The following is a 144,179-nucleotide window of genomic DNA, read 5'->3' on the forward strand; positions in this document are numbered from 1 at the left end:
GACATGCTTCTCTTTCAAATCGTCCGGCTTCCCCGAGAAGCCTCGTAGGTGACGACCGGAATCTGAGGTCGCCGAGATCTGCCGAACAGAACTCTCGTCAGAATAATGGGCGATCTGCAGCTGCACTTCACATGCTAGCTCCTTTTCTACTGTGACGTCCAGCTGTATCATCATCATCATCCTCGTTGTCGTCGTCTTTTTTTATGGAAAAGCTTGATCTCACTCTATTTCATCTTCGTCAGATCTCTGACGTCTTTTTTATCAGAATGCAGCTTCACTTTTGAGTGATTTTTGATCGGGTAAGTTAAGCGGAGCTTGTGTTTCCTTGATTTTCTTTGCATATTTTTGTTGTGGATGAGATACAACTTTTGTTTTTCTTTGCAGTGGTAGGTCGGGCCGGACAAGCGGGGAACCAGGTCGAGAGGGCGCCGGAGAGCGCGCCGGTTCTGTGCAGAAGACCCCGCAGTGGCGGGCCGGGCCGCTCGGGTCTAAGACCCTGTGCAACGGTTGTGTGTTACGGTACAAGTCCGACCTATTGCTGCTGAAATACCGCTCGGCAGGGAGCAATTTTTTTTTTAAAATTTAGCGACGAATAATATCCGTCACAAAATCAAATCTATACTTATTTAGCAACAGACTTGCGATGGATCATGTTCGTCGCAAATTAGCTGCAAAAGTAGCGACCGATAAGTTCTGTCGCTAATTAGCGACCAAAATTTTGTGATGGACGCTATCCGTAGTCAATCCGTCGCTAAATAGTTTAGCGATGGATTAACGATGGATAACATTCGTCGCTAATCCACGGTTTTCTTGTAGTGGATGATGTTTTATGCAACTCATAAAGACATAAATGATTCATATATGATTTTATGGTTGTATTTTTTGCAATTCATCATTGTTTCATGTGTTGCAATTTTATATAATTTTTGCAAATATTTTTTAATTTTCTTGTCTTTTTAGATTTTTTTTAAAAAATATTATTAAAAATGATATTTTTTTATGATATGCTATAATACATGGGCCCAATTGATATGGGTAATGATACACTATTTACAACCTTGCTTAAAATAATTATAGACCAAGTACCTTGTATTTATGGTTAAAAATATAAAATATTCTTCATTGTACAAGCATGTGCGTGTATTTCTTCCATCTTAGCTTTGATTTTAAGTAGTTATATTACTAGATTCATATTTATGTTTATAATTAGACATACACATATGATATATATTGTTAGCATGTCTATTAGTAAAGATTTAAGCTGTCACTAATGCTCTTCATTTTTTTCTTAATGAAACACTTTTAGTGACAGTCTAAGCCATCCCTATTGAATAAAGGGATCTTGTAATAGCAACGGAAAGTACCGTTACTAAGGGCTCGTTTGCATCTCATGAAAGAGGAAGCCACGGCACCTCTTCCGTGATTTTCTCTTTCGCAGAAACGAAATCGGATGCCCCCCTGATGGGAATCCTTTTCATGGAAAAGGGGGGTTCTGTGTGTATTTTGGCATGCCTGTCAAGGCAAATCTGTGTTCTCGTGTTTGTTTTGTCATCTTGGGCCCTGCAAAACTGCACGCACGTCAATGCATTTCCGCAGAAAGCGCCCACTTTCCGTGACAAGCAAATGAGCCCTAAAGCTAAACAATAGTGATAGTCAGTTACTATCGCTAGATGTTTTAGTGATGAAAGCTATAACGATGGTCGTTATAGCTATAGTGATGGCTTTTGTGGGTTTTATTGACAGTTGTGATGGTCACTAAATATCAAGATTGTTGTAGTGGCTGTTGAGCCCCACAGTTGACAGGCTGTACCCAAAAGATGGTGGGTGATCAGGTCCAGCACACTGCACCTGCCCAGGATGTGGGGTATGTCAGATGGAGGTCTCATTTTAGCCCAAGAACCCAACCTCACTTGTAGGGCTAGAAAACTACCTGAATAAGCTGAACTTGAGGTCTTGTGGCAAGCCAAACCGAGCTCGGGCTCACGTCTGAGCTAAACAATCCGAGCTCGGTGACTCATTTATAAAAAGAATACATTGTTTCAAAGCTGAAAATAATAGGATTCGAACAATAGGCCTATTGATGGAGCTTGAGCTGGTTTGTTTACAAAAATTAAAATAGAATAAAATAAAAAATATGTTGCTTCAAAAATAAAAATAATAGAATTTGAACTCTAAATATATTGATTGCAAATCAAATATTCCAACCATTTGTTTTATAGTAACAGTGGTATAAAACGTAACTTATTAGTTAATGAACCTATGCGAGACACGCCAAGCCAATCACCTATATATTGTTTGTGTTTGGCTTGCTATAAGCCTATTTTATTAGCTATAAAAAGGGAAAGTTAAAAAAGTGATGTTCAATCATTTAAAGAAAAGGGAAGGTTGAAAGTTTCATTTTGAAGAGTTAATTAGTGTTAGTTGATACTAAAAATAACTCGGGCAGTCATCTAAGCAATTCCTCAAAAAGGGAAGCTTTCATATTTGAAAGCTGAAGCAGCTAAACATAAATTTGCCATACGTGATATATATATATATATATATATATATATATATATATATATATATATATATATATATATATATATATATATATATATATATATATATATATATATATATATGTTATTTATTTAACGTAGAAAACCACTACTATTATTTATTTGGGCATTCCATTATGAGCCGACAGGTGTCAAGTTGACTAGTGACCTAGTTGGTGTCTGCAGTATAAAACTCCATGAGTACTCCCCCCAACACGCCAGGGATGGTTTCTCATCGGCTTTGGCCTTGCCGTAAAGAGCATGACCCCTGAGTTTTGATCTATCGACCTGCTTCAACTCGAAAGCCTTAAGCCGACCCAACTAAACAGGTGTGGAGCTCTTATGGGCTCCTGTATGTAAATTACCAATGCTTTTCTATACAGGGGTTTCTAAAACACAACTGATTCCATTTGGACAATGGCAACTCATTGTTGACCGATTCCTTCATTTGTATGTATTCACCCAACTATGCTCAATCGATTCTCCAAATCTGCAGGGCACAATGTCTTATGGCATTAGTTCCTGTGAGCATGCACTAGGCTCATGTATGCCTCCCTCAAGAACTCAGTTCGCATGCACTAGGCTCATGGTTGGTCTTTGCAATAACCACACTAGGTGCGGCAGGATCAAGCTTCACCTATGTTACACTCGGCGCGAACCAGTTTGATAAACAAAAGGACCAGGAAGGTTTTGTCAGCTGGTTCTTTATTACTACACTTGCAAAGCTTATTGGTGGTTGTCTACATCCTAGACAATGCAGGCTCGGCCTGGGGCTATGGATGGTGTGCTGTGCTCATTGCCATTAGCTTGATCTTGTTCCTTCTAGGCAAATGGCACTACCGAAATGTAAGTTTATGCTTGGTTGCATTCAAATGTGATTTGGAATCTCATGCAAATGAGAATGAATCTCATTTGCACAGCCAACCAAACATGTGATTTGGAATCTCATGTAAATGAAAAACAGAATGTGATTTGAAATCACATCAAAGTGAATCTCGTGATTCCAAATCACATGGTGGAATATGTAATTTGAAATCATATGACTTCAAATCACATTTGATTCCCTAAAGGGGAGACCTTTTGTTAGCATGGCTCGCAAAGTGACCGTACTACTACTATGGGCTTCCTATGTTGTTAGCATAGCTCTTATGGGCTCGGACTACTACTATGGAGTTGGTCCGCAAGGCAAGCCTCCGGCATGAAATTCAAGTTTCAGGTATGGTCTACTTGGAGATTCACCCTCAGTCACTTGTCTTATGAAGAAACTTCTCCCAAATGAATTCTTAAAAGCATGCTTTTTTTTTAGAAAGAATTAGAAGGGTATTGGCTTATGGCCACTCTCCCAGAGTGGTGTTTCTTGAAATTTGGAACCATATCTGATCATTAGGATATAATGGTTTTATCCAAGGCATGGTCCTCTACTTTATTAGTTGTGAGAGTAGTCATTGAGTTTTATACTTAGGTCCATAGTTAAACGCGACACCTCTCGGCCTGTAAAGGGATGTCCAAACCATAGCAGTGGTTTCTGAATGACTAAAAAATAAAAACTGACGTTTGGCAGACCGCTACCAGAATACAAGCATCAACACTTTATAACATTACATCAAATTTGGGACCCTGTCTGTAGGTTTATCCTGCCAGATTCTATCTGATTCAAAGACCACCATAGACGCTAAAATGAAACTGATGCTGGACTAATGAGAAGTCTCGCTGCAAGGGATATTTTATGTTATGTAGTTTAGCTAAAACTTAGTACATGCAATAAGTAATCACATGAATATAGATGAAAGAAACTATGGAGTCCTGAAAAGTATTCCTCCACCCAAACAAGAGGAAAAAGAATGGAAAAGGGGAAAACAAAGGAAAATGGAACAAAATGAGATTCAACCAAGATTTAACATGGCGAAAAAAAAAGAAAACCAAGGATTGTATGAACACTTCAAACATTTGACATCTCCCAATCTTCATCAGCAAACCAGCATTTGCAGTTCCTCAAGACACTTTTTACATCTAACAGATACAAATGTTAATCTCAACCTCTAAAATATCATGACACAATCCGAGCTCAAAATTTTCTACAAAGCACTTGTGGGCAAGTCAACTATCTGGCACTCGGCAGGACGGCTGATTCATCAAATAGAACATATGGGTCAGACACTGCTACCTCAAGAGGATTCACATTGATGGAAGAATGCCTGGAATTTCTAGACAGCATATCAAAGTCATCCTCTCCCCCTGAACCTGATCCCCTCTCAATGGAAATTGCCTCTTGGATCTCCTTAAGTACTTCGGATATTGTTGGTCTGAGCCTCCCATGGGGCTGCACACACATCATTGCTTTTTCAGCAATCTTCCACACTGACTGTATATCGAATTCACCATGGAGTGACGGGTCAATTATTCGCTGTATGTCTCCACTTTCAATATGCAACTTTGCCTGTAGTAAATGCATATAATATACATAACTGCTTAGGCTACTATTCTAAGACTCACCCACTGAACAGAGTGTGTATCGTAAATGCATATAATATACATAGGCTACTATTCTAAGACTCACCAACTTTGCCTGAACAGAGAAGAATGTTACACACTTACCCACTGAACTATATTCCGACAGTTGACACCAAAGCTTTCATTAGATATAGCTTCTTGGCCTGAAATCAGCTCCAACAGAATGACACCAAAGCTATACACATCACTTTTCTCTGTCAACTGCTGAGAGATGTAATACCTGCCAGAAGTAGAAGCACACAGAAGAATAGAACAATTCAACGAGGCTTACCAAATCCGAAATGATCAACAGTTACACAGAAGCACATGCAAGAACAAGTACATGATTGGAACTTTTTTTTGAAAGGCAAGCTAGGGTTAGGCAGACCCCCACCAGTTATTCAATCATACCACTGGGGTTTTGAACCTGCAACGTTCCACCACAGGGAAACCTGCACTGACAGCTCCTACCAACCACGTGGAGCTCTTGTTGGTACATGATTGGAGTAGTATTCTTGCATAACTACAGGAACATTTACCTCCTTTGACCCACTCATAACAAAAAGCAAAAGCTCTTGGTAATACCTTCTATTGAAAGCTCCATTATGTTGTTACTTCCACCATAACAATAAAAACAAAGCTCTTTATGTTCTTAATGTACAAGTCACAGATTTACCATAACCAATTCTCTCTCATAGCAATGGGGTGTCCTACTTTTGCGGAGATTTATGAACTACTGCCCTGGGCAGTGGATCTCTATACCAATCTTTTCTTTTTATTTTTAGATATGCAAGCTGGGGTTAGGCAGACCCCCATCAGTTATACAACCATACCATGAACTACTGCCCTGGGTAGTGGATCTCTATACCAATATTTTCTTTTTATTTTTAGATATGCAAGCTGGGGTTAGGCAGACCCCCATCAATTATACAACCATACCATTGGGATTTGAACTTGCAATGTCCCAAGACAAGGTGACGTGCAGTAACTGCTTCTACCAGACATGAATGTTTTGTATGCTCTCATGAGATTGCTCTATCGGCATATCATCTTCATATTTATGTGTTGTGCATATATGTCTATGCATGTTTTATGTGCCATTTCAAAATTGTTTTTGGTATTTTGGGTTGAAAATTAGACATTTTGGGTATTGTTTTATGGTCTTAAATTAAATTGAAATTAGAGTTTTATCTTAAAAATCTTTTTTTTAAGTGAGTTATTGTTTAATTGGCTCTTGCGCAAGCATGATAAGTCAAAATATATTTTGGGTATGTTAGTATCTTATGTGAAATCATGGTGTTCATATGCATATCTTATGTGTTCCTTTATAATTGTGTGGCTTTAAAGTTATTAGATTATTGCATATACATGAATTTTGATCTCTTTGTTAATATCCATGATTAGTTGTACTTGTGTATACTCTTATTTTTCCATATGGTTCTTTAAAAATCTATATATATGTTTTTGGTCATCTTTAATGTTGTATATCATTGTTGTCTCATAGTATACTTGCTTATATTGACCATGCATATAATTTCATATGGTTGCATCATTTGATATATTGTTGTGCATATGAGTTCACTATACTCGTTTTAAAGTTTTCATCTACCTTTATTGGATTTTATTTGAAACTTTGTTTTTTCAAATTGGTTCTTATATATGAATTCACTTATTTGGAAACTGATTTCCGTGAGTATGTATTGCCTCCTTATGGCATTTGTTTTGTCCATCACAGATTTTTATATGATGCCTCATTTATTTTTGGCTTTGTTGTTGTTGAACAAGAGTTGTTTGTTGAGGTGAGTTGTATGCACCTTAATTTTTTGACAGTTTAGATTGTCGGTTTATAATTTGGCTCTAACCGACGATTGTTTGATCTCTAATTCTATGGGTATGTTGTATCACTCATTTGTTTATTTGGCCATTGTTATTATAGTTGCTTATAATTATGTTTATCTGTGTTGGCTATCTATTTTGAAACCATGGTATTTCAAAAGATTGTTAAAATTGATAATCTTATTCTTCTTGATGACATTAAATTGTTTTTATTACAAGCTCTCTTACCTTGTGTGTTGATCCTATTGTACCTCTCATCTAAGTGTCATTATATATAGACAAGAGATGTTTGTTCACACCTTCATGTGTGTTTTTAGCTCATTGTTGGCATTGTGATTATACTTTTGATCTAGTTACTAATACACTTGATTTTTTTAGTATCATTATATGTAAACAAGAAATATTTATTTACACCTTCGTGTATGATTTTAGCCCATCGTTAGCATTATGATTATGCTATTTTTTTAGTTGATGATACACTTGTTTGAGTGTTATTATATATAGACAAGAGATATTTATACACACATAAGTGTGTATCTTTGGCCCTTTGTTGTCATTATGTCTATGCTCTTTTTCTAGTCGCTGATACACTTTATTTTTAAGGTTTGAAAGTCTAGTGAGGTGATTGCTTGTGGTGGTCGAACTATTGTTGAAATTTGAAAAATATCATTTCTTGATATTTGTGAGATTTTTAAATCTCTCCATATCTTTAGCAAATTATTGTTGATTTGCATATATCATTCCCTTTGTTATGTGGGATTTTTTTAAATCTTTTTATGAAATTTTTAAACTTTTACTACTTGTTTTTTCTTGTATGAAAAAATGTTTATCGATAAAATTTCAAGGATTTCATTGATAATATATATATATATATATATATGTTTTAAAATTGTTATTTGGTCCTTTGTACTTAAACTCATTCTAAGATGTGTGAGTGAATTTTAATGGGTTGTGACTTATGGGATTGTTCTTATTCATTATTATGTGCATTAAATATATTGCACATATATATGTTTTTAATTGATTATCTTGTCCACATTGTTGTATGCATAAATTTAATTAACTCTTCTTTTCTTAAGGGTTCTTTTTTGAAGTGTTATACTTTATATGCATGTTTTTAGTATAAATTGATGATTTGTTTTATTTGAAGTGTTTTTCTAAAAATTTGGGATAATATTAATACATGATTGTTCATCTCTTCTTGATAACTTAAATGTTCTTTAAGTTATTAAATTCTCTTATGATCAATATTTATATTTTCTTGAAAAATATATTGATTATGGGATTATGCTTGTCTAAAATTGTTTTTATAAATTTATATCTGAGGTATGTTCCTCTTATCTTGCTTGAATTGTTAATAATGTTTCTAAAAATCTTAAAATTATTACTTTGTTCGACTTGAGCGTTATTTTTGTTCAAAATATGCATACTAGTTTTTTTTTTTTGAAATTATATAATTATTTGATTAAGATATTTTCTTTTTGTGTAATTAGAATATGTCTTTTGTTCTCTCTATAAGTTATTAAAGATGCGATGGATTAAGAAAGAAATATCTTTGATACATCATATCATGAAGATAATCGATGAAGGCGTTTGGAGATGATTACCAATGAAGACATTCAAAGACTTATATTTGCAAAATTCTCTGATGCATCATAAAGATGGAGACTCTCAATAAAGACACTTGACTTTGATCCTCCCCATTGATTTTTTTTTTGTTTTTCCACTTTTAGTATATCACACCGTAAGTTTGAGGGGGAGTGTTAAGTTTTATAAATATATATATATATATATATATATATATATATATATATATATATATATTTGTTTCATATTGTACATATATGCATATATATTCATATATATGTATATATATATTCTATTTATAATGATGTAATAGGTAATACCCTCTAGGGGTATTTTCATCATTTTACAACATTGTAATAGGTTGTGCACATTAGGGGTACTTTAGTTTTTTTTTACTTTATTTTATTTTTTTTTGTCCTTTTCTGATTTTATAGGGACTATTTGGTCAAAGACCAAATAGAACTTTTGGGTTCTTTTTGGACTAATCAACATACATAGAGTTGTTGGAACAATCCAACAACTCTATTTGAGACTACCTATTGTGTATAAATAGGGGTGAACCCCCCTCTTATTCTCCAATCCTCTTCTAAAGCATTCTAACTCACTTTGTGAGTATATTATGAATAAAATGTTATTTATTTTATTCTTGCTTTTGTGCTTTAATGCATGTGTTGGCACCTTGTGTTATCCCATGGTGGACTTGTGCATATGCACGTTGTGTTTGTGTTATCATAAGCCCTTTGTGGTTCTTGTTTTTGTTTTTTCGCATATTTCGTGACAGCCTCAACCCACACAACTACAACACCCCCCCCCCCCCCCCCCCGGGCTGTACATAGGGGTGTCAATGGGCCGGTTTGACAGAGACCCGAACCGCACCAAACCCTATAAGGTCAGAGTTTGGTGACAAAGAAGGAGATTCGATTAAAATTCAGGTCAGACCTAAAGGGCTTGATTAGTATATGGAGCCAGGTATGGTTTGTGAAATTTCATACCAAAGCTGGGTCCAACCTGAGTTTTGATTAAGATCCACAATTTTTCAATGTAAAAGAGATAAAAATTATTATTTTACCGGCTATGGTCTGGGTTTGGTTCATGTAATCCCTATATGACACGAGTATGGATTTTCTTATGTGGGACTTATCGGACCCTAGTCAGAATCCGGTACCAACACCTCAAAGTCAGATCTGGGTTCAGAGTCTTCAGACCCACCTGGGTCTGAACCAGATCTGACTCATTGATACCCCTAGTTGTACACGTATTTTGGCCGTTTTAGGGATCTTAGATCAGAGGATCTGTGATCCCTCATTTGCTTGTAGGTCAGATCTGGCATAGGGCCCACACCAGATCCCACCTCAGGAAGTGAGGCCCAGGGCATTTAAATACATCAGAAATATCAGTCTTGGGAATCTGGTGATCCGTGAGCCCTAATTTATGCACGTCACAAAAGGATGCTCTAGGATTCTGCACCACAAGAGGCAGTTTGTGATGTACACAACCCATATGCACTTACATTCTGATACCCTAAACTCCATATCAATACCACCATCCCCCAAGACACATGCACCACAAGCATGAGCAAACAGATGCACGCATGCGCACACACACACATATGCACATGCAAATTCTAAATATGGTGACATGAAATCAAATTTGCTAAAGCACCAAGTGAGATTTCAACATAATTACATGAAGGTTGGAAGCAGAAGTATAGTCATTCCCTTTCAAGTTACCTATGGCAACTGTCTCAATCCAAATACCAATAAGTGGTAGATACATGAGCATTTCCTAATGTTAAGTACGTCAATAATGGTGTATTTCAGGATAGCACTGCATTTGAGAGAGAAAATACTTACTCGGGGTCCAAGTAGCCAACAGTCCCTCGTACAATGCTTGAGACATGTGTAGATCCATCCACTGCAACTTTTGATAGCCCAAAATCTGAGACCTTAGCTCTCATGTGCTTGTCAAGAAGTATATTGCTGCTTTTCAAATCCCTATGAATTATGGTAGGGACACATCCTGTATGAAGGTATTCTGTGCCTGAAAACAGGTAGTCCTAAAGGTAATCAGGCCAAGCCCTTCTAAGTAATGGTGAAGGTTAAGTCCAACACATGGAAAAAGTAAAACAAGGAATAAAATATAAACCATTTTAACCTTTGGCAGCATCTTCAGCTATCTCAAGGCGCTTGATCCAACTAATAGTTTTCTCCCGAGTTAAGGGTCCTGTAAAACTGTAATAATCAACGCATTGAAGTTTCACAAAAAGCCTACAGTTCCAGGAACAGGGATCACTTACCATATAGATGCTCCTTTAAGGTTCCATTGTGCATATACTCATAAACAAGGACGCTCTTCCCTTCCTCCTGACAATATCCAAGAAATGCAACAAGATTTCTATGATGGATTCTTGAGAGCAGGGAGACCTGTATGAAAACAGAAAATATCATATTTGAATAACATTCTGAACCTAAGATAAGAAAGCTTACCAGTTCATGTTGATCACCAGTTTTTAGAAGAGGGTCCTGCTTAAATTTCTCGTAACTCTTTCACAGTAGAAATTTTTATTAGGATTTGAATTGCACAGTTTGAGTCAGGCATTGTAATTGAAAATATGCCGACACTTCTGTTGAAACCATGCAGTGTATTTTAAATCTTTTCAGAGTGAATTACATTTTCAGTAGCATCTAACCGAAGACAGATACATAAGAATATCACTTATGTATTGCTTTTACATCGGTGAACTTCCTAAAGATAAGGTGACAGCTTGTGGAGCATGCACAAGAAAGTGTGAAGGATAAAAAGAGAGGAAGAAGACATGATTGTGAACCCTAGTGATTCTCTACATGGGAGATAGCACATTGGATTCTTTCATTAATAATCTCAAACCCACCCCAAGGGATTTGGTGCAGTGGAAGGGGCCTTGGCCACTAGACTGGTGGTCAGGGTTCCATTCCCATGAGCATCAGCACCTTGCATTAATGAGGGAAAGGGATAAGCCCTTGCTCAGCCGAAGCTTGGCTACTCCTTGGGGGCGAGAGTAGGTGATTCTTAGCTTTTGCACTAAAGGAGCACGTCCATTTGGATTAGGAATTTTCTTGTAGATGTTTAAAGATAACATTTGATTGTTATTTCTTAGAAGATTTCTTTAACTACTCATTTTATGAAGTAAAGGTCATTTCTGTCTTTTTTGCAGCTGACCAGATTGACTATGTGCTGACCAGACTATTTCTCTGTCTGTCCATTGTATGTGCAGTAAGGGAAACTTTATCATATTCCTATGTAATTGAAACATGTAGTAGATAAAGTCTAAGGGGGTCAACATTTTTTGTAGAGCCCTATTCCCTCTAACTCTCCTCCGCTTCTCCTCCTCCTTCATACATCTTTTCATTTTTCATTTGACTTCTTGCAGGTACCTACCTAGACACCATAAGATGTAGACCAGTTGCCAGATCCATTTTCCATGAATGCAAATAGGAACTTCTTGTTAAATTGTAATTTATAAGACAATGTATTTTCTATATATATTTTATATATATAAAAGAAGATACATATACATATATATATTTCATATTCATCTACTTGTATATATAAAATATATATTTCTTTATTGTATTGGCTGTAGGGGTATTTTAGTCATTTCTATATTTTACGCATATTCATGTTTTTTAATATGATTGTAATTCCTCCTTTTTATTTTTTTGTTTTTGTAATTTTTTTTTATTTCTTATTTTTGTTTTTTTTATATAATGTTTTTGTACACAGTCAGTGGCTGACTGTGTACAGTGTACAACAGTGAGCCATTGACTGTGTACACAGTTTTAAAAATATAGACGTTGGGCTGATTCTCAACGTCTCTAATAAGAGCTGTTGGGAATAGCCCAACGTCTCTTAAGTTTGCTTATAAATAAGGGCTATGTGAGCCCATTGTATGCATGTATTAGAGAGTAAGGAGTTGTCTCCTTAAGCTTATAAATACTGTGCATTTATATTGCACTTTCTTTGGTGTAAAGCTTATAAACACTGTGCATTTATTGCACTTCTTTTGTGGTATAAAGCTTATAAACATTGTGCATTTATTTTGTGTATTGAGTATTTGAAGTATCAAGTTATTTGAAAACTTGATTTTTTGCAAGGATTCTTCACATGGTATCAGAGCAAAGTTGGAGAAAAAAAAAGGATCGTGTGGATTCTCACTTTTTTGGGTGCCTCGAAAAGCGTGCCCTCGATTTTTTTGGTGATTGAAGTGGATTCACTTGTTCATCCAATATTTTAGAAGACTCTTTTATCAAGAAAGGTCTAAAAATCCTTTGTGGTACGTATTCTTTTTCATCATCTCTCCTCTCTAATGGGTAAAAAAGACTCATTTTTCTTTCGGCTTCAAACTCAATGGGTCCAACTATCACGTCTGGGCCGGAAACATGGAGGCTCATATTAAAGGAAAAAGGCTTTGGGGTTATGTTCAAGGCTCGATTCCCGAACCGGAGCCAAAGATAACCTTAATGAAGAAAGGAGAAATAAAAATCCTTGAAGGCGAAGAAAGAGCCAAGGCTCTTGAAGACTACACCAAAAAGCATGAAAAATGGGAGATGAAGAATTTTAAAATCCTCTCATGGATTTTCTCATCCGTAGAAACAAGAATTGACGTCAATATTATCAAGTTTAAGAAGGCTTCTCAAGCGTGGGAGTACCTTGAGAAGATGTACACCTCTAGGGACCTGTCTCATAAATATTACCTCCAAAAGAGAGCTCTAACTTTTCGTCAAGGAGAGATGACTATAAGGGAGTATTTTGCCGAACTCTCTTCTATTTGGGATGAGCTTGCTATGCTCGAACCCAAGTGGAGTGGAGAAGCCATAGAGCTTCGTTATAAACAATTGGAAGAAGATAAATTTTTTAATTTTTTGAATGGGCTTAGGCCTGAATTCGAACAAATCCGATCTTCTCTTTTATCCGCCTTCACTTCCCCCTCTCTTGAAGATGTAATTACTAAACTAAGTGGGGAAGAGACTTGTATGGGTATAAGCAAGAACAACCCAAGTGTTTTAGCTACACCTTCCTATAATGAAGAAAATGAAGGAGTTAATGCTGTCTCAAGACCGGGGAGCAACTTAAGGACCTACAAGCCTCATCACTTCAAGAATCAAAACTCAAGTGGTCAAGGAGGGAAGAAGGATTATAACAAGCTTTTATGTCATTTTTGTAAGGAACCAGGGCATATCAAGCCTATTTGCCCAAAGTGGAAAATGTTATTTGCCATGGCTACTACATCTCAACCTCAAAAGGAAGAGTGTTCGTCATCTTCAAATGGAGCTCTTTCATTGCAACAAATTGTGGATGCACTTCAACCTCTTTTAAAAGGGGCTATTTCCGGAGCCGCCATGTCAACCTCTTCTCCTCCCGGTAAGACCTCTTGGCTTTTAGATTTGGGTGCTTCTTTTCACATGACCCCAAGTTTTAGTTCTTTTTCCGAATATTCAAAAAAGCCCTCTCCATCTTTTGTTTCAACTGCGGATGGAACATCTCTTGAAGTAAAAGGAATAAGAAATTTTGAAAAACAAAGGTTCTTTATTCCAAAAATTAGATTTATACCCAAATTAAACTTAAATTTGCTTTCTATTTCTCAACTCTCAGATCATGGGTGTGATATAAAGTTCTCATCTAACAAATGTTGGATACAGGATCGCCGGTCCGGGAGATTGATTGGGGAAGGCTCTAGGAAGGGCGATCTATATTATGTCGATTCCCTTCAAATTCCAAAGAACCCGTTTTGTAATGTTGTCCAACAAAAGGATATTAATGTGTGGCACAAGAGACTTGGACATCCAAATATTGCAAAAATTTCTCATTTACCTTTTGTTAAAAGTCTATGTAAAAGTGATTTAACTTGTAATGACTGTATTCTTGGGAAAATGAAAAAATTGCCTTTTTGTGAAAGATCTATGTTTACAACAAGACCTTTTGAAATTATCCATTCGGATGTATGGGGACCGACACTCGTCCTATCAAAAGGAGACTTTGCATATTATGTCATTTTTGTTGACGACTATACGAGATATTGTTGGATTTATTTTCTTAAACACAAATATGAAGTTTTCTCAATTTTTAAAACCTATCATATGATGATTAAAAATCAATTTAATGAGAATCTAAAAAATTTTAGAACTCTGGTGAAGAATATCTTTCAAGTGAATTCAAAAATTATCTTGAAAGTCATGGTATTCTTCACCAAAGATCTTGTCCCAAAACCCCTCAACAAAATGGATTAGCCGAAAGGAAGCATAGACATATAATAGAGACAACTCGAACATTACTTGTTTCTCAAAACATCCCAAAAGGTTTTTGGGCTGAAGCGGCTTTAGCATCTGTCTATCTGATAAATCGGCTACCTTCTAAAAACTTGAACAATATCTCGCCTTTGGAAAAATTGTATACCAAAGAATCCGACTATAGTCGGTTGAGAATTTTTGGTTGCAAATGTTTCGTTCTTACTGACAAAAATGACAAGCTTTCGCCAAAAGCCATTGTCTGTGCTTTTCTTGGATATTCTGAAACCCAAAAAGGGTTTCGTTGTTATGATATTGAGAATGACAAGCTATATGTTTCCAGAAATGTGAGTTTTCTGGAAAATGTTAATGGTTTTAAAAGGAGTAAACCCTTTGAAGAAAACATTGATTACTCCTTTTTATTTGAAATGTTAGCACATGATGATGATAGTGATGACGATTTCATTCATAATGACGTCAATGATAAAGAAGATGGCTCTTCCCATCCACCTGTGAGAAATCAGATGTGGGAGTCACCTTACTATCTTAGCAAGAGATAGAGAGAGAGGTAAGAGGGAAGAGAGAAAAAATGTTGGGCGGCAATGGGATCTTCTCCCCTTTCCATTGATATTTATATGCTGTACAAGTGGTACAATACAATACAGTGGTACAATACAGTACAGTATGATGTACAAGTGGTACAATACAGTACAGTGGTACAATACAGTACATGAAATATATCCATTTACATATACATATTTAACAGCCTCCCTCAAGTTGAGGATGATCTTCAATCATGCTCAACTTGCCCTTAAGTAACCAAAATTGATGACTAACCAATCCTTTGGTGAAGATGTCTGCCACTTGGTCTTCTGATCTGACATACGAAGCCTCAATTTCTTCTGTTTCAATCTTTTGTCTAACAAAATGTTGATCAATCTCAATGTGCTTCGTGCGACAATGATGAATAGGGTTAAAAGAAATATTAATGGCACTTTGATTATCACATAAAAGCAGAGAGGAAGAGATGGGTTCATTCAACTCTTGAAGAAGATGCCGTACCCAAGTGACATCAGCTGTCCCTGCTGCCATTGCCCTGTACTCTGCCTCAGTGCTGGATTTAGCAATGGCCTTTTGTTTCTTACTACTCCAAGTGACAATATTTGGGCCAATGAAAACACAATATCCTGAAACCGACCTACGCTCATCAGGGTCCCCACCCCAATCTGCATCACAATATGTAAGTAAACGGTGTCCTGTAGTGAAGCTTTCATCTTTGTGATAGAGCAATCCATCTCCAATAGTCCCTTTCAGATATCTGAGAATACGCTTAATACATTCCATATGACAATCAGTGGGAGCATGCATAAACTGAGATGCTTGATTTACAACATAAGCAATGTCAGGTCTTGTAAATGTAAGATATTGCAACATACCAACAATGCGGCGATATAAAGTGGAATCATGATATAATTGGCCTTCTTTTGCACTAAACTTATGATTTAAGACAGATGGGGTGCTGAGAGGTTTACAATTAATCATACCAGTGGTGTGAAGAATGTCAAGAGTATACTTGTGTTGACTTAGAGTGAGTCGATCATCTTGCCTATCGACTTCAACTCCCAAGAAGTATCGCAATGGGCCTAAGTCCTTCATCTTAAATTTGGCCATGAGTAAAGACTTGACCAAGGCAATATGTGCATCATCACTCCCAGTGATAATGATGTCATCAACATATATAAGAACCCAAGTAGTAACATGATCATTCTTATACATAAATAAAGAATGATCAAGTATACTCTTAGAAAAGTCATGCTGCTGAATTTCCATGGAGAAACTCTCAAACCAAGACCGAGATGCCTGTTTTAAACCATAAAGAGACCTTCTCAATTTACAAACCCATGTAGCCGCATCATGTTCACTATATCCAGGAGGTTGCTCCATATACACCTCTTCCTTCAAGTCCCCATGTAGGAACGCATTCTTGACATCCAACTGGCTAAGAGACCAACCATGCTGAAGTGCCAAAGTGAGGATCACACGAATGGTGCCAATTTTGACAACAGGGCTAAAAGTTTCCTCATAATCTTGCCCATATTGTTGTGTGAATCCGCGTGCAACAAGGAGAGCTTTATATCTTTCAATGCTACCATCTGGTTTACGCTTGATCTTGTAAACCCATTTGGAACCAACAACATTTCTATCAACAGGTCGAGGAACAATATCCCATGTATGACATTCATGAAGTGCTGCCATTTCTTCGTTCATAGCTTCAACCCAAGCTCGAGAATGGGCTGCCTGATGGAAAGTAGACGGCTCTTTCTCTTTGGCCACATTGGTTAGAAACAACTGAAAGTCAAGAGAAAAATCGTTGTAACTAACCCAACGATAGATAAGATGCCTTTCACGTGTGGATCGTCAAAGAGGGGGAGCCTCGTGAGATGGAGTTGGAGGGGCTCCTCGACGGGCATAAAACAAACCTGAAAACCGTGAAGGTGCATCCTGGATGATGTAGTTGTCTGCTTCAAACTGAATTGGTTCATCAACAACAGAATCTCTGATAGAGTCATATAGCAAAGTATCACAAAGCCATGGATCATAAGTAGTTTGCTCATATACCTGAGAAGTATCACAAGTGCTGAAATGGTCATCATCAAAAACAACATTTCTAGACACCTTAATCTTACCCAAAATAGGATCATAACATCTATATCCTTTATACCCATCGGCATATCCCAGAAATCTGCACTGAACTGCTCTGATACCATGTGAGAAATCAGATGTGGGAGTCACCTTACTATCGTAGCAAGAGATAGAGAGAGAGGTAAGAGGGAAGAGAGAAAAAATGTTGGGCGGCAATGGGATCTTCTCCCCTTTCCATTGATATTTATATGCTGTACAAGTGGTACAATACAGTACAGTGGTACAATACAGTACAATATGCTGTACAAGTGGTACTATACAGTACCACTTGTACAGCATACGAAAGCATGCAAATCATCATAAGAAGGGTGAGAACCGTGAAGCAAATAATAAGGAGACTGATCTCCTAATAATTCCATAGGCAACCTGTTAATGATATGCATTGCAGTGTGAAAGGCCTCAGTCCAAAGAGAGAAAGAAATATCAATATTGTGCATCATACTTAACGTGGTTTCAACAATATGCCGATGCTTACGTTCTGCTACTCCATTCTGTTGTGGAGTGTAAGGACAAGAGGAGTTACGTGTGATGCCATGGTCCTTTAAATATTCACTAAAATCATGAGATATGTATTCTCCACCACCATCACACTGGAAATAAGTGATATTTGAATTGAAAAGGTTCTGAACAAGAGCATGGAATTGTTTGAAAAGTTTGAACACTTCAGATTTAGATTTCATAAAGTAAATCTAAGTGTAACGAGTGAAAGAGTCAAGAAATAACACATAATAACGAGAGCCAGATAGAGATGAAACAGGAGCTGGGCCCCAAACATCAGAGTGAATAATTTCAAATGGCTTGGAAGCTCTTTTATTGATACTTTGAAAGGGAAGTACATGACTCTTGCAGACATTACAACTAGGACACTTATGATCTAATTTGACTTTGGGAATAAAACCCTGAGAAGACAATTTGTCAAGGAACCCTTGACTACAATGACCTAACCGACGATGCCAAGAAACTGGCTTATTACATTGCATAACAGAAGAAGACTGACTCAAATAAGCAGGAAAAGATGGAGTCACGGTAGATGACGTCTTCAAAGTCCCGGGGGCTGCTTCGAAGACGTACATGTTTCCGCGTCGTTCACCCTTAGCGAGCATCTTCTTGGTTCGAAGGTCCTTAAGACAAACAGAAGACGGAGTAAATTCCATGGATGAATTTGTTTCATCAACCAATTTAGAAACAGATAAAATGTTTTTCTCAATGGCAGGAGTGAGTAAGACATTTTTCAATGGTAGTGTAGATTGTGACAAAGAGAGAGATGCATTTCCAGTATGAGAAATAGGGTGGTGGGAACCATCTCCCGTGACAATAGTGCCAGTGCCAATATAAGGAACCATGTTGGAAAGTTTACCTGCATCAGAAGTAACATGTGCGGCTGCTCCAGAATCAATATACCAAACTCCATCATCATTCTGTCGCAAATTCATGTTGTTAAATGCAGTCATCAGAATTTGTTGCACATCATGTGGCAACCCTGCACTCTGTCCCTGATCAGTACCCTGATGTGCTCGAAAATTTCCCTGCGGCTGCCCCTGAAACTGTCTAACATTCATCTGTCCAGCTCTTGGTCCTGGCCTCCCTGCTTTGTTGCGATTCTGTGGGTTGTGCCAACAATCTGCTTTCACATGGCCACGCTTGTTGCAATGGAAGCAAGTAGGGACACGGGTACCTCTAGTGGCAGGTGGAGCAGTAGGAGTAGGAAGGAGTCCTCCACGGCCCATATGAGCAGCAGGTGGACGAAATGAGGTAGACCCAGATGTAAACATGACAGGGTGAGGATCATCAATAAGATGATCTTGAGTCAAACTAACTTCATACTGTAGGAGTTTGGCCTGTAAATCCTCAAAGCATGGAAGTGTAGAGGCAACCTGTAATGCAGTGCAAAACATACGATATTGGGGCCCAAGGCTTCCCAATACCTGCTGAACAACATCTCTGTCAGAAACAGGATATCCAATAGTGGCCAACTGATCAATGATAATTTTGATATCCCCTAGAAATTCAGTAATGGTCTTAGTTCCCTTTCGCATAGATTGGAACTGCCATTTCAGTTGAAGTGCACGTGATTCAGAAACCTGTGAATAAGAGTGAGCAAGATGTCTCCATAGTTCTGCAGCAGTAAAATGGTCAGAGATAGTTTGTAATATACGATCAGATAACGTGGCAGTCAAATAAGCAACCACAGATTGGTCCTTCTGAAACCAAACATCATACGCAGGATTTGGAATAGCAATGCAACTCACCTTCCCATCATTACCAGTTACCTCTTGCGTAATAGTCATAGGTGGGGCGGGTGATCCCCCATCCAGATGCCCGGAAAGACCATGACTTCGGATAAATGGCAGAATTTGGCGTTTCCAAAGTAAGTAGTTATCATGAGTTAATTTGTGAGAAACAAGTTGAGAAAGAAATCCGGGGCTGATTTTAGAATCCATAAGGAAGAAGATTAAGGATGAATCAAACAGCACGACAGAAATTCGTAGGTTGTACGGACAGAACCGTACGGTTGTACGGACAGAACCGTACGGACAGAAATTTTTGAGTTTTGGAAATCACGATTTTTCAGTTAATCGTGCAGAATGTACGATTTATCAACTATATTGCAAGAAATAGATAAGAAATCACAAGAAGTTTGAGAAAAGAGGCACTTTTGAGAAATGAGGGTTCCCAAATTTGGGGAAAACAGAAATTAGAGTTGATAAAATTGGGGATAACAGAATATGTAAGAAGGAAAAGATGCACGATATGAGGAAATGAAGAAACGACGTCGAAATATAGTGATTCAACGGAGAAACAACAGAGAAAAGATGAAAAAAAAACACTTTCCTTGAGAACGCCCAAAAACGCACGTCAAGGTCCTTAGGGGCCTTCCAGATGATCGTGATTACCACGCCCTTGGCTCTGATACCATGTGAGAAATCAGATGTGGGAGTCACCTTACTATCGTAGCAAGAGATAGAGAGAGAGGTAAGAGGGAAGAGAGAAAAAATGTTGGGCGGCAATGGGATCTTCTCCCCTTTCCATTGATATTTATATGCTGTACAAGTGGTACAATACAGTACAGTGGTACGATACAATACAGTATGCTGTACAAGTGGTACAATACAGTACATGAAATATATCCATTTACATATACATATTTAACACCACCTATCTCCCAACATAGAAGTGAAGGAGCATTGAGAGATCCTATAACATATACCCATAGAGATAAAAACAATTTTAGGAGTGCAATTGAAAAATTCAGTGAACCTAGTGGGTCCAATTCAACAAATGATGAAAACCTACGAAGAACTGAGAGAAGTAGAAAGATGCTTTCTAGGTTTATTTCATATGATTCATTTACTCCTAAACATAGAGCCTGCCTTAGCGTCATTCATTCCTATATAGAACCCAAAAACTTCGAAGAAGCCAAAAAGAATGATGAATGGCTGAAAGCAATGGAATGTGAGCTTTCAGCTCTCAACAGGGAAAAGACTTGGGAGTTCCAAGATCTTCCTAAGGGTAAGAAAGCAATAGGGTGTAGATGGGTATTTAAGGTAAAAACTAAGAGCGATGGATCTCTTGAGAGATATAAGGCTCGATTAGTTGCAAAGAGATATAGTCAAGAATACATGATTAACTATGAAGAAACTTTTGCCCCTGTGGCCCGAATGGTCACTGTCTGATGTCTCATTACCGTTGCATTAATCAACAAATGGAACATCTATCAAATGGATGTTAAAAACGCCTTCTTAAATGGTGATCTGAATGAAGAGGTATATATGGATGCTCCACCAGGAATGGAGACTCCCAAAAGGAAAGTGTTTCGTCTTCGAAAAGCACTTTATGGTTTAAAACAAGCCCCTAAGGCTTGGTATGATAGATTTAACTCCGTAATGTTAGAAAATGGGTTTTCTTCCTGTTTCACTGACACTGCCTTATTTGTTAGAAAAACCAATGCAGGGATTGTCATTCTGCTCTTATATGTGGATGATATGCTTATAACCGAAAGTGATTCTAAAGGGGTTAAAAGCATAAAAACAATTTTGAATGATAGGTTTGAAATGTCTGATTTTGGATTTCTAACTTATTTTTTGGATATTGAAGTAGCTTACTCTCATAGAGGGTATTTTTTATCTCAAACTAAGCTTGCCTCTGAGATTATTGACCGGTCAGGTATTACAGATGATAAGGTTTGTGAAACTCCTGCTATAGTAGGAGCCAAAATGAAGATTGATAATGGTATTCCTCTCTCCGATCCCACCCCCTACAGACAACTTGTGGGATCTTTGATGTATCTGAGTATTACTAGATCAGATATCTCTCATGCAGTTCATACTGCAAGTCAGTTCCAACATGCACCAACATCAGTTCACATGAGTGCCATCTTGCGGATTGTGAGATACATAAAAGGCACACTAAACAAGGGAGTATTCTTATCATCTTCTTCTGAATTAAAATTAATTGCTTATACTACTCTGACTGGGGAGGTGACCCAAATAACCGTCACTCCACCACTGGTTTTTGTGTGTTTTTAGGAGACTCGCTGATTTCATGGAGATGTAAGAAGAAGCAAAAAGTGTCTCTATCCTCAACAGAAGTTGAATATCGTGCCATGACGACTACTACCATGAAAATTTTATGGATTCATCAGCTATTAGAAGACATGAGGATCTCAATAGAAGGGCCCACCAAGCTATGTTGTGATAACAAGAGTACAATATACATTGCCAAAAATCATACTTTTCATGAGCGGACTAAACACATTGAGATGGACTGTCACTATGTTCGGGAAGCGTATCTGAAAGGAGTTACAGATCTTCCATATGTAACTTCAGAATATCAGTTGGCAGATTTCTTCACCAAAGCTTTGTGTGCTCCGCGGTTCAATTTTCTCCTTAGCAAACTTTCGGTCATCTTGCCCTAAGTTTGAGGGTGGGTGTTAAATTGTAATTTATAAGACAATGTATTTTCTATATATATTTTATATATATAAAAGAAGATACATATACATATATATATATTTCATATATGTATATGTATTCATCTACTTGTATATATAAAATATATATTTCTTTATTGTATTGGCTGTAGGGGTATTTTAGTCATTTCTACATTTTACGCATATTCATGTTTTTTAATATGATTGTAATTCCTCCTTTTTATTTTTTTATTTTTGTAATTTTTTTTATTTCTTATTTTTGTTTTTTTATATAATGTTTTTGTACACAGTCAGTGGGTGTACAGTGTACAACAGTGAGCCATTGACTGTGTACACAGTTTTAAAAATATAGACGTTGGGCTGATTCCCAACGTCTCTAATAAGAGCTGTTGGGAATAGCCCAACGTCTCTTAAGTTTGCTTATAAATAAGGGCTATGTGAGCCCATTGTATGCATGTATTAGAGAGTAAGGAGTTGTCTCCTTAAGCTTATAAATACTGTGCATTTATTGCACTTTCTTTGGTGTAAAGCTTATAAACACTGTGCATTTATTGCACTTCTTTTGTGGTATAAAGCTTATAAACACTGCATTTATTTTGTGTATTGAGTATTTGAAGTATCAAGTTATTTGAAAACTTTATTGTTTGCAAGGATTCTTCACACTTCTATGTGATTGTAGCTTTAAAAACAAGAAAATAATTAAAGCAATTACTTATGCAGTTTATATGACCATGTACCAGCATGCATATCCCTGCTGATAGCAGGCAATCAATGTAAGAAGTGCAATACTTCCAGGTGAATTTTCATCCAAGGATTATTGCAAAATTGGGACCCTAGAAATACAGAAAATAACATTAAGAATGAAAAAGTTCCCCTAAAAATAGTTACACATGACTAAAGAAAAATGAAGAAAAAAAAAAGATGAAAAATGCCCTTATACAAAAATAAAAAGATAAATATGTCCAACACATAATAGATAATATATATATGTATATATATATAGTTGTCCTTGACTATCGATCAGTTGGGTATCCAACTCATATTAATCTAACCACTTTGAGCCTTCAGTATAGAGTATAGATCATAGGAATCCAACCATTTGCATTTCATCAGTCAGTCGGATGTAACTGAAGGCGGAAAAAATTTAAAAAAAGAATAAAAAAGGCATTTATCCTCTCTATTAAAGCTTGATATACACTATGATGAAGATTGTTGCTGACAGTTTTTCATTCATTTTCAGTTAATAATTCATGAAGAACAGATTGTTACCTCATTTGAAAATTCTCGTTTCCCTTGATAGGAACTAGTTGACAACACTTTGACGGCTATTTCCTTTCCACCATTCAGCTTGCCATAATATACAGATCCAAAACCTCCAGAACCCACTTTCTTTTCAAATTTTCCAGTTGCAGTTTCAATTTCAACCAGTGCAAAGCAGTGTGATCCTTCTGTGGCACCATCATTAAACACAGAGACTGCCTTTTCTGAAGGTGGTGCGGGAAGAGATGGTACTACAGGAAGTGAAGGTGGTGTACTCATTCTGCCAATAAGGTCAGCTACAACAAAATGAAGGTATCGTAAGATAAAATAAAGCAAATGCTCACTTTCAAATGATAAGTAGTATCACCAGAACCAACCTTCCCCAGATTCTTTCTTGTGGGTATGTAGGCAGCAACACAAAAGCATGGCACATACAAGAAGAAAGAACAGCCCAGCTACAAGACCAACAATGAGTTTGACATAGCTTTTCCCATCTCCTTCAACGTGAAGATTTGGGTTTCCAGAAAAGCTACAGAAAAAGTTTATAATGAAAAGAAATATCATTATCACCCAACATATCTCAAAAGAAGAGTTTGCACTCTCTGTACAAAACATGGAATAGAAATTAAAAGCTTAGTAACCAACTAACCATAGATATCAGAATCTAATGATAATATGGAACTTGGTCAAAATGAGAGTGCAGCTATGGTACCCGGACACTCCATTTTGCCCTTCGTACCCATGTCGACACGCGTCGACACCCGGACATGCCATTTTACCTCCCGTATATACAAGTTTGTATTTAATTTATAATTTATAATTATATTTTCAGTATATAATATATATTTTAGATACAGCCTATGTCACATGGGTGCGGGTGCGGGGATGCGGCACTTCCAAAAAACCCGGGTGCGGGGGTGTGGCAAAAAAAAAAATATATATATATATATATATATATATATATATATATATATATATATATATATAAAGTCCAAAAGTTGGACATAAATGACCCTAGGTGCATTGACTGCACCCAGGGTCAGGTTGACCGCATCGGGTGCGGGTGCGGCACCTAGTTGGAAAATCCCTGTGACATATAGGGAAAAAAAATTCTTGGCAAATTTTTTTTTTAAGTCTGAAAAATTGGACCAAAATGACCCTGGGTGCGTTGACCGCACCCAAGGTCGGGTTGACAGCACCGGGTGCCGCACCAGCACCCGCGTCGAGTCGCATCGATGCGGGTGCGGCACCCTGCTAGCCGAATCCCTGTGACATAGGATATAGCATATATATTTATATTCTATTAAGTTTATTTTTTGAAATTTCTGTGTCATACCATCCGTACCCGCACCCGCACCCATAACCAGGTGACATAGGAGTGCAGATATTATTTTATTATATGGAACACCTAAGTCAAAGTACAAACAAACACATTAAGAACAGTTATTATACATATACAAGGATGAGAAATAGATAATATATAAAAATTAAAAAAGAAATTTTCAACAAGTCATACTGAAAAAACCCTTCCCATGTGCAAGATATGCATTCCTCATTCAATTCTTTCCTTGTAAACGATGCATTTGACATGATCTCAATTGAAGGTATCAATTCATATGCTATAAAAAACCATGGTTGTCAGTCGAGGAAGAGGGAGTGGAAAGCGATACGGGAAGCGGGAGCAGGAAGCGAGGCACTTTCAAAATTTTAGGAAGAGTAGGACGACTTAGAAGCGAATCACGAACCGAACCGAAAGCGACCTAGGAAGCAAGGAGAAGCGAAAAAAGAAGAAAAAAAGAAAAGAGGGAAGCGTGCTTCCCATTTATGGGAAGTGCACTTCCCAATAAAAGGGATGCTTCCCTGCACATTTCGGAAGCGCGATGTTTCGCGCTTTCGAAACGCGTATTGGGGAAGCGTGCTTCCCCTACTGTATAGGCACTTCCGGTAACTCTGATAAAAACCATAGTCACAAATATTGGCCTCAAGTTGAGGCCCTCAACTATATCTCTGCAAGGCAATTTCTAGCAATAATATAGGTTTACTTGATAAATCTTGGGAAAATCTTAGAAAATATTGGCAATTAAAAAAATTTAAAAATATATATAAAAATAGCAATAATAAGTAAGAAAATATTTAGATAAAAGTATACAAATATAATAAAAGAAACAAGTAAAAAATATAAAAGAAAGAAGAAGAAAATATTTAAGATATAAAAAAGAAGTAAAAAGCTACAAGTAACTGATAATATCGTGATACTATTGAAACATATATAAATTTCTGATATTTTTAAAATATCGCGAGATTTTGCCTTTAACATAGTTTTTATCAATTGACAAACATATTTTTGTGATATTTTCAAAGTATCACTGATATCTGTGACAATGACAAAAACCATAGTTACTAGAAGCACCCTCTTAGAGGGGAAAGCACGCTTCCAAAATGGAAAGTGCCACAAAGAAAAGTGTGGGAAAACTTCATTCCCATTTGTAGGAAGTGTCTTTCCCACTAGCTTTCCCATCTCTTCCTATCACTTCTCACTCACTTCCCCCTCGCATTCCTTTTGTTTTTTATATTTTTCATATTAATCTATTCTTTTTTGCTTCTCCCTCGTTTTCCCATTGCTTTTTACATGTTTTCTTTTGTGCTTTTCACATGCTTCCATAATCGCTTCCAAAACGAATCTCACTTCATGCTTTGTACTACTTTTTAACACTCACTTCCCGATTCCGCTTCACGAACCACTTTTTGTACCCATTTCATATCCTGGAAACTATGATAAAAACTCTTTATTTATATATTTACAAAATATAAACTAGGTTGCTACATATTAAAATCGTCATAAGCAATAAAAATGCACATTCATGTAAGGATAAAGAGTATAAAGTATAAACACAAAGCAAAGGGTTTTAACTACATTGACATGCTTCCACAGCACCACGTATCTATAAATGTTCAGATATACGCGAAAAAGAAACTAGAAACTGTAATGAAATGGTGGTTTTCCACGAAAGCACTTGAATCCACCAAAAAGAGTGTCTAAAAGACACTTCAAGCAAAACCCATAAAGGGGTATAAAAAGAACAACACAACAATAAATAAAAAAATCTTTATTAATAGCCAAAATACTTAAAAAGCATTGAATACATGTAATGGAGGGCTTCAACCCTATTTATACAAGAAGAATGAAGAGGGGAGAGCTCATTTTGAGCTCTCCCAAAAAGAATCGTTGGACTATTGGACTCTAGTCCAACGACTCTTATTGTAGCCGTTGGACTAGAGTCTAACGGCTATAACCTAATCAAGTTCTAACAAGAACTTGACTAGATTATATATCTAGTTCAAATGAAACTAGATATATATAAAAAGCAAAAATAAAATAAAGAAAAATATATATAATAATAATATAATGTAATATTATTATTATATATATGTTACACTTTATATTTTACATTTTAACACTCCCTCTCAAACTTACGGTATAATGAGCGAAAGTTTATCTAAGAGAAAATAAAATCTATGAGCATCAAGAGGCTTGGTGAAGAAATTTGTTAATTGATACTCTGATGTAACACATGGCAGATCAATAGTTCCATGCAAAAATTCATCTCTAACATAGTGACAGTCTATCTCAACATATTTGGTGCACTCATGAAATGTCTGGTTGCTTGCAATGTAGATCGCACTCTTGTTGTCACAGCGCATTCATGAAACTTGTGTTGTTTCAACACTCATGTCAGCTAACAATCGCCTGAGTTAAACAACTTCCATCGTAGTAGTCGTCATAGCTCTATATTCAGCTTCGGTGGAAGAAAGAGTTTTTCTGTTGCTTTTTGCACCTCCACGAAATTAAGAACTCACCTAAGAAAACACAAAAGCCAGTGGTTGAGTGTCTATTATTAGGATCACCTCCCCAATCAGCATCAGTATAGGCAATTAAATCTAATAGTGATGATAGAGACAAAAAGAGGCCTCGTGAGAGAGAGGTCTTTAAGTATCTAATAATATGCAAAACAGCTCTCATGTATACAAAAATGTAAGCATGCTGAAACTGACTAGCTGTGTGTACAACGTGTCCTATATCTGGCCTAGTAATGGAAAGATAGGAAAGCGCCCCGATAAGCTGTCTGTAAGGAGTGAGATCATCAAGAAGTTTTTCATCATCAATTCTCATTTTAACGTTGACAACTTATGGAGTGTCCACTTTCTTATCATCCGTAATGTTAGACCTGAAAACAATATCAAAGGCAAATTTAGATTGAGATATCAAATACCTACGAAGCACCCTATTTATCGTCTCCAGTGAAGATCATGTCATCCACATAGAAAAGAAAAACTATAATCCCTGCATCAGAATTTTTAATAAACAAAGCAGTGTCAGTCAAACATGGTTGAAAACCAATATCAAGCATTACATGACTAAACCTATCATACTAAGCTTTTGGTGTTTGTTTAAGGCTACAAAGAGCTTTTTCTAAATGAAGAGACTTACCCTTGAAAATACTAATACCAAGTGGGGCTTCCATATACACTTCTCCAACTAAGTTTTGTAATGAAATAGTGGTCTTCCACAAATGCATGAGTAACTTACAAACAAGTGTCTATTGGAGACACTACAAGCATGACCCTTAAAAGGGTATAAAAGGAAGAACACTTGAAAAATAAATAATACTTTATTCATGCACAAAATGCTCAAGAAGCATTGTTACTTACATTGAAGGGGTTCATCCCTATATATACAAAAAAGTGGAAGAGAGTGGAGAGCTCATTTTGAGCTCTCCAAAAGAGACGTTGGACTCTAGTCCAACGACTCTTATTATAGTAACAACTATTGGACAGTCAAGTTCCAACATGAACTTGACTGGATCAAATATCTAGTTCCTATTGAACTAGATGCTAAAAATGAAAATAAAAAAATAATAATAAAAGGAAAAATATAATAATAATAATATTAAATAATATATATGAATTATATGTATTACAGTTTACATTTTAACACTCCCCCTCAAACTTACGGTACAATGAGCGAAAGTTTGTCTAAGAGGAAGTGAAATCTAGGAGCAGCGAGAGGCTTGGTGAAGAAGTCTGCTAATTGATATTCTGGTATAACATATGGCAAATCAATGGTTCCATGTAAGTATTCCTCTCTGATATAGTAACAATCCATCTCAATGTGTTTAGTGTGCTCATGAAATGTCTGGTTGCTTGCAATGTAGATCACACTTTTGTTGTCACAACACATCTTTGAAGCTTGCGCTGCTTCAGCTCCCATATCTGCTAGCAATCGTTTGAGCCAAACAACCTCCGTAGTGGTGGTTGTCATGGCTCTGTAATCAGTTTCGGTGGAGGAAAGAGAGACCTTCTGGTGCTTCTTGCACCTTCACAAAATTAAGGCTTCACCTAGGAACACAAAAAAACTAGTAGTTGAGTGCCTATTATTGGGATCACCTCCCTAGTCAGCATCAGTATATGCAATTAAATTTAATAAAGACGAAGCAGGCAAGAAGAATCCTCATCAAAGAGAGGATTTTAAGTATCTAATAATACGCAAAACTGCTCCCATATGCACAGAGGTGGAAGCATGTTGAAACTGACTTGTTGTATGAACCGCATGAGCTATATCTAGCCTAATAATGGAAAGATAAGAAAGAGCTCAAATAAGTTGTCTGTAAGGAGTAGGATCATCAAGAAGTTTTCTATCATCAATTTTTATTTTAACATTGACAACTTCTGGAGTGTCTACTTTCTTATCATCTATAATTCCAGAACTGAAAACAATATAAAGAGTAAATTTAGATTGAGATATCAAATACCTCCGAGGAGAATAAGCGACTTTAATGCCTAAAAAATATCTTAATAAACCTAAGTCAATCATTTCAAAGTGAGTTTTAAGAAGATATTTGTTATTTGCAATTCTCTGTTTGTCGCCTCTGGTGATGATCATATCATCCACATAGAGAAGAAGAATAATGATGCCTGCATTAGATTTCTTAACAAACAAAGCAGTGTTAGTTAAACAAGGTTGAAAACCAATATCAAGCATAACATGACTAAATCGGTCATACTAGGCTTTTAGAGTTTGTTTAAGACCATAAAGAGTTTTTTCTAAACGAAGAGCTTTACACTTAGGGATACTAATACCAGACGGGGCTTCCATGTATACTTATTCAATGAGATTCCCATTCAGGAAAGCATTTTTGACATCCAATTGAAAGATAGACTATTTTCTAATGGAGGCCAAGGTTATTAAAGTTCTAACAGTGGTCATACGAGCCACAAGAGCAAATATTTTTCCATAATTGATGTCATACTCTTGAGCATATCCTTTTGCCACTAAACGGGTCTTATACCTTTCCAGGGTCCCATCACTTTTGGTTTTGACTTTGTATACCCACCTACAGCCTATAGGTTTCTTACCTGGACTGATATCTTGGATCGTCCACGTGTTAGCCTTTTCTAATGCATCTAATTCTATTTTCATGGCGTTTATCCATTCTATATGATTTTTGTCTTGAGAATAGGATGATGGTTCAACATATGATTGTATTAATGTAATGGTTTCCTATATATGGGTGAAAAAGATTCGTAAGACACAAATTTTTCAGGAGGTCTAGAGATTCTAGACGTTCTTCTGGGTGGAACTTCGGAGTATTTTTGTAATGCACATGAAAGATTTTGCTCTCTACGTCTTAAATATTGTAGACTAACATCCCTATGGATTTGCTCTTCATTATCATTATTTTCAACAGAATAGGACTTTGATCATTGTCAAGGTCACACTCAAAATCACATTCATTGGATTTTTGAAGTAGGATTAATTAAAAACGAGTATTCAATGACATCCTTGGATTTTTCAAATTCAAAGAAGATTACTTTTTTCAAAAAAGATACATTTCTTGACACATAGATTTTGTCATTTTAAAAATCGAAACACCTGTAGCCTTTTTTATTATCAGCATATCCTAAAAAGGCACATGGGATTGCACGAAGAGAGAGTTTGTTATTTTTGTTGGTGAAAACAAAACATTTACATCCAAAGACTCTTAATCTAGAATAATCTGGAGTTAAATTAATAAGTTTTCTATTGGAGTTGTATTCTTTAATGAGGAAGATGACATCCTATTGATGAGGTAGGTGGCAGTTAGGACCGCTTCAACCCAAAAACGTTTTGGAACCTGATTTGCAATTAGCACCGATGTTTGCATTCGGTTATGCCATTCTGTTGTGGAGTGTGTGAACATGATCTTTGATGCGTAATACCATGTAAATTGAGATAGTCTCTGAATTCTTTGGACATAAACTCTCCTCCTGAATCAGTGCAAAAAATAGAAATATCATTTTGAAACTTATTTTTAACCATTTTATGAAATATTTGGAAGTTAGCAAAGACTTCAGATTTATGTTTAAGAAAATAAATCCAAGTATGTCTAGAAAAGTCATCAACAAAAATGACATAATATGTATAACCACCTTTGGAAATAACTGGTGCGGGGCCCCAATCATCCGAATGTATTAACTCAAGTGGTCGTGAAAAAACAAAAGTTCTACTAAGAAATGATAACCTTTTCATTTTGCCAAGAATGCAGTCTTTACAAAAAAAAATCAGGACTACAAAATTTTTCCCAAACTTGGAGAATATTGAATTTTAGACATATGAGGATGGCCAAGTCTTTTGTGCCATAAATCCAATTCTAATTTTTGAACATTATAACAAAATGCATTCTTGGGTAATTCCAAAAAGTACAACCATGAAAAGAGAAGGAGATATTATATCCATAGTCAGATATTTGCGAGACAGATGAGAGATTTAAATTAAGTTTACGGATATATCTAACTTCTAGGATAAAAAAATGTTGGATTTTTGAAGATTTTCAAAACATCCTATTCATTTTACTTCAAGAGATGTGCCATCGACTGTAAAACCTTTGACACACTTTTATTTTTAAGACATTCAGATAGACTATTAACATTTGAGGTCACGTGAAAAGAAGCACCAGAATCTAAAAGCCAAGGAAAGTTACCTGAACCGAAGAAAGATGCAACCGTCGCTTCAGTTGAGGCTTCAATTGAGGATGATACCCCTTTAAGAAGAGGTTGAAGGATTTTCATCAGTTGAGCCATAGATACAGGTGCATCTTGATCTTTTGACTCGGATTCAACCAAGGTTTTAAAACTCGCCGAGTCAACTCGGTGACTCAGCTGACTCGGCTCGGCTCGGCCCTCCAGCGAGTCAACCCGGCAAGGCCAACTCAGCTTGACTCGGCTGAGTCGCGAGTCTTGTTGGACTCGGGCGAGTGCTGCTCACTTTCGGTTGACAAAACTCGCTAGAGGGATCGCTTGGACTCGCGCGACTCGGGGCAAGTCACGATTCAAATAGAATCGTGACGGTTCATTGTAATGACACTTTTGCAAAAAAAAAAAACACGATGGTTCTTTACCTTTTAAGTTTTTAACGAAAACCCTAAGGTCTTCACTGTTCAACCCTCGACGGAAGAGATGAGAAGCCGAGAAGGTGTGGTGCGGCTGCAGCTCCAGCCATCCGACGTGAACAGCGACGCCGAAAAGGAGTTTCCGGCGTGAACAGTAACTCCAGTGTGAACAACCATCGTATTTTTTTTTGTGTTTTGTATTTCCAGCGCGAACAGTAACTCCGACGAAGGCACATCGACGGTGAACAGTAGCTCTGACGCATCTTCTCCAGCAAAAACATTGCATCAAAGAGATTTTTCGAAGCCACCAGGTATGTTTTTTCGATTTTTCCCCTTTTGTGTTTCTTTCAGCCGCTACGAGAATTTCCAATGAGATTTTTCGGCGAGATTTTTGAAGGTATGTATGTTGTATATTGGTTAAAGAAACATACAGGCCACTGTAATGTAATGAAATATGCGGAAAAACAAAGAGTGCAATAAGCACTTACAATACCCACTAATGAACAAACAAAAGAGGTAACACCCAAACCCACAAGAGACAACACAACATAAAAATATAAATGTCTCTTATTGAAAGAGAGAGAGAGCTCTCAAGAGTGAAGAATACAAGAGGGGTTCACCCCTATATATACACAAAAGAAGGAGAGGAGGGATGGCCTTATGGCCTTAAAAGAAGAGCCACCTAGGGGCTCCCCATGGAGTCGTTGGGGGCCCCATCGACTCTATGGTGGGGCCCCTTTTATGTGAGCAAAAAACAAAATTAAAAAGAATAAAATAAAGTGTAAAAAGAATTACAAAAATAAAGGATAATAACAAGTACCCCTACCGGGTACTTGTGAAATGACTAAAATACCCCTATTGGGTATATTAGACAATATATATATATATATATATATAAACATATATATATATATATATGGATTACATGTATTTTAACACCCTCCCTCAAGCTTTACGGGGATATAACCGAAAACTTGTTAAGGAGAAACAAAAAACGAGGAGCAGCAAGGGCCTTAGTGAAGAAGTCCGCCAACTGGTACTCGTTAGGTCGAGGGCATGCTCGTTAGGACCCGATACATGAGTCCCTCCTTCAGCCCCCGAACAAACTTTTCTGCTCGCTCGCGATCATCCACGAACAGGTTGGGGCAGTAGGGTTCCAAACTTTGGAATTTGGCAATGTAATCCGTCAAACTCGAATTATCCTGGCTGAGCTCCAAGAAATCCACCTTCTTCTTCTCCCTCGCGTGAGGCGGGAAGTAGTTCTCTAAGAAAGCCTTTCTGAAAGCTTCCCAAGGAATGGGCGAAATTCCTGGAAACTGCACACCACAGGCCATGTCCCACCAACTGCGGGCATTCTCCTTCAGCCTGAAGGTCCCGAATAATGTCTTCTTGTCATCGGTCACTGACAAGACCTCGAACACTTGTTCCACCTCCTTCACCGAGTTATCGGCCATGTCTGGGACAGACTTGCCGTCGAAGGTCGGGGGGTCAAGCTTTAAAAATTTCTCATACGTCACTGCGGTATGCGGGACCGACTCAGGAATGAGCGTTGGTTCCCTTTGGGAACGAAACTGGTCTCGCATAGCCGCTGCCAGGGAACTTAGTGAATCCACCACGAATCCCTGTTGATGTGACCATTCGTCAGCAGACCCTTCGTTCGAGTTTCTTGTCATCCTTGGAGTAAACAAAGAATACCAATAATTAGAAACCTCTGGAAGCTCGAGATAAGCCAAAACATACGTACCATTCATGTTTAACATGAGTAGTTTATGAAAATCCAGCAATGTTGGTACATAAGCAGAACGTGTCAAGTCACTTAGCTTAACAATGCAAAATATACCTACTAAGCAAGAGGCAAGGTATACTCACAGCGCGATGCGGATGCTTAATGGTCAAGAGTCCTTGCTTCCCTTAGCTCTGATACAAAGTTGTAACGCCCCAAAATTTTCAACTTGCAAACCTTTCAGAAGAACAGACAAGAGACTAAAAAGAGATCTTTTTATCTCAGAGATGATTTATGAAATCAGCGGAAGACTATTCTTTTGTTAATTTCAGAAAGGCAAGCTGACAACTTTGGGCGTGTTAGCTAAAAGAACCAAAACACACAACCCATGCTACTTGCAAACACTTGGAAAAACCACTTTCATTTAAGAAGTTCTCCAAATAGTGAATGTGAGGCCATTTATGTGATTACATCATTATGCATTTAGCATTGTTCGAAATCGCACAACTGTCTCATCCGATCATCGCAGTACTAGATGTGTCGTGCACGACTACAAGTACTCTAGGATGAAGGGGGTATAGCTCATCAATAGAAGCCTCAACAGGAGTGTTTCATAAAGATGTAAAGTTTTTCAACTTTACTTTATCTTTTGAAACAGCAGTACCTTGTGCCAACATTATGTATGCGATTTTCTAGAACCTTCTCCGTTATCGGGGTATCTACATGCCTCGCATGACTCGATACCGACCTCGATAGACGGGATACAGGTTTCTCAACAGAACCCCTGCTAAGTAGCTCGCTCGAACCCCAACTCGTCTGCAGGACTGCATACTCGAAGAGTCAGGATCCTTGCAAGGTATCCCTCTCCTTAGACGAGGATGTAACGCTAGCTCCCAACTCAACTCTCGTCGCAAGAGAGAGGGTAGTAAATGCCCCTTGCATCCTCCACGAGGATGCCTTTAAGGCATACGCAAAGAGCAAGAACCTGCACGTCATCTGCAATAGCAAAGCAATACCAACACATATGCAAAAGCAAGAGCCTAGGCTCAGAGCGCGACGTAAGGTAAAGACGGTAAGCAGAAGTGCAACGCTAAACATCGACGTGATGCGTGACGGCAAGTAAACTGATAGAAGGTAAAGGGCAAGGATTACAGAACTGCATCCTTAAGTGAAGTGCATACTCGTATAAATATATATATTTGTATATATGTATATATATTCATTTAATGATCGTTTTTAGTTTAATTGAACTTAATTCAATTATCCAAGTCTTTTGTGCAATCTTCCCCTACCTTGGAGAGTTACGAGCTCACTGGCGTCTACGGATGTACATGATTGACGGCTCGAATCGCAGAGCGCGAGTGAGATCCATCGTAGCTGCAATTATGCGATATTAACATGCAACCCAAACAAAAGCAAAATCAAGGAGAAGACTCGACTTCTCCGATAGATAGGGCTGGGCCAACCATCCCAATTGACTCGAAAAAAGGATAGGGCAGGGCCAAATGACCCTTGCCACTAAGGAACAGGTGCAGGGGCCATCGGCCCCCGCTGGTTATTTTAAAAAGAGACAGGGGCCTTCGGCCCCTGTTGGAAATCTTAAAAGAAAAAGGAAAAAAAAAAGAAAAGCACGGGACCGATGGCCCCTGCTGGAAAAGTACAAAAAAGGGCAGGGGCCGATGGCCCCTGCTAGGAAAATGAGCAACGAGAGAAAGGCGCAGGGGTCAATAGCCCCCTACGACCTTTGGGAGAGGAGGCAGGGGCCAAAGGCCCTTGTCGATTTGCTTAACAGGATACGAGACAGGGACCAAAGGTCCCTATCGGTTCCTTAGAGGAACAGGAGGCAGGGAGGGGTCTCGACCCTCCCTGGTAAAGTCAAAAGGGCAAGCAGGGGCCCTAAAACCCCCTGCCAAAACCCTCCTCACAGGCGGCAGGGGTTTTACCCCTGCCGACCTGTCGGCAATAGGTGGGGTTAAAACCCCTGTCGCACGGCCCTTCCCCGTCGTAAACAACCGACGGGGAGGGCTTTGCCCCCGTCTGTCGATGACAGGGAGAAGAGGAGAAACGAGGGAGGAGAGGCGATGAAACGGAAGAGAAAAGGGAGAGAAAGGTGTACCTAGTGGTCGCCGAAGGGAAACTTGCCGGCAGGAAGAGGGTTGATGATGTCGGTGACGGCGGGCTGTCGAGAGTTGCCGGCGTCGATGACGGTGGATGAGCGAGAGAGAGAGTCGAAGACACCGAGGGAGACGAGAGGGTTGGTGAGGGAGAGAGTCGGGGACGAGAGGGTGAGAACAGAGAGCGAGAGGCGGTGAGGGGGGTTTCGTAACCCTCCTCCCGCTTGCCTCGTCTTTTAATGACAGTGAGGGGCGGTGGTCCGGGTCGGGTCCGGATCCGGCCCAAACCAAAACTTTTTTTTGTGTTATTACACAAATAGAAAAGTATAATATACATCCTTGTTTTCTTTGGTTCTTTCAAAACCATTTTCATTTTTCAAAAAGGTTACATCTTTAGAAATATATAATTTGTTACTCTTAGAGTCAAAACATCGATATCCTTTTTGGTTTTCTCCATAACCCATGAATACACATTCAATGGCTTTTGAAAATAATCTCTCTTTTATGTAAGAGTTCTGTTGAAAGAAGCACCAAACCCTAGGTAGAGAGAGAGAGATAGAGGGAAAGATAGAAGAGAGAGAGAGAGTGAGAGGGAGAGACGGCTGCACAGATAAAACACTTCCTTACTTCATTAGGGCTTCTCTCTATGTTAAATAGAGAGAGGCTAAAAAGACTAATTACATCTAAGCCCTTTATGAAAAAATAATTTCAAATAGCCTCTAATATACAAAGACTTAACTTAAAACCACCTATTCTCAACACTCTCCCTCAAGCTGGAGCATAGATATCAATCATGCTCAGCTTGTAAAAACATTTTGAGAAATTAGGTCTCGCCAGGGTTTTGGTAAAAACATCCGCTACTTGATCTTCGGAAGATACATGATCGGTGCAGATAAACCCAGCTTGAACCAGGTCACGAACATAGTGACACTCAACTTCAATATGTTTAGTCCTTTCATGAAACACTGGGTTGTTGGCAATATATGTAGCAGCCCTATTGTCACACATCATCAACATAGGAAGGGATACTTTCTCCTGAAGCTCGGTCAAGACTGATTTTACCCACATAATCTCAACTGTTGTCTGGGCCATTGCCCGGTATTCATATTCAACACTCGACCTGGCTACAACGGTTTGTTTCTTACTCCTCCAGGTAACAAGATTTCCTCCCACAAACACACAAAATCCAGATGTTGACTTCCTATCTTCGACAGATCCTGCGTAATCTGCGTCAGTGTAGGCAACCACATCCAACGATGGATTTCGTTTAAACAACAGACCTTTACCAGGAGATGACTTTAAATACCGAAGAACCATCATAGCTGCATCCCAGTGAACTTTTGTAGGTTTGTCCATGAACTGACTGATTTTACTCACGGCTAATGAAATGTCAGGTCTAGTAACAGTCACATATAGCAACTTACCCACCAAGGATTTAAAGCTGGCACTATCCACATAGTCAGACTTCTCATCGAACATGTGAGTTTTGGGATCCATTGGAATATTAGTTGGCTTAGCTCCTAGCATTCCAGTCTCTTTTAATAAGTCCAACACATACTTTCTTTGAGACAACACTAAGCCCTCTTTGTTTCTTGCAACCTCGATACCCAGAAAATATCGAAGGTGACCAAGATCTTTAGTAACAAAGTGCTTCTGAAGATGATCTTTTGTTGCAGAAATATCTTGGGCACTGCTCCCTGTTAATATGATGTCATCGACGTATACCACCATAACAACAATTCCAGTACTGGTTTTCTTGATAAATAAGGAATGATCTAAAGCTGACCTGACAAATCCAAAGCTCGACATTACCTCAAATAATTTGTGAAACCATGCCCGCGAACTCTGCTTCAGGCCATAAATAGCCTTCTTCAACTTGCACACCTTCTGACACTCCCCTGAACCTCGAACCCTGGAGGTTGTTGCATGTAGACAGTTTCATGCAAATCCCCATACAAAAAGGCATTCTTGACATCCAACTGAAACAAGGGTCATCCATGGTGCACAGCAACAGAAAGAACAAGACGAATAGTGCCAAGACGAGCAACTGGGGAGAAAGTTTAAAAAAAGTCAACCCCATAAGTCTGAGTGTAGCCTTTTGCAACCAACCGGGCTTTGTACCGTTCAATCGACCCATCTGAGTTATACTTAATGCTATATACCCATTTGCAGCCTACAATATCTGCATCTGTGGGAGGATCAACCAAGTCCCAAGTGTCTCGAGACCATAAGGCATCCATCTCATCACGCATAGCCTGCATCTAGTTGGAGTCGACTAGAGCTTGACTGTGATGAAGCGGAACAGAGGAGGCAGACAGAGCAGAAATAAAATTCTTCATAGATGCCCCAAGATTAGCTTCTGATACAAATTGCGTGATGGGGTAAAAGAGTGCACTGTCTCTTTCCCTTGCGCAGAGCAATGAGAAGATCAACATCAAATGTAGGGGCAACAGTTTGCTCAGAAATACTTACCTGAGGAGAAGGAGGTGATGGCGGCATGGAGGTAGGAGGCACCCTGTGCGTGTATACTATGGGAGGGTTTCAGAAGCGAGACACACCTGACACTGGGACCAAGGACTGAGGAGGAAGCGACTCTAACGGAAAGGGAGGAATCGGCAGAGGAAGGATATCACCAAGGCTCTCCTGTAGTCTGGGAGTAGTACTTGAAAAATAAGGAATAGACTCAAAGAAGGTAACGTCCGCACTAACATACTCTTTATGAGATATAGGGTCGTAGCAACGATATCCTTTTTGGTTCTTAGGATACCCAAGGAAAACACATTTAATAGACTGCGCAACAAGTTTATCTCGATCCGGACCCAGCTTATGCACAAAACACACACATCCAAAAACTTTAGGGGGGATAGGGAAGAGAGGAGCCTCTCGATGGAGAATTTGAATAGGGATCTGGTCTTCTACAGAGCTTGACGGCATGCGATTTATCAGAAAACCAGCTGTCAGAACCGCATCGCCCCAGTATGAAGCAGGCATATTGGATTGAATCATAAGGCACCGAGCAACATTAAGGATTTGTCTATGTTTCCTCTCAACCACTCCATTTTGCTGGGAGGTATGGGGGCATGTAAATTGAGGATGAATCCCATTGCCAGAATAGAATTGAAGTCTTTGGATTTAAACTAAAGAGCATTATCAGTGCGAACAATTTTAACACATACATCAAATTGAGTTTTTATCTCGGCAATTAAAGATTTAAGAATGACAGGACCTTGAGATCGATCTTTTAACAGGAACACCCACGATAACCTTGAGAAGTCATCAACAATAACTAGATAATAACGACACTGAGACCTATTCGGAACCCTACTCGGAACCCACACATCGACATGAAGAAGATCAAACAATCCTTGACTTGACGGACTCTGACTAGTAGGGAAAGAGCTTCGACAATGTTTTCCCAATTGACATGTTTCACACTGAAAAGAAACTGAGGGAGGTATATGAGGAATGACACGCCGAAGTTTTGTCACTGGAAGGTGACCCAAACGATGATGCCACAATAGAGGACTTGAGGATGATGTACCAACTGAATAGGCCAAAACTTCTGGTTGGTGTAGGTAATACAGACCACCTTCCTCATAGCCGCCACCAATCTTTCTCCCCGTCAGCAAGTCCTGAAAGGTGCACCCCATAGGATCAAAAATCACTCTATAATTCAAATCTTTTGTCATTCGACTGACGGATAGTGAATTCTGTGGAAACGAAGGAGCATAAAGAACATGCGACAATTGAAGAGTAGGAGTAATAGACATGCTTCCTTGCCCTACAATTGGGGAGGAACTACCATCAGCAACACGTACCCCTTTTTGACCAGTCACAGGTTTAAACCCGAAAAATTACTCGAATTTCCACACAAGTGACTAGAGGCTCCAGAATCAATTATCCACCTATCACCTTGACCAGATAGGCCATCACCTGCCGAGCACACAACCTCCGCAACAGAAGACTTCGAAGTGGATGATCGTAAAGCAAGGAGCTCGTCATATTCAGCCCTGCTAAGTGTTACATAATCATTGGAGGAATCTGCATCTGATTTAACCACTTGAGCCATAATATAAACTAATTGGCTAGATTCACAAAATCAAGGAGCAACCACACGTGCACACCCACAATCAACTACGAACCCGACTATATCAAGTTTTGATTTCACCAATGAAATCTGAGAAAAGCGACTTGCTACTATTCAGATCCAAACTTAAAACAAATTTAAAGAAACTTGACTAGCACCTTCCACCTCAACCGCGGATGGCTATTGGTTGCAAATCAAGATCACACATCCAACACGATAAAGATGTGTTTGGTTTTCAGACTATCACACATCAGTTTTCCGCGACTACACAGTTTTCCACACCAGAGAAAAAATCTGGACAGGCTTCAAGTTACACAAGGAATAGCGTGTGTTATCATCACGCATCAGCCACTAAGACAACCAGTAGCAGAACTCAACACAGAATCCCTCGACAAAAACCAATTCCCACAAACAAAATAATTTTCCCACACTGCAGGGAATCACGCCTGCTGCTTAAAAAAAATTCTGCAATAAGTTAACATGCTGCTTTCACAGCACACACTTTCCAGCCAAACAGATCACGACACAGCAGGGAACACGGCTGCTAATATTCATCTTCTGAAATCTAACAACAAAATAGAATCTGAGATAAACTCACCATCCAGATTCACAACTAGCGATAACTTGAGCACGCAGAAACATAGGCCTTCAAAGAACTCGACAACAATACAGTGCAGGAACCACGATACTCCCAGCCATATACTCACAGAAACCACGACAATAAACGAACTCGGCAACAATACAGTGCAGGAAATTACAGCATCACGGCAGAGATAAACACAGCAAGGACTCACGACAGGGGATCACGGCATCACAACAGAAAATCAGGGCAGAAAACCACGATCCACCCGCCACAGTCAACTTCCACGTCAATCTTCAGCAGACCCGATCTCCACTTGATGGGTAGCAGCTGGCGACTTCAACCATGACAGAAAATCGAAGACTTGATTTTCTTTCCCAAGCCTTCCTTGATCACAACAAACATACCCATATCTGAGTAAGATCTGATTCCTCCCCCTTTTTTTCAGATCTTCACCCTGTACACGACGAGTTCTGGCACCCACGACCATTGGGTCTTCATCCACCTTCCAGATCTGGCTTCAGATGTGAGTCATTGTAAAACCCGCTTTAAAAAAAAAAAAATTGACCCGGGCCCCTCTTCATTAGGGTTTTAATAACCCGACTTAGGAAGAGGATTTCAAATCCTCTTCCCGAGCGCCGCCCCCTTCCACCTTCGTTTTCGGAAGACTTACGGATACCCATCGGGGTTTCCCCATTCGTCGCCCCCCCCTGAGGCTTTTAAAAGCACTGCAGGGGGGCGGGGGAAGGCACACAACCCTTTTGCCCCCCTGTGCCGCCTCCTCCTTCTCCGCGCTCGCCACCACTGCCGTTGCTGCGCCCCGTGCCGACACCGACCGCCGCCTCCCAGGTACGCCACTCCACCTTCTCCTCCTCCCCTCTTCCATCTCCCTCTCTGTCACCTCGCCAGGACGTCGGCAGGCGGCGCACGGCCCCTGCCACGCCCTCCCTCCTTGCCCATTGGAGACCCGACAGGGGGCCTACAGGGCCCCTGTCGTCCCCTTCCCTCTTTTGGGGGTTCGCCGGAGTGTCGGCAGGGGGCCAATGGCCCCTGCGACACCCCCTCGCCCCGATCTCTCTCTCTCTCTCTCTCTCTCTCTCTCTCTCTCTCTCTCTCTCTCTCTCTCTCTCTCTCTCCCTCTCTCTCTCTCTCTCTTCGGCAGGGGTTTGTCCCCCTGCCATCGTCTTTTCGCCGGACGGCAGGGGCTCGGCCCCTGCCGATTCGCTGTCGTCGGCAAGGGTGCAACCCCCTGCCGATTCATTGCTGTCGGCAGGGGCTAGCCCCCTGCCGATTCGCTGTCGTCGGCAGGGGTGCGACCCCCTGCCGTTTCAGTGTTGTCGGCAGGGGAGCGACCCCTGCCGATTCGTTGCTGTCGGCAGGGGCTAGCCCCCTGCCGATTCGCTGTCGTCGGCAGGGGTGCGACCCCCTGCCGTTTCAGTGTTGTCGGCAGGGGTGCGACCCCCTGCCGTTTCAGTGTTGTCGGCAAGGGGGCGACCCCTGCCGATTCGTTGCTGTCGGCAGGGGCTAGCCCCCTGCCGATTCGCTGTCGTCGGCAGGGGTGCGACCCCCTGCCGTTTCAGTGTTGTCAGCAGGGGAGCGACCCCTGCCGATTCGTTGTTGTCGGCAGGGGCTAGCCCCCTGCCGATTCGCTGTCGTCGGCAGTGGTGCGACCCCCTGCCGTTTCAGTGTTGTCGGCAGGGGAGCGACCCCTGCCGATTCGCTGTCGTCGGCAGGGGTGTGACCCCCTGCCGTTTCAGTGTTGTCGGCAGGGGAGCGACCCCTGCCGATTCGTTGCTGTCGGCAGGGGCTAGCCCCCTGCCGATTCGCTGTCGTTGGCAAGGGTGCGACCCCCTGCCGTTTCAGTGTTGTCGGCAGGGGAGCGACCCCTGCTGATTCGTTGCTGTCGACAGGGGCTAGCCCCCTGCCGCTTCGCTGCCGTCGGCAAGGGTGCGACCCCTGTCGCTTCAGTGTTGTCGGCAGGAGCTAGCCCCCTGCCGCTTCGCTGCCGTCGGCAGGGGTGCGACCCCTGCCGCTTTAGTGCTGTCGGTAGGGGCTAGCCCCCTGCCGATTCGTTGTTGTCGGCAGGGGCTAGCCCCCTGCCACTTCGCTGCTATCAGCAGGGGTGCGACCCCTGCCGCTTCAGTGCTGTCTGCAGGGGCTCGCCCCCTGCCGCCTCGCTATGTTTGGCAATGGCTCTTTCTCTACCACCTTGCTGTTTTCGGCAGTGGCTCGTCCCTGTCGCCTAAACCTACCCATGTCATCGTCGCACCATTAATTATATTAGCAAAATTGAATATTTAACACTCTTGCATATTTACGCAACAGGTCCCGATCGTGCTCCACGGCTCAACCCTCGTATTATCCTCTCGCGTAGGCGTACGCAGCTGCACGACATCCCAAGGTAGGGTAAAGTCGCACAAAGGGCAATAAATGAACCTATTTAAGTTGAAATAATTAAGATGCCCATGCTAGACATGCTTAGAGTTATATGGCTTCTGAAATGCGTATTTTCTTGTTTTGCATGCTCATGGGTTGAGGTTCAATTTCATTCTTCGATTATTATTTTGTGTGGTTGTTTATGAATTGGAGGTGTGGTTTCGTATTTCTTAAAATACATACGCCCTTGTATACTTGCACATTTCCTTTGAGTGAGGTACAACTTCGTGTCTCGTGTATTACTTATGACCTTATGTGTTTGCCTATCTAAGTGGCCAAGGTATGATTTTGGTACCTCGTGTATTACTTATGTGCTTTCCCCTCGATGTGCGGCATCGCAAGCTGAGAGTTGGTTGTCGTCATGTTATAACCTGCATATATTGACACTGATGGTAAATAGGTACTTACATAAATGTAGTCTTGCGTCTATCCTGTTATCAATTGTTTTTAAAACACTAGAAGTTGCACTTGTGCGCTATAGTTCTTTTAAAGAGGATTTCCTTCTGCAAGCCCAGGGCTCTTCAAAGTGCACAACCTTTGCAAAGTTAAGTTTTAAGTCTTGTCGGATTTCAAAGTCACCTATAGGCCCTCCCAGGTCCACACACTTGGGAGAAATATTTTATAACCTCTATTCGAGTTGCGACCCAATTCGAATAACCCCGATCAGGGGCATGAGAAAATGAATGAGTGGGGTTCTGTTGAAGGACCCATTCTGTATTTATCAATCTAGTGTCACATGTCGGTACTAAGATAAATTTTGGATGTAAGATTGATAGTGTTGTGCCTTGCGTGAATGACTTAATGTGGCATTATGGCTTTTAAGGATGAATCGTGCCAAATGAGCACTCCTATATTCTTTGGATCGTTATAAAGTTGTGTGTTGGGTGTTCCTTTTGAGAAGCCCACACACCTCCCTGGTTCAGTATAGCGTACTTTTAGACATGCACAACATGTTAAGTACTTTGTTGATCGGACGAGAGATCCGAGATGACCTTGCATCATGAAATATGAAAAATGTTGTTGAATTGAATTCAAGACTTATCTTGCCAGGATGTGTTGTATTAATTCTTTTGCAGATAATATCTGTTGAGGTTTCTTTTGTGGAACCATTTCCCTTTCATCGTAGTCGTACTTTTGACAAGTACGACCGTATTTTTTGACAAGTACGTCTTCTTACGTTGCGATGATTGGATGAGTAGGTTGTGGCAACCTCGATGAGTGCAAATAACAAAATGCTGAGATCACCTAAATAAGTGATGTTTTCGCCTTCACCGGCAAGATACTCGAGTTGGTCGAAAGACCAGAGTATGTAGATTGAATCTTCAGTTAACTACCCCTGATATACTCATTCGAATTGCTGACTCCTGTCAGGAGAGGATGGAAAGGTACAAAACTTCGATGGACAGGCCATTAATGGCAGTTACGAGCAAAAGACTCGGCTTCCCCAGTCATCGGAGTTAGGGGAATGGGACTACCATAATTATCCTAGGTGGTAGCTCTCCATGTTTAGGATGCATCCATTGTTTATGCTGCTTCGGAGACTTCTCTCTTGGTCACCGACCGTCCCCTTAGGTGCGGACTCAGTCAGCTATCCGGGTTATCATAAAATACATAGCATAATAAACCCCCGGATCAGTCTAGGCTGTTTCTAGAGTCGTGCCTTGTGCGTACCCGCTTGGCCAGTTAATATCGAAACATAATTTAAATCCGATCACACAATGTGTTCAGTTATGCACGTATGAAAGTTATAGGGTACAACAGGTTCAATACTTATGGAATTGTGTGTGTGGTTGATGAAACATTTATTTTGCTAGTTAACTTTCTTGTGCAGTGCTTTGCTTGTAATAGTTAGCCTACTTATGCCAGTGAAATGCTTGTAATAGTTTTAGCATTTTGCTCATGATAGTTGCTCCATGAATCTGTTGAAATTAAATTGCTATTTAATTGTCTGTCTACTTGACATATTAAATTATTCTGCTTAATCATGTTCAATATTGTCATGTCTGTGCACCTACCAGTTTTTAGTGAAACTGACTCATTTTATGGGCAGGTTTTGGATAGGTAATACAGTCTGCGATGGCACGATGGCGTGATGAGGTCAAGATAGAGCTCTTTCCCTGACGTTTCGCTCCTGAGGACATGTTGGTAAAATTGGTATAAAGTGTGTTTCAAAATTTCTCTTTTATTAAACCGTGAGTTAATAAAACTGTTTTAGTAAGCTTCTTCTTGGTTTCAACAAACGAATTCTCAATTATTGAAACTCCGTTTCTAAACCATTTGATTTCAATGGTTGTGCGGGATTTGACAAAAGGAGAGTTTACGCTGTAATGCGCTTAAGGTCCATTGACTTGTGGTTTTAAAAATATCATTTTCCGCTGAAGTATTATTTAAACTCTGATTATTGTATGATTTCAAAGCTTTCTAAACTATTCTAAAAAGTTACAAGTCCTGGATTTTTGGGGCGTTACAGTCATGACCTCCAGTCAGATCTTTATTGTCGTGACTAGGTCTGACTACAAATCTGTCGCCAGATCTGATCTTCACCAAGAGGCGCTGATCGCTGATCAGCAGAGGAGCGATATCCACCAAGAGGTTTTATGCAGATGCTGATATTACTTGAAGGAAACTGAGATTGGAGCTCAGGCACCCAAGATCGCACGGGGCTCTGATACCATGTTGAAAGAAGCACCAAACCCTAGGTAGAGAGAGAGAGAGAGAGGGAGAGACGGCTGCACAGATAAAACACTTCCTTCATTAGGGCTTCTCTCTATGTTAAATAGAGAGAGGCTAAAAAGACTAATTACATCTAAGCCCTTTATGAAAAAATAATTTCAAATAGCCTCTAATATAAAAAGACTTGACTTAAAACCACCTATTCTCAACAAGTACAAAACACTTACAACTAAAAATTTAAAATTTGCAACCGCTTGAAAGCAGGTGTTCTTTCAAATATTTTTTCATAAGAAGATCCATTTTTTAAAGATGATGAGGTCATTCTATTTATCAAATATGTTTATGTTAGAGCGGCTTCGGCCCAAAAACTTTTCAGAATGTCTTTAGAAATAAGTAGTGTTCTAGTGGTTTCAATAATATACCTATGTTTTCTTTCGACTAATCCATTTTGTCGGAGAGTTCTAAGACATGACTTTTGGTGACCAAACCCATTTTGTTCTAAATAATTTTAAAACTCATTTGATAAGTATTCACCACCTGAATCAGATCTAAGAGTAGAAATGTTGCTTTGAAATTAATTTTTGACAATCATATGAAATTTAAGAACACATTGGATTTGAAGTTAAGAAAGTAGATTTACACATATCTAGTGAAATCATCAATAAAGGTAACATAAGATGAATATCCTCCTTTTGATATGACTGAAGAAGGTCTCCAAACATCTGAATGCATTAATTCAAAAGGTCTTTTAGAGACAAAAGTTCTATTAGGAAAAGGGATGGATTTCATCTTTCGAAAGATACAATATTTGCAAATTAAATCTTTTTCATTACAAAAAAAAATCCCAAAAGGACAAAGATATATATTTGAGTAGCTTGAATGTCCAAGTCTTTTATGCCAAGTTTCAATATCCTTATCTTGGATATAATTACAAAAAGAATTTAAAGGAAAGTTTAGATAATTCATGAAGTAGAGATTTATCCTCCTATGGCCTTGCCCAATCTGCTTCCCGAACTAGAGATCTTGTATAGAACAACCCTTAGATGAGAAGGAGATTTCACATCCATGATCAGAAATTTGAAAAATAAAAAAGAGATTTAAATTTAGTTATGAAACAACCCTAACTTTTGGTACACAAAATTTTTGAAAAGAATCTAAGGTTTCAATACTTTTAATTTGCAAAGATGTTTCATCGACAGTAAAAACATAGATAGTTTTTGAGCTAGTGCATAAATCGGATAGACCATTCTCATGAGGTGTCATGTGAAAGGAGGCGCCTAAGTCAAGGATCTAAGAAAACATACCTGGATGAGAAAATGAGACCACTGCGGCACCCGATGTGGACGGAGAGTTAAGTAATTGTTGAAGTACCTCTGATAGTTAAGCAAGTGAAAATAATTTCTTCCCTTATTTGGTTCATCCTTCTTTTGGTGTGGATTCTTCAACGGAAGCCACCTTGTTCTTTGGATAGTCATTCAACTTGGAGCAATTAGGTCTTATGCAGAGTTACCGGAAGCGCCTAGCTAAAAGGGGAAGCGCGCTTCCCCGAAGCGCGCTTCGGAAGCGCGAAACGTCGCGCTTCCGAAGCGTGGGGGGAAGCGTCCCCCTTTTTTGGGAAGCGCGCTTCCCTTTAATGGGGGACGCGTTTCCCTTTAATGGGGGACGCGCTTCCCTTTAATGGGAAGCGCGCTTCCCCCACGCTTCCCCAACGCTTCCCCCACGCTTCCCCTGTTTTTTCAAATTTTTTGTATTTTTTATTTTTTATTTTTATTTTTTTCGCTTCCCCCTCGCTTCCGAGACGCTTCCTGGGTCGCTTCCGAGGCGCTTCCTAGGTCGCTTCCGAGACGCTTCCCGAATCGCTCCTAAGTGGTCCCACGCTTCCCCGCTTCCTAAAATTTTGAAAGTGCCTCGCTTCCCGCTTCCCGCTCCCGCTTCCCGTATCGCTTCCCGCTCCCGCTTCCTCAACTGGCAACCATAGTCTTATGTGCCCCGGTTCATGACAATAATGACAAATAGCCTTTTTATAGCTGCCATTATAGCTATTTTGCCTCCCAAAGTGTGGAGGTTTATAAGATTTCATATGATTGTCGGGTTTAGAAACGCCCAACACTTTATCTTCTCCCTTAATCATACAAAGATGAGTTTCTTCTTGGCATATTTCGGCAATGGCATCTTCCAAAGGAAGAGGTTTAGATCGATGGAGGAGAGAAGATCTTATTCAAATTCAGGCCTAAGCCCATGTAAAATTGGAAAAAAAAAAATCATTTGTTCCTTTCTTAGCCCAACATCCTCAGTAGCAACCCATTTGGGTTCAAAAATGAATAACTTGTCCCATAGGGGACCAAGAGTACTAAAGTAGTCACGGACATTCATGTCCTCTTGTTTGATGGTAGATATTTTTTCTTAAAAAAAATTGCCTTGTAAGGTCTTTTTGGGTGTATATACCTTTCATAAAGAATCATGCCTTATTAGCTTTGCAAAACTTAGAATGTTTGCACATATTTTGAGCTTAACATTGATCATGAACATATAAGAAATTTTGCATGTTTGCTTTTCAATCCTCTACCTTAGATTGATGATCTTCAATGGCTTTGATTTGAGCATCTTCTTCTAATGTTTTTTCTTGGTTTGCTTCCAACCTATGTCACACGGACTCGGCTAGGGAGGCACCGCACCTGAGTCGACACGCCCCGACACGGGTGCGGCTTCGGACACGGCCCGGACTCGGTCAACGCCTAGTCAGACTCAGTCAACGAGTCGAGGCTAAGTCCGTCCTTGTTTTGGACTCGGTCAATGTTGACTGAGTCCAAAAATGTCCATTTTTAGGGCAAAAAACAAAAAAAAATGATCTTTTTATATATTTTTTAAATATATATATATAGCATGAGTCTCAAATATATATAGCATAGAGTCAACGTTGACCCGCACCGGGGGGAGCCCCCAGACCCCCCTTTCTGCAAGGGCAAAAGTACAATTTGCAAAGTTTGTAAAAACACTCATGTTGGTGCCAAACTTTAGAGGACAATATCCACATATATGCACACACTGGATATATTATTATATATATATATATATTTTAAAAAATATCTATGTATATAGCCGAGTCCCCGTGTCCAAAAAATTTAAAATTGCGCTGCACCCGTGTCGCACCCACACCCGCACCCATGTGGCATAGCTTCCAACTTAGTGAGTTTGAGTTGAAGCTTCGGAATAGAACTCATCACGTATCTCCAAAGCTTCTTGCCTTTGAGGTTATTTTTCATAGCGGACGCCCACATCATGTAGTTAAAACCATTTAATTTGAAGGAGAGATCTATTTTTTGTTCGTTCTCCATTTGACTTGATAAAAGAAGAAAGATAAAATATAGAAGACCAACAAAAAGAGCTCCTCCACCTTGAGTTCCGCAAGCACCACCAACCCACGAACAATTTTCCAAAGGACCAAGAGCACTATGGCTCTGATACCATGTAATGAAGTATGTGAAATTGTAGAAACAAAGTGCAAAAGCACATACAAGTCCAATAGTGGACAATACAAAGGCACAAATGCACAATATAAGTAAAAGAATGCAAAGGCATAAGTCCACTATGGGACAATACAAAGAGCCAACAAAGGGCAATACAAACAAGTAAAAGAATATGATCTTATTGAAAATATGCTTGGAAAAGCATTGAGGAATAGTGGGGAGCACATCCCCTATTTATATATAACCAACAAGGAGGGGGCCATTGGGAGCTCCCCACATAGAGTCGATGGGGACCTCCCAACGGTCATATTTATGACCGTTGGGGCCCAAACAACTCCACGAAGTGGGGCCCCAAATGGCATAGGAAATAACAAAAAAAGAAGAAATAAAAATAAAGAATAAAAAAGGAAAAAGACAATTGTTTCTAATAAACAACTATAATTACATGTAAAAAGACTAAAATGACCCCTATAGGGCAAACTATTACAATACAAAATTTATATATATATATATATATATATATATATATATATATACATACATACATATATATTTTAACAAACGGGTCAAGTTTAATTCGGATCCAAGTAAAACCAGACCCTACTTGATTTGAAACGCTGGTACCGAGTTCGGACCCGGGTCAATCAAACCCACCATAAGAGAAACCATACCCGGATCCTATAAGGATTACATGAACCAAACCCGGACCATACGTGATAAAACAATATTTTTTATCATTTGTACATTTAAAAATTGTGGATTTTAGTCAGAACTCGGGTCGGACACAGGTTTGGTATGAAATTTTACAAACCATATTCGGATCCATATATTAATTGGACCCTCCGGGTCTGACTCAGAATCTAATCAGACCTTATTTATCACCAAACCCTTACCCTATAGGGTTTGGTACGGGTCGGGTTCAGGTCAAACCTGACCCATTGACACCCTTAGATATTTGGTCTTTCCAAAACTAACCAACTTTTGAAGTAGAGAATCAAATATAATATTGATACTCTTCACATCAATGATCTCATGTGGAAAAAGCAGCAGCTTGCAAGTTTATTATCTGGCAAACATTGCTAGCAAGATGAGGTCCCACTACCTGAATCGCATGATCTATCCATACTGTTGGATAACTTCGAGGAATGTCTGAGATAGATGCTCCATCTCTATCGAATCTTTGACTCTACCCAATTGGCTATTCTAGTGGCCATGCACAAACGAAACACCAAAAAGGGCAGTTATAAGGGACTGAGCATCTTTAAGCTGAATTTAGAGGATGAAGGATAAAAAAAATTAGTTGGATAAGAAGGCAGAGAGAAATAAAGTGAAGATTGTCTCAAGAGAATCTTCTTAGATATCAGCCTATGTGATGGGGGGACTCTCCAACAAGAGAGGGAACCATCATGTTAAAATCCCCCAAACAAGTTGAAAATGGGGTATATCTAGAGGATTCATGCTTCTTACCTCAAAATGAATCATTGGTGACCATAAATCCCTTTATATAGAGACTACAAATAGGAGAGTGAAGCAACCTCTACAAGCTTATTATCCTATAATGAGCAGATAAGGCATTTATTTATTCTTTTGAAAACAGAAAATCCTGCTAATAATGGATAGCCCAAGTTCATTGAAGGTGAAGGTAGAGAAAACAATACCCACTTTAATGCAAGATTCCTATTGAGCAGACTACGAGGCACCACTCCAGACAGCATGTTATCTTGCAAGTACCTGAATTTTTCATAAGTAAAATGTTAGTAATGTGTTAAATAAGAAGTCATAGAAATTAACAGGAATTAACAAAAGCATCTTCAAATAATACACATTTGAAGAACATATATCTCTAATATGTAAATATGCTTCCCTACCATGCAAGAAGTAAAAATCTTTGATTTATTCATTATTAAAAAGTTAAATCTATGTTAATCAAGCACTAAGATTTTGGGTTGAATGAGATAGCTGAATGATTAGGTTGCAATATCATAACGGAGGGGTCTTGGGCTTGAATCCCACAGGGCTTGTCCCCAGCGTGCCTATTGAAAAACATGTGTTAAGGCTTCAACTTACACTTCCCTGAGGTTTGGTAAGGCTGCCAAGAATGAAGGCACTGCACCAGTTAAGAAGTTGTTCTCAAGATGACTGTAAGAAATAAATGCATCAGCCCTCCATCAAAAAGTGAAAAATAGCAAGACCAGTCATTGAAATGCTTATTACATGATCTTCAAATCGACGCATCCACTTAAGTCAGGCATTGGACCAGTGAGTGAATTGTTATTGAGCCACCTGAAACAATTAATTAGGCATCAAAAGTAGATATATCAACAAATGCATTAGATCTATTAACACTTACAACTCAACTAAGCCAGTCAAAGTTGCCAGTTCTGGAGGAACATTCCCTGTCAAATTCTTTCCAGTTAAATGACTGCAAAAAGATGAAGCACTTGGAATCAGTTTAACGCATGACATAGCAGGAAGAGAATGAATAATAGTAAGCAACTAACCAAAAACATAAAGGAGAAAAACAGGAATTCAAATTACATTGATACTATTCTCGGCTGTTGATCCAATGTGCATTGCACCCATGACCAAGAAACTGGTAAGCATGGATCACCACCTTCTTGTGCCCAATCCGCTAGTGGATAAAGTGAACATAGACTAGCAACAATTGATGCTGTAGTTGTAAAAGCCTTACATTAGTTATTCCCACTAATTACAGTTTCTTTCTTGGTGGTATATATCCACAAAACTCATTAAAGTAATTTAATCATGAAAGGATAAGTAATAAAAACATTGAAATCTAGAATGTGCACATACCATCTTGAGAACCACTATTAATCTGCACATATTTGTTTATCTCAAAAGCATTCAAGATAGGACCCCTGGATGAATCAGATGTTTTTGCAAATTCAAATGACAAGACGTAAGGAAGGGATATGTTGGGGTATCCCGGTTCATACAACCTGAACCTGCCTTGAGCATTTTCTTGAACATTTACTGAGGCTTTGCTGTACTCAGGCATGCCTGGAAGCATAAGCCTGAATTTCCTGGTTTCGTTCGGTCCCAAATCTTCAAGTTCGGCAAAGTAAGAAACTGCCCAACCAAAACCAGGGAAACCCTCCAAGTTCAATCGATAAGTTAATGTTCCATTTCGACCAACTACTGCTGTTTGCATCACTTTCTCTGGTGGTCTGTCATTTCTGTCAACATCTATGGACATTCTAGTTGATACTTTAGAGGTTCCAGGTGCAACATCAACAAGAAAATTTGCACTTTTTAAAGAGTCAGACTTCCATATTCTATCAAATGGATCATCAGGATATCTGGAACATAAGAAGTAGAAAAGTGAAAACTTGATTAGTAAAAATATTGTCTTGGCAATTGCAATGTTATTGGAGTTTCGGAATTAACAGCATATTCTCATACAGCCAAACTATTCCCTGCTCACCACTTGCTACAAATAAGCACAATTTAAGATGCTATGGTTTATGTGTTAAAATGTAAACTGTAATATATATATATATATATATATATAATTTAATATTATTATATTTTCTTTTATTATTTTCTTTTTCTATTTTTCTTTATTTTCTTTTTTAGCATCTAGTTCAATAGAAACTAGATACTTGATCTAGGAACTTGACTGTGCAAATAGCTGTTGGACTGTAGTCCAACAGCTATAATAAATGTTGTTGGACTGTAGTCCAACAGCTATAATAAGAGACGTTGGACTACAGTCCAACGTCTCTTTTGGAGAGCTCAAAATGAGCTCTCCTCTCTCTTCCACTTTTTTGTATATATAGGGGTGAACCCCTTCAATGTAAATTACTATGCTTCTTAAGCATTTTTTTCATGAATAAAGTATTATTTATTTTTCTAAGTGTTCTTCCTTTTATACCCTTTCAAGGGTCATGCTTGTAGTGTCTCCAATAGACACTTGTTTGTGAGTTATTCGTGCATTTGTTGAAGACCACCATTTCATTACATGGTATCAGAGCTACGAAATCCTTAGATCTTGAAGTGCTTCTACCTCGATTTCTGTGCCACATTTACAAAAGGTGTTTCATCACCTTGTTCTTGGCTCAAGAAGATTTGTTTGAAGAAAGGCAAACTTGTGCTACAAAAAATTTTGGTTTTGTATCCTCTCTTATTCCTTTGTCTACTCTTTTTCTTTTCTTTTTATTTCTCTCTCTCTCTCTCCTCCTATTTATTCATCTCTTACCCTTGTAAAAGATGGATGACAATGATAAGATCACCATCATTCCTATGAAGCTAAATGATACTAACTATGTAATGTGGGCTTCGATTATGAAGCACCATATTTGGGGAAAAGGTTTATGGGGTATAGTGGATGGTTCCGATTTGGAACCTAAACTATCTCTTACCAAGAAAGAGGGTGATAAAGAGGTTCCTCTAACGAAAGAAAAGAAGAGTAAGGTGTTAGCCACTTATGAAAAGAAATGGAAAGAGTGGAGGATAGGGCATGCAAAAATTATGTCATGGCTCATCAATAGCATAGACATTAAAAAATGCTCTAGTCTAGCTAAGTTTGAGCATGCCGATAAGGCTTGAGAATACCTCAAAAACATGTATTCCCTTAAAGATATTGCACATGTATGCAATTTACAAGAAAAAGTTCGGACAATGACTCAAAAAGATAAAACTATTCGAGAATATTATAATGAGTTGTCCGAACTTTGGGAAGAGTTGGCTCTTCTTGAGCCCAAATGGCATTGTGTCGAAGATATCGAGCTTCGCCAAAAGCAACTCGATATAAAACATTTCTATCAATTTGTGAATGGTCTAAGGCCGAAGTTTGAATCCACCAAATCGGCCCTATTACATCGTGGAAAAATTCTTTCTATTGTTGATACTATAGAAGAGCTCACTATGGAAGAAAATAGACTTAGAAAAAGTACTCCAAAAGTTGATGATGACTCAGTTTTAGCTGTATCTAGACCGGGGAATCACACTCGTACTTACAAGCCGCCTCATTTTGGAAGGAAAAACGGTGACTTTGATAAAAGAAAAGTTATTTGTCATCATTGTCATGTAGGCCTCAATGTCCAAAGTTAAAAAGAAGAGAAGAAAAAAAAGTTGCATCTGTTAAATCCGAGTCAAAAGATCAAGATGCACCTGTGTCTATGGCTCAACTGATGGAAATCCTTCAACCTCTTCTCAAAGGGGTATCCTCCTCAACCGAAGCCTCAACTGGAGCGGCAGTTGCATCTTTCTCCGGTCCAGGTAACTTTCCTTGGCTTCTAGATTCTGGTGCATCTTTTCACATGACCCCAAATGTTAATAGTCTATCCGAATGTCTTAAAAATAACTCAAGTGTGTCAAAGGTTTTTACAGCCGATGGCACATCTCTTGAAGTAAAAGGATAGGATGTTTTAAAAATCTTCAAAAATCCAAAAAAAAAATTATCCCAGAAGTTAGATATATCCTTAAACTTAATTTGAATCTCTTATCTGTCTCGCAAATATCTGATTATGGATGTAATATATCCTTCTCTTCTCATGCTTGTTGGGTACAGGATCGCCAGTCAGGGAAGCTGATTGGGGAAGGCCATAGAGAAGGAGGACTCTATTACATGGACTTTTTGGAATTACCCAAGAATGCATTTTGTTATAATATTCAGAAATTAGAATTGGATTTATGGCACAAAAGACTTGTCCATCCTCATATGTCTAAAATTCAATATTTTCCAAGTTTGGAAAAATTTTGTAATTCTGAAAATTTTTCTTGTAAAGACTGCATTATTGGCAAAATGAAAAGGTTACCATTTCTTAGTAGAATTTTTGTTTCCTCACGACCACTTGAGTTAATACATTCGGATGTTTGGGGCCCCGCACCAGTTATTTCCAAAGGTGGTTATACATATTATGTCATTTTTGTTGATGACTTTTCTAGACCTACTTGGATTTATTTTCTTAAACATAAATCTGATGTCTTTGCTAACTTCCAAATATTTCATAAAATGGTTAAAAATAAGTTTCAAAATGATATTTTCGTTTTTCGCACTGATTCAGGGAGAGAGTTTATGTCCAACGAATTCAAAGACTATCTCAATTTACATGGTATTACACATCAAAGATCATGTCCACACACTCCACAACAGAATGGTCTAGCCGAACGCAAACATCGGCACATTATGGAAACAACTAGGACATTGCTAATTGCAAATCAAGTTCCAAAAGGTTTTTGGGCTGAAGCGGTCCTAACTGCCACCTACCTCATTAATAGGATGTCATCTTCCTCATTAAAGAATACAACTCCAATAGAAAAGCTTGTTAATTTAACTCCAGATTATTCTAGATTAAGAGTCTTTGGATGCAAATGTTTTGTTTTCACCAACAAAAATGACAAACTCTCTCATCGTGCAATCTCATGTGCCTTTTTAGGATATGCTGATAATAAAAAAGGCTACAGGTGTTTCGATTTTCAAAATGACAAATTATATGTGTCAAGAAATGTATCTTTTTTGGAAAAAGAAAGCTTCTTTGAATTTGAAAAATCCAAGGATGCTACTGAATACTCGTTTTTAATTGATCCAACTTCAAAATCCAATGAATGTGATGTTGGATGTGACCTAGACAATGATCAAAGTCCTATTGTTGTTGAAAATGATAATAATGAAGAGCAAATCCATAGGGATATTAGTCTACAATATTCAAGACGTAGAGAGCAAAATCTTTCATGTGCATTACAAAAATACTTTGAAGTCTCACCTAGAAGAACGTCTAGAATCTCTAGACCTCCAGAAAAATTTGTGTCTTATGAATCTATTTCACCCACGTATAGGGCCGCCATTACATTAATACAATCATATGTTGAACCATCATCCTATTCTCAAGCCAAAACTCATATAGAATGGATAGAAGCCATGAAAATAGAATTGGATGCACTAGAAAAGGCCAATACTTGGACGATCCAAGATATCCCTCCAGGTAAGAAACCTATAGGTTGTAGGTGGGTATACAAAGTCAAAACCAAAAGTGATGGGACCCTGGAAAGATATAAGGCCCGTTTAGTAGCAAAAGGATATGCCCAAGAGTATGGCAATGATTATGAAGAAACATTTGCTCCTGTGGCACGTATAACCACTGTTAGAACTTTAATAGCCTTGACCTCCATTAGAACATGGCCTATCTTTTAATTATATGTCAAAAATGCTTTCCTGAATGAGAATCTCGTTGAAGATGTATACATGAAAGCCCCACCTGGTATTAGTATCCCTAAGGGTAAAGCTCTTCATCTAGAAAAAGCTTTTTATGGTCTTAAACAGGCTCCAAAAGCCTGGTATGACCGATTTAGTCATGTTATGCTTGATATTGGTTTTCAACCTTGTTTAACTGACACTGCTTTGTTTGTTAAGAAATCTGATGCAAGCATCATTATTCTTCTTCTCTATGTGGACGATATGATCATCACCGGAGGCGACAAACAGGGAGTTGCAAATATCAAATCTCTTCTTAAAACTCACTTTGAAATGACTGACTTAGGTTTATTAAGATATTTTTTAGGCATTGAAGTTGCTTATTCCCCTCGGGGGTATTTGATATCTCAATCTAAATTTGCTCTTGATATCGTTTCCAGGTCTGGAATTACAGATGATAAGAAAGTAGACACTCCAGAAGTTGTCAATGTTAAAATGAAAATTGATGATGGAGAACTTCTTAATGATCATACTCCTTATAGACAACTTGTTGGAGCTCTTTCTTATCTTTCCATTACTAGGCCAGATATAACTCATGCGGTTCATACAGCCAGTTAGTTTCAGCATGCTCCCACCTCCGTGCATATGAGAGCAATTTTGCGTATTATTAGATACTTAAAATCCTCTCTTTCACGAGGACTCTTCTTGTCTGCTTCATCTTCATTAAATTTAATTGCATATACTGATGCTGACTGGGGAGGTGATCCCAATAATAGACATTCAACTACTGGTTTTTGTGTCTTCCTAGGAGAAGCCTTAAATTCGTGGAGGTGCAAGAAGCAGCAGAAAGTCTCTCTTTCCTCCACCGAAGCTGAATACAGAGCCATGGCAACCACCACTATGGAGGTTGTTTGGCTCAGACGATTGCTAGCGGATATGGGAACTAAAGCAACGCAAGCTTCAAAGATGTGTTGTGACAACAAAAGTGCGATCTACATTGCAAGCAACCGGACATTCCATGAGCGCACTAAACACATTGAGATGGACTGTCACTATGTCAGAGAGGAATACTTACATGGAACCATTGATCTGCCATATGTTACATCAGAATATCAATTAGCAGACTTCTTCACCAAGCCTCTCGCTGCTCCCAGATTTCACTTCCTCTTGGACAAACTTTCGCTCCTTGTACCGTAAGTTTGAGGGGGAGTGTTAAAATGTAAACTATAATATATATATATATATATATATTATTTAATATTATTATATTTTCTTTTATTATTTTCTTTTTCTATTTTTCTTTATTTTCTTTTTTAGCATCTAGTTCAATAGAAACTAGATATTTGATTCAATCAAGTTCTTGTTGGAACTTGACTGTGCAAATAGTTGTTGGACTATAGTCCAACAGCTATAATAAATGTTGTTGGACTGTAGTCCAACAGCTATAATAAGAGACGTTGGACTACAGTCCAACGTCTCTTTTGGAGAGCTCAAAATGAGCTCTCCTCTCTCTTCCACTTTTTTGTATATATAGGGGTGAACCCCTTCAATGTAAATTACTATGCTTCTTAAGCATTTTGTTCATGAATAAAGTATTATTTATTTTTCAAGTGTTCTTCCTTTTATACCCTTTCAAGGGTCATGCTTGTAGTGTCTCCAATAGACACTTGTTTGTGAGTTATTCGTGCATTTGTTGAAGACCACCATTTCATTACATTATGTTATATAAATTTATGTCACAAAAAATATTTCCAAATATTTTCGGAAGTTCCTCCAAGGGGTGAATCACTTTCTATCTTCCATCCCTGTGGTCTATGTAATCTCTATTTGCACATAGTTTGTCAATAAAGTTGTAGCAGTAATTCTTTTCTGAGGAAATGTAACTCGCAAGTGCATATCATTTGAGTGGATGACATCAAACTTGGCCAAATCTTTTCCCTCCAAACAATTGTGAAATAATGTGGTTGCGCCTAGCGAATTAGCACCACCATTTAGGGATGCACAACGAGCCGAGCTAGCTCGAGCTCGACTCATTTAAGCTCGGCTTGAAGTCATTCGGGTAGATAAACGAGCCGAGCTTGAGCACAAGCTCAAGCTCGGTACACATAAATGAGCCGAGCTTGATCAGACAATCAAGCTTGATTGAGCTCAATTAGCCCGATTAAGCTCGGTTTGCGTAGTTATATAATGCATAGTATATGTTGAGATTAAGAGGTTTTAAGTTTTAAGTTTATTTGATATTGTTGAGAATAAGTGGTTTTAAGTTAAGCCTTTTTATATTAGAGGCTATTTGAAATTATGTTTTCACAATGGGCTTAGATGTAATTATTCTTTTTAGCCTCTCTCTATTTAACATAAAGAGAAGCCCTAATAATGAAGTGAACGTGTTTTATCTGTGCAGCCGTCTCTCTCTCTCTCTCTCTCTCTCTCTCTCTCTCTCTCTCTCTCTACCTCTACCTAGGGTTCGGTGCTTCTTTCTACATGGTATCAGAGCCATCGATCGTGGGAGCGTGATCGAAAAGCTTTTGTTAATAAGGTCAGCTGGTTAGATTTCTGTGTAAGATCTGATGACAGATCTGGAGATCTGTCATTAGATCTAAGGAAGCAGGATGCGTGACCCCCTGCAGTTCTGGTAGCTCCTCTTTTTTTTGTGATTCCCTGTTGCCGAGTTTTTTATCCCTGTCGTGATTTCCTACCCCGATTTCCTGCTGTGATGTCGTGATTCCTTGTGATTCCCTGCCGTGATTCATGCTGAGTTGTATCTCTGCCGTGATGCCGTGATTTCCTGCATTGTTTTGTTTTCGAGTTCTTTTATTGTCGTGGTTTCTGTGATTATATGGCTGGGAGTAGCTGTCATGAAGTTCTATTTTTCTGCATGCTCAAGTTATCGCTGGTTGTGAAACTGGATGGTGAGTTCATCTCAGATTCTATTTGAAGATGAATATCAGCAGTCGTGATTCCCTGCTGTGTCGTGATCTTTTGGCTGGAACGTGTGTGTTGTGAAAGCAGCATGTTAATCTAATTTTTTTTTGTGGAAGCAGCAGGCGTGATCCCCTGCAGTGTGGGAAAATATTGTGTTTGTGGGAATTTTGTTTGTCGAGGGATTCTGTGTTGAGTACTGCTACTGGTTGTCGTAGTGGTTGATGCGTGATGGTAACACACGTTATTCCCTGTGTCGCTTGAAGCCTGTCCAGATTTTATCTCTGGTGTGGAAAACTGTGTAGTCGTGGAAAACTGACGTGTGATAGTCTGAAAACCAGACACATCGTTATCGGGTTGGATGTATGATCTTGATTTGCAACCTATAGCCATCCGTGGTTGAGGTGGAAGGTTTTGGTCAAGTTTCTTTAAATCTATTTTTGAAGTTTGGATCTGAAATGTCGAAGGTCGTGTTTCTCAGATTTCATTGGTGAAGTCAAAACTTGATATAGTCGGGTTAGTAGTTGATTGTGGGTGTGCTCGTGTGGTTGCTCCTGCATTTTGTGAATCAAGCCAATTAGTTTATATTATGGCTCAAGTGGTTAAATCAGATGCAGATTCCTCCAATGATTATGTAACTCTTAGCAGGGCTAAATATGACGACCTCCTTGCTTTACGATCATACTCTTCGAAGTCTTCTGTTGCGGAGGTTGTGTGCTCGGCAGGTGATAGCCTATCTGGTCAAGGTGATAGGTGGATCATTGACTTTGGAGCCTCTGGTCACTTGTGCGGAAATTCGAGTAATTTTTTGAGTTTAAAACCCGTGACTGGTCAAAAAGGGGTACGTCTTGCTGATGGTAGTTCTTCTCCCCCAATTGTAGGGCAGGGAAACATGTCTATTACCCCTACTCTTCAATTGTCGCATGTTCTTCATGCTCCTTCGTTTCCACTGAATTTATTATCCGTCAGTCGAATGACAAAAGATTTGAATTGTAGAGTGATTTTTTATCCTATGGGGTGCATCTTTCAGGACTTGCTGACCAGAAAAAGGATTGGTGGCGGCTATGAAGAAGGTGGTCTGTATTACCTACACCAACCAGAAGTTTCGGCCTATTCTGTTGTTACATCATCCTCAGGTCCTCTATTGTGGCATCATCGTTTGGGTCACCTTCCAGTGACAAAACTTCGTCGTGTCATTCCTCATATACCTCCCTCAGTTTCTTTTCAGTGTGAAACATGTCAATTGGGAAAACATTGTCGAAGCTCTTTCCCTTCTAGTCAGAGTCCGTCAAGTCAAGGATTGTTTGATCTTCTTCATGTCGATGTGTGGGGTCCGAGTAGGATTCCGAATAGGTCTCAGTGTCGTTATTATCTAGTTATTGTTGATAACTTCTCAAGGTTATCGTGGGTGTTCCTGTTAAAAGATCGGTCTCAAGGTCCTGTCATTCTTAAATCTTTAATTACAGAGATAAAAACTCAATTTGATGTATGTGTTAAAATTGTTCGCACTGATAATGCTCTTGAGTTCAAATCCAAAGACTTACTTTAATTTTATTCTGTTAATGGGATTCAACCCCAATTTACATGCCCCCATACCTCCCAGCAAAATGGGGTGGCTGAGAGGAAACATAGACAAATCCTTAATGTTGCTCGGTGCCTTATGATTCAATCCAATATGTTTGCTTCATACTGGGGCGATGCGGTTTTGACAGCCGATTTTCTTATAAATCGCATGTCGTCAAGCTCTATAGAAGACCAGATCCCTACTTAAATTCTCCATCCAAAGGCTCCTCTCTTCCTTATCCCCCCTAAAGTTTTTGGATGTGTGTGTTTTATGCATAAGCTGGGTCCGGATCGAGATAAACTTGCTGCACAGTCTATTAAATGTGTTTTCCTTAGGTATCCTAAGAACCAAAAAGGATATCGTTGCTACGACCCTATATCTCATAAAGAGTATGTTAGTGCGGACGTTACCTTCTTTGAGTCTATTCCTTATTTTTCAAGTACTACTCCCAGACTACAGGAGAGCCTTGGTGATATCCTTCCTCTGCCGATTCCTCCCTTTCCGTTAGAGTCGTTTCCTCCTCAGTCCTTGGTTCCAGCGTCGGGTGTGTCTCACTTCTGAAACCCTCCCATAGTATACACTCACAGGGTACCTCCTACCTCCATGCCGCCATCACCTCCTTCTCCTCAGGTAAGTATTTCTGAGCAAACTGTTGTCCCTACATCTGATGTTGAACTTCTCATTGCTCTGCGCAAGGGAAAGAGACAGTGCACTCTTTATCCCATCTCGCAATTTGTATTAGAAGCTAATCTTGGGGCATCTATGAAGAATTTTATTTCTGCTCTGTCTGCCTCCTCTGTTCCGCTTCATCACAGTCAAGCTCTAGTCGACTCCAACTGGATGCAGGCTATGCGTGATGAGATGAATGCCCTATGGTCTCGAGGCACTTGGGACTTGGTTGATCCTCCCACAGATGCAGATAGTGTAGGCTGCAAATGGGTATCTAGCATTAAATATAACTCGGATGGGTCGATTGAACGGTACAAAGCCCGGTTGGTTGCAAAACGCTACACTCAGACTTATGGTGTTGACTTTTTTGAAACTTTCTCCTCAGTTGCTCGTCTTGGCACTATTTGTCTCGTTCTTTCAGTTGTTGTGCACCATGGATGACCCCTGTTTCAGTTGGATGTCAAGAATGCCTTTTTATATGGGGACTTGCATGAAACTGTCTACATGCAACAACTCCCAGGCTTCGAGGTTCAGGGGGAGTGTCAGAAGGTGTGTAAGTTGAAGAAGGCTATTTATGGCCTGAAGCAGAGTCCGCGGGCATGGTTTCACAAATTATTTAATGTAATGTCGAGCTTTGGATTTGTCAGGTCAGCTTCAGATCACTCCTTGTTTATCAAGAAAACCAGTACTGGAATTGTTGTTATGGTGGTATATGTCGATGACATCATATTAACAGGGAGCAGTGCCCAAGATATTTCTGCAACAAAAGATCATCTTCAGAAGCACTTTGTTACTAAAGATCTTGGTCACCTTCGATATTTTCTGGGTATCGAGGTTGCAAGAAACATAGAGGGCTTAGTGTTGTCTCAAAGAAAGTATGTGTTGGACTTATTAAAAGAGACTGGAATGCTAGGAGCTAAGCCAACTAATATTCCAATGGATCCCAAAAATCACGTGTTCGATGAGAAGTCTGACTATGTGGATAGTGCCAGCTTTAGATCCTTGTGTTAAAATATAGCTTGCGTATGGATCTGGGCGCATGGTATGTTAATGAAACACATGTTGTATTTCTCTCATTAATGGCATCCTTGTAATATCTCTGATATTACAAGGGATAGTTGTATAGCTGCTTCATATATAAAATGGTTAGGGCTTGGAGATCGAGCTATCGTAAGCCACCCCAGCCATTGTTCTCTCTCTCTCTCTCTCTCTCTCTCTCTCTCTCTCTCTCTCTCTCGCGCGCGCGCGCGCGCGCGCGCGCGCGCCCGGTTTCCTGTAGATGTTGTACCAGATATAAAATCTGATACGGTATCAAAGCACAGGCCATCCTGTGCGTGAAGAAGCTCTGGAACAGCAGATTGTGAACTGCGTGAACAGCGTGTTCCTCCTTTCGCAGATCGTGAACTACGTGTTCTTCCTTTCAGCGTGTTCCTCCTTTCAGCGTGTTCATCGAGATGGGGACAGCATGTTCATCGAGAACAGCGTGAGCAACAGATCGTGAACAGCAGCACTGCGTGAACATCCTGTGTGTGAAGAAATTCTGAAACAGTAAATCGAGAACAGCAGCCTTTAAAATCTCATCCTCTGAAATCTCCCCTTCTGAAAGTTGGTACTTTTCTTTTCCTTTCAGCGTGAACAGCGTGTTCATCGACTGTGTTCATCGAGAACGCAGATCGTGAACAGCAGCTCATCGACTGTGTTCATCCTAAGTTCTCTCTTTTCTGTTACTCTATCGTCTGTGTTGGTTTCAAATTTTTTTAAAACATCACCGACTGTTGTTTCCCTTTTTATTTCAAACCAGTTTTGATTCCACAAGTTTCCTTTCCTTCATTGTTGTTTTAGTGTTCTTTGTGCAGCACTTTTGGTCGTACAGGTATATGCCTTATTACAGTTTTACTGATTGATTAAGTGATCTCAAATCTGTTTATTTCTTTTCATTCATCTTGTTTGCTTATTCATTATTCCACTGATATGGATTACTCTTCGTCTTCACCATCCGGTCCCTCTGCCAATTTCTTGAGTCAGCTTGTTACAGAAAAACTTACTCATTCTAATTTTTTGACCTGGAAAAGGCAAATCCTTCCTTTTATACGAAGTCAGGATCTCGATGAACATTTGGATGGTTTAGTTCCTATACCACCACGGCTTATTTTGCAGGAAACCAAGGATGAGAAAGGTGACACAATTACCATTTCCATTAAGAATCCAGAGTATACAGTTTGGAGGAAGCGGGATCAGTCTTTGGTTGCTTATATTACGTCTACACTCTCTCAAGAAGTGTTGGTTACTCTTTCAGATGATTGCACTGCGGCGGATCTGTGGAGTAAGTTGTCACAGACTTACTCTCAGATATCAGAATCCCGAGTTATGTTCTTGAAAAATGAATTTCAAAGTTTGAAGAAAGGCTCCATGACAGTCATGGAATACATAGGCCGCTTGAAGAGTATTATTGATCAATTGTTTGTTGTTGGAAGTGCTATTGCAGATAAAGATAAAGTTCAACAACTTCTCAATGGATTGGGTCCTGACTTTGACATGTTTACCACAACTTTATCATGCCTTCCTCACTTGCCCACTTTTGACGACCTCCAAGTGAAACTTCTCCAGCATGAGATGATTATGAAGCAAAGGGCAGAAGGAAATGAATCAGCTCGTCCTCATTCAGTTTTGGCCATGGACACTTCTGTAGGTTTTGGACGATGGAATGGAGGGCATCAAGGAGGCAGAGGCCGCGGACGTTTTGGGCAGGGAGGACGTGGTATCTTGCCTACACCTAATATTTCAGGGGGGTTTAATACAGGGAATCAGAGGAGAGTGCCCACTTGTTTCTTATGCAACAAAAGAGGACATGTGAAAGCTGATTGTTGGTTCAATCTACAAAATAGAGGAAAAATAAACAAAATTGAAAATAAATCCGCTACTGCTGTGGACACAAAAGGGCCATCCATAGATGTGCAACAACTTTTGTTATCAGCATTGTCACAGATGACGATCAAGCAAAATGAACAAGGTGAATGGTATGTTGATTCAGGTGCCGCCACACATGTTACGGGTAATGCGGGTAAGTTATCTCACTTATTGCCTTACTTTGAAAAAGGTAGTATAGTTACGAGAGATGGAACTTATCACTCCATTAGTCATACTGGCAAATGCACATATCCCTATGTCAAAGTCCTCACTTCACTTGTCCAATGTCTTTGCTCCTAATATTAAAAATAACATTGTTTCTGTAGCTAAACTTGTTGACGATATGAATTCTTTCGTCGAATTTACTCTCTCTTCTGTTTATGTTAAGGATCTACGAACGAAGGAGACGTTCGCTAAGGGGGAGCGACAAGGAAACATGTACGTCTTCAGGGAGATTCCTTCAGTGTCTTCGTCTTGAGTCTCAGTCCTCCAGTTGAAGTCGTCCAAGCATTCTTCAGTGTCTTCGCCTTCAGAGTCTTTGTTTTTTCCTTCATTGGAAGTTTTTAATTCATCTCATTGTAATAAGCCAGATATTTGGCATAGTCGTCTGGGACATTGTAGTCGAGGTTTCGTTGAAAATCTTGTATCTGATGGTCTCCTTCCTTCCAGAGTCTAGTTTATGTTCATTTTCTGATAATAATAATAAATGTTCTTCATGCGAACTCTGTAAAAGTCATGTTCTTCCTTTTCATATTATAAATAAAAGAGCTTCAAAGCCATTTGAGATTATTTGTTCTGATGTTTGGGGACCTGCACCTATTCCTTCTCTTTCTGACAGTCGTTACTATGTTATCCTTATTGATTCCTATTCCCGTTATACTTGGATATATTTCTTAAAACACAAGCATGAAGTTTTTCAAATATTTCGGGAATTCCATTCGATAGTCAAAACAAAGTTTGCTTGTGATATTGTGCATTTACAATGTGATGGTGGAGGAGAGTATTCATCGAACGAGTTTATTGCCTTTCTTCGAGATAAAGGAATAAGTCGACAGGTTTCTTGCCGTCATACTTCTCAACAAAATGGGGTTGCAGAGAGGAAACACAGGCATATTGTTGAGAGCGCGATGAGCATGCTACATGATAGTAATGTGCCCGTCAGTCTCTGGACATAAGTTTTTCACACATTTGTTCATATCATAAATCGTTTTCCTATGGCACTTTTGGATCAAAAATCTCCCTATTATACTTTATTCGAGCATCATCCCTCTTACGATGAATTGCGTGTTTTTGGTTGTGTATGTTATGTACATGTTGATTCATCTCTGCGAAATAAGTTTCAGGACAAGGCTGTCAAGTGCAGATTTGTTGGGTATGCAGATGAATACAAAGGTTATCGATGCTATGATCCTACTACAAAACGTATTAGGACCTCCAGAAATGTTGCTTTTGACGAACAAAATTTTCAGGTTAATGACTCTGCAGCGTTGCCATCTCGAGAATTAGAAGTATATGATCCATGGATGAGCGCAAATCTTTTTGCTAATACAGGAGAAACTTGTCAGACAAATTGTCCTTCCTTCGGCTTGAGTAGGGAGTTGAATGACTCACAAATACATGTTGAATCATCTCCAGTTGAGTCTCCAGTTGAGCCACCCCCAGTAGAACGCTTCTCTGGGCAGATATACACTAGACAGGACAAAAATACAGAGCCGAGAAATGTGGAAAGCATCGTCAATGATCCGGCTCAAAGGCCGTCACACATTAAGCATCCTATCCAACGATGGGTGAGTTATGAGACCTTCTCCCTTGATTTCCAACTGTTTATGTCTCAGCTCACAAAACAGGTTGAACCCACTTGTTTTAATCAAGCTATTCAATCCTGTCATTGGACTGAAGCTATGAATGAAGAAATGAAAGCTCTTCATGAATGCCAGACTTGGGAAATAGTCCCTCGGCCAGAAGGAAAGAATGTAGTTGGCTCAAAATGGGTTTATAAAACAAAGTATAAGCCTGAAGGAAGCATTGACAGATATAAGGCACGACTTGTTGCTCGAGGATTCACACAACAATATGGTGAAGACTACGATGAAACTTTTAGTCATGTAGTCAAAATGGGTACTATTCGTGTCATCATATCCCTAGCAGTCGATCGAGGTTGGAGCCTTAGTCAGATGGATGTTAAAAATGCATTTTTGCATGGAACTTTAAAGGAAGAAGTGTATATGGAGCAACCTCTTGGTTATGCCGAGAAGGATCCTACTGCCTGGGTGTGCAAACTAAGGAAATCTCTGTATGGGTTGAAACAGGCGTCCCGTTCCTGGTTTGAAAGTTTCTCTATGCAAATTCAAAGTTATGGTTTTAGAAGATGCTCTCTGGATCACTCACTCTTTATTTTCCAAAAGACAAACATTGTTATACTTCTTCTTATATATGTTGATGACATTGTGATCACTGGGAGTTCAAATAATCATGTGCAAGACGTGAAACAGTTTTTAATGAAAACTTTCAAAATGAAAGATTTAGGGGAGTTGAGGTACTTTCTTGGTGTGGAAGTTGACAGACAACAAGACACATTGACACTCATGCAACAAAAATACACTCTTGACCTTCTGGAAAGAGCAGGGATGACGAATTGCAAACCAGTCAGTATTCCTAGTGTATTACATCAAAGGCTGAGCTTTGAAGATGGCCATCTTTGTGTCAACCCTACAATGTATAGAAGTCTCGTGGGAATGTTACAGTACTTGACCTTTACCAGACCTGATATAGTTTATGTTATCAATCAGGTATCCCAATTTATGCATGCTCCAACGGAGGGTCATATGGAAGCTGTGAAGCGCATTCTACGCTATTTAAAAGGAACTAAAGGAGATAGACTTGTCTATCGCAAGAACGATAATTTGCATAGAGGACATGAACTCATCACTTATACAGACGCAGATTGGGCAGGGGATCCAGATGAGAGACGATCTGTCTCTGGATATTGTGCATATATTGGACACAATTTAGTGTCCTGGAGCGGCAGAAAACAAAAGGCAGTCGCACGATCAAGTACAGAGGCTGAATACAGATCGATGGTTGCAGGCACGGCAGAAGCCACATGGATTAGACACTTATTGAGTGATCTTGGGGAGACAATTATTCGATTTTTTCTTCTATGTGACAATCAAAGCGCAATAAACATTGCATGTAATCCTATCCAGCATAACAGAATGAAGCACATTGAGATTGATCAACATTTCATACGGCAGAAAGTCGAGATGAAGGAGATAGAACTACGTCATGTTCGAACAGAAGATCAAGTGGCAGACTTGTTTACCAAGGGGTTAACAGGACGTCAATTTTGGCTATTAAAGAGCAAGTTGTACATGATCCAAAATCACATACAACTTAAGGGAGCGTGTTAAAATATAGCTTGCGTATGGATCTGGATCCAGATCCATACGCATGGTATGTTAATGAAACACATGTTGTATTTCTCTCATTAATGGCATCCTTATAATATCTCTGATATTACAAGGATAGTTGTATAACTGCTTCATATATAAAATGGTTAGGGCTTGGAGGTCGAGCTATCGTAAGCCGCCCCAGCCATTGTTCTCTCTCTCTCTCTCTCTCTCTCTCTCTCTCTCTCTCTCTCTCTCTCTCTCTCTCTCTCTCTCTCTCTCTCTCTCTCCCTCGCCCTGTTTCCTGTAGATGTTGTACCAGATATAAAATCTGATACCTTGGTGTGTAAGTTGCTATATGTGACTGTTACTAGACCTGACATTTCATTAGCCGTGAGTAAAATCAGTCAGTTCATGGACAAACCTACAAAAGTTCACTGGGATGCAGCTATGATGGTTCTTCGGTATTTAAAGTCATCTCCTGGTAAAGGTCTGTTGTTTAAACGAAATCCATCTTTGGACGTTGTTGCTTACACTGACGCAGATTACGCAGGATCTGTTGAAGATAGGAAGTCAACATCTGGATTTTGTGTGTTTGTGGGAGGAAATCTTGTTACCTGGTGGAGTAAAAAACAAACCGTTGTAGCCAGGTCGAGTGTTGAATCTGAATACCGAGCAATGGCCCAGACTGCAGCTGAGATTATGTGGGTAAAATCAGTCTTGACCGAGCTTCAGGAGAAAATATCCCTACCTATGTTGATGATGTGTGATAATAGGGCTGCTACTTATATTGCCAACAACCCAGTGTTTCATGAAAGGACTAAACATATTGAAGTTGACTGTCACTATGTTCGTGACTTAGTTCAAGCTGGGTATATCTGCACCGATCATGTATCTTCCGAAGATCAAGTAGCGGATGTTTTTACCAAAGCCCTGGCGAGACCAAATTTCTCAAAATGTTGTGACAAGCTGAGCATGATTGATATATATGCTCCAGCTTGAGGGGGAGTGTTGAGATTAAGAGGTTTTAAGTTTTAAGTTTATTTGATATTGTTGAGAATAGGTGGTTTTAAGTTAGTCTTTTTATATTAGAGGCTATTTGAAATTATGTTTTCATAATGGTCTTAGATGTAATTATTCTTTTTAGCCTCTCTCTATTTAACATAGAGAGAAGCCCTAATAATGAAGTGAATGTGTTTTATCTGTGCAGCCCTCTCTCTCTCTCTCTCTCTCTCTCTCTCTCTCTCTTCTCTCTCTCTCTTCTCTCTTTCTCTCTCTCTCTACCTAGGGTTCGGTGCTTCTTTCTACATTATATGTACAATTTATGTTTGCAGATTTAACACATAAAATGGCCTTGCTCAGACGGGTAAGGTGTTAGCCTTTAACGGAGGAGGTGGGTAGTTTGAAACCCACTATTTTCAGTGCAGTTCAATTTTTTTAAATAAAAAAAGCTCGGCTCGAGCTGAGCCGAGCCAAACACGAGTTTGACTCGGGCCGAGCCAAGCCAAGCTCAAGTTTGACTCAAGCCGAGTTTGGACAAAAGTTGTTCAAGCTTGGCTTGAGCTCGAGCTCAAGCCAAGCTTGAACAGCTATTTTTTTATTCGAGCCGAGCCAGCCTAAGCTCGCCTCGAACTCGGTTCATGTGCATCCCTACCACCATTGGAATTTTGGAAACTTTAAGAGGACCATAAGCCACACATATAATTAGTAGTTCAACTATTTAAAAAATATATCTTCTAAAAAAAGAGGAGCCGTTTTTATAAACTTTTTTTTATGACAAGGAACCCCCGCCGAAGCGAGGGAAAACCCCGGGTGGGGCCCACAACCACCCTGCCTTATGTGGCCCACCTCTGAAAACTACAGACACAACCGTGCACCAGCAAGGTTTGATCCGGGGTCTTCAACTCAACACCTTCACAACCAGCCCGCTAGCCATGTGGGTGACCCCCATGGATAATCACAGTGATATCAACTAATTCAAGGCATAACATTGGTAAGAACTGTTAGGGGTAAAAAAAGCTTTGCAAACTTTATGGTACACTAAAAAAGGGTACAAATGAACACCCACCCACCCATACAATCGGCACAAGTGCACGTGTTTTCAAGCCCAAAACAGGTTATGTTGGAAAACACAGAAATTTAATAGATCATAAAATTGAATCCATAAAATCCCCATCCATAACTTATTGAACCATAAGATAACCAAATCACATTAACTAGTAGTCTCATTATACAAGAAGTGGAACCATCGGACACATGTTCATGGTCAATCTTAATGTTCACATGTTTCATGAAAAAGAATCCATGAAACCATCTGAGGAAGGCCATTAAAAAATGTTTTGTGCATGGATATATTAAATACACCAACACTAATGAGTGGATGCATGAGGAAAAAATAATGGACCCACTACAAAATAGCAAAAGAAGTAATACCTGATGGGCAGAGTGTCCTCAGCCCCAAAATTAATTCTTGCTGAAACTCTAAGAAAATACCGAGTTTCAAAGTCAGTATAGTACATTGAATTATTAAACTGTCGAAGCTCAAGTGTAGAAATAAATGGAACTCCAGTAGAAGCATTAGATAGGCACACACTAATTGAATCTGAAGTGGCTAAGAAGATCAACTCCTGAACTTCTATAGTGTTAGCATCAGAGATTACAACTGTTGACCAGTGAGTTGCTCCAATTGTGATGTCAAACTTTGGATAGACATTGTTATTGTCAAATTGCCCATACAAAAATGTTGCTCTTACAAGATAGCGAATTCTAGATTTAACATCTAGTGTATAACAATACTTTCTAGTATCTGGAGGGAAGTGTCTGAGTGTCTGATACTGCTTCCGGTTCTCACCTACTACAGAAATATTTGCTGTTTCACCATAGACATTTTTATTATCTGGAATCCACTCAAGACCAATTTCATCAGTATAGTTCTCTGTACCGCCACAATCAATGCTTATAAAGCCTGTCCATTATTAAGTTAGCAACATTTTAAGAACAGAACTGAAGATAAAAACACTTTTAATATACTGTACTTATGGCATTCCAAAACAAACTAACATAAGGAATTAATGGCAGTGAAAAGGTGAAGGAATCAAATGAGCATAAACAAATAAACTATACATGAAAAGCAACCATTAGGACACAATCCGCATGTTATAACAACAGCCTTCATTTCCTGAGATCTGCAGAAGTTGTGATGACTACAGACCAGGAATAATGACATAGGATGATAGGACTATATCTCAAAGTCTTACAAACATAAATTATTGATAGAACAAGATCATGCAGTGGTTTTTCTCTTGCACAATTTTTCTCCGAAAATGAATCATGATAGTGACAAAGTAGGTCATCAGCCAGACAGAGGAACCAAAGACTGAGAGTTCCATTCTTTCAGTTGATTGTGATGTGAATCTAATGGTACACTGAAAAAGATAATTTGGTGTGCAACACATCTAGTACATCCTTGAATGTGTTATATTGTATCCATATTCTTCTGTTTCCATATTCCAGTTAAAATAGAAGGGGAGATTCGTGGGATCCAATAAGAACACAGTAGCAAAGTTGTGAAACCCACTATACAGTTAATTTTGAAATGATTCTTTGAGATCAATTGCTGATGATAAGTTGATCTCAGGCACACTTTACATACCTTTATTGAAAGAAAGCACCTCTTGTCCACTAGCTATTTGTCTTTTAACTTTGTTTACGTACATAAAATTGTAGTCCTTTAAGGGAATTCTGTTTATTGTACTCTGTATACATTAACCTAATAAAAGCTACCTAACCCCTTTCTCTTCACTCATCCCTCCTTTCCCTTCTTCTTCACCTTGGTTTTCCACATCACCTAGTGTTGCTGCCAATCATAGCAGGGTATCAGGATGTAGAGATCTATAAAAATGTATATATGTACATATATATAGGCATGTACATAATATTTTTATTTTTATTTTTATCTTTTTTTTTGTATTTATTTTTTTTCTTTAGAGCTAGTCCTAAGTAACTAGCCATTAGGACTAGCCTAAAGGATAGATTTCTAGCCGTTAGACTAGTCTAATGGCTAGTAGGAGCCCTGCTTTGGTGTATATGTTAAAATGTAAACAGCACATATATAATAATATTATTATAATTTTGTATTTAGACTTTTATTTTTTTGTAATTTTTCTTTTTGTTTTTGGTATCTAGTTCTATTAGAACTAGATACATCTAGTCCTTCTAGCTGTTGGAACTAGTCCAACCGCTAGAATTCTAGCCGTTGGACTAGTTCCAACAGCTAGAAAGGGAGAACTCGTTATGAGCTCTCCTTAATACTCTTGTATAAATAGGGGTGCATCCCCTTGTGTAATTCATTTCTCTAAATGCTTTTTAAGCATTTTGCCCTCATAAATAAAGTGTTATTTATTTTTATGCTTTTCCATTTATACCCTTTTATGGGTCTTGTCTAAAGTATCTTTTAGATACTTCCTTTTGAGTAGATTCAAGTGCATTCGTGGAGCCTACCATTTCATTACATGGTATCAAAGCTACGGAACTCTTAGATCTTGAAAAACTTCTACCTCAATTTTTGTGTCTCTGTGCAAAGGTGTGTTATCACCTTGTTCTTACAAAAAGTGTTTCGCCACTTACAAAGGAGTGTTTCATCACCTACCAAAAGAGTGTTTTATCACTCCTCTATCGACTACAAGAAGAACCATTTGGAGAAAAGGACTTGAGCAACAACATTGTATTGTATTCCCTTCTCCCTTTTCTCTATTTTCTTTTTTTTTTTCCTTACTATCTTCTTCACACCCTTGTAAATGATGGATGACCATGATAAGGTCACCATCATACCCATGAAGTTGAATGATACTAATTATGTGATGTGGGCTTCAATTATGAAGCAACGCATATGGAAAAAAGGCTTATGGAGAATAGTGGATGATTCCGATTCGGAACCTAAATTATCTCTCACAAAAAAAGAGGGTGATAAGGAAGTCCCTCTAACGGAAGAGAAGAAGACTAAGGCTCTAGCCTCTTATGAAAAGAAATGGAAAGAGTGGAGGATGGGGCATGCAAAGATAATGTCATGGCTTATTAATAGCATAGACATTAAAACATGTTCTAGCCTCGCTAAATTTGAACATGCCGATAAGGCTTGGGAATACCTCAAAAATATGTATTCCCTTAAAGATATTGCCCATGTGTGCAATCTTTAAGAAAAAGTTCAGACATTAACTCAAAATGAAAAAACTATTCGTGAATATTATAATGAGTTGTCCGAACTTTGGGAAGAGTTGGTTATTCTAGAGCCAAAATGGCTTTGCGACGAATATATTGAGCTTCGTAAAAAACAACTCGATATGGAACACTTTTACCAATGTATGAATGGATATTTGAATCCACCAAATCGGCTCTATTTCATCGTAGTAAAATCCCTACTATTGTGGATACTATTAAAGAACTAACTATGGAGGAAAATCGTCTTAGAAAGAGTACTCTAAAAGTTGATGATGATTCAGTTCTAGCTGTGTCTAGACCAGGGAATCATACTCGCACTTATAGGCCACCTCATTTTGGGAGACAGAGTGGTGAGTTTGATAAAAGAAAAGTTATTTGTCACCACTGTCATGAATCGGGGCACTATAGGCCTCAATGTCCGAAGCTAAAAAGGAGAGACGAAAAGAGAGTTGCATATGTTGAAACCGAGCAAAAAGATCAAGATGCACCTGTTTTCATGGCTCAACTGATGGAGATTCTTCAACCTCTTTTCAAAGGGATATCCTCTTTGACTGAAGCCTCAACTGGAGCGGCAGTTGCATCTGTATCCGGTCCTGGTAACTTCCCTTGACTCTTAGATTCTAGTGCTTCATTTCATATGACCACAAATGCTAAATGTTTATCCAAATATCTTAAAAATAACTCAAGTATATCAAAAGTATTTACAGCAAATGTAACATTTCTTAAAATAAAAGGAATAGGATGTTTTGAAAGTTTTCAAAAATCCAAAACTTTTTGTATTTCAGAAGTTAGATATATCCCAAAATTAAATTTGAACATTTTATTTGTTTCACAAATTTCTGATTATGGATGTAATATATCATTCTCTTCTGATGGTTGTTGGATACAGGATTGCCAGTCAGGGAAGCTAATTGGGGAAGGCCATAGAGAATGAGGGCTATATTACATGGACTTTTTGGAACTACCAAAGAATGTATTTTGTTTAAATATTCAAAAATTAGAAACAGAATTATGGCACAAAGGACTTGGCTATCTTCATATGTCAAAAATCCAATACTTCCCAAGTTTGAAAAAATTTTGTAAATCTGAAAATGTTGCTTATAAGGACTGTATTCTTGATAAAATGAAAAGATTATCTTTTTTTAGTAGAACCTTTGTCTCTACAAAACCTCTTGAGTTAATACATTCAGACGTTTGGAGACCCGCACCAATTATTTCTAAAGGTAGTTATGCATATTATGTTATCTTTGTTGATGACTTTTCTAGACACTTGAATTTATTTTCTTAAACATAAATCTGAAGTTTTTGCTCACTTTCAAATATTTCATAAAATGGTCACAAACAAATTTCAAAGTAATATTTTCATTTTTCGCACTGATTCAGGGGAAGAATTTATGTATAGAGAATTTAAAAACTATCTTAATCTATATGGCATTACTCATCAACGATCATGCCCACATACCCCTCAACAAAATGGTCTTGTGGAACGCAAGCATCGCTATATTATGGAAACCACTCGGGCTTTGCTAATTGCAAGTCAAGTTCCAAAAGGTTTTTCGGTTGAAGTCGCTCTAACTGTCACCTATCTCATCAATAGAATGCCATCTTCTGCATTAAAAATGATATCTTCAATTGAAAAATTTATGATATAGCTCTAGACTACTCTAGATTAAGAGTTTTTGGTTGCAAATGTTTTGTATTTACAAACAAAAACGATAAATTCTCCCCTCGTGCAATCTCGTATGCCTTTTTAGAATATGCTCAAAATCAAAAAGGCTACAGGTGCTATGATCTTCAAAATGGCAAATTATATGTATCAAGAAATGTGTCTTTTCTAGAAAAAGAAAGCTCTTTTGAAAGTGAAAATCCAAAGATATTACTGAATATTCTTTTTTAATCGATTTAATTTCAAAATTCAATGAAGAGGATTTTGAATATAACTTTGACAATGATCAAAGTCCTATTATTTTTTAAAATGATAGCGAAGACCAAACCAATAGGGATGTTGATCTGCAATATTCAAGACGAAGAGTTGGAGATCAACACCTACCATGTGCATTAGAAAGGTTTTTTGAAGTTCTCCCTCGTAGGACTTTTAGAATTTCTCGATCTCCCAAAAAAATTCTCTTACAACTCTTTTTTACCCTCGTATAGGGCAGCCCTTGCGTTAATCCAATCCTATGTTGAACCTTCCTCCTATTCTGAAGCCAAAAAACATGAAGAATAGGTTGAAGCTATAAAAACAGAATTGGATGCATTAGAGAAGGCCAACACTTGGTCCATTCAAGACCTTCTTCTCGGAAAGAAACCTATAGGCTGTAGATGGGTCTATAAAGTCAAAACCAAAAGTGATGAGACCCTAGAAAGATATAAGGCACGACTCGTAGTCAAAGGTTATGCTCAAGAGTATGGCATTGGCTACAAAGAAACCTTTGCCCCTATGGCCCGTATGACCACTGTTAGAACATTAATTGCTTTGGCTTCTATCAAAAAATGACTTATATTTCAAATGGATGTCAAAAATGTTTTCTTAAATGGGAGTCTTGTTAAAAAAGTCTACATGCAAGCTTCGCCTAGTATTAGTATTTCTAAGGGCAAAACACTTCATCTTGAGAAGGCCCTTTATAGCCTCAAACAGGCACCAAAAGCCTGGTATGATAGATTTAGTCAGGTTATAACTGATATTAGATTTCATTCTTGTTTGACTGACACTGCCTTGTTTATTAAGCAATCTGATGCAGGTATCATCATCCTTCTTCTTTATGTGGATGATATGATCATCACTGGAGGCGACAAACAGGAAGTTACCAATATCAAAACTCTTCTTAAAACTCATTTTGAAATGTCTGATTTAGGATTATTGAGATACTTTTTAGGAATAGAAGTTGCTTATTCTCCTCGTGGGTATTTGATATCTCAATCTAAATTTGCTTTTGATATTGTTTCCAAGTCTGGCATTACAGATGATAAGAAGGTGGACACTCCAGAAGTGGTTAATGTTAAAATGAAAATTGATGATGAAGAGTGTATTGATGATCTCCACTCCGTTCAGACAACTTGTTTGAGCACTTTTCTATCTCTCCATCACTCGGCCAGACATAAGGTTTTAAAACCCGTGACTCGGAACTCGACTTGTTCTTTATTGACTCGTGACTCGGACTGGGTTTCGTTAACTTTTGATTTTAAAACAAAGACAATATATAAATTGTCATTTAAACATATAAAGGTTTGTAAAATGACTTAATTACTAGTTTAATTGATTAATAAGTAAAATAACATCAAGTAAAACTGCTCTTAATTCAAATCTCACATTTACTAAAGAAACTACACAAGCAGGAGCCAGTCTTTCAAGACAATGTATAAAGAATGACTTAATTACTAGCTTCAAGAACTTTAATAGCCATCTTGAATATATGGACATAGCTGTTGTGTTGCAGGGCCTCAGAAAATCCTTGCAAAATTTTGGGAACATTGAACTTTATCTTGATATTTGTAAGTGTGTTTATGATGTAGAGTTGATTGGACCATGCCTTATATATCTGCACATAAATGCATATAAGCTTTGGATAATGAGAATGTTGTGATGTATATTTATTATAATGATAATTGTGGGCATTTTATGCTGTTGGTTTTGAACAGGCTGGCTGCCAACTATTGTGTAGGTCTCAAAGATGGTTGCATGAGGGATCAATTATGTTAGCTGGATTAGTGGATTCACTCTATGTTCATTGAGGGGTACTGGATTTGATTCCTTACCTGGAGCTACCAAAAGGAATGAATGATGGACATGTGGAATTTGATTAACTTTTACTAATTTTGTAATTTTATATTAGGTTGGTAAGCCTATTGTTATTATGCTATTTGTTCTTTGAAAAATGAACACTTACATATGAAAAAAATGCCCATAGCCTTTGAAAAATGAAAAAAAGAAAAAAGTGTCCAAAACTCGCCCGAGTCAACCCGAGTCAGGCCGAGTTTTCGCAGACCGAGTTTAGCTTGCCGAGTTGACTCGTTGGAGGGCCGAGCCGAGCCGAGTCAGTCGAGTCACCGAATTGACTCGGCGAGTTTTAAAACCATGGTACACACAGCTAGTCAGTTTCAACATGCTCCCACTTTTATTCATATGAGAGTGGTTTTACGTATTATTAGATATTTAAAGAGTTCTCTCTCACAAAGACTCTTCTTGTATGCATCATCACCATTAGATTTAATTGCTTATACTGATGTTGATTGGGGAGGTGATCCTAATAATAGGCACTCAACCACTAGTTTATGTGTATTTTTAGGTGAATCTCTAATATCATAGAGGCGTATAAAGCAATAGAAGGTTTCTCTTTCCTCCACTGAAGCTGAATATAGAGTCATGACAACCACCACAATAGAAGTTGTTTGGTTCAGGCGACTGCTCGCTGATATGGGAGCTGAAGCAACACAGGCCTCACAAATGTGTTGTGACAATAAGAGTGCAATCTACATCGCAAGCAACCAGACTTTCCATGAGTGCACCAAACACATTAAGATGGATTGTCACTATGTCAGAGAAGAGTACTTGCATGGAACCATGTTAAAATGTAAAACTGTACATATATGTATATATAATAATATTATATTATTATATATATATATATATAAATACATTTTTAATTTCTTTCTTTTCTGTATTTTTTTCCTTTATTTTTATTTTTTGTCTTTATGTCATCTAGTTCAGTTTGAACTAGAATGACTGTTGCTAGTCAAGTCCTGTCCAGACTTGAGTAGCAATAGAGTTGTTGGACTGACACATTCCAACAGCTCTAAATAGAGCTGTTGGACTGTGCCCAACAGCTCTATTGAGTCCTCTTTCAGCTGTGTATATAAAGGGGTGCAGCCCCTCTTGTATTTTACTCCAATGCTTCTTAAGCAATTGGTTTTTCATATCAATAAAGAATACATTTTTATTTTTATTTTGTTTCCAGTTATACCCTTTTTAAGGGTTATGCTTTAGTGTCATTCTTGACACTTGCTCTTGTTAATCAAAGCTCGTGTTTCGAAGATCCCCATTTCATTTCATGGTATCAAAGCCGCGGAAGTACTAAATCTTGAGGAAAAGCTGCCTCGGTTTCCGTGCCCGTTTGCAAAAGTGTTCGCCACTTGAAGAGAAGTGTTTTATCACTTCATTGGAGAAGATTTCACATCTTGTTGTATTGTTTTTTTTTCTTTCTTTCTCATTTTCCTTCTTGTTTCTCTTCTATCCCTATTCTTTCTCTCCTTGTAATCGATGGATGACAATGATAAAGTCACCATCATGCCTATGAAACTAAGCGATACGAACTATGTAACATGGGCTTCAATCATGAAGCACCATATATGGGGAAAAGGCTTATGGGGGATTGTGGATGGTTCCGATTCGGAACCTAAGCTATCTCTTACTAAAAAGGAGGGAGATAAAGAGGTCCCTCTATCGGAAGAAGAGAAAATCAAGGCTATTTCCTCATACGAGAAGAAATGGAAAGAATGGAGAATATCTCATGCGAAGATAATGTCATGGCTTATCAATAGCGTTGACATTAAAAAATGCTCAAGTCTTGCCAAATTTGATCATGCCAATAAGGCATGGGAATACCTTAAGAATATGTATTCCCTTAAAGATATTGCACACGTGTGCAACCTCTAAGAAAAAGTTTGAATGATGACACAAGGAGACAAAACTATTCGTGAATATTACAATGGGTTGTCCGAACTTTGGGAAGAACTTTCCCTTTTAGAACCAAAGTGGCATTGTGCCGAAGACATCGAGCTTCGTCAGAAACAACTCGATGCTGAACATTTTTACCAGTTTATCACTGGATTAAGGCCGGAATTTGAAACCACTAAATCGGCCCTACTTCACCGGGGAAAAATTCCTTCTATTGTTGAAACTATTGAAGAGTTAACAATGGAAGAAAATCGTCTCCGGAAAGGTTCTTTAAAAATTGAAGATGATTCTGTTTTAGCCGTGTCTAGACCAGGGAATCATGTTCGATCATATAGGCCTCCTCACTTTAACCGACAAAATGGTGACTATGATAAGAAGAAAGTTATTTGTCATCACTGTCATGAACCGGGACACTACAGGCCACAATGTCCCAAACTTAAGGAGCTGAGAGAAAAAAGAGCTGCAATTGCTGGATCGGAGCCTAAAGATCAGGATGCACCAGTTTCCCTGACCCAACTAATGGAGATCCTTCAGCCTCTCATCAAAGGTGTCTCTTCCTCATCTGAAGCTTCAACCGGCGCAGCAGCCTCATCTTTTTCTGATTTAGGTAAAATTTCTTGGCTTCTTGACTCTGGTGCATCTTTTCATATGACCCCAAATAATCAAAGTCTATCCAAATGTGTTAAAAATAAAACAAGTGTGTCAAAGGTCTTTACTTCTGATGGGACTTCTCTTGAAATAGAAGGAATAGGAAATTTTGAAAAAATTTATAAAACAAAAAAAAAATTTATTCCAGAAATTAGACATGTTCCCAAATTAAATTTAAATCTTTTATCTGTATCTCAAATTTCTGATTATGGGTGTAATATTTCTTTTTCTTCTCATGGTTGTTGGGTACAGGATCGCCAGTCAGGCAAGCTGATTGGGGAAGGCCATAGAGAAGGAGGACTCTATTACATGGATTTTTTGGAAATGCCGAAGAAAGTTTTTTGTTATAATATTCAAAAAATAGAGTTGGAACTGTGGCATAAGAGACTTGGTCACCCACATATAGCCAAAATCCAACATTTTCTAAATCTAGGGAAATTTTGTAACTCTGAATCATTTGATTGTAAAGATTGTATTCTCGGCAAAATGAAAAGATTATCATTTCAGAACAGAACCTTTTTCTCTTCAAGACCACTTGAATTAATACACTCGGATGTTTGGGGTCCTGCACCAGTAATTTCTAAAGGAGGATTTGTTTACTATGTTATTTTTGTCGATGATTTCTCCCGACATACGTGGATGTACTTTCTCAAACATAAGTCTGAAGTATTTTCATACTTTCAAACTTTTCATAATATGGTTAAAAACAAATTTCAAAATGATATTACTATTTTTCGCACAGATTCAGGGGGAGAGTTTTTATCCACAGATTTTCAAAATTATCTTAAATTGCATGGCATCACACATCAAAGATCTTGTCCTTATACACCTCAACAAAATGGACTGGCAGAACGAAAACATCGCCATATTATAGAAACAACTAGAACTTTATTAATAGCAAATCAAGTCCCTAAAGACTTTTGGGCAGAAGCTGCCTTAACTGCCACCTATCTCATTAATAGGATGCCATCTTCTTCGTTACAAAATATCACTCCCATTGAAAAACTTATGAACATTTCTCCAGACTACTCTAGATTAAGAATATTTGGGTGCAAATGTTTCATATTTACTGACAAAAATGATAAACTTTCCCCTCGTGCGATTCCCTGTGCCTTTTTAGGATATGCTGAAAACCAGAAAAGTTATAGATGTTTTGACTTCAAAAATAATAAACTATATGTGTCTAGAAATGTTTCCTTTCTTGAAAAGGAGAGCTTCTTTGATTTTAGAAAATTAAAAGACGTCACTGAGTACTCCTTTTTGCTAGATCTAACATCAACATCTGATGAATATGACCTTGATTGTAACTTTGATGATGATCCAAGAATTATTGATCTTAATGTTGAAAATGATTATTTCAAATATTTGGGATCCATCATTCAAAAGTATGGAGAAATTGATGGAGATGTAAATCATAGGATAAAGGTTGGGTGGATGAAATGGAAAAGTGCTACTGGAGTGTTGTGCGATCGTAGAATGCCATTGCGGTTGAAGGGAAAGTTTTATAGGACGACTATTAGACCCGCTTTACTATATGGTACGGAATGTTGGGCTGCCAAGAGACATCATATTCAAAAAATGAGTGTAGCTGAGATGCGGATGCTTAGATGGATGTGTGGAAATACAATAAAAGATAAGATTCGGAACGAAGAGATACGTAAGAAGGTAGGTGTTGCACCCATTGAAAATAAGATGCGAGAGAATCGTTTACGGTGGTTTGGACATATTCGGCGAAGGCCTAATGATGCTCCAGTTAGAAGGTTGGAGAAATGGGAAAATATATTAGTTAAAAGAGGTCGGGGTAGGCCTAAGAAGACTTGGATGGAGATGATAGGAAAGGATATGAATGCTTTGAACCTCACCGAGGACATGGCGTTGGATAGAAATGATTGGAGGAAAAGGATTCATGTGGAAGACCCAAAATGAATTTCTTTTTTGGTTCATATCGCTGACCCCAATTGTTTTGGGATGAAGGCGTAGTTGTTGTTGTTGTTGTTGTTGTAATGTTGAAAATGAAGAAGTTCATAGAGATACTAGTATTCAATATTCCAGGCGACAAGAGTCTAATACTCCATGTGCACTTGAGAAATATTCTAACATTCCAACTAGACAATCATCTCGAATCTCGAGGCCTCCAGAAAAGTTTGTATCATACGAGTCTTTCTCACCCACATATAGGGCAGTTATTGCATTAATTCACTCATATGAAGAACCATCCACATATTTTCAAGCAAAAAATGATATCAAATGGATAGAAGCCATGAAAGCTTAATTAGATGCACTTGAAAAGGCTTCTACATGGAATATTCAAGATCTTCCTCCAGGGAAGAAAACTATAGGATGTCGATGGGTTTATAAAATTAAAACCAAGAGTGATGGTACTCTTGAAAGATATAAAGCCCGTTTAGTAGCCAAAGGTTATGCCCAAGAATATGGGATTGATTATGAAGAAACCTTTGCTCCGGTGGCTCGTATGACTACTGTCCGAACCTTAATTGCCTTAGCTTCTATCAAAAAATGGTCTATTTTTCAAATGGATGTCAAAAATGCTTTTTTAAATGGAAAGCTAGTTGAAGAAGTATATATGGAACCCCCTCCTGGTCTAAGTATTCCTAAGGGTAAAGTCCTTCGCTTAGAAAAAACTCTTTATGGACTTAAACAAGCACCAAAAGCTTGGTATGATAGGTTTAGTCGTGTTATGATTGATATTGGTTTTCAATTCTGTTTAACTGACACTGCTTTGTTTATTAAGAATTCTGATGCAGGGATCATTGTGCTTCTTCTCTATGTGAATGATATGATCATCACCGGAAGCGATAAACAGGGAGTTGAAACAATCAAAACACTTCTTAAATCTCATTTTGAAATGACTGATTTGGGCTTGTTGAGATATTTTTTAGGCATTGAAGTTGCTTATTCTCCTAGAGGATATTTATTATCTCAGACTAAATTTGCTTTTGATATTGTTTTCAGGTCTGGTATTACTGATGATAAGAAAGTTGACACTCCAGAAGTTGTTAATGTTAAAATGAAGATTGATGATGGAGAACTTCTTGCAGACCCTACTCCTTACAGACAGCTTGTCGGGGCACTTTCCTATCTATCCATTACCAGACCAAATATAGCACATGTTGTTCATACAGCAAGTCAATTTCAACATGCTCCTACTTCTGTTCATATGGGAGCAGTCATGCGTATTATCAGATACATCAAGATACTTCTCTTTCACGAGGACTTTTCTTATCTTCCTCCTCTTCTCTTGATTTAATTGCATATACTGATGCTGATTGGGGAGGTGATCCCAATAACAGACACTCAACCACTGGCTTTTGTGTCTTTTTAGGGGAATCATTAATCTCGTGGAGGTGTAAAAAGCAGCAGAAGGTATCTCTTTCATCCACCGAAGTTGAATACAGAGCCATGGCAACCACGACCATGGAAGTAGTTTGGCTCCGACGACTGCTTGCTGACATGGGAGTTGAAGCAACAAAGGCTTCACAAATGTGTTGTGACAACAAAAGTGCGATCTACATTGCCAGTAACAGAACATTCCACGAACGCACCAAACACATCGAAATGGATTGTCACTACGTCAGAGAGGAATATCTACACGGGATAATTGATCTGCCATATGTCACTTCAGAATATCAGTTAGCAGACTTCTTTACAAAGTCTCTCGCTGCTCCCCGATTTCACTTTCTCTTAGACAAACTTTCGCTCATTGTACCGTAAGTTTGAGGGGGAGTGTTAAAATGTAAAACTGTACATATATGTATATATAATAATATTATATTATTATATATATATATAAATACATTTTTAATTTCTTTCTTTTCTATATTTTTTTCCTTTATTTTTATTTTTTGTCTTTATGTCATCTAGTTCAGTTTGAACTAGAATGACTGTTGCTAGTCAAGTCCTGTCCAGACTTGACTAGCAATAGAGCTGTTGGACTGACACATTCCAACAGCTCTAAATAGAGCTGTTGGACTGTGCCCAACAGCTCTATTGAGTCCTCTTTCAGCTGTGTATATAAAGGGGTGCAGCCCCTCTTGTATTTTACTTCAATGCTTCTTAAGCAATTGGTTTTTCATATCAATAAAGAATACATTTTTATTTTTATTTTGTTTCCAATTATACCCTTTTTAAGGGTTATGCTTTAGTGTCATTCTTGACACTTGCTCTTGTTAATCAAAGCTCGTGTTTCGAAGATCCCCATTTTATTTCAAACCATTGATCTGCCATATATTACGTAAGAATACCAATTAACAAACTTCTTCATCAAGCCTCTCGCGGCTCCCAGATTTCACTTCCTCTTAGACAAACTTTCCCTCATTGTACCGTAAGTTTGAGGGAGAGTGTTAAAATGTAAACAACAAATATATAATAATATTATTATTATATATTTTTGTATTTATACTTTTTTTATTTTATTTTTATCTTTATTTTTGTTTTTGGTATCTAGTTCTATTAGAACTAGATACATCTAGTTTGGTCAAGTTTCAATTAGAACTTGACCAACTTTCTAGTTGTTGGTACGAGTCCAACGGCTAGAATTCTAGTCGTTGGACTAGCTCCAACAGCTAGAAAGGGAGAGCTCCTTATGAACTTTCCTTAATACTCTTGTTTAAATAGGGGTGCATCCCCTTGTGTAATTCATTCCTCTAAATGCTTTTTAAGCATTTTGCTCTCATAAATAAAGTGTTATTTATTTTTATGCTTTTCTATTTATACCCTTTTATGGGTCTTGTCTAAATTATCTTTTAGATACTTCCTTTTGAGTAGATTCAAGTGCATTCCTGGAGCCTACCATTTCATTACAGTATGTATTAGGGACTTTGTCCCCTTGTTTCTCATGCATTCTTTGTGCATTAGAGCTCTTAATAAAATAAAAAAAATTATGAGTATTATGTGTGCTCTCTTGAGGTACTCTCTTGTGCCCTTAGCAGCATCTTGTGTTTGTGCCCTTATTGGCTTGATTTGAAGGATTTTGTGTGCATTGTGCTCATGACCTTGGTGCTTGTGAACCTTCATTTATGGGTGATCATTCCATTACATGGTATCAAATCCATTGGGCTATTGACTCTTGAAGTTGAAGATTTAAAGCATCTCATTTGAAGAGATCACAATTCGTGTGCTTGTAACTTTCTCACCAAGAATTGGAGATTCAAGTGATCGTGCTCTCTCTCTCTCTCTCTCTCTCTCTCTCTCTCTCTCTCTCTCTCTCTCTCTCTCTCTCTCTCAAATGGACACTTCGTTATTTTTGAAGTGACCTACAAAGGATGTAAAAGAGGAGGAGCTTAGGGCTGCAGATCACATGTCCAATATGAAGTTTCTATTCACTGGTTATGATGCCTCTAATTCAAATAGGAGCTTAAAATTGGCTGATGGGTCTTTGTGACACTTGAGAAAGGAATTGTTCAATATGTTCTTCATAAGCCTAAGTTTCTGGTAAATTTTTAATCAATTAGCACCATCACGAAAGATCTCAACCAGAGTTACCAGTCGAAGAAGCGGGAGTGGGAAGCGATACAGGAAGCGATACGGGAAGCGAGGCACTTTCAAAAATTTAGGAAGCGGGGAAGTGTGGGACCACTTAGAAGAAAATTATGAACCGTCTCGGAAGCGACCTAGGAAGCGAACCGAAAGTGAGGGGAAAGCGAAAAAAATGAAAAAAAATGGGGAAGCGTGGGGGAAGCGCGCTTCCCAAAAAAGGGGGACACTTCCCTTCACACTTCAGAAGCACAATGTTTCGCGCTTCTCCTTTTACCTAGGTGCTTTCGGTAAGTCTGATCTCAACTATTCAGTAACTTACTTTCCTTCTCACTGTGTATTTCAAAACTTAAAGATGGAGAAGAGCTTTGATCATGGACATGAGGACAAAGGATTGTATCCTCCACAAAAAAATATTGTTTTACTTAATGAGACAGCTCATAGGTCGCTCATATGGCTCGGGCTTGTGTGAGTTTGAGCTTGCTTGACCTGCACAAACTAGATGAGCCTCAAAGTTTGACGTCACACCTGATTTCTCTTATGAAATATTGATCAATTTGAATTATCGCAATATATAACAGACTTACCTATGCTTTGTTTCAAGATAACTAGTAGATGTCTAATCCAAGTAACCTTTGCTGCCAATATTGCCATGGAAGGATATTCAGCCTTTGTACTGGACCTGACAACAGTTCTTTGCTTCTTACTACTCCATGATATCAAGTTTTTCCCAAGAAACACACAATATCCTGATATAGATCTCATGTCAGGATCACCAGGCCAATCAGCATCCATGAAGCCTACAACAATCAAAGGATTATCACAATCTCTGACATACCTCAATTCATCGTCAAAGTCACTTTAACATCCCTAGCTTATTTCCTGACATCCTTATATGAAGAAGACATCAATTCTGTCGATAGAAAATGAATATAATGTTTCATGTATAACCAAGTCAACGAATTCATTGTGGAAAAGCTTTCACATTGTATAATGGCTTTGAACAACAAGTTTACGATAAATATTATTGGTTCAGGCAACCCACATTAATTTTGAATGGTACAAGTTTCACTCCCTAGATCTTTGCACATTGGATTGAGTGGGTTTTATTCTATTATTGTTATGTTAATCTTTCTCATATTCTATCATCTTCAGTATGCAAAATAGTACTTCACTAATGAAATAGTAGCAAGCATTCAATTGGGATCGCTTCTACTCATACTCCACTGTTTTTTTTAGCAGAACATACTGGACCATTATTTGAATTCACCTTACCAACTGTAAAAACTCTCCAACAATTAAGATGCATTGTCCATCTTGTTTACTGCAGATATCACTATTTGGCATCTGAGAAACAAAGAAATTTTCGCTCATGGCACAGTAAAGAGGAAGAGAAAAGAATAGGAACAAAACAAAGTTCATGATTTTAGTTACATCAACCAAAACTAATTAAAAAACTTTATCATATAGATGTGATTATGAAACTAAGAACAGAAAGATATCACAGAGAAAATTGAAGATGGTGTATGAAAAAAATAGCAGAAGCAATATACAAAGCAAAAAAGTAAAAGAAAAGGGAAGAGAGGCCGTTACCAGGCAACTGAGCATCCGTAGTAAAGGAAGTGAAGAACAAGGATAGAAGAAGAAGAAAGAGGAGACGAAAGAGGGCCATGAGAGAAATAGGGAGGGGGGGAGGGAAGTAGAGTCCCTTTCACTGACAACACCTTGTGATTATAGAACCTCAAACGCGGGAGAAAAGCAAAACGAAATGTTGGAATATTTCGTTAAACATGTTGAGTGTCATCGCAGACGATTATTGCCTCATACTTTCTTCAATGACATAAATTCCACTCAGTGTACAACTTGATCTCCTTCAATGTCCTTGTCCAACTTCCCACTTTCCCGTGCCTGTTTGCCGTTTGTCTCATGGCTGGGAATATGGTACCCCTCTAGAATTCCATGAAATCCTTCAATTCCAGCAAAGTGATTTCTGACCTAGAGTTGAGAATGAAAACTACCATGTCAACTAATTTTCTATGATAAGTTCAATCATCATCATACTAGAACTTGACATGCAAAGTAAAAGCTCTGGAAAATTTGCAATCAAAGAAAGAAAAACCAGATTTTGCAATGTGAAAGTTGTGCGAAAATCACATCAAACTTTTTCAAAGTAAAGAACCCATGAAATTGTTGACAAAGTACAAATAGACACACCTTCTGAGAAGAAAAAAATAAAGATTAAGAAAAGGACAAGCAGCTGTAGCAGAACAAGTGGCAAATAATTTTCAGGGAAATGTATTCAACCAACATCAGTTACAAGACTTCTTCAAATACCAGCAATAAACAGGACAGCATCTGACCAGCTTTTGCTATGCCTAGGTATAAGTGAGAGCTATCATTTTGCAAAATGAGTGCAGAAAATAAACACAAAAACACAATCTTGAAACAAGTTATCAGGAAGGCACAAACTGCATCACTTATAGAAAGTTGTAGAAAACAAATGCCAGTGAAACCAAGGTAAAACACTACTGTTGAAGAAAACATCCTCTGCAGATTTACCCAATATTGAAAGTACAGAGAATTTAAGCACCCATAAATCCAATTTGTTGAAAGCCCAGAGCCTCCAAAACTTCACATTTATGTCACCGCACCCATAAAAACCAACATTGAAACAAGAATAAAAAAGAACACCAAACCCATACAAGACAGACATAAACAAGAAACAAAAAAAGAACATCCACAATCCCAAATACTACATCTTCCCTATTGCTCTCATCCCCCAACCAACTCGTGAAATTCCAATGCTCAAAAAATGGAAACTGCCCAAATTGGTGGCCCAAAAGTTTGTCTTGTGAATTCACTCGGTTGAGGGTCAATGTCCTGTACCTAATGAAGCAACAACACACACACACACACCGCTTGAAGCCATCCACTTATTGGAGATGGCATCAAATGCTTTCCCCTCCAAACATTCCAATGGAGAATGAGAAGTTCCCCGCAGTCGAATGGCTAGAGCCGGTTGAGTGACCTCAAGTTTTTCTTTCTCTTGTAGCCTACCTTCCTGACCTGGTTTTTCGTAAACTGGGTTTCACCCAGGTTTCACCCAAAACTTGGTTTAGTGAAACCAGGTTTTGAGTGCCATACAAACACACTCAAAGCCTGGTTTCACTCTGGAAACCAGATTTTGATGTCAGAACCAGGTTTTTAACCCGGTCTTGTAGGGCTATCAACGGGTTGGGTCAGGATTGACCCGGACCCACCCATAGGTATCAACCGGGTTAGGGTTCTATCGGGTCACGAAAATAGAATCCCATGCCCGGACCTGCATATTTTAAAATTTTACTTTTTATTAAAAATATATAAAAAATACTCGGGTACCAGACAAAAAAGCCGGGTCGGATCGGGTACCCAGCAAAAATCATAAACCAAAACTGGCCTGCATATTGCTCAGGTGGGGTTCCAGTCGTCCCGAATATTATTCGGGTCGGCACTTTCCCTACCCACAACTGAAAAATCGGATTCGGCTACCTGGTACAAAGTAGACCTGTTGACAGCCCTACAGTCTTGGCATCATCCAAACGGGGCCATAGAGTTTCCATACATATAAGGACTTGGAACTAAAATTTACTTGACTATGAGGGCGTGTTTGAAAACAGGGGGAAGTTCCGCTGGGGGAACTCCCCCCCACCCTGTTTTTCAGTGGGGCCCACACTCTCCCATCAAACACGAGCAAACTCCCCCTGCTCTTTCGCCATTTTGGGGGGAAGCTTCACCCCGAAGGAAGTTCCCCCAACAGCAAAACTTCCCCAAGGCACCAAGTGCTCCTTGATATGAAAAGGCATAAAATTGTGAAGACCATGACTCAAACCAGATCAATGATATACCATGCATATTATTAATCCAGAAATAACATTGCATAACAAAAACATTTCCTAAAAACAGAAAAGTTATTCAAATATTTTGATACCTTAAAAATATCAATAAATTCAAATTTATCACGGAGATTCTGCTGATTGTTCTGAGTATTCTCCTAAGATATGAAGTACTATTAATTTCTTTTCAGTACCTTTCCTTTTTTCTTTTGTTACATTTTTGTAGGATTTTCCAATAATTTCCTTCTGTGATGAAAGTGGCACGTTCTTAGTTGCTTCATGCTCAACCGTTTTTGTGTGTGGTCTGTCACTATGTTTCATCCTCTATAGCTGCCAGACATCTGCTACTCATTCATGTTCCTCCAATAATGTTGTAGATGATAAGTGGGTTGAGTTCTGCATCTCCAAAGCTCTTTTGTATATAATAGCTCTCCTATATGCTTGGGAAACATGAATCACTAGACTCTGACCAAGACAGGCACGGAGATAGATATCTGTGCTGCACCTATGATGTGCTTTTCTGGTTGCTAGCCCCTAAACTCAAGCAAGTATGTCCCCTAGCTTATTTCCTGACATCCTTTTATGAAGAATACATCAATTCTGTCGATAGAAATTGAATATAATGTTTCATGTATAACCAAGTCAACGAATTCATTGTGGAAAAGCTTTCACATTGTATAATGGCTTTGAACAACAAGTTTACAATAAATATTATTGGTTCACGCATCCCACATTAATTTTGAATGGTACAAGTTTCACTCCCTAGATCTTTGCACATTAGATTCAGTGGGTTTTATTCTATTACTGCTATGTTAAACTTTCTCATACTCCATCATCTTCAGTATGCAAAGTAGTACTTCACTAATGGAATGGTAGCAAGCATTCAATTGGGATTTCTACTACTCATACTCGACCTTTTCTTCTTTGAGCAGAACACACTGGACCATTATTTGAATTCACCTTACCAACTGTAAAAAACTCTCCAACAATTAAGATTCATCGTTCATCTTGTTTACTGCAGATATCATATTTACTACATCAATTTAGATCATATCCCACTATTTGGCATTCGAGAAACAAAGAAATATTCGATCATGGCACAATAAACAGGAAGAGAAAACAATAAGAACACCACCAAGTTCATGCTTTTAGGGTGTGTTTTATTGCCGGGGAGAAATTATTCTTTGGAGATAAAAACTTCCTGAAGTTTTTGTCACGGGAAGTTTTTATCTTGTGTTGGATGATGATGGACGACGGAGAGGGTGACAGTACCCAGAAGTGCATCTCCATCACGACTGGACCGGCGCAGAAGACGACGAGAGAGGTTGGAGGAAGGAGAGGAGGACGATAGCGCAGAGACAGATATATATATATAGAGAGAGAGGGGTTTCCATTTTGCCCCAACAAGAGAAAAGAAGTAGAGAGAGAGGGAGAGAAAGACTCACCAATTGATGGAGCTCGGCGGCGAGGAGAGGCGGACTGTGTATGACCTCGTTGAGAGAGGCGAGAGCACGATAGTAAGCCCAACCCCTTCGTGTTTTTTGGGTAGAAATACCAGGTGAAGGTGAAAAGGGATAGAAGAAGAAGAGGAGACGATGAGAGAGAGAGAGAGAGAGGGGGGAGGGGGAGGGAAAGTAGAGTCCTCTTCACTAACGACACCTTTTGATTATAGACATTCCGTTCAACCTCCAAGGAGGGAAAAGTAAAACCAAGTGTTGGAAAATATCGTCAAACATGTTTGTCATCGCAGACGGTTATACCCTCGTTCTTTCATAAATGCCACTCATTGTAAAACTACATCTCCTTCGATGCTCTTGTCCAACAACGTCACAAGAACACAGGTAAAGAACAGGAGAGACGTTATTTTTTGTGCAATTTTCTATTAAAAATAGTATACAAAGGGACGGGCTTGTGACCTAGTTGTCCAACTTCTCATTTTCTCCCGCCTGTTTGCCGTTTGTCTTATGGCTGGGAATATGGTACCTCTCTAGAATTCCATGAAATCAATCCTTCAATCCCAGCAAAATGGTTTTTCTGACTTAGTGGAGAATGAAAACTATCATGTCCAATAATTTGCTATGAACTTCTATCAGTGTTTGCCTGAATGTTGGGATGAATTTGAATATGAAGTTGTTGGAGGAATTGGTGACAGTTAGTGGTATTGGGAAATTAATGCAAATATCAACACACGCTGCCAAGCAATTCGTCTCGTCATTTATAGACTAGAAAGTTACAGGAGAAGGGAGCAGTTTGCTAGCAGTAACTCGTTTCCAAGTACAACCTTGATGATCTCTATGATAAGGGCACTATTGTCATTCACAGGCATCAAAAAATTACAAAATGTTGACGCCCATTGACCATATATCTTATGATAAACGCGTATTTAAAAAGAAAGGCTTATCTTTTTATCAAATATCTTTTAGTGGGCCCACATTTCCTCAGAGAATACCGTGGGAAACTGAAAGACAAGGGGATGGGTGGCGTTGCGGTGGGACCAGATTCCCCCTCTTCACCTTTTTGTTTTGTTAGACAATTTTGCAACAAAGTTTTGTCCCTTAACGTAAATATACTAGCCGTTATATTTGCATCAATTACAAAAATATTGGCTTCGATGGTGTATGTACTGCATAAAGTAAAAGAGATGTCGTCATCATAGTAGATCAAGGGTACAGCTCCACTTAGTTGATGAGCAGCTCCCTGATTCTTAAAATGACCAGAATGCCCTTAGGTATGTGAGGCATAGTTTTTGTTTTGGGGGGCCTCCATTAGGTTATTCTTGGATTGTGGTGCTGATGTTGAGTAATTTTCCTATGCATTGACAGCTCCCACAGATGCTCAAAAGCTGATACTTTATCTAAAAGGTGGTTAGGCCAGCTAGGTTTCTAATGGGATGCAGAGGATCGACGAGGCAAGGACCAACCACCGTCCATCTAAGAGATGGGATTTGCTTAGCACATGCAAAAAGTTGGACTCCTTAGTTCCATGCTTCTTGCTTCTTTTTAATGGTTAATCTCATCTATGTCAAAACGGCATAATTTAGGGATGCAAATGAGTCGGATCCAGGATGGAGGTTTTGCAATTTTTGGCCGTTCTAAGTCGGATATGGATCCTACTTCTCATATATTTAGATGTTTCGCATCAGACCCGTTTGCATCCCTACCTCATATCTTTCTATCGAACAAAAGGACATTGTGGATGGCTGCCTGTGATCAGGTTCTTAAGGATGATATCTGAGACCCAACAATCAGGTAGGGTTGAACAGGACACAACTTATTAAGAATGGATAAAAAATTTGTGTGGTTTTGAACATTTTTTTTGCTTGGATTAAAAATTGGAACAACCAACACTTTTTTTTTTTTAAAGGCAAGCTGGGGTTAAACAGAACCCCACCTGTTATTCAACTGTACCACTGGGTTTTGAACCGGCAATGTCTCATCACAAAGAGACGTGCAGCTCCTAATAACGAAAAGTAGAAAAAGTTAGGGAAAGAAGAAGGCCAGACGGCGAGAGACGATTGAAAGGATTGCATGGCGACTACATTTGTAGCTCTATATAGAAAGGAATGGAGAAACAAAACTGTTAAAGTGGACCGATATAATCAGGATAAAGCTTTATTATTATTATGATGAATTGCCATAAACACCATTTTAAGATGAAAGCTTTAGGAAAACAAATTGAATCTCTTGTGGCCTACCTAAATCCAATATTCCCTAACGGATTCAAATGAAATCTGTCCGATTTGTGGGCCCGTATGGCGGTGTTTGGATTCGAGGAATTTGGTGGATTTACCATTTGAGGTGTGTGTGAGTCATGGAATTGAGTGGAACTGGACTCAAATTTTGTTAGATTTCTTTTCTTGCTTGTTTTGATACCAGAATGTTGATAGGACTGTATTCCAATGTCACTGGATTCCGTGAATCCAAACACACGTCATTTTTCCTTCATAAAAAAAAAACAAGGCAATAGATAATTTTGATGGAAATGAATTCCCACTCCACAAATCTAAGCACATACTATGGCTTTATGCTCTCTAGAAGGCCACAGGGAATAGGTTTCTTGCGTTACTGGTATACCCTAATTTTTCTTAAAATTAACGATATGTAGTTTATACTCCTGAGTCTGGAAGATGCTCCTGTACTATAGACTAGCTTTCCAAAATCAAACCAACAAGGAATGCTAACTCATTCCGGGGCGTTCTGGGAGTTTTTTATTGTAAAACAGATTATGGAAAAAGTTTTTTGTTTTCCACAGAGAAAGCTGGGTTTAGGCATGCCCCTACTGGTTATACAATTATTCCATTGGGATTAGAACTTGCAACGTCCCCAAACAAGCTGACGTGCGCTAACCGCTCCTGCCAGACAAGCGGAGCCCCCATTGGTCTTTATGGCAAAAGTTTGGTTCACCCAAATAACAGAAAAAAAAAGGGAAAACCTTTACAGTGTAGCTTATAATTTACATAAAGAATTTTTTAAAGAGGTAGACCCATTATAATGAGTCCTGGATCTGGATTCATAACATATATCCAACTACATGGTCTTTAATATATAGAAAATTTGGTCGTTCTAAGTCCTACATAGCCCAACACAGACTGTGACACGCTTGGATCTGACCAAGATGCAACTTGTGTGCTGCCCTCTAGGCCCAGCTTGGCAACATTTTTGTCAATTGTAACATAATATAAATTCATTAGCTTGGTATCAAAATGTTTATGTAGGGTTGTCAATAAACTTCAGCAAAAAGTAAAACATTTCTACAAAAAGCTTCAACATAATACTAAGAAGAAATGTTAAAGAAGTTCTCCTTTTGTTATTAAATACTTTCTTTTTTCTGCAGGCAGACACTTTTAATTAATTTATTACATCTCTTAATGGCAACAAAGAGCATGGGTCACTAGCAGATCACTGATTCCTTCTCTGCTAAGAGATCTCTTTAAGCATTCAAATATGATCATATATAGTTCTCTTGCTAATGCTTATAATTACTTCATCAACCTATAATGACAAACAAAATTTTTTTACATATATATATATATATATATATATATATATATATATATATATATATATAAAATCTTGCTAATGCTTATAATTACTTCATCAACCAATAATGAAATGATCCAGTCAATTAATAACCATGGTGCACATCTCACATTTATTTTACGGTTTGCATCAGAAACATCATTGGCAAAATGAAAAACCAATTTAGCACTTAACTTATTTACAAGCTATTTATTTTGTGTAGTGTTATGAATTGGCATTTTCAAACATAGCAGCCTGCAGCCTTTTTTGCCATGTCACAAAGATACTGCTATGACGCGACATGACATGAGTTTTAGATGTGAGTTTTGTGATCTTTTTCAAACATGATAAATGTTTTTTTTTTCTTCTAAAAAAACATGTAGATCACATCCCTAACATTTGATCTAAATAAATAGAAATTTTTGAAGAAAATAGTGATTTCTACTCATTAGTTCCTTATCTTCATTAGTAGCCAATATTTAATTTATATATATATACATGCTTCTTAAGATAGACCCACAATGTAGTCAATATTTTTCTACATACACAGGCTCAGAACATCATCTTCAAAACATACATTCTTAAAGTGCAATTTGAAGCCATTACGATTTATATTGTCACCTGTGTCCATGAAGTGCCATGGCGTGTCTGGTACTCTTGTTGCTGTCGTATTGTATTGACATCGTACTGTTCTCAGAATTAGATGAATTTTATCTGTTAGATCCATGTTCAAATCTATGTCTAGTTTAATGTATGCATCTTTAATCTAAAATTCTTGTTTACCGGATCAAGTACTACCGTAGGAAACTCAAATCAGGATTGTACTCTACTGTATTGGATTAAGATCCAGATCCATCAACGCTGATTTAAATTCTGATTGGATTCGGACACTACAAGAAAAGTAACTTTTTGCTGGCGCACCTTAGCTGTAGCGTCGGCCTAAAGTTGCTTTTTCTGGCGGCGAAAAGGATTGCGCCATAGAAAATATTTTCTCTGACGCAGAAATTACAGAGCCAGCGAACTTTTTCTAGTGCAAGCGGCAGCAAAAATATAGTTTCTCTGGCGCAGATTCATCTTGCGCCAGTAAAATCCGAGTTTCCATAAGATCATGAAATCTTTTTCGCGGTAGTGATTCAAAATATTTTTTTTCTCCCTCCCATTTTTTTCCATTTCATTTCCCCATTCCCGCGTCCTCTTTCTCTCTCAGTGGAAGACGCCTGAGGGTTTCATACTTTGGTAAGCTTTTGCATATTGCTCTTGCGTCCTTCTTATCGTTCACGCAGACCTCCTCCTCCTCCTATTCTCCCCGTTCGTCGTCCTCCTCCTCCTGATGGCTAGATCGAAGAACGCAGAACCCAAACCTAAGGAGTCCGCTTCCGACGGCGAACCCAACGAGGTCGTGCCCTCCGATGACTCAGAGTCTCAGACAATGACAAATCCGAGCCCCACCCCGAAGGCGGCAGCCTCGGGTACGCCCTTCTTCTTCCTCTACAACTCCTTCTTCATTTGGGGTTTGGCCAAGGAGACTACTTCAGGTTAGGCCGAATCTTCCGCTTTCCCTTTTCTCCTCTTTGTTCTTTGTTTTCTTGCTTCTCTTGGGCTCTCTTTTATGTTTTCTCGTTAGGGATCTTGGGAGTCTTGGAGGTACGGGTTTTTTTTTGTTCATAATGGTTTGGATCTCAGCGCAATTCACCAAACATTTTGGCAAGTATGGTGAGATTACGGACTCTGTGATCATGAAGGATCGAAGGACGGGGCACTCCCGTGGCTTCGGATTCGTCACCTACGCTGATCCGTCTGTTGTTGATAAGGTTATTTAGGATACACACATCATCAATGGGGAAACAGGTAATTCTTGTTTTTGCGTCATGTTTCTTTTCGTTGGATGCGATTATGGTCTGTTTTTTTTTTTTGTGGTTGTGATTTTGTGTATGAGAAGGAAATCTGGGTGTTTACTAGGTGGAAATCAAGAGGACGGTCCCAAAAGGAGCTGTGAGTGGGAAGGATTTTAAGACGAAGAAGATTTTCGTAGGTGGTGTGCCGACAACAGTTACAGATGCTTCTATAGTTCTCTGCAACCATAGGGTTTTGGGACCGTTATTTGTGTGTGGTTGGGGCAGCTATAGCATCTAGCTCTACTATTTGCTTGTTTGTTGCATCATGCTTCAGCTTTGTAACTTAGAATATCTTCAAATACTGTTCTTATAGGGATTTCTAACCTAACGCTTGGACTAGATAATTAGATATATTGCATGCAGGAATTCTCTCACAACTTGATGGTGCCCCTTCTGCTTCAATCTGCCCTATTAGGGCATGTTTTAACTAGTGATCTTTCTTTTCATTTTGCCCTTTACAATGAGATGACTGCTACATTGATTGCTAAAGCAGTTTGATTCTCCGTATTACTTGACTTACATTTTCCCTTCATCTTATGTTTTGGATCATTCTGTCCGTAGAATGACGCTGGATGACATTGTAAGCTCATTACTGATATGGGGCACAGGAATATCATTTGTAGCTCACCTTAACTGATTGACCATATGCGATGAACCATTGTCTTTTTGATCTGTCTTTAGTGTCTAATTTTGTTTATGGCTCCAATGATCAAGTGCATTAGCTGATAGTGCATTATTATGTTTATGGCATGTGGAATTCTTCACTTGTTTGAACCCATTGGAGTTGCTGGACAAATTATTCCGTGGAACTTTCCACTTCTCATGTATGCTTGGAAGGTTGGACATGCTTTAGCTTGTGGGAACACTGTTGTACTGACGACTGCAGAGCGACACCTTTTATTGCTCTATATGTGTCAAAGCTACTTCTCGAGGTACAATTATAAATGTTATTGTACTGCATTGTGGTATATAACTTGAAAAGGATATACTCTGCCTTTTTCAACATCATAAAAGGAAATTAATTTCATTAATATCTGTAATTCTACTGCTATATTTGCATCATATCATAGTTGAAAATTTCAAGAGTTTCATGTTTGTTTTCTGTCAATTGCTTTTGGACTTAAATCTCCAGCCCAGAATTCTTCCATTTAGGGTTGCAGTCCTACTAACGTCACTAAGATGCCACAAACATGATATATAACATAGTCACAGATATCTGCATATACTCGGAAATAAAATTTTCTCTTCTTCTCTAGAAGATCATTGATTTTGGATTTTTCTAGTCTACATGTTGGTATGTATTATCTCATTGTCTTCATGTCTACAATTACCACTCACAGCATAGGTGAAATACTATACATGGATAATATGACCTTGTCCTGTAGAAACAATGATATATGGTTTGCATAATGTACTGGTATGGACAGATTCATGTTTCTAGGGTTTAATTATGTTCATAAGGAAATTCACAATGCTGATTTGCATGATGTAGTTAGTGAAGGTTGATTATGTTGAGTCTCCTTTTTTGATAAATGCTTTTTATGACAACTTTTTCTTAGCTGCCGACACAAGTGGAGCTTAAAACAGTCCATGACAAAGTGGAAATGCTGCGGACAGTGCAAAAGAACCTTTGGGGAAGATAACTTCCCTTAATTTAAGTAAGTGTAAGTTTTTGCTATTCGTGGTGTTTGACTGCTCTGAAACTCTGTGGCAAACAGTGTTCTTATTTAAAACTCTATTATATGGGACCAGTCAGGAGTTATATGTAAGATGCCTTTGATATTCACCTAATTCTTGTTGTAGGGTCAAGAGCTGAAGTTGAACCTTCTGTGTCTGGAGGGTGAACGTTGCTGCATCAGATTGAGAGCTTCATTTTCTTCCCAGAAAGAGCTGCAACCAGACTGTGCATCCACCCGACCCTAATCTTATATTTTGGAAACATTGTGATGCTTTTCAGCATGCTTTACAGATTCTGTATATTTTTTTGTTGGATTGGAGCTTGCAAATAATGTATCCATAGAACCTTTAGAAATGGTAAATGTAGAGGATAACTATGCTTTCATACTGAAGTTTCTTCACTTGCATAGCCTTATCATGATTGTGCACGTATAAATAAACAAAACCAAATCATGCATGAAGAACGTATCTGAAACTTCTCTTGCAGAATTTAAATTTGAGTAAACATTGATAATATGTTTTCACTAGTCAAAGCTTGGTTGCTCTATTTGTTTTGAGCATGTATATTCTCTTGATCTAAGTTGCTTGCATGATTGACTCAGCTAGAACTGATTAGTCAATTGGATTTAGCTTTTGTATTGTATTTGAAACAGTGGTTATTCTATATATTGGATGTCATTTTTCCTGGGTAGGATATTACAGTGTTCTTCGATTTAGTATTGAGAGTTTGTCTTCTATGTGTTATATATATATGTGTGTGTGTGTGTGTGTGTGTGTGTGTTGATTGGGCTTTAAACCCATTAGTGATGATTGCAGTGGAAGTCGAAATGCCATTTCAACTTTTAATGCTGGTAGAGTCCAAGATGCTACTGATGTCCAATTTCCTGGAGTTACATATACGAGTTTTTGTTTTTAGTGATTGTTGTGATTAGCAAGGAGCTGTTTGAAAATGCTTCTGAACACTGGTAGTAGAATAAGCCTGCATTCTCTGTCTACTGTCTAGCTAAGCCTGCATTGTTTTGGTGCTATTTTATCTTTGTTCCAAGTGTTGTGTTTATGGCTTTCTCCACTCTTTGTCCTCTGATTCCTTGGTCATCAGCATATCAATGGCTTTCTATTGTATTGTAGCAATGCCAAGCTATATAGCTCAAAGATGGTAGCTGATTTCTCATCTGAAACATTTAATTATACTCCACATGTTCTATTGTTTTTATTTAAAAAATCATAAAATGTTTTTACTGGCGCAAGAAATGCATCAGTAAAAAAGCGGACTTTTGCTGGCCCAATATTGCGCCAGTAAACATGTTTTACCGGCGCAGTTTGGCGCCAGTAAAAGATCCTTCTGTTTTTAAAAATATCTTTTACTGGTGCAATATTGCGCCAGTATTAAATTTATATTTTTCCAGGCAGTGTAAAGTTGCACAAGGAAATGCATTAACAGCGGTACCTTTTCTGCAGGGGCTATTTGTGTGCCAGCAAAAACGCTTTTTCTTATAGTGGGAGGAACCATGATCCAGCCTGTTTCTGACTCGTTTTCAACCCTACTAACTGCAAGCAATAAATTGCAGAATTGACTTCTACTCCATAGTATGCAAAAATGACAGAACATCAAAAGTTCAATGGGCAGAACTAGAACTATCCATTGGTGGCATATAACTATCACTAAGTTATATGAGTTGTATCAATGGCATAACTAAAGTTTAATTAGCCTTTCTTTCCAAGTACCAGAATCTACATTCCCAGCTCCTAGTTAGTCTTGAACACCTAATAAAAACAGGTTTAGAAAAGACGGATGGAACACCTTATTGATTAGAAAAGACGGATGGCATGTTTCTAGTTGTTTAGGGGCATCAAAGATTTTTGAAGACCTTGATTACTCTTTATGGTTTCCTGAGCATTGTAGTCATAAGATCCATATTCTTGGATTGGGTTGGTTTGATTTCAGATGTGCACAGACACATACACGCACATGCATGCATGCATTGTCATCCACACACAAATTAAGGAATGATTTTCTTAAAAAAAAGCTCATAATTAAAAGAATGGGTTGAACCGTTAGTGAGATACCACTGGAAGAGTTTGAATTCTGATCTTGTGCCAGAAGGATTAAGGAACGGTGAGTGTCTCACACACACACACACATGCATGCACACACACAAATTTAGGAATGTTTTTCTTCAAAAAAAGTTCACAATTAAAGCGAAGGGGATTGAACCGGAAGTGAAATACCACTCTGAAGGAGATAGAATTCCAACTTTGTGCCGGAAGGATTAAGGAATGGTGAGTATCAATACAGAAAACATTTATCTTTATGGTTTTGTGCTTGTAAAATGATCTAGTGGCTCAATGCCACCACCAACAACTATTTAATGTCAGAACTCTCCAAGTTAGCAGAAATAATAACTCCCCAACAAAGAAAACACGGGTAACTTTCAGTCTAATTATCTGATGTTTATCTTTTTTGAGAAGAAATTATCTGATGTTTATCTAATGCACACCTTTCATTTACTAAGATAAAACAGAAAAACAAACATGTATAGTGCAACTTTAAAAAACAAAAGCATTTTGGATAAAAGATCTACGCACCCAGTAATTTAACTCTCCATTCCATGAAAACGTGGCCAACAATGCCCAAATACATTAATTAAGGCCACTCCTCTGCAGATAATTAACTTTCAGATGTAGACTGTAAAGAGGGTGATGTAGTCAGCGAGCTACACACGGGCATAAATACATTCCCATCTGATCTTCTTGGACAGGTGTTGAAAAGTCGAAGCCTCGTTGCCAGAGGAAGGATTAGAGACTGACCAAATCATTTCATCTTGCTTGGTCCCCCCAAGCCGAGGAAATAATTGTAGGTGTAACTGTGATTGGGACGATGGCCTAATTGTAGGTACTTGTTCTTTTCAATTTGAAATCTTTGTGCATTATGGACCACCCATTTTTGAAGCTCTTAAAATTCCTGCTTGTACAAAACAAAACAGAGACTCCAAAACAAGCAAAAGAATTAGAAGCACGACAAATATGGTTTTGTAAAGTTGCTTACATCCATGATTTCAAGCTGTCATGCCTTATCTTCTCATTTCTTGATCATTATGAAACCCACAATTACATATGTGCACCCACCACTCGATGTGATTGTTCCTGCAGACAACGACGTAGATGACTAATTTTTATTGGAAATACCATAACTTACCTTAAACTAAAAAATATACCAAACATGACCGTTTTACTGTTTTCTTAACCGATTGTCTTTTGTTTGGTCGAAATCATGATGCGTGATTTTTTTTTTCATGAGACAACTTGGTGTTTAATTTATTTTTTGGCAACAACTTAAACAAGTGGTTTAACCAAGGTATTTAACTTTTTAGGTAACAAAAGATAAAATCATCAAGAAAAAAATTCACGTAGCCATGTTTAATGTATTTTGAGTAGTGAATTGGCCATGTTTGACATATTTTTCTAGTATGGGCCAAAAACACATAATGATGCCAAAAGTTACTGTCATCTGCATCATTGTCAGTTATTATTTTGACATAGCAGATTTCATTTCCTTGATAGATTTTATGCAACCTTCTTAAATATTTTGTTTTTCTTAAGAGTTTCTTTCTCTCGGCTAATTTAAACTAGTTGTGTTTAACATCAGATAGATTCAACCTTATGAAAATGATTAAAATAATTTAAAAGAATAGTACTTTTAAAAATGCATAGCTACTTTTTAAACATTACATGTCTTTTGAACTTAATAAATTAAATTGAAAAGTCAAACACCTTTTTTCAAAAATACCATATTTTAAAAGCATTTTTGTTAATATGATTGAATTCATCCAATGTTATACCCAACTAGTTTAATGTTAAATTAATCCATATATATATATATAATATATGTCATGAACTTTGGCAGCCAATCTAGAGATGGGATCAAGTCCTTATGCTGTCTCTGCTATCTCGTAGTATCCATTCATAGAACCATCTCATTGAGACATGTGTCCTTGGAAAGATTGCTACCCTCTTCCCATGAGGAAAGACGTGTCCAGCTGGGTTTGGGGCATAGCCAAGACAGGGACATCCAATGTGGGATTTTGGGTGCCAGTACTGTACCGGATCTGATCAGGTGGTAAACAATATTCTCATGAATGCATTTGTCTCCCATCAATGTTACAACTCACAAATCTCATTATCCAATTTTTTTGGTGAGAAAAAACCTTGCTGTAAATTAGATTTATTTTCTAGAATCTAGAGAAAAGATCAACATCAATTCAAGAAAATGTGTGGTGATGTATGTTGTTTGCTGATGATATTGTTTTGATTGATGAGTCTAGAGCTAGGGTTAATGCTAAGTTAGAATTATGGAGACAAACATTGAAAGCAAGAGGTTTTAAGTTGAGTAAGAGTAAGACAGAATACATGGAATGTCGGTTTAGTAAGCAACGAAATAGTGATGGGAGTGTAGTGAAGCTTGGTTAGCAAGAAATACTGGTGGATGATTGTTTCAAATATTTGAGATCTATCATTCAAAAGTATGGAGAAATTGATGAAGATGTAAATAATAGGATAAAGGTTGGGTGGATGAAATGGAAAAGTGCAACTGGAGTGTTGTGCGATCGTAGAATGTCATTGCGGTTGCAGGAAAAGTTTTATAGGACGACTATTAGGCCTGCTTTACTATATGGTACAGAATGTTGGGCTGCCAAGAGGTATCATATTCAAAAAATGAGTGTAGCTGAGATGCGTATGTTGAGATGGATGTGTGAAAATACAATAAAATATAAGATTCAGAACGAGGAGATACGTAAGAAGGTAGGCGTTGCACCAATTGAAAATAAGATGAGAGAGAATCGTTTATGGTGGTTTGGACATATTCGGAGAAATGAAAAAATATATTAGTTAAAAGAAGTCAGGGTAGGCTTAGGAAGACATGGATGGAGGTGATAGGAAAGGATATGAATGCTTTGAACCTCACCGAGGACATGGCATTGGATAAAAATGATTGGAGGAGAAGGATTCATGTGAAAGACCCAGAATGATTTTCTTTTTTGGTTCATATCGCCGACCCCAATTGTTTTGGGATGAAGGCTTAGTTGTAGTTGTTGTTGTTGTAGAGAAAGATCAGCATATATGAACTTAAAAATATGCATGATGTATAAGAATATATGAGGAAAAAGGAATAAAATTAGGACAGTCGTGATAATGTCATGTTAAAATCATGATGACTTAATTATAGGGGATATTTTGAAAATGTTTCAAAGTTGCAAGATTTTATTAGATTTTGAAACTATCATGATAAAATCATGAAATTTTTAAAAGGGTTATTTACAAAAATATAACTAACTTTTTTTATAATTCAGACTCATACTTAAATTACTTATATTTCAAAGCATATACAATTTTATGTTCAATTATTCAAATTCATACCCGTGGCAACTATTTTCCCTTTAACCATCATTAGTACTTAATAAATTAAAAAGACCAACGGGGGCTCCGGTTGTCTGGTAGGAGCAGCTAGTGCAAGTCACAAACCTTGTGTTGAGACATAGGTTTAAAACCCAATGGTACAGTTGTATAACTGGTAGGGGTCTGCCTATCCCCAGCTTCCCTTTCAAAAAAAAAAAACTAAAAAATTAAAAATTATACGAGCGTAACCTATTAATTTCTCCTCTTCATACATCAGGGTAAAATTGTTTTTTTTTAAAAGGTAAAATCATGAACTTGAGTGGATATAGGAAAAGGCCAAATTTAACTATTGACCAAAAGTATGCAGTTAACAATAAAATAAATGAGGCAAAGATAATGGGTCCGCTATGAGCCTTGGAGGTAAAAGTAGGAAGTCAAAAATGAAGTCAAAAGTCTTGAAATTAGCTGAAGCATTTGAACAACCATCAAAGGGTGGAAATAGGATTATGAAGGGGCCTGAACAGTCGCTTAGTAGTTGGGGGTGTCAACGGTAGGGTTTGGTTCGTACCAGGTGGAACCAGACTTGGACCAGATTTTTGGGTATGATATCGGGTCTGGACCCAGGTCTAATCGGATCTAATATAAGAGAAACCATACTCAGACCCGATCAGAACTACATGAACCAGACCATACCCAGTAAAATAATATTTTGTATCATTTTTACATTGAAAAATTGTGGGACTTAATCGAAACTCGGGTTGGGCCCGGGTCTGGTATAAAATTTCATAAATTATACTCGGATCCATGTATTAATCAGACCTTTGGGTCCGGACCCTGATCTTAATCGGGTTTTCTTATTTGTCACCATACCCGGACCAGACACGTTGACACCTAAGTAGTATGGAGGGTGAAGGAGCCCCACATGAACGTCCTTTGTATAGAGGGTGACAGAGAGTCATGAGGTGGCTCCGGTGATATGGCGTTGAGTGTTCTTTTTAATGGTGGGAAAGGAGATCACGAGTGACGTGAAAGTGGATGGTCTCTTTATTGAAAGTTCCAGACGTGATGTGGCTCTTATGATGAAGCATTGCAAGGTAAAGGGGGGTTGCAAAAGTTGTTCATTCAGACGTCATCATTTTTTTCATGAGGTTCATTCAAACCAGGGTTAACGGAAGCGCAGTAGCATATTGGAAAACATGAAATGTGACGCTTCCAAAATGTACGAGGAAATGCCAATTTTTTTTTTTTTGATAAGCACGCTTTTCATTTAGGGAAAGTATGCTTTCCAAGCTTTCCCTAAATAAGAAGCTCGCTTTTCTTTATTCTTTTGTGTTTTTTATTTATTTTTCTAACTTTTTTTTTTTTGGCTTCTTCCTCACTTTCGGTTCACTTTTTAGGTCACTTTCAGTTCGCTTCTTAGGTCGCTTCCGAGACAATTTCTGATATGCTTTCTAAAATTTTGAAAGTGTTTCGCTTGCTGCTTTTGCTTTTCGAATCGCTTTCTGCTCTTGCTTTCTCGACTGACAACTCTGATTCAAACAATACATTCAGAGAAAGTTGATTCGAGTTATAGAGATGCATTTGATTGAATGAGTGACTTTGCAAGCTAGTAAAAAACGAAGGCTCTAAGTTTTTTATGAATCTATTCACTAAAGCGAACATGTAAGATCCATAAATTTTCAATAAAAGTTCTGAATAAATTTCTGAGCATTTTCATGTGAAAATAGCATATGAGCCCTAAATACGAAATAAAACCAATTATACTTAGGATATATGTATCCTTGCAAATATATACTCAAATAGTCACAGAGACATAACTTCCTCCCTGAGTAAAATTAGGAGATTTGTACGAGCCAACTTTCTTAGTTTCGTCGATACGAAGAGAATGACATACTCAGAATTTTAAGAAAAAAAAATTACCGAAATCTCAAAATTTTTGTGGGACCCACAAAAATATTTACGGTCTCTACGTAAAAATATCTTAGAAAATATTTTATGAAACCCATAAAATATCCCATGAAATTAATTAGGTGGGTTCCACGAGAATATATAAGTCATTTTGTTATTTTATCCCTAAGTTTGGGTCTTGAATCAAGTAAGGGGTTTTGGATTAGAGCCAGACCTTATGTGGATCTAAGATCCATATTTTTGCCTATAAATAAGAGAAGACTCCCTCCTTTTTAAAAAAATTTAGCCCTCCATCTCTCTCCTCTTTCTCTCTCTAAAACCACCCCTACATAGCCTAGCCCACCTGAGCTCACTTGCAGTGAGCTTAGACCAATTTATCCTAGGCTGAGTCTAGTTCGTCAAGACTCACTTGACCTACTAGGTTAGTTTTTCTCTCTCATCTTTGGGTTTGGTCTTAGCCTAGGTCAAACCTAATCGACTTAGACTTAGCCTAGTTAGGGTGGGCTTTGACCCACTTAACCCAGTTTGGATATGATCCCTTGGTCTTGTCGGCTTGATCTTCTAAACCCTTTTCTTGCCTAAACCTAATCCATCCGACTAAACCTAACCTAGTTGAGGTAGGTTCAAACCTAGTTGGACCTAAGCTAGGTTCAAACCGGTTTTTGGTCTAGACTTCATCGGATTGTCGTTGTGTTGAAAGCTGCAAGAGACAATCTTAGTTGTGACCGTACCAGACGTATAGAACACACCGACCATGACTTAGGAGTTTCTCAACCATCTCGTTGGAGCATTGTCACGTATCTTTATAAGTTTGCTCGTTGATCCCTCTCTATCACGTATTTGCTAACTGCTATGGTGTGGTATATGTTGTATATGTTCATAAAAAGGGTATCTGACCCTAGTTCTTAGTTTATGCTCTCTAGGATACTTCGGTGTTCACACACATGCTTTGTGACTATCGTTGGATATTTATATTGAATACACAATATATGCACCCTTAAAAATGCTATCTAGCCCTAGTCTTTAGTTTACGCCCTCTAAGATACTTTGGTGTTCACGCACGTGCCTTGCGACTATCGTTGGATATTGGTTTCCATGTATATATGTATTTAAAATTAGTGTCACGTCGAACGATACCAAGGCTCCTGCTTTCTATAATTTATATTATGCTTTTAAGATTATCGTCGCGTCGAACGGTGCCAAGACTCTTGCTTTCTATAATTTACATTATGTTTTTAAGATTGTCGTCACATCGAACGATGCCAAGGCTCTTGCTTTCTACAATTTACTTTATGTATTTAAGATTGTCATCGCGTTGAATGATGTCAAGGATCGTGCTTTTTACAAATATATATGTATTTGCTTTCTGTAAGTTATTTAGTTCAATTTCTCCCACCGAATATTAAATATGCACTCATTTACGCCATAACATTATAAAGCACATGCACCTACTTATATTACATATAGTGCACATAAATGAGCATTCAAATGAAGATCAACTCTAAATCGCCAATGTGATTTCCTTGTCACTCATCGATCAAGATTTTGCTTGATGAAAGAAGCCTCTATTAGAAAGGCTTTGCTTTTGTGTAAAACCGTTTTTTCGTAAAAACCTGTCACTTGCGCCTGGCTAAGGCCTAAGGTTTCAACGAACCTCGCTAGATGCGAAGTACGCACAATGATGCACATTCATTCCTGAGTTAAGTATAGCGATTTCTTCAATAAAGAAGAGAAATGCTGCTGAAATTTCTGAAAAGATGTTCACCAAACTTAAAAGAAACACACGCTTTCTCCGTCAAAGAGAGAAAGTGCTGCCAAAATTCCTGAAGAAGCTCAATAAAACTCAGAAATAACATAGCATGTTACTCCGTCATACAGAGAAGGTGCTGCCAAAATTTTGTCAAATACTTTCTACAACGTAGAAAGAGTCATCACACTTCTGTCGTCAAAGCATGTAAAGTGTTGTCGAAATGGTTGGCAAAAGAATTGCATGAACCAGTTGAATGACACGAGGATGCCCTATTGTCGAAATGCTACTAGAATGACTTGTTCTCATGTTCGCCTATAAGGGCACTTTACCCGTAAGGGCCGAAGGGTTAGAGTAGTTGTTGCGCCTTGATTAGGCAAAGTGCTCGTTGTGGTGATATACGCCGAACAGTCGATCCATTGAGATCGTGTCATATGCATACTCATGAAAAATATTCTTGCACAACTAGACTCGTAAGGGCCGAAGAGACGAAATTTTATGTTCACCCGAAAGAGGTGAGGTGCTCGTGATGGCTGTAGATGCAGAGAGTAGAGTCAAGCATGCATATAAATAAAACTTAAGGTCGCAGAAACCTCACGATTGAACCATGATGAAAAATACTGAATTGGGTCGGGTACATGTTTCCTCAGTGTGGGATGCACAGGCTTGCCCGAATGGCATGCAAATATTCTACAAGTAATGGTTAGACCGTTGGACCCCTTCAAAACTATTGCTCATCATGACAGACGGTGATAGTATAGTTGTGAGTGACATGTATTTGATTATGAACCAAAGAGTTCAAGGAACCTCCCGTCACTTAGGAGGCTTGGAGGTCATGGTTATCCTTAAATAACTAATGATTAAACCCAACTACTACAATAGAGGATGCATTCGAACCCGCTTGTTAGGGTTATCTCGGTATAAGTTCTATCGTCTTATCATGGACATGGTCAATAGGCCTCTGGGGTATCTAAAATACATTAAATAATCAACCATGAGAATATCGCATTGATGCCTAAGTTCTAGTTTCTCTCGTGTATCAGGGAGTGAATAGGTTAATATCGAAACAATGCATTAGTTCTAGGTTTAGCGATGAATGAATGTATGAATGAATAAACGTTGTTTTGTCAAGTTCTGCATAACCTTGAGAAATGTGTCATAATCGATATACTACTGGACCAATAGGGCAAAGACTCATGTGGTATTCACATGACTAAGCAAAGCTCGAAGAGCTCATGCTTGGGTTTGTGGGATATGAATGTACTAAGTCGTGGAGACTTGAGCTCAATATTCCAATTGAGACCTGAAAGAGTTCAATTGAGGCTCTGAAGAGGCTCATGCCAAGTCGTGGAGACTTGAGCAAAATATTCAACTCGTAGCCCTAAGGAGGCACTCACGATATACGCTAAGTTGTCGAAACTTGAGCATCGTTGTTGTAAACTGTGACCTTGAGTGATCTGTGTGTTCCATATGCTTGATTGAATGTGTGGATGAATACTTTCTTACCAAACCAGTAGTGGTTCTGACCCCATTTAATAGGGATTACAGGTGTTGAACCTGTGATGTGATATGCGAAGAAAGGCAATATCGAGTTTCAGGGTTTCTTCAGTCAATGTTGTATTGCTTCTTTTATAAAACTAAATATTGCTTTTTCAAACAGTGATGTTCGTAATAAACAAGTTGTTTTGATAAATGAAACACCTTGGTGGTCAATGAGTGCTTGGCCACATACCTATGACTTGCTTGAAGTTTTCTAAAATCGTCGACTCATTATCATATATTTTTGCTGCTAAAACCTTTACTAAGTTTTGCTACAAAAAAAAAAAGAAATTCATGAAATTTTCAACTTAGCTTTGTTTTGGAAATCTGAGGCATTACAAAACATTTCAGGTAGATAGTTTTAATGCGGTCCTTAATCTGCGGGTGGATGTTGATAATCTGAGTCTTATTCAACCGATCTTTTTTGATCAAGTGAAAAGAGCAGTTTTTGAAATGAAAAAAGATAGTGCCCTCGGAATGGATGGGTTCTCTGTATTCTTCTACCAGAAGTATTGACATGTAATAGGTGATGAAATGGGCTAAGTGGTTCACAACTTTTTTGATACGGGTAAACTCTTGAAACATATCAATGCTACTCACATAACTCTTATCCTGAAGATGGTTGCTACTTCTAAGATAATTACTTTTGTTCGATTAGCCTATGTAATGTGATTTTCAAAATAATCACAAAAATTATGGTTAACAGAATGTGTCCAGTATTACAAAAGATTATTTCAACAAATTAGAGAAGGAGTGGTGTATCCAGGAGGGTATTGCAATAGCACACACAATCATTCATTCTTTAGAATCTAGCTCTCAGAGGATAGTCATGTTTAAATCAGACCATGCCAAGGCAGACATGGTAGATTGGAAATTTTTGTTAAGTTCCCTTCACTTTTTTGGGGTTTCATGACAGTTGGATTGAGAAAATAATGATCTGTGTAGAATTTCTCACTTTGCAATCATGATTAGTGGAGAACCAAGTGATATATTTAAAAGTTCTAGGGACCCTCTATCATTGTATTTGTTTCTGATTGTCATGGAGAGGCTTACTAAAAGATTGCAACAAGTCGAGCTTCACAGTACCATTATTCCAGCTTCAATTAAAGTATTTAAATGTTGTCAACTTCTATGGATGATGCCTTGTTCTTTCTGAAGACTCCAAACAATGCATTGAGCATTTTCTTCAAATTCAGGAGCATTTCCAAAAGGTTCCTAGCCTGGTAGATAGTAAAGAGAAATCTACTTCATTTCAATCTTTGTCTCAATAGAATTCTCCACATTGGGTCTATGTTTGGTTGGAAACTAAAGCAACTCCCATTCCGTTATCTTGGGGTGCCGATTTTCTCAGGGTGCTTGACTTCCAACCATTGTGCTCCGCTTGTTTCGAAAATCCAAAATAATCTAGACATGTGGAGCAGAATGTTTAAATCACATGTTGGTCAAATTGTACTCATCAAATCAGTTATAGCATCATACCCAAACTATTGTATGATTTGCTTTCATTTGCCCAAAAAGGTCATTGACAAAATTGAACAGTTGATCAAAAGATTTTTGTGGAATGGAGCGCGAAATTAGCAGCGTGCCCACTTGCACTCATGTGAAAAGGTGTGCCAACCTATGCAAGAAGGAGGCTTGCATGTTAAACATATTAAAGATATGAATATGGCACTATTATCAATTGGGCTTGGTAGGTGGCAGCCAAACAAACAGACCCATGGGTTCAGTTGTTCCTTACTAAATACCACTGGATCGGTTCCATCCGATTCGGTTGGCTGGATATTGGGCTCTCTTGGGGATGGAAAAGTATATTGTGTAGTATGTGTATTTTGGAAACAGGAGCGGTGTGGCAGATTGGAGATGGTCGGATGGAGGACTTCTAGTTTCATTTGTGGTGTGACAAGTTCTCCATTGTTCACGTTATCCAAAGGAACATTTCTATTGATTTATTACGCTCAATCATAGGTGTCAAGGTGCATTTAATGATCAACAAAGCGTTCGAGGATACGTGTACTCAATGGTAACATCACTTCCATTTGCATGCATGATCAAGTGCTCCAAATGGCTGATCTTGTGGATGGCCATCCTCGTATTAGTGGTATCATTGATGTTCTTCAATGGCAGCATGTTGTAGAGTTCACTACTAAGTCGGCGTGGGAGATGGTGCAGATGAGAGGTATGAGTTATGACCTTCACTGTTTCATTTGGGCAAGAGATCACATTCTAAGAGTTACCCTTATGCTTCACCTTGTAGTGGACAATAAACTACTTACAATGTACTGTCTCAAGTAGTTTGGAATCCCATTACTGAATCGTTGTCCAATCTGTGAATGTGCAGTGGAAATTATTGATCATCTCATGATCCATTGTTAGCTTATTAAATTTATTTGGAAAATAGTAGTTTACAAATGTGACTGATAAAAGACTCTTTATGTTGATGGCATTGTTTGAGAAAAGAAATAATATCGAATAGAAAACGTATGGCGTTGTGCTTGAGGTAAAAGAAAATGTATATACACGAAAGAGAAAGGCACAACAACTATGTATGGTTGTCATACATTGCCACTGACGTCTCTACGAGGCTCATGACTGATCTCACGATTACAGTGACAGGTGAGTGAAATTCCATGCGAACATGTGATTGTATGCATTTTGTATGAGGGCAAGCTATCGAAGGATTACTCTAATCAATACTTCAAAGTTAAATCATATCTATATGCATATAATATATTTTTATTTCTTCTAATATCAGATAATGTCCTACACAATGCTTCATTGACTCTTATTTTAGTCTATCCATTAAAAAAGATGCATAAACCAGAGCAATCTAAGGTGAACAGACAGAAAATAACACTAAAGGATGTGCCATACAAGTACAATATATGTGGTGAGGTTGGACATAACAGCCACAAGCATGCATAAAAGTATGTTTGAGTACCTCTTGTTGAAAAATGTGGTACGTTCTTGAGCCCAAGGGGTAGGTCTGGGTTCAAGCCTAGGTTTAGGTAGGTTGGCTAGGCTAGAAACATGGTCAAGTTCAATTTGGATTTTGTCAGGTTTTGGAAAAAAGTTCAATATGCCCAAATTACAGTAGAGAAATTGCTACAAATTTAGAGAGAGGTTTAGGACTGGAAGTAGGTCATGTTAAAATATCAGGGCCAAACTCCACTTGGTTCAGAATTTATAAACTCGGGATCAGGTTCCAGAAAACTGGGTTAAGATTGGGTCTAGACTGTCTTTTGGGTGGTAGGGTTCAGTAGAAAGTTCAGTTCTCTCTACTGGATTGGGATCTAAGGTTGATTTTTTGAGGGTTGATTCAGGAAGCGCGAGAACACCTATGGTTAAAATTGCAGGCTTGGAACAAGTTGGGTTAAGGAGATATGACTCAGAGAAGTCAGGTTAGATTTTGTAGTTCATATCAAGCACAATATGTTGGGTTTCTTGGAACTAGTTTGGGTCAAATGGTTGCATTTGTGGGTTTGGGCTAAGGTGAGAGTTGATTTATCTTATAGGGATCTAGTAGACACTCTTGGATAGTTTTACTACAAAGCTTCAGGCTTGGGGGGCCATTTGGATGCAGGTTGGTGCAACAAGAGTTCAGCTAGCGTCGAGCTTGAGTCCACAACACTTGACTTGGGCCAAGTTTCTAAGTTACTGAACTACTAGAGGTATGAGTTTAATGCAGCAAAAGAGAAACGTGAGAGAGAGAGGGAGAGATGATTTTAAGAGAGAGAGATTCAAACTTTAATTTATTTTATTTTATTTCATGATTTTTAAAGCACATTACAAAAGGGTTTATATAGAGTGTAGAGGGGATATTTACATATCTACACAAGTTACAAGCTTATAATAAAAGGACTAAAAATAAGAATACGACTTACCAAAACCTAAATTTAGGTAACACCTCACAAGCTTCTACCCAAGAATAGGTAATGATTCATTCTTTACTTCCCTCACAGTCCACCAAGGCTCTTCCAAGGGGAGGTCAACCTCTAGGTGGGCCCACTTGGGCCAGTTCTAGGGAGCGTTGGTGGATCTGGTTCTCATTAATGCCTTCAACAATGAAATGAGGTGGCACCCTTGGAACAGGTCCTGCTCATCCAACATGGCATCGTTAATGATGTGGCTTGCATGGCTGATGTGGAAACACTTGGCTTAGGTCCCACTCAGCTTAGGTGGCTTGCTTGGAGCTTGGATATAGAGCACCATCAATTGGATCTATCAAAGTCCCTTGGTGTAATGTATATGAATCTAGATCTGAGTAGGTCATTCTTAGATCTTTTTGGGCCAATGGATGTGGTTAATAGATCCACTTTGATTAACTAGAGCAATGGGCCCTCCAGAATTTGGATCATATCAAAATGAGTGTTTTTATGTGCTTTTCTATGTGTGTGCTTTTTTATGTGTATTTGTTAAGAATTAGTGAATATATTGTTTTTATGTATTTATCGATTCTTATGGTTTCTATGAATATCTTAGGCCTTTCACGATATGTCACTTAAAGAGAAATATGATGGTAGAAAAGAAGTTAAAAAAACCCACACGTAGGCACGAATCCAGTTGTAGTAAGATGTATAATGAAATAAGTTATATGTGTATATAATTAGTGGTACTACATGTATGTATTTATATTCAATTATAATTGATCGTGAAAACATGTTGATGACAACAACCACATGGACAAGTTGTTGAGTCACTCGAGCATAATTTTTAAATAGATATTTTGTTGACCAGTGATGTAAGTGTTAGATTTTCATGTTTGTTTATTTGTTACGTTTGTATGTAGACTCATTTGAATCTAACATAAATGTTTTACGTATGTTGATTATGTAATATCTAAAAAGATTCATATAAAGTGATTTATAATTATGCACTAGACATGGCAAAAGAAATCCAACTACCAAAGACCATTTACATTGCTTCATATTTCTCGGTAAGTCTTGAAAGTGATAGTTCTCATATTTTTCTACCAACTAAGACAAACTAACTGTTTAACATTGTTCACATTAAATGATCTGAAGTGCGACTCATTCTGTCTTAGAGAACATCAACTTGTCGTATCCTTTTCAGGAATGTGATAAAGTATCCATTGAACAACATTGCATACTTATGTTTACGTTTAAAAGTGGCATACGATGTGTGCTTATGTCTTCAACTCGATTTATGTAGCAGATCTTAATTCCTCTCATCTGGAATAATTATCATTAGGTTCTTTGGGAGATGGATATGAATGCGAAGAAGTTCAATCTATACAATTCCATGAAGAACACAACGTTAGCAGATGACATCATATCTCTAGTACGAATTCATTATTTATTCAATAATATTTTTGTTTTTTTCTCATATTAGGTAGGATTGATATTGGGTTTCAGGTTCATTTTTTTGTAGAGTGCTTTGGCTACAACGCTTATTCTGATTGGGTAGTCATTCTCATGGATAATATTCCTCAACAAGAAAATGAATAATTACTATGCATATGTTTGTTAACTCAATACGTACATCTACATGTTGTTGACTTTGTATATAATTGTTACAAAAATGATTGCAGTATATTTGTTCTAATGTACATGTAGTACTTGGGCAGAAACATGAAGCTCAAATTCATGTAGGTATGTGTTTATATATCATGTTTTGTTGTGTTTTTAGGATATAAGTTAATTAATTGTTTGCTAATACCCTTTTTTCAGTTTGATGCAACATTCTGCAAAAATAGTATGCTCTTATACTATGCCAAATTGAAGAAGGCAAAGAAACAAAAAATAAAAGAAGCCAACTACCATAAAAAAGGAAATAAATGCAAGAAAGGCGAAGCCAACTACTACAAAAGGTCTAAAGGTCAAACAAAAGGAAAAAGACAACAAACAAAAGAAAATAGATGTGAAGGCACTCAATGACCTTGATGATGAAGCTGACATGAAGGAAATATGGGATTGCTTGAGTCGTGTTTGATATTTAATCGATTTTTTAGTAAATTTGATATTTAATTAGATGTTTTATAAATTATGAAATTTAACAAGTTTACAAATAATTTTATGTTGTATAGATATAAATTGTATTTATGTTTTATGGATGTATATACAATTTGTATTTTTAAAATTTTTTGGTGATTTTTTTTATTGTTAATGTAAGGATGCATATACAAATTATAGTAGATTTTTTTTCTTCGCATACAAATTATATTTACATTGACATTATGAGCATGTCAATGTGTAGTTAGCTTGATAAGAGCATATTACCTTGAGAAGACCTATGATGTTAACATATAACATCATGTGAAATGGAAGGCATTCACAAATATAGGTCATACTTGACAATATGCGTTCACTTTATCAAATATGTGTCCACCTTTGCAAATATGGTTGCATGTTCGTAAATATTTATTGATCATATGTGAATCTCCATCCTATTAAAAATGACTCACAAATATATGATGCGAATGTCCTGACCTTCGTGCGTTAATTGCATGCAGATTTTCTTTAAGTATACAATAACTTAAAGTTGAATATGGCACCCATAAATACATGTTGAAGTTTACAAATATGCAATGTGAATGCCCCAACCTAAGAAACTCTCAAAGATTGATAATATGTGTTCACTTTCGCAAATATGGTTGCATGTTCACAAATATTTGTTGATTGTATGAGAATATATTCCTGTTAAAAATGTCTTCTGCAAATATGTAAACCTCATTAATTACTTTGAATGTCATAAGATTTGCACACTATGATATATAAATGTCATCCAATTAACAAAGTCTATAAATGGTCAGTTATGAATGTCTTGAGGTTCGCGGAACTGATGTATGAATGTCCTGAAATTACTTTCCTGTTATAATTTGTACATACATATACACATTCACAACAATTATCACTTATTACAATTTGTATATACATCCACACATTCACAGTATATACATTCATGCTATAATTTGTATATATATCCACACATCCACGCTATATACATTCAAACATTTACACATTAACAATAAAAAAAACCTTTTACAATTTGTATATACATCCATATATTAATAGTAAAAATAACCTGCTACAATTTGTATATACATCTATACATTCATAATAAAAAAACTATTACAATTTATATATACATTCAAACAATAAACAAAAGTTTATACAAACAAAAGAATATACAAATTATAATTATTTGTGAATGTATCTATACAACAAAAAACCATTTGTGAATCAGATCACAATTCCAAGAAATTCGAGGCTTGTGACTGTTGTGGATGGTGCAACTAATGCCATCATGCTCTTAGCTCCCTATCTTTGTTAGAGAGCAGGGTTGCCTAAGTCCATAAAAGTTCTTGTAGATTATGTATAATGACCTTATTGGTAGAGAGCTTATTATCCCTTGCTTCAAGTAGATCTTGCAACCTATGGATTTCAGCTCTTGCAAGAGCCAAGTATGCACCATCTCTGCAATCACAATAAAAATGGTATGGAATCAGTCAAATATCATAATTTAATTACTGAATATAAGACTCAAATTCAATTCACACACATAAATGACAAATTAAAGATTGAATTACAATAATCAAACTACTTGTCCTATAAATATACTTCGCATACACATATATGAAAAATTAATGAATGTATGTCTATATTCACAGTAGTTATCCTAAAAATATGCTTTACTTATATATGACAAACTAATCAATGAATTACAATATTCAAAATAGTTATCTTATAAACATGCTTTGGACACATATATATATAATATTTTAAATATTAAATTGCAAGAATTAAATTACTTGTCTTACAAACATGCTTCATACATGCACATATATGAAAATGTAATAAATTATGTATATATTCAAACTAGTTGATTGCAAACAACTTACAGACATATTACACACAATAACAAATGAACAAAGTACATGTCACTGCAACCTCTTCCTCAGAGCATGCAATTGCTTCTCCAAGGGTTGATACTTCGCCTCCTCAGACTCTTGAGGATCCTTCTCTGATCTCTCCACAGCAACCCACACTTGCTCTTTCTGAGGATCTTCTTGCGCACTCTTCACCCCAGTCTCCTCCTTTCACTGAGGATCCTCCTCTGCAAAGGATCCTCACTCCCTTCACCTTTGGCTGAGGACCATCAATCTTCTCCACCTCGGCCTTGGCATCCTTTCCTTGCTGAGGTACCTTCTTTGCTCTTCCCACCATCATGATGTCTACACTCTTTATCTTCATCTCACCATTGTCATTCCAAGTGGCTACATTTTCTACTTTCTCTAGTCGAGCATTAAGGTCAACAACAACCTTAGACTTAGTCAACAATTTCTTCAACTTCTTCACCATTGATTACATACATGAATAGATCCCCTCCTTTGATACTTCCAAGATGAGAGACAAGATTTTGACCACAAACTCGTCAACATTTTCTATAGATTTTTTCTTTCTAAGCTTTTGCTTAGTGATGTTGTATTTTCTGTGGTATATGTTAGATACCCATACTTCTGGCCATAGATGAGGTCTCCTCTCAATCCATGTGTCAAGCTTCATTTGTACTTTTCTATAGGATGAATCAACTAGTGTGTAATGTCTTTGTTCCATCATTAGGTGTTGTTGCTTTCATGATAGTTTTTTCAATCCTACAGAGCAAACATAACTGGTTTTAGCAAAACATAAATATCCTTTAATGGTCACCAATGCATAAAGCCTTTAAAAAAGATAACTATGAGAAAAGTTGAAATTGTTCAGCTATTCAAGTACATAGCTATTTGAATCTTTACTGAAGAAAAGATGTACTTGGGCGCAAGTGAGTATAGAATAACATCCAAAACAATAACGTTATGCATTAAGAAAAAAAAGTTCCAATAACAAAGTTATTTTTGCAAAAACAACACTAGAAAAACAAATAGGAACAACAAATGTGTCATGAACAAATAGTGATTTTTCTGTTGTTTGCATAGTAATAAAACTTACAAATGTGTCATGATTATTCTAACCGCTCATCATCTTGTTGGCAGATGGTTTCCAATAGTGCAGCTGGTTATGACATGAGAAAATACAAACTAATAACCATTTACATGAAAAAAAACTTAGATGTAATGAATCTTTGAAATTCTAAATCATTTTTCATTATTTCAAGGCAACAAGAAAATGAATACATTGGTTTGAATATAAAACTACAAAATATTAAGAGATCTCCATTTCTTTAGATTAGCAACAAACAAGAAAAAAAGAAAAGATCCTTCAAGAGATTTTGATATCTTGTACATATACAAAGAATATCACATATTGTAAAACTAATGTTTAGCTCATGCTACATATCAGTGTCTTGCACAAAGTCAAGTTTAGTAAACCTAATGAAACATCAAAACAAGGTTGTAAGATTTCTTACAATAATCAATTCACTAAAGATACACCAAGGTATCTTTAACCACATGTACTCAATTGATTACTTAAAAAATCAGATTGCAAGATTTCTTACAATAACCATATTTATATTTTTTTACTGTTTGAGTAGCAAATTAAGATATTAAAAATTTAGATTTCTTAAAAAACCAAAAAATATATTAATTTAGTGGATGTCTGGATTAACAAAATCAAGAAAGCACTTGGATTTTTCAAGGCCAACTCCATTCAAGATTCCCTACTAAAATGGCATATGAGAAAGATTTAACCTACTCGAACTCAAAACCCAAAGTCAACAAGGAGCCTAACATTGGTATTTATAACAACATTCATCTCAATCACCACTTAAGTATCAGAACTAAGAAATCAAAATATAAGAGCCAACACCATACACAAGCATATACATCAGAAAAAGAAAAAAAAATATAGCAATGCCTGAGTGGAGTGGATGCACTAAATACAGATTTCTTATAGTGTAATAAAGCTCGTGACCACATCTGATAAACAAACCACATGAAAATTAAAGAAACAAAGTAAAAAATGAAAACTCGCATGAAAATGAATTAAACAAACAAAAAAATGGAATAGACTATTCAACATGCAAAAATAACTTAAGAACCATGCAAATCTTTCATAAAATAATTATTTTATGCTAATGTTTCAAAAATTAATTGATCATGCCAAAAATTTAAAAAGGTAACTGATTCAATCGTTAAAGATGTGCTTACCAAAATATCTCACCATTGATAATGTCCATGATGCTAAAAATTTTGTCGATGAAGTGTTATCGCATGATAGAGAGTAAGCAATAGTGTTGAAGAATTTTGTAAGAAAATAGTCACTAGAAAATTTTGTTGGGGGAAAGACAGTTGGGGAATAATGGGTTGAGGACCGCAAAAATCCTAGTTTATTCGAAAATAGACCCAAAATACGAACAATCACTTTTCAAAAAATGAAGTGTCATTTAATTCTCTTACGAAAATTCATAAAAAATGAAGAAATGTGCATTAAAGTCTTGAGATAATTTTTGAATCTCATGTTGAATATGCGAATGTTAAAAATGTCCATAAATGAGGTCAGAAGGTCCGTATATACATAGGATGTTCGTAAGTAATCTTGCAAACATAATGAGAATGTTTACAAATGAGTGATGACATTAGCAACATGTATTTGTAAATGTCAGCAGAATTTGCAGATGTACGTGAGGAGTATTTAGTTAAAGGAGGTTCACAAGTTTTTTTGTGTGAAGGTCATCCTATATTTGTGAAGGTCATGTTGTATTTATGCATGTTGAATAAGAGTGTGAATGTCAAGGACATTAACAACAAGTGATTGTGAATGTCAACATATATTTGCAGGTCTTCTTGAGGAGTATTTACTTAGGAGGTTCGCAGAGTGTCTTCATAAAGGTCGTACTATATTTACGAAGGTAGTAAAATCTTTGTGAATCTTTGCAGATGATCTCCTTTTTATTGAAGGGTGCAAACTTCCTACAATGTACCTATATATCGCATGAACCTCAGCAGGTTCACATGTGTGAAGGGCAAAAATGTCCTATAAAAGTCAAGAATGAAATATTTTGAATATGATGTGGATTTAGTCAAATTATAGAGCATTTAGGGAAGCATGCCGGTTTGCAAGAATAGTACGGTTATTTTTCATAAGATCAACTAGCCCATCACCAATATGATCCTAAGTCATGTCCTAATGTGACAAAAAAGGGCCAGATGCAATAATGCACTAACCTATTTTTTTGGTTAAAGATTTGCAAAAACTAAGTATGTCAGATCATCATTGAATCGATGTTAGCACCCAAACCAAGTGGCTAGATAATTGCCAATTTGGTGTCTTAAGTCCATGTAAATATGGAACTAGGCCAAGTTAGAACCATGACATGCTTAGTTTGAGAGATTTTATATTGTTAGTCTATCATGACATGTAAACGTCTCGGCTCATTTGGTAGGTGCAACTTGTGAATGTTACCAAGTTGAAGGGATGTCACAAGTTCTAAACCCACTGGGCCATCTTTTGCCACAAGGTGGAAGCTGGGTATACTCTCCAGTGGGCAGGAGGGATCTCAAGAGTTTTACCAATCAAAGGCCTATCAATGCGCAATCGGTGAAAGGGGGGCTTTCCCTTGGCCTAGATAGCCAAGAAAAAAAAACATGATGCCAATTTACTTTACTAGAAATCTTCAAGTGATATACTTGACCAAAGCACTTCCACATATTAGGGAATCTAAGAAGGTTAGACCCTAATAAGTTTCATGCAGGTATACCTGATCTGGGTTAGATCCATGATTAACGGAAACACCATAAGAGAGTGGGAAATGCATTTTCTAAGAAACTATTTTGGAAATGGAAAACACTATGTTTCCAAAATGTTTGAGAAACACCAAAAAAATCATGGAAAACATGTTTTCCATGCTCTGGGAAACCATATCCCTTGCGTTTCTCTTTCATGGGATACATTTTTTATTTTTTATTTCATTAATTTATTATATTACTTTTTCTTAAATGTTTTCCATGTGTTTCTCAGTCAATTCCTGGTTCGTTTCCCAATTTGTTTTTTATTTTCTATTTCATATGCACCTGAAAAACTTGGTTTCCTGTTTTCGTTTCCCTTTCTGACAAACTTGGTTAGACCCCAAGGGTAACTACACTTATATGAGACTTATTCCTGGACCCACCAACTTCAGGCCATGATATCATACCATGCACAAGAGCCTCCAAAGTCCTTTAAAAAAAGTACAAGTACCTCATTAGGTTGAACCCATAAACTGCCTATTTTTTAGGAAAGAGACTGTTCCAGTTAAGTTTCTTGGATCCAGAGTCGAATCTGGTCCCAATTGATGCAACTCATTTGCAGATTCCCAGATCTGTTAGCCTAAAATCAAGCATGAAACAACCACACGTACAACTATTGGTGGACCATGCTATGCAAATTGGATAAATCAAACCCTTTTTCAACTAAATTCGACGTGGGTGTTAAGTAGGAAAAAAATCATCAATTTTTTGGGGGTTCGATTCATTTCCTCGAAAGAAGGTGCCACTCTGACAAGCAAGGGTGTGTTTGAATGCTTCAGATCTGATGTGGAGTGTGAACCAGACGTGTCCAGGGTCTGTGGGATCCAAATGGATCCAATCTTATACTTTGGATATTTTAAATTTTGAGTCATAACTTGTATTTAGATATCAGATCATCCATATTGGATCTGGGGAGTTTGTCAAGATGAAAAACTTATCTTCATTAATGTTTATCAGATTATTAGGTAGTTCCTATTTATTAGTATTACGATTCTCATCTATTTATAGATGAGAGGTGAGAATCAGAATCAGAGTTCAGTTGGATAGTGAAAATCAGTTACTTTTTTAGCTTTTCCTTTAATTTTCAATTATTTCTAGTTTTTCTTAAATAATTTTAGAAATTTATAAATAAATTGTAGCCTTGGGTAGATTTCTACAAAAAAATAAGAAGATTTGAGTTGGTGTGAGGTTGGTTGAAGTGGTGTGAGCCTCACAACAAGATCTGAGGCCCTTGAAATCCTTCATTTCAACAATTTTAGGTCTATGAAGTAAAAGGAGACAATGACAGATACTTGCATCTCTTGTCGAATGAGAGATCCAAGTAGACTCTCGTTTGAGCATATCCCTCGAATCTCAAGATCTGAGAGATTCAAACATGCCTTTGGGGTTTATTTGTGACCCTTGGATCTAAGATCAATTTTAGGGAGATCACTGGATGCGAGATCCTGTAACGACCCCAACTCATACCCCTTAAAATGAGTTTTTTTTTTTAAATCAATTGCGGAAATATTCCCAAAGACCCAGGGCCTTTACAGTTTCACTCCCAATTGGATAATCAAACACACCATAAGAGATCTTATATTTATCATCCCAAACTATAGAAACTCATTATTTATTAATTATGAAAGAAAGAGTGTTTAAACAAGAATTGCAAGAGACATATCATAGTTATTTAAATGACATAAAAGTAAATAAGGAAAAATTGAACCATGCTATCCCTCTGTGAACTATTTAGCAAAAGTGTGACACCCGTAGCTCTCTCAGAAGCTAGTCGCTTCACTGATCACCTGCGGCTATAAAAAACACAAAAGTAAGGATGCCAAAAATCTGAGGAATTCTTCGTATGAATCACTCTAATGAAATAAATGAGCATAAAAAATACAGATAAGATTTCATGTAATAATTTAGAAGAATACAATTATGACATTTACATAATTCAATTTAAGCATTTATGCAATAGAGAACAATTACTAAGCATGAGAGAACATTTAATAAACAACAAAGATCTCCATTTAAGCAAAACAACCATTTAGCATGTTTTAGGGAACAACATTATACATTCACCAACATTTAACAGTTAAGAGAATAGGTAAACATGCATGATCTAATGCATAGCAGAAATATGCACGACTTCAGTACAATGCATGAGTAAATTATTATATTTTATTATAGTTTCCTTTCATATGCATATCCCTATTAAATGAACACAATTTAAGTTTCTCTTTTTAATTACCGTTGCTCATAGATACACCAAACATATTTAATTTTCCAATGTTAAGTAGGGTTCTCAAGGTAACTTAGCACACAAGTTGTATTTTATTATTAAGTTTCAAACTTAGCCCTCGACCGAATCACCTTCGAAACATTAAACCTTCACATCTAATGTCGGGACACTAAGGACCTCCACATCCAATAGTGTTACTTTCTTGGTATACCAAAACAACAACTGTGTATACACATAACCTCCAGGTCAAGTGACAGACTTTTTCTAAAACCGTGGCCACAAGAAAGAACCTCAATATCCGGTTCAGAGGTAATAAGTAAAGCACACGAAGTTTTTGTATCCTCGTAGTCCCCAAAACTGAATATCTAAGATGCTCATTCTTTTGATGGAAGATCTCAGAACGTATATTACACTATTCTTATTCATTATCTTTTTATTAAAAATTAATTATTAAGTTTTACAATTCAGCATGCAAAAGCAAAGGCAAAAGCTCGCATCTACCCCTGCGAGAACCATCACGGGACTTCCGCCCGTGAAAACACATAGAACAGTGCAATATAATGCAAAAAAAATAAATATAATTTTTGCGATGCGTTTAAAAGTACATAAAGAAGGAGCAAACCAATGCTCGAGGCCTACCAAGCCCACGATGATTCATTTTGATCATCGATGCACCATATGCAAAAACCATAACAACGCACTATAATTCACATGCTTTCTAAATGCACATTCATATATGCAACTTTCAACTATGTGTATGGAACAAAGATATTTAGAAGCATGTTTACATTCAATTCATGTGATAATGACAAGTGCACACTTTCATTTAATGCATGTTTTCAAGTCAATTGCATGTTCCCATTCATTATGCATGATCATGTCCATTGCATATTTTCATCGTGTACATATTCATGTCAATGCACTTTTTCACTTACTTCATGTATCAATGTCAAATACAGACTTTAACTCACATGTTCATGTTACATGTATGTTATCATGCAACGCACACTTTAGTCAACTATGTGAATATTCAAGTAATGGTGCACGTGCCTAACTTATTGATTTCGTGTGTGCACACATACTTGTCAATGCATGTCTTTCATTGAAATAAACATCACAAGCACATTTTGATCAAGTGCATATGTAACTATCAATGCACTTTTTCTATTTGGAATAAACATTAATGCATAATTTTTCTTACGTTTGCATATATCCGTCAATGCATGTACATAACAATACATAAGTTCATAAAGTATATACATAACTATCAATACAACTATTCCATTTGAATATGCATGTTTTCCTTAAGTTTACATATGACTGTCACTGCATATTCTTATTAAGTCTGCACTTACTTTTTCATACATGTTATCACTAACAATGTATTTCTTTTAAAATATAGGAATGCTCGTGCCATCCTTTACATGCTACAACTATAAATTCCACATATGCAACAACTGAGTCATAACCTTTTAATCAAGCATGGTATCCCACTATGTAAACATATGAACCTTTATTACTTTACACACATACAGTTAATCTAAATTTTTTTGAGTTTCACATCTGAAAAAGAAATCACAACATATAATAGATTTCTTTACTCTCTTTTTTTCTTTAAAAAAAGTTTACACCCAGTTGGCTGGGGTTTCAAACAAGCCCAGCTGACCTTAGTCAGCTGGGTCGGGTCTGGTCAACCCTGGGCTGGACCTGGCAGGGGACTGTCGGACCTGGCAGGGGACTGCCGGACCTGGCAGGGGACTACCAGACCTGTCCCAATCCCGCCCAAGGGTCAGACTGGGCTTGGTAGACCCCCTGTCAGCTTGGGCTGGCCGAGCCAACTGGGCCTGACAGCCCATACACTGGTCCAGCCCGGGCCTGTGTACGTGTGTTGTCAGAGCATGGTTGATAGCTTACCTATGACATATATAAAAACAAATTTATATAATTTTTTTTTGCTGCTGGACCGAGCCGATTCAGCCGAGCCTACTCGGTTGACCACGACAGTTCGGCCGACCCTGTTAGGCCGGCTGGGCTCAGCCCAACCGGACCTAGCAGATCTGTCAAAACATGACAGATCTAACCAGACTTGACCAACTGAGCTATGCTTGGCTGGTTTGGTCGGCCAGACCGTGAGGTCCCCATAACAGTGGGTCTATGACGACTCAATTCTTTTTCTTCTTTAAAACAATACATGATCCAAGCATATTTTAATGAGTGAAAAACAGGGGATTACACGTTATCAAAATGTATACATGCATGCATTAACAGATTCATGGCTCAAATATGCATGATTAAACATGATTACCTCCACATATGCATACAAACGAATCAGAACATAGGCATATGCAGAAATATATAACATGAATATTAAACTCATTCGTGAATATTTGGTCAAGAATGTATGCATATTCAGTTTCCTCCATAACACCAACATATAACCTGATTTCAACACATCTTTTCTTGTATATACACAGTCCATGGTATGATCCATCTATAAAAATTGATATTCATGAAAGTGGGTTCTAAAAGAACCACTCCTAACACCGCTAAAAATTCTGTTACACATGTACACAATTTTTTTTCATGATCAAGATGAAGGAAAACATAAAAAAATACAGTCATGGAAGAAAATATCCATATATTCTAGGATGAACATATAGATTCACCTCGCTTTATCATGGATGCACACTAAATATTGAATAAGAATCGAATCGACGTTCGATTTCTCACTTATATTCAAAAGAGGAGACTCATACCTTTGAAAAAAAATTGAAGAATAGAGAAAAACAATGGTGGAAAAGGGGTTGAGCTAGAGAAGAAGACTCTTCTTCCTCCTTCTTTCTCTCTTTCCTCTCCTTCCCTTTCTCTCTCTCTCCTCTTTCCCTCTTTCTTTCTCTTTTTCCTTCTCTCTTCTTTTTTTTCTTCTACATAAATAGTGGGAGAGGGGGTGACCCCCCCCCCCTTTTTTTTTTCTCCAGCCCTCTCTAAGAGAGTTCCCAAAAAGGGAACCCTCTTGTTTCTAAAATTTTTGAATCTCTTTTAAAAGTTGATTTTTCTAAAAAAAACTTTCAATCCTTTTAAAACTCTTTCTTAACCTCTCTTAAGCTAGAATAAGGACTCTTTTAAAGAGTCCTACTCAACCCAAAAAATAAAATTCTGAATTAGTATTAATTAATTAATTAATTAAAATTATCTAAAAACTTCCAAAAATAGTTAAATTAATTCAGAAGGCTCCTTAACCTTATTAAATCCCAAAATAAAGTTTTATAATGAATTTAAAGCTGAAAAAACATGGGACTTAGATTTAGATCCGGATCCAGATCCAGATCCAAAAATCTAAACCCATACCCAAAACGAAAATGGATCAAGATCTGGATTAAATCCAAATTAAAGTAGGACTTAAATAGGACCCAAATTCATATTAGTATGGATCATAGGCCTTGGATCCAATCTAATCTGTCTCCGGATCCTTTTTGACAAACTGCTAAATTTTCAGAAAAAATACGATTTCTGGGCCAACCGAGAGCCAAATTCAAAAAAGTAAAACACCGTTATTTCTTGAAAAGCAAAACACAATTTCTGAGACACATCCAACGACATATTACACGAACATCAAATTCTGAATTTTGCCTGAAAATAACCTAAATTTTTCTTGAATTTCACTTGAATTTAAAGGTTGAAACTAAAACTTTTTCTCATAATTCGTTTGGCTTGCCTCGACCTTGTCGATGAGACCTAGGTCAAGCCCAGACTCAAAGACTGTCTAAAAATCAAGCCTTAAACGATTTTTCTTCCAAACTAAGTATGAAAATACGCTATATTACAGATCCGCTGATCTCCTATTTGATCTTCCCCATTGGACAAGTGATCCTCAGATTTCTCATCTAGCCCCTTCATATCAAGGATTTAAAATTCCTGGTATAAAATCTAGTGTTTGACTGTCCTTAGAACATACATTTGATTGCATATCATGGGATTTGAAATCACATGAGATTTTATAAACTAAATCTCATTTGAACAATATCTCAAAAATAATCAAGTATAAATTTTTTTGGCACAAAACCTTAAAAGCAAGTCTTATAAAAAGTGAGTTGACACGTAACCCCAAAAGTAAGATTTAGAAAGTGAATCTCATTTGTGTGAGATTCACTTTATCGTGGGATCTCATAAGATTTTGAAAGTTAATCTCTTTTGAACAATATTTTCACTTTTCAAAAATATAACCAAACGTACCCTCAGTGTGAGCCTCATGCTCCATGCATGAGCCCCATACCAACTCAAATCCTCTAATGTTTTTTTAAAGGTAAGCTGACACATAACCCCAAAAGTAGGTCTCATACAAAATGAGTTGACACATAACTTCAAATGTAAGATTTGACAAGTGAGTCTCATTTGTGTGAGATTCACTTTATCACGAGGTCTCATAAGTTTTGAAACCTCATAAGATTTTGAAAGTGAATATCTTTTGAATAATATTTTCACTTTTCAAGCCCCATGCCCTATGCATGAGCTCCACACTTGCTCAAATCCTCCAATGTGGGGTCTGAGGCAATTAAACAACCCCCTTAGGATATCCAATGGACTAAGGACAAAAAGACGAGGCACAATTGTGGTAGAGAAAGTTGTTCTCTCCATCAAGTTGTTGTGAACAAGCATCGTCTTATATTTCTTTTCTTTATTGATTATTAACGGACATTTGCGTGTGAACATGTTTGATTCAGCAGATCTGGGTTTCAATGCTTGCATTATACATAGGTCCAAATCCAAATCCAGACCCATAACAGGAACCGAGCCAACACAGGCCAGCGACCAGCTTGGTCCGTATATATATTATATATAACATGATATATATTCTAATACATTATATATATAATTAATATAATAGGTGGGTCGGGCCAGGGGCCGGGGTTTTTCCAATGGGCCAGCCCGAACCGGGCCTTTGGCCCAGCCCGGTCCATTAGCAGGCCGGTCCCCGTTGCCCACCCCTTGGAGATAGACTAGTATCGATGCCAAGTCCTGCTCATTAACGATCTGCTTTTGATATGCATTCCGGTTTTCCTTTTTGTGTTTTTCTCAATTATGGATTCCAGAAGATTGCCTCTTATGTGCCCCACATGTTTGGAAGTTGAGACCTCTTGGTTAAGACAGTGGGATGCCCTTGAAATTAGGGCTGGTAAACGAGCCAAACAAGGTGTTCAAGCTTAGGTCACGCTCATGTTGAACTGAATGAGCCAACTTCTAGCTGGCACTATGTTTCACAACTGAAAGTAATAAGATTTGAATTCTAGACCTATTGAGTAAGCTCAAGCTAACTCATTTACAAAAAAAAAATGGTTTCAATGTCAAGCAAATCGGAACATGTTGCTTAAAAGTCAAACACTTCAACGATTTATTTTGCACCATATCGAATACAGATCGTATCCCAAAGATGAAGGGTGATGAGGAACAACAGCACACTAAAAATGTGCAGTCACATTGCACCTAATCCTCCCTCCTCTTCATATACCTAAAATATTTTAATACTACTTACGAGTCAAGCTGAGGCAAACACTTATATTTATTATATTTAGCTTGCGGAGCCTGTTTTACAAGTTCGAAGGAGCTTCTTAGGAGCTGAACCACAAGTTGCTCATCTCGTTTTTCAGCCCTACTCCTGATCCAGCTGATTGGCACAAGTGTCAGAACAGTCTGCAACCCTGAATCCCCGACCAGGGTCATGAAAAAAAGAGAGTTTGGCTTTGGCAACGCCGGGTCCTTGTATCTTTTTTTGAAAGGCAAGCAGAGGTTAGGCAGACCCCTATCGATTAAACAGCTATACCATTGGGTTTTGAACCTGCAACGTCCCAACATAAGGTGACTTGCACTAGCTGCTCCTACCAGACAAGTGGAGCCCCCGTTGAGGGGTCCTTGTACTTTGAATGTGAACACTTTTTTCTGATCACTGAGACGCGATCTTGGGTATCTTTTAATTATTTCACTCAATCCAACTTGAATGGAAGTGAGATAGTCTTTCCGAGAGTGCTGTAAAGTAGCTCCCATTAACTTGGTTTGCCGGCCATTTGTTTGGTGGGTCCGGAGAAAGGAAGAAATTCGTTTTATTATTCTTCTGTGGAATCATCACCAACACTTTGTACCTCACCATCTTCTTAAAAAGGTGCTTAAATCACATCTCTCTCTCTCTCTCTCTCTCTCTCTCTCTCTCTCTCTCTCTCTCTTCTCTCTCTCAAAGCTAAGCTACTCCACTATTAAGGAACAGTTGGATCAGCCTCTCGATTCGATTCCACCCAGATCCAACTCAATGCACCAAATTCTGAAGAGGTAGGTCCAGCTCAACACACCAAATGGTGTTCATGCAAAGAAGACTCCCACATCTAGCAACAGTCCCAACGAGACTCATCCAGCAAGACTCTATCCTAGTGAAGAAGCCTCAAATGGAAAAGATTGTAATGCAATCGGATTGTGATGAGGTTGTTAAACAACCAAACAAATTGTTACAGAATTTTCACATTAAAAGGAACCTCTCATCTCTCAGGAAAAGTAGAGAGAGATAGAGAGAGAAAATCTGAGGTCATGGACGTAGACTCAAACCACGTAAAATCGGGCATTGCATGTGTATGTATGAATGCTTTTATGGTATCAGAGCACACGTCCTCCCGTGACCTGAATTAGTGAAGTTCGTGCTGCCATCAGCATCATCCAGTGACTCATCTCACCAAATCTTCACGGATTGACATGGCTACAAAAAATAGTCTCGTTAGCACAGGCGCGATGGATCTTTTTCCTTCAACTCCAAACCCTACTAGCTTACAATATTTTTTGTTTGTAAAACTGTCTATGAACAATTTTCTCTTGTGAGAATCACAATTTATTCCCCTGTTGAAAAGTTATGATCTTACCGGATATGTTGATGGATCAAAACCCCGTTGAAAATATCGTAGTAAAGCAGGAAAAGAAACTGAGAAAATCCTGAGTTTATTAAGTGGGAACGCATGGACCAACTCTTATTGAGTTGGATTGTGTCCTCTCTTTTTTACACCGTGCATTGCTAACTGGTTGGATTAACCACATCATATACAGTATGCAGGGGCGTAGCTAGGGGGGGCAGGACTGGGCTGTAGCCCAGTCCTGCCTCCCGAAACAGTTAATTTTTTTTTTTTTAAAAGCCCAGTCATAGCCCAGCCCTGATTCCATATGAAATAGATTTTTATCCATTTTTGTAGCCCATCCCAGTCCTAGCTCAGCCCTGACTGCAGCAAATAGTTTGATTTGTCCATATGAAATAGATTTTTATTAATAATTGTAGCCATTTTTTATTTTATATATATAAAAAAAAAATCGGGGCCGCTGCCCCCGAACCCCCGACTATCGCACAAATAAATTTTTTTTTGCTACACCCCTGTTTGCTCCCCCCCCCCCTCACATGAATCCTAGCTACGCCCCTGACCATATGAAATATACTTAGAAAAACCTATGCCACACACTCCAAAGCTAGGGTGCAACAATTAAAATCCCCGTTACAAAGTTTAAAAAAGGGATCTGATAATGTTTCTACATACTTTCACTAAGCCAAAAGCATCGCCCATCAATTGGTCATGGCCAAAAAAACTATATCTAGTAATGATCTTACTATGCATATTCTTGTCTCTCAGTGAATATGGTTCATTGATGACCGTGTTAAATGTTGGACCATATTTTGGATCACACAGTTTCGCAATCAACATCATGACATAAAACATGATATAAATCAGCATATAAATCATGTTTAATAGTAGATCGAAACACGAACATGGAGCAAGCATGTCGGTTTTCACATACAACCAAAATCCAGACAGCAGCATATGAACAAACAAATGCAAAGAACATAATGAAAACAACAGACACATGTTTAGATTATGTAATAGGCTAAGGCGTACGAAAGTACTCCCCTTAGAGAAGATTCGCCCCCACATACAGTGTAATCAGGGTCCGACATCCTTCCCCCAGGATACAATAGCTACGACGATCAGAACAGTGCACTCCGACGGATCGTCCTTCGAAAACAACCTCAGGAACTTCAGCTGCAGACCTCACAGGTTTAGCAAAGCAAGAGAGAGAGATGATAGAGTGTGCATCCGTCCCCTTGGAACTTCTCTAACCACGTTTATATAGACGTGGAAGAGATCTGTTCGAAAGGACATGACTCTTGAAGAGTTGCCCATTTTGAATAGACATGACTCCTTGCAAAGAGTCACCAGTTCTGAACAGGTGTGACCCTGCAAAGGGTCACCAGTTCTGAAAGAGTGTGACTCTGCCAAGGGTCACCAGTTCTGAATGGGTGTGACTCTGCCAAGGGTCACCAGTTCCAAAAGGCATGACTCTTATCCTTAATATAATCCAAGGATAAACAGAAAATCGGGGCAAAAATGATGCATTGGTCTTAATTGGATATGGCCCTAAATCGCCAATTACTCGAATCCGAACCCAAACCAAATGTTTCATCTCTTGAATTCTCTTTCCCCTCACTTTTTACACCTAACATTCCCCCACAAATTCAAAGAATGAAACAAGAGGAAACCAAGATGCAAGATAAGACCATGTGCAATGGTACCTTCCAGTTTGAACCATTACCTTAGTTCACTAACTTTACCCCCACAGGAATGAACTGAACTGAAGTCTTGAACTTGAACCTTTGATGTAGGAGTGTCCATTAGCAACAATATGATAAAGGTTCTGGTTGTAATCTTTAGGGGTGGCGCATTAAAGGTCATGCATTCGAATCCTGTTTCATGAGTGACTTCAGGAATAACCCAATTTCTTAAACTGCGGTCACACTCACATAGGTGGGCTTCTCTAGAGATGCACTGCTAACATCTCGCCTAGAAGACTTTGAACCTATTCAGAGTTTTAACTCTTCCTTAACTTACAGTTACAGCATATTTTCAGAGTAAACAGGAAACAAACATAAATACATAGTATCACATAAATAAGGTGTTATCCAGTTCACCCTACAGCTTGTTATTACCACATTGAACCTACTTTGTGGGATCTCCACTCAGATAGGTTGGGTTGCTACTATAGATGAACTACTGATGGGTTTCAGTCTCATCCTCTCTTTGGATTTCAGGACTAAAGACTTATCTAGTCCTTTTGTTAATGGATCAGTTGTGTTCTCTTTGGATCCAACATAGTCCACAACAACCACTAACTGAGACACTAGTTCCCTTACAAACTTTATTCTGACTTGGACGTATCTCCTCTGCTTTTGGTTATATTTTATGCTTTTAATCTTTGCTATTGTGGTCATATTGTCATAATACACAGATATCACATAAATTGGTTTACACATTAAAGGAAGTTCCTCAAGAAGTCCCTTTAATCATTCAGCTTCCAATCCTATGACATCTAAATCACAGAGTTGAGCCTCAAAAGTAGACCGAAACAAGATGGTCTGCTTTACTGATCTCCTGGCAACTGCGCCGCCACCCAAGGTAAATACATACTCTGTCACGCCATAACTTCCAAAGTTCATGGCTATCCAGCTTGCATCACTGTATCCCTCAAGGATTGCAAGGAATCTCTTGTAATGCAAACTCAAGGAAATAGTTCCTTTCAAGTACCTAAGTACTCTATCCAATGCCTTCCAATGAGTGCGATTTGGACAACTTGTGTATCTACTTATTTTGTCACGGAGAATGAAATATCCGGTCTCGTGCAATTAGCAAGATACATCAAACTTTCAATAATCTGGGAATACCTTAATTGAGACACGGGAACACCAGTCGTATTCTTATGAAGAGGGATAGAAGGGTCATATGGAGTTGCTACAGATCTCCCTTGGTTATAGCCAAATTTCTCAAGTACTTTCTCAACAAAATGAGATTGAGAGATGACTATCCCCTTAGCTGAACAAGTCAACTTTAAGCCTAAGATCACATTTGCAACACCCATATCCTTCATATCAAACTTACTACTAAGAAACGACTTTGTCTCATTCACAATTCTTATGTTTGAACCAAACAATAGAATGTCATCTACATACAAGCATAAAATAATACAACCATCACTTTTAACTTTGCAATAAACACACTTATCAGATTCATTGATAACAAAGCCAAATGATAGAATAACATTATCAAACTTCTCATCCCATTGTCTAGGAGCTTGTTTTAGTCCATATAATGACTTAACAAGTCTACAAACTTTGTTTTCATTAGCATAAGCCACATAACCCTCAGGTTGATCCATATAGATTTCTTCTTCAAGATCGCCATGCAAGAAAGCGGTCTTCACCTCCATTTGATGGACCGAAAGATCATAAATGGAAGCCAGTGCAATAAGCACCATAATTGTGGTCATTCGAGTAACCGGAAAATAGGTGTCAAAGTAATCTATTCCTTCCTTTTGTTTGAACCCCTTGACAACCAGTCTTGCCTTGTACTTGTCAATGGATCCATCTGGTTTCAACTTTTTGTTAAAGATCCATTTGTGCCTAATAGTGGAACTACCACGAGAGAGGTCAACCAGTTCCCAAGTGCCATTAGAGACAATGAAATTCATTTCACTCTTGATGGTGTCTTTCCAATGCCTTGCTTCAGATGAAGCCATTATGTCTCAGAAAGTGGGAGGATCATCCTCGATAAGGTAAGTGATAAAATCACTTCCCAAATCCTTGGTAATCCGTGGTCTCTTACTCCTTGTAGGTTCAACCACTTCCTCAAACTCAATGGGTCTGGGATGAGAACAAGATGGTTCTACCCTCACATTTATCATCCTTTCCACATGTTCAGGAATGAAACCAGAAGTTGAAGGTATATCTAAAGAAGAAAGATTCTGAGGTATACCAACTTTCATGAGAAATACATTCTCAAAGAATGCAGCTTCTCAAAACTCAACAATAGAGTTTAAATCTATGCTAGATATCTCAGACTTAATTACTAAGAACTTGTAGGCATAGCTGTTCTCTACATAACCCAAAAAGACAGCATTTACTGTTTCAGGACCCAACTTCTTCCTGTTGTGCTCTGGGACAAGTACCTTTGCAAGGCACCCCCACACTTTAAGGTATTTCAAGCTCGATTTCCTATTTCTCCAGAGTTCAAAAAGGCTACTGTCCTTATGCTTTTGAGGAACTCTATTCAGAATATGGCAAGCCGTATTCAAAGCATCCCCCCACATATAGGTAGGTAATCTAGAACTCCCAAGTAGAGCATTAATCATGTCAGTTAGGGTTCTATTCTTCCTTTATGCAATCCCATTAGATTGAGGAGAATATGGAGCAGTAAACTCATGAACTATGCCAACAAATTTGCAATATTCACCGAGTTTATTAGAGGTATATTCTCCCCCTCTATCAGACCTCAGTCTTTTAAGTTTTCTACCAGTTTGTGTTTCTGCTTCATTCTTAAAAATAAGAAACTTATCAAAAGCTTCATCTTTTGATTTTAGCAGATACATATAATAATATTTAGTGTTATCATCTATAAAAGTGATAAAATGCTTTTTATGATTTCTGATTAACACTCCATTAAACTCACAAATATTTGTGTGCACTAGATCCAATATTTCAGAATCTCTAACAATCGTATGAAAAGGTTTCTTATACTGTTTTGCTTGCACACAAATTTCATATTTTTTAATTTTATTAATGGAATGCTCAGGAATCATTTTCAAATTCATCATGCGTTTCACATAATTGAAATTCACATGACCTAATCTATTATGCCACAAATCAGATGATTCTATGTTATATGCAACATTAAACAATGAATCAAAAGAAACATCATTTTTTAATTTGTTACTGCAAACATGTTCAACACGAAGTTTAAATAAACCATCATCTAAATACCCCTTGCCAATAAAGGTTCCAGAATGTAAAATAACAACTTTATTATATTTAAAGTTAAATTCATAATCCTCTCTAATAAGACATGAACCACTTAGAATGTTCCTTCTAACTACAGACACATGGTGCACTCTGTGTAAAGATAGAAATCATCCTGAAGGAAACTTTAGATCCACGCGCCTAATCCCTAACACCTTAGTAGTCATTGAATTGCCCATAGTCACGGATCTGCCTGCAGCACCCTGGTATGAGACAAAGACATACTTATCAACACAAACGTGCACATTAGCCCCAGTGTCAACCTCCCACTCAGTAGGTTCATAAACATGATAGATCTGCGGGTTAACAGAAACATACCCAGTACTGGTTTCAACGACCTCAGTCACCATGTTGACATGAGGCGTTCCATCTGTGGTCCCATGAGCTTTGGCCTTCTTGGAAAGACATTCCTTAGCCTAGTGCCCAACCTTCCCACAGTTCCAGAATGGTTTGTTCTTTGCCTTTTTCTTGATTTTGGCCTTAGGTTTAAACTGGTTTTTCATTGCAAATTTCGGTTTTTGTCCCTTGCCCTTAAAAGATCCAGTCATCATGTTCACTTTAGGCTGTTCAGTTGGCATCACGACTTGCTTCTGGCTTCTATGCTCTTCTTCAATGGCAATAGCTACCATAAGATCATGCAGGGAAATCTTTCCTCTACGGTGCTTGAGAGACATACCAAAGTCTACCCAAGACTTAGGAAATTTCTCCACGATGGTCATAACTTAAAACTTCTCAAGAAGTTTCATATCAGCCTCAACCAAACTATGGAGCAACAACAGAAACTCGTGTGTCTGCTCAGTGACCGACTTGCCCTCAACCATCTGATATTTCAGAAACTTGGCAACGAAGTATTTTTTAAGACCTTGGTCATCGGTATTATACTTTTTGTCAAGTTGATCCCATAGGCCCTTAGCAGTGGTAGACGAGGAACAGTATACATCGAACAACGTGTTGGACAGAGCCAACAATATGCAACCATGACATATACTATCATTTTCTTTCCACTCTACAGCCGCAGTGACCGCCGCAGGGTCAGGGTTAGTATCAGAAACTGAAGGGCAGTCAAGTTCTAGCACAGACAACAACTCTATCGTAGTGAACCAGATTTTCATGCGTTGCTGCCAACGTTTAAAATTCTGACCGACAAACTTTTCTGGCATACCGGACATGTCCACTTTTGGTACAAAAGCGGAATAGATCGACATACTTAGAATCTTCTCTAAGACTGATGGATCATATTTTGGATCACACAGTTTCACAATCAACATCATGATATAAAACATGATATAAATCAACATATAAATCATGTTTAATAGTAGATCGAAACAGGAACAGGGAGCAAGCATGTCGGTTTCCGCATACAACCAAAATCCAGGCAACAACATATGAACAAACAGATGCAAAGAACATAATGAAAACAACAGACACATGTTTAGATTATGTAATAGGCTAAGGCGTACGAAAGTACTCCACTTAGAGAAGATTCGCCCCCACATACAGTGCAATCAAGGTCCGGCGTCCTTCCCCCAGGATACAATAGCCACGACGATTAGAACGGTGCACTCCGACGGATCGTCCTTCGAAAACAACCTCAGGAACTTCAACTGCAGACCTCACAGGTTTAGCAAAGCAAGAGAGAGAGAGATAATAGAGTGTGCATCCGTCCCCCTGGAACCTCTCTAACCATGTTTATATAGATGTGGAAGAGATCTGTTCGAAAGGACATGAGTCTTGAAGAGTTGTCCATTTTGAATAGACATGACTCCTTGCAAAGAGTCACTAGTTCTGAACAGGTGTGACCCTGCAAAGGGTCACCAGTTCTGAAAGAGTGTGACTCTGCCAAGGGTCACCAAGTCTGAACGGGTGTGACTCTGCTAAGGGTCACCAGTTCTGAATGGTTGTGACTCTGCCAAGGGTCACCAGTTCCAAAAGGCATGACTCTTATCCTTAATATAATCCAAGGATAAACAGAAAATCGGGGCAAAAAGGATGTATTGGTCTTGATTGGATATGACCCTAAAGGGCCAATTACCCGAACCCAAACCGGACGTTTCATCTCTTGAATTCTCTCTTCCCTCACTTCTTACACCTAACATTAAACACTAGAGAAGACCTGATTTCTCCATAAGATCTCCTTAGTATGCTCATTGTTCATTAAGCCCAACTACACGAATTAGAGGAATCAGAACCACTCATGGTTAATTTGACCTACAAAGCATCCAATGTGAACCTGCCTCAAGGAAATCGTGGTACCCAAAATCGGTCCAACTTCTCACGAGGAAGCGGATGAGGTCATCCATTCAATAGAATCAACCAGAACCGTGCTGGGTATCAGTCCAATTCCACTAGTTCCTCCATCATACGTCATGCCTATAGAAATCAGGGATACATAGCTTCTCAGTGTCGTACTACATGTCAAGCATGTCGCAAGCAAGGTCATGGTGCATTACAATGCAAGGTATTCAAATTTTAGAAAGATCCTCTTAGCCCGTAAGCTTATAATGTTTCTATGATACATCACACAAATTAATGATGGAGCATGATTTCTTGATTATGGTGCCACCCACCATGTCACGATAGACTTGAATAATTTTTCCCTTCAATTCAAATATGAAGGGAATGAGCACATCAAAATTGATAAGGGTTCTTCCTTACAAATTTAGAATATTGGTTTCTTTTTTTCATAATGCTAACAATCAGTTTATGACAAAAGATATTTTGTATGTTCATGCTATTACAAGAAACCTCTTGTCTGTTCAAAAATTCTTTAAAGACAATGATGCATATTTTGAAACAGGGAAAGCAGTTCCGCAAGGAACCAATGATCGTGGTCTCTACAAGCTGAACATCACTCAACCAATGATCGTGGTCTCTACAAGTATGGTGCGTTGGCCTACTTAGGTGAACTGCCTCTATTAAGCAGTTGCATAAAAGGATGAAACATCCTTCCTTTCGTATTGTTAGTCAAGTTTTAAATAAGTATAGTCTACCTGTTTTAAGTAAGAGTCACAGTGATATATGTGAGGCATTTCAATTGGGCAAGTCATAACTTACCCTTTGAACCGTCTATGTATAAGGTTGATGGACCATTGGATTTACTATATTCTAATGTGTGGGGGACCAACATCGGTTCCTAGTGCTAAAGGATACTCATATTACATTAGCTTTGTGAATGATTTTTTCAGATTTACATGGTTATTTCTTAATGGAAGAAAATCTCAAGCTTTCCTTGTGTTTCAAAATTTTCAAAAACTTTGGGTGTTGCATTAAAGCCCTTCAATTAGATTGGGGTGCAGAATACAAACCTATATTAGCTTATTTAAAATTGTGTTGTATTGAGCACAAAATTACTTGTCCATGCACTCACAAGCAGAATGGTTGTGTTAAACGAAAGCACCAACATATAGTTGAGACTGGCCTAACCCTTTTACCTCAAGCAGGCTTACAACAAAAGTATTGGAACTATGCTTTCTTGACTGCTATTTATTTAATTAATCAAATGCCATCCGATATTACTCACCACAAATCCCCGTACCAAATCCTTTACCATACTATTCCTGACTACAAGTTTGTTAAGATTTTTGGTTGTGCATGTTACCCCTGCCTTCGACCATACAATAATCACAGACTCCAGTTTCGTAGCACAAAGTGTGTCTTTCTAGAATATGGTGGACATCATAAAGGGTATTTTTTCATTAACCCTAATACCGAAAAAGTTATAGTTAGCTGTAATATCCAATTTGATCAGCAATAATCTTCATTCAAACAACACCTCCCTGAGCCTCTTTACCCACCTCTATGGACATCCCGATGCCTATATCCATTCCAACTTCTCATACACACCAAGTGGGCCTTCACCTTGAACCCCTGTTAGCCCAGCCTGAACCACACCCTACTGCAACTTCGGGTTCAGATCCCTTGGATTTGCCATCACCCGCCCCAGTCACTCAGCTTGACCCGCCTCTACGTACCCATTGTATGATTACCTGGAACCTATATTGCTACCTGTTATCCTATTCCTCTTGCTTATGTGACTGAATTCAATCAGGACCTTAAACCCACCTGTTTCACTCAAGCCAATAAACAAACTCAATGGCGTTCTGCCATGAGTTTAATGCCCTTCTTAAAAAGCACACATGGGCCTTAGTTCCTCCACCATCTCATACCAATATTAACGAATGCAAATGGATCCATAAGATCAAATGCAGGACGAATGGCTCCTTAGAAAGATACAAGGCTCGTACAGTCAAGGAGTTGACTACTTTGAAACTATTTGTCCTGTTGTAAAGTCTCCCACTATTCGTACTGTCCTCACTATTGTTGTCTTAAGCGGTTGGCATATTCATCAATAGGATGCTCATAATGCATTCCTACATAGTGTGCAAACTATTTAAGGCCTTATATGGACTCAAACAAACTCCAAAAGCCTGGTACCAACGTTTGTGCAACTTTCTTTTGCACATTGGCATTGTGATTTCTCGTGTTAATACCTCCTTATTTATTTTTCACAAGGATTTCATTATTGTGCTCATTCTTATTTATGTGAATGATATCATCATCACTGCATCACTGGTAGTTATCGTGATTATGTGACCCACATCATTAATCAGTTGGGATCTGAACTTGCTTTTAAAGATTTGGGTTCTTTTTACTATTTTTTTCGTCATTGAATCTCATTTTCACCATAATGGGTTGTTTCTTTTCCAACAAAAGTACATGTTGGACATGTTGAACAGAACGACCATGACAGGAGCAAAGCCAATCAGCATGCTATGGCTACGTCCATAAAGTTGTCTATCCATGACGGTGAGCTAATAAATGATCCCACTCAGTACTGTCAGGTTGTGGGTGCACTACAACAATTTACCTTGGCAAGACTAAATCTTGCCTTTGCTGTCAACAAAGTATGTCAATTCATGCACACTCTTACCACAATCCACTCAACGACAACAATTAAACATATTTTATGTTATGTGAAACATACTTTTAATTTTGCTCTCCTTGTTTCCCCTTTCAATCAATTGCAAATTCATGACTATTCTGATGCGGACTGTGCTAGCAACATAGATGACAAAAAATCCAATAGCGGGTTTGGATGTCTTTCTTGGCAACACTCTAGTCTCATGGTCTGCACGTAAGCAAGGCTTGGTGTCCTACTCCAGTACTGAGGCAGAATACAAATCCTTGTCCAATATAATGACAGAGGTTCTTTGGCTTACATATCTCTTGAAGGACATTCATGTTTCATGGCCTTCCACACCAACCCTATGGTGTGACAATATTGGTGCGCCATACCTTGCTGCTAACTCGGTGTTTCATAATCGTACCAAACACATTGACATTGTTGTTCACTTCATTCATGATCATGTTCTTAAGAAACATCGTCAAGTTCAATCCATATCATCCATCAATAAGTTGTCGACGTTATGACCAAACCCCTATCATCTCACCGGTTTTCCTTCTTGAAAGACAAGCTCAATATTCTTGCCAGACCGTTGAGCTTGACGGGGGCTGTTAAGAAACAGTTGGATCAACCTCTCGATTTCACTCAGATCCAGCTCAACGCACGAAATGTTGTAGAGATCCAACTCAACACATCAAATGGTGGAGGTGTCTCAAATGTAATACACGATAAGGAAGGTTAATGCAAGACTCCAAATGGTGAGCAGGTTCATGCAAATAAGTAGGGGTGGCAAAATCTGAAGTAAAACAGGTCAAACGAATCTGGAGTAGATGGCTAAGACAAAAATTGGATCCACTTTGAAGGATCCTCATCGATAGCGATTTGTGGAAGCCCATACTGATATGATTCGAGCAAGATGAAAGCTTGAAGCAGGCTTCTGTTAGGAAAGATGGGTATAGGATGGTTTTGGACCCAGTTTTTAAGGTTTGGATCTTTGAGACCTAAGGTGGCTTCAAGCGGATCCACTAATATAAGTTTGGATCCATCAAGAGATTTTGGATCCAAATTATCTTTAATTGGATCTAAGACTTTGAATAGGTATTGAATGAGTTTAAATGAAGGCTCATTTGGGTTAGGCTCTAACAAGGTATTATCTAACTGGGTTTAGGTATGCAGAGGGGGTAGTTATTCCACAAACCTGACCCGGATCAATTGCTTTTTCTCGATATATGTTGGATCTTTGTTCATTCCTTTGTTCTCACCATTCATCTGTAATTCAAGACACCACATCTTGGCTACCGAACAAAGTTGAGTAGATATCAGGATAACTTTATGAAAATCTAGGAATTGATAGCTCTCAAACAAGTCATCCATCACTCGGTTCCATTAAATGTTCATGTCAATCGACCCACACCGTTACACACTGCCTCATGCACTAACCAACCAAAGAAAGAAAGAAAAAAATATGAACGTAACAAATGAGACAAATCGTCCACACAAAACACAAAGCCACGTTTCTTTCTCAAGAGGAATCGGTTCCTATGAACATAAAAATAAGCAAAATTTAATAACAGAGGAGAAAATGAGTGGACGAACAGATGAAGGAATAGGGAGCCGAATGCAAACTCAGCCATCTTCAACTTTGACCGGGTACAGTCAAAACCCAATTATGTACACTCTACCAACGGGGGGCTCCGATTGTCTGGTAGGAGCAGTTACTGTACGTCGCCTTGTGTTGGGACGTTGCAAGTTCGAATCCCAATGGTATCATTGTATAACTGGTAGGGATCGAGCTAACTTCAGCTTGCCTTTTCGAAAAAAAAAACTAAGCAAAACTCTAATTTTTATAATTTACAATTTTATCTAAACCTAATTTTGGTACTAAACAACAATACTAATAATTTTAATTGCTTTCCTTTTTTTTTACAATTTCATTTTTTCACTATAAAAAAAAAAGAATTAGACGGAGAAAACCAACCCGCGAAATGGAGGTTCACACCTGAGCCCTAGCCGGAGCCAACGGCGCACGAAGATTTGGAACGAGACCCGGCTGCTTCGGCGTCGACGGCTGGGCGTCCGCCGACTCGGCGGTGGAGGTGGTGGCCCCTTGATGATTGCTGCCGGAGAATGATCGGTAGACGAACGGTGGAGCTATAGAGAACGTCCACCGGTCCGACCTCGCCGAGTCGTCCCGGGCGCGCTTGATGCTCCTCCCGCCCCGGCTGCTCTCTTCCCCGATCCGGCGCCCGCCGTGACTGCTCCCACCGGAGACCGATCCGTCTACCAGGAAGACGGAGCAGCTCGCGACCCGGTTCATCCTTCCGGAAACAATCTGCCTCCGGACGTTCTCCGGCAGCCTGAGCGTGAACCTCTCGTACGATTCCGGCGGCACGAGCAGATGCCCAGTGGAGTGCGACCGCGGGAACTTCCGGATCGACTTCGCCCGCCCCTTCCCCGGCCGACTCTCCTGTAGGAACCGCAAGTTCTTCGTCAACGGAACGTTCACGCTAGCGATTGCGCTCGCGCTGGCTTTCGGGTTGGGTTCCTGATCCTCCGTCACCGCAATCGATACTTGATTCTGAACCGCAGCTTGGCCAGCGTCCTCTTGCCGCTCGTTCCCCGGCCGATCGGCCTCGTCGGAGGCGTCGATCGCCGCAGTTACGGCGAATCCGTTGCCGGGATCGTCGCGGAGGTTGTGCCGGCACACCGGGCAGGTGACGTGCGAGGCAAGCCACGCATCGATGCACTCCGGGTGGAAGGCGTGGCTGCACGGAGGCAGCAACCGGAGCGTCTCATCGTCCTCGAACTCGCTCAGGCAGACGGCGCACTCGAGCGCGCCCTTTCCGATTTTCAGCGCCTTGACGGTAGAGTACACGAAGGTCGGGAACGAGTCGATGACGTCCGAGTCGAGCCCACGCTGGGCTCGTCGAGAGAGGCTGAACCGGGCGATTGCCGGCCTCCGGACGCTCTCCGACTCGGTGGCGCACTGCCGGATGTAGATGGAGAAGAAGGCGATGAAGAAGAAGGCGCTTATGATCACGATCACTATCACGGCCATAGACGGCTGGAACGTCGGATTAAAGCCCGACAAATCCTCCGGAGGCGGTGAAGCCTTCGTCGACCCATTTCCCGAGTCGGCGTCAGAGCCACCGAGCAGAGAGAGGATGAAGATGAACAAGAAGAAGCAAACAGAGAAGCTATCGAACAGTTGGCGACGCTTGGTGTTTGTTCGGCTCGTCATACTACGCTCATACCGGAACGCGAGAGCAGAGAAGAAAGACAGAGCCAGCGAGCGCCGGGGGGTCTGCCTACAAATATATAGGACGGCCGACGGCTCTCCAGAGTCCAGACACTGTTGAATTACAGGGATGACGTGATCGATAAGTTAACAAACGGGATCTTGACTTTCTCACTGTCTTTGCTCTTTTTTTTTTTTTTATCCGTCCAATTTTTGTTGTATTTCTCTTTTTTTTTTTCTTTGGTTACGCAAAGCGTCCGTGGGACCCGCATGCACGTGGGTTACGAAGCTTGGCGACGTGTCCCTCGTTGTCACTTGTCATATCACACATCTCTCTTTTGATCTTCTTCGCTGGTTCAGCACACTGCATCGTATTCCGTGTCCGAAACTGACACTGCAACAGCTAGGCTTAGTTTGGTGTGGGGTCCAGTGAAGGTGCTAGATGAGCCGGCGCGCGAGGATCAGGAATGGCAGTGACGGGGGAACTGGGGCTAGGGATGGCAGTGGACCGGGGGACAACGGGGCCCCGCCCCGCTTCGCCCTGTTTGGATCAGGGATGAAGGGCATGAAACGGGGATGAAGGTTAAAACCTATCCTCGTGCGAGGATGGAGGCGGGGATGGACTTACGCTTTCTCCCACCCTGTCGCATCTCAATCTTTGCCTTTTCCCGCCCCACCCCGTCCCATCCCCAATCCTTTAAGGAATGATTATAGACTAAAGGGAAACGGTCCCCCGCATCGCATCACCTCCGTTTGAACCGGGGATGGAAGGCATGAAACGAGGATGGAGGCGGGGGTGAAGGTTAAAATCCATCTCTGTGCAAGGATGAAGGTTCAGATTTTGAAACAGGGCGGGGATGAAGACCTTATCACCCGCCCTTGCCCCGGTCCACTGCCATCCCTAACTGGGGCTCCACCCTGCCTAGGGTCATTTGGACCGGTGATTGAGGACATGAAATGGGGATATAGGTTAAAATCAAAATCTGTACAAGAACGGAGGCGAGGATGGACTTACGCTTTCCCCACCTTGCCATGCCCAGCTCCATTTCCAATCCTGACAGTGGACTGCGGGAAAACAGGGCTCTGCCCCCACCTTGTCCTGTTTGGACCGAAGATGAAAGATATGAAACAGAGATGAATGTTAAAATCAAAATTGGTGCGAAGATAGAAGCAAGAATAGAAGGTAGAATTTTGAGATGAGACGAGAGTGGAGACGTTGTCCCCTGCCCCAGGGGCGTAGCTAGGGGGGCAGGCCTGCCTCCCGAAATAATAATAATTATTATTATTATTTTTAAAAGCCCAGTCCTAGCCGAGCCCTGATTCCATATGAAATAGAATTTTATACATTTTTTAGCCCATCCCAGTCCTAGCCCAGCCCTGACTGCAGCAAATAGTTTGATTTGTCCATGTGAAATAGATTTTTATTAATAATTGTAGCCATTTTTTATTTTATCTAAAAAAAATATTTTTCGGGGGAGCTGCCCCCGACTCCCTGTTTGCCCCCCCCCCCGCCCCTCACATGAATCTAGTTACGCCCCTGCCCTGCCCTCGCCCGGGTCCACTGTCATCCCTAACTAGGAAAGAGACGGTAGATCAGGTTTGCATTGCACACTTCAGTGTTCCGCTGCCTAGTGCCTAGTAAAGGCCCTCCACCTTCTGTCGGGCCCCACAGCTGACAGGCTGTAAAGGATAAGGATGTGATTTTTAGTTTTTACTTTTTCTTTTTATGGGTCCCTGGTTTGGTTTGAGTGGCAGTTGGGCTACCTTGTGTTGCTTATTACGGCTCATGCAAGTATTAACGGCCTTATCTCGGAGTCCCCACTTTCAGGTAAAGGTAATGTTATCTGTATCGGGCTGATACGTATCGTATATACTAACCTGAATCGATTATTTCTTAATAAATATAAAAATGTTTGAAATTAATTTTTAATATTATTTTTATGATTTTAACACTAGTCACGTTCTGATTAACACAAGATATTTTTTAATTATTTTTTAGCCGATTCAAAATGATTCACTTGAGAATATCGGTATCGGCCTATTCACCTGAATCGTTGGCCAAATAATTCAGGGCTGATGCCGATATCGATACCGACAACATTGGGTAGATGGAACTTGTTTTGTTTAATCGAGTCGAACATGAATAAAGGGTGTTTGGCTTGGTTTAGTTCGGCTAATGTGAGCTCGTATAGATGTAATATATGATAATTAAGGGCAATATATATATATATATATATATATATATGTTACCAAAAATTACGGCAGAGTTGATTAGGCTACCAAGTTTTGAAGGGAGAGGTTTAGTGTTCAAATTCTACTTTTTACTCTTAAGATGCATATAAGTCTTTTAGCACCAGCTACTTCACTAGCTCGAGCTAGGCTCAGCTAAATACGAGCTTGAGCTAAGTCTAGTGGTAAAAATGAGTTGAGCCTAAGTAGCCAGTGTTCAACTCGTTACCAATGAGACGGG

At 38.5% G+C, this 144,179-nt stretch overlaps 2 protein-coding genes across 2 annotated transcripts; both read right to left on the reverse strand.

Annotated features, from left to right (window-relative positions):
* Positions 1 to 4,402: 4,402 nt before the first annotated feature.
* LOC149812249 (putative LRR receptor-like serine/threonine-protein kinase At1g67720) lies at positions 4,403 to 90,196 on the reverse strand. Its single transcript, XM_089992632.1, has 16 exons — positions 90,069 to 90,196; positions 86,345 to 86,746; positions 70,153 to 70,684; positions 51,930 to 52,435; positions 51,654 to 51,786; positions 51,466 to 51,537; positions 51,330 to 51,398; positions 51,183 to 51,254; positions 50,778 to 50,846; positions 23,987 to 24,138; positions 23,619 to 23,905; positions 10,750 to 10,876; positions 10,608 to 10,676; positions 10,307 to 10,493; positions 5,136 to 5,271; positions 4,403 to 4,977 (listed from the first exon to the last, which is right to left on the reverse strand). Exons 2-16 carry the CDS (start codon positions 86,421 to 86,423, stop codon positions 4,642 to 4,644), a joined length of 2,826 nt encoding a protein of 941 aa, XP_089848758.1. The 5' UTR covers positions 86,424 to 86,746; positions 90,069 to 90,196; the 3' UTR covers positions 4,403 to 4,641.
* A 49,789-nt stretch (positions 90,197 to 139,985) lies between these two features.
* Positions 139,986 to 141,760, reverse strand: LOC149812250 (E3 ubiquitin-protein ligase ATL31-like). The gene has a single exon (XM_089993297.1). The coding sequence runs from the start codon at positions 141,710 to 141,712 to the stop codon at positions 140,465 to 140,467; it is 1,248 nt and encodes a 415-aa protein (XP_089849423.1). The 5' UTR covers positions 141,713 to 141,760; the 3' UTR covers positions 139,986 to 140,464.
* Positions 141,761 to 144,179: the final 2,419 nt, after the last annotated feature.

Source organism: Nuphar pumila, chromosome 17, assembly GCF_984573655.1.
Source record: "Nuphar pumila chromosome 17, dmNupPumi1.hap1.1, whole genome shotgun sequence".
In the NCBI taxonomy this organism is placed as follows: Eukaryota; Viridiplantae; Streptophyta; class Magnoliopsida; order Nymphaeales; family Nymphaeaceae; genus Nuphar; species Nuphar pumila.

Bases quoted from the DNA above. Each gene is read 5' to 3' on its own strand.
- LOC149812249 (XM_089992632.1), bottom strand. From the start codon at position 86,423: ATGGCCCTCTTTCGTCTCCTCTTTCTTCTTCTTCTATCCTTGTTCTTC. The intron at 24,139-50,777 runs GTGGGTATTGTT...CTTTTTCTGTAG, and splicing joins AATAGGAATCTTGCATTAAA to CTTTTCTGGAAACCCAAATC. The intron at 10,677-10,749 runs GTAAGTGATCCC...ACAGTTTTACAG, and splicing joins CTTAAAGGAGCATCTATATG to GACCCTTAACTCGGGAGAAA.
- LOC149812250 (XM_089993297.1), bottom strand. From the start codon at position 141,712: ATGACGAGCCGAACAAACACCAAGCGTCGCCAACTGTTCGATAGCTTC.